At 48.8% G+C, this 142275-nt stretch overlaps 8 protein-coding genes across 23 annotated transcripts in view; all 8 read right to left on the bottom strand.

Moving 5' to 3' along the window:
• LOC142560297 (uncharacterized) overlaps positions 1-2692 on the bottom strand; it is a 21255-nt gene extending 18563 nt beyond the window's left edge. The window contains exon 1 of one of the 2 annotated variants that reach the window (XM_075672282.1): positions 2313-2692. The gene's annotated coding sequence lies outside the window, so the exon portion shown is untranslated. Of the gene's footprint in view, positions 1-1654; positions 1897-2312 lie in introns of those variants that run through there. The other variant, XM_075672283.1, reaches the window with a different exon arrangement.
• A 12665-nt stretch (positions 2693-15357) lies between these two features.
• LOC142560296 (alpha-(1,3)-fucosyltransferase C-like) lies at positions 15358-25005 on the bottom strand. 2 transcript variants are annotated; one of them, XM_075672279.1, is made up of 3 exons: positions 24881-25005; positions 19253-19610; positions 15358-17052 (listed from the first exon to the last, which is right to left on the bottom strand). In XM_075672279.1, the coding sequence occupies exons 1-3, from the start codon at positions 24948-24950 to the stop codon at positions 16233-16235; spliced, it is 1248 nt and encodes a 415-aa protein (XP_075528394.1). In that variant the 5' UTR covers positions 24951-25005; the 3' UTR covers positions 15358-16232. The 2 variants fall into 2 exon arrangements, with proteins under 2 accessions (XP_075528394.1, XP_075528395.1); XM_075672280.1 differs by lacking the exon at positions 24881-25005 and adding an exon at positions 19869-20353.
• On the bottom strand, positions 24963-25658 carry LOC142559201 (alpha-(1,3)-fucosyltransferase C-like). Its single transcript, XM_075670829.1, has one exon. The coding sequence runs from the start codon at positions 25656-25658 to the stop codon at positions 24963-24965; it is 696 nt and encodes a 231-aa protein (XP_075526944.1).
• A 2101-nt stretch (positions 25659-27759) lies between these two features.
• On the bottom strand, positions 27760-44141 carry LOC142560295 (alpha-(1,3)-fucosyltransferase C-like). Of its 3 annotated transcripts, none has more exons than XR_012823343.1 (3): positions 43578-44141; positions 30788-30944; positions 27760-28109 (listed from the first exon to the last, which is right to left on the bottom strand). XR_012823343.1 is itself a non-coding variant. In XM_075672278.1 (3 exons), the coding sequence occupies exons 2-3, from the start codon at positions 43298-43300 to the stop codon at positions 39916-39918; spliced, it is 1170 nt and encodes a 389-aa protein (XP_075528393.1). In that variant the 5' UTR covers positions 43301-43308; positions 43578-44132; the 3' UTR covers positions 37614-39915. The 3 variants fall into 3 exon arrangements, 1 of the variants encoding a protein (XP_075528393.1); XR_012823342.1 differs by having other exon boundaries at positions 30713-30944; positions 43578-44130; XM_075672278.1 differs by lacking the exons at positions 27760-28109; positions 30788-30944 and adding exons at positions 37614-40735; positions 42951-43308 and having other exon boundaries at positions 43578-44132.
• A 3707-nt stretch (positions 44142-47848) lies between these two features.
• On the bottom strand, positions 47849-51393 carry LOC142560293 (alpha-(1,3)-fucosyltransferase C-like). Its single transcript, XM_075672277.1, has 3 exons — positions 51322-51393; positions 50903-51255; positions 47849-48901 (listed from the first exon to the last, which is right to left on the bottom strand). Exons 2-3 carry the CDS (start codon positions 51247-51249, stop codon positions 48133-48135), a joined length of 1116 nt encoding a protein of 371 aa, XP_075528392.1. The 5' UTR covers positions 51250-51255; positions 51322-51393; the 3' UTR covers positions 47849-48132.
• A 10788-nt stretch (positions 51394-62181) lies between these two features.
• LOC142560292 (alpha-(1,3)-fucosyltransferase 7-like) lies at positions 62182-67210 on the bottom strand. The gene is made up of 3 exons (XM_075672276.1): positions 66842-67210; positions 66215-66572; positions 62182-63985 (listed from the first exon to the last, which is right to left on the bottom strand). Exons 2-3 carry the CDS (start codon positions 66562-66564, stop codon positions 63166-63168), a joined length of 1170 nt encoding a protein of 389 aa, XP_075528391.1. The 5' UTR covers positions 66565-66572; positions 66842-67210; the 3' UTR covers positions 62182-63165.
• Positions 67211-71759: 4549 nt separating this feature from the next.
• On the bottom strand, positions 71760-107180 carry LOC142560290 (alpha-(1,3)-fucosyltransferase C-like). 12 transcript variants are annotated; one of them, XM_075672267.1, is made up of 7 exons: positions 106824-107176; positions 106483-106656; positions 95002-95121; positions 86459-86548; positions 84282-84522; positions 75848-76230; positions 71760-72912 (listed from the first exon to the last, which is right to left on the bottom strand). In XM_075672267.1, the coding sequence occupies exons 5-7, from the start codon at positions 84360-84362 to the stop codon at positions 72132-72134; spliced, it is 1245 nt and encodes a 414-aa protein (XP_075528382.1). In that variant the 5' UTR covers positions 84363-84522; positions 86459-86548; positions 95002-95121; positions 106483-106656; positions 106824-107176; the 3' UTR covers positions 71760-72131. The 12 variants fall into 12 exon arrangements, 11 of the variants coding, with proteins under 11 accessions (XP_075528382.1, XP_075528383.1, XP_075528388.1 ...); XM_075672268.1 differs by having other exon boundaries at positions 84282-84519; XM_075672273.1 differs by lacking the exon at positions 84282-84522.
• A 6462-nt stretch (positions 107181-113642) lies between these two features.
• LOC142559805 (uncharacterized) lies at positions 113643-124089 on the bottom strand. Its single transcript, XM_075671466.1, has 5 exons — positions 123898-124089; positions 121191-121253; positions 119818-119959; positions 114614-114748; positions 113643-113756 (listed from the first exon to the last, which is right to left on the bottom strand). Exons 1-5 carry the CDS (start codon positions 124086-124088, stop codon positions 113643-113645), a joined length of 645 nt encoding a protein of 214 aa, XP_075527581.1. The 5' UTR covers position 124089.
• Positions 124090-142275: the final 18186 nt, after the last annotated feature.

Here is a 142275-nt window from a genome sequence, read left to right as displayed (position 1 = left end):
CTCGAAGTCAAATGCATCAGAAAAATTGTAAAGATAACTAACACACAACCTACAGACATGATAGAGTCGGATTCTAACTTGAATATACGCCTAAACGCAAATGCAAACCCCTCTTGCCGTGTTTTTACCATTTATAGAGCTGCGTGCCCGGTTCTTCGCAACACCACCCAGGTGGCGCTCGCCTTCACACATTTTTCACACAGGCCCCATTTTTACCAGAAAGCTCGCCCTCTTCTCGCATAGCATTCGCTATCAGCATTTCTCAGTAAACATTGCGGTTACATAAGCTGCACTTGCCAGGAAGCATGAGAAACAGTCAGGGATCTTTCAATGCTATAGCATTCCACACTTAAAGGTAAAGGTTAAGTGTCCTACAAATTTTGTATACTTTTCTCTATCGAAACGACTTATGCAGTATGCACTGTATGTGCGATTTGAAAGGATCTGCACACTTTTCACTTAAATTTCAGCCTATGATTGCACTACCTCCAAATTCAAGGATTTTATGTGCCAAAACCACGATTTGATTATGAGGCATGCCATAGTAGGGCGACTCCGGATGAATTTTAACCACCAGGGGATCTGTAACGTGCCTCCAATGCACGAGACACAGGGGTTTCGCATTCCCCCAAATGCAGCCACCATGGTAGGGGATTTGATCCTGCGACTTCGTGCTTAGCTGCAGAACGCCATAGCCACTAAGCCACCGCAGCGGGCAATTGCACAACTTCCGGCATTGGCCCAGGAAAGAGATTATTTCTGCCCAGACAGGACAAATGCTTTAGTCGAAAAGGCATACAGCTTTCCAGTAAAAAAGAAATAGTGCTTCTTTTGCCAGATGGCTGTAAAGTTGAGGTGTTCTGCTTTGTGGTATTTTTCCCAGGAACTAGAGCCTGATCTTAGTTTAGTGGAGGAGAACAGAAGTTTATTTTTGTTATCAAGTTCTTTCAAGTGCATTGTTGAACCATGGTCAATTGCGATTAGTGCGAAGTGAGAGTGTATAAATAAACTGCGCAACAAGGTTGTTCATTCTGTATTGGAAAAGCAACCAGTTTTCTTGTGTCGAGTGATTTTGAAAGCCTGATTCAAATGTGAGGCAGAATGTAACTAACTTGTTGTGGATCATGGCATAATTTTTTTTTTTTGGTGCAGGCGGGTGCTTTTCTGATGTGAGGGATGTACTGTAGGTCGAATAGAGAAAACAGCGTGAATTAGTTTATGATAGCTTACTTCATGCTGCTAACAGAGGACATGCTTTCAGGATGGCTGGTTTACTATGAGGTCTAGGGTGCTAGCAGTTTCGTGGGTTACATGTGTTGGCTCGGTTACCGTCTGTGAAATGCAAGCACGTAGCGCATGTGTTTTGTATATAATATAACCAACCTAGCAACTGATTTCATTGTTGTTGCAGCACCGCTATCGGTGGGCAAGGCATAGTTCGGGCTGCAATACGACCAGCAGTGGCGTGCTGTCAAAATTACCATCACTCCCATTACTCTGAAGCAATAAAGCATTGCACACCCCGCTGGGTATTTGTAGTGGTGGTGGTTTTCAATAGCTTCGCCGTACATCCACTTTCGCAGAGCCGAGATGGCGAGTTATTATTATTATTATTATTATTATTATTATTATTGAAGCAAGGCGAGACACGTACCCACCTAGCTTCCTTTCTGCCGCAAGTTATTCGCCTTGGAAACCTTCGCAGACGTATATCTGAGTAACTGACACAACAAAGACATCAAAACAGGATAAATGCGTTCTCGCATTCCTAGGAAGTACTATCTGTTCGTTGGCTGTTCGTGGTGATGGTTCATCACCGACGCCCTGTTCATAAAGGCATTCCACGCAGGTTGCGCTGCTGGACCACGCTGTCAGCTTTCATCGTTGCAGCCGTACAATCTCCCAGGTCACCTAGAACCAGCTGGGGCCGGTAAAGCGAACAGAGGCGACGTGTAGGGCGATCAGCAGAAGTCAAAGTCGTCTCAACGCTATAGTGTCTCGAAACGTCACGAGAGAACGCTGCTAGAGCCCTCCACCCCATAACACCGTGCGGCTTTTAGCGCTGTGTAAACTGCACCATTTTCGGAATCCGCCCGCGAGAACGCTGAGACACCAGAACAAATGGCAGCTGCTGACAACAAGTAATGAAATCACGCCGGCCGCGAGGCACCGGCGCGGGGACCCGTCAACTTGTCACGCAAAGTTTAGCGCTAACGGGTCCGATCTGTGCGCCAATCTGTGGGCAAATGCAGCAGGAATAACCGGTCCGACCATTAAAGAGCCATGCGACTGGGCGACGAAAAGGAACTCACCTCGGTTACTGCCTCCGCGCGCTGCCGCAGGTCGGGTGGATGCTACAGTGAGCACGCTGGCATGTGGCCTTCTCGAACGAGCGCCGCATACGTCCGAACGCGCTCTGTCTTGTGCCGTGGTTTTCCCGGTTCCCTCGCGCTACTGCGGCCCACCGAAGTATGTAGCAGGCACCGAGCGTTCCGGGTATAATCCGGCAACGCGCTACACCCAACGATCCTTCTGCTCGAATGTACGGACCACACGCTATGACACGCTCGACCCTTCTGCACCTCAGAAGGTCTATCGGCCTATCAGGACAACATAAGGAACCGCTTTCTACCTACGTATCACAGCACAGCTGTACTATGAGCTGCACCATCATATAGAGTGCACAAAAACAAGAGCGGAGACCAGCGGACGAATACGGATGAATTGACTGTAGCGCACCAAGCGGATGGGATTAACTCGTTCCGGTTTCGGTTTTGGGTGCGCGCGTTTTGAACGCTGGCTAGCAGGCGCTACGCTGGCTGCGTTATTCGGCGTTCCCTCCCCCCCCCCCCTTTTTTTTTTCTGCTGCTCAATCGCGCGCGGTCTTAGTGCGGGTGCGGAGTCGTTTATTTACACAATAAGATTGCTAGCGATCTTGACCAGCCTCCATCGAATCTGTGCCACGTACAATTTCTTAAAGTAGACGAAAAATGCCTTGTAAATGAGGAAATATGTTTACTTCGCTCTACATAAATGCTCGTTCCGGGCTTTTTGTGCGTTCAACCAACGCTGTGACACTAGGTAAGCAGCAGTAGTTCCCGTACGAAGCTCCACCGGACGGCATCAGCTGAATAATATAAATTACAAGCATGTATCATTTTGGTATTTACTCTTTATAGGAATACTGCGTGTAGAGGGGAAACGGGCGAAAGTGTCGGATGGGCGACGTTACAAACAAAAGCAATTATCTTTTACATACATGGCGTCGAAAATACCTGACTCATTTCAAGCCGTGCTATAAATTATGAAGAAAACATCTGATTCCCAGGCATCATTACGTGCACTTTAAGAGCACAAATGCACGGGCGACCGCACGTTTCCAAAACAATTTCGCCTCAGTCGACGCGACAGTACGCAGAAATACAGAGGTGGCCACAACACAGGCTCTCAGCCAGACCATGCTAGACGCTCGCAGAATTCCTTCTACTCGCACTCAAGACAAATGCTCGGGGGCGAAGCCTGTTTTCAGTCGTACCGGAAGACAGAATTTTCGAGTTCTTGGTTTTTCGAGCTCCTCGGCGTTACCTTTTGCGCGTTCTGCCGGCGCAAGCAACACACTCCAGTGTTACCACTCCTGGCAGTCGCTCATCGCGTCTTCGACAAGCGTGCCGAAAGAACGTATATATTTTGCGGTGCCATAGAAAGCGTCACAAACAATTGTCTCGCTAAGATTCAGTACACGCCAAACCAATTGTCACTATACTGCCGGCTTGCTTTTTTGCTCACTTCATCACAACCCCAGGCGCGGCGAGCGTGCCCCAAGAGTATCCCAAAAACTAACGAATTAAAAGAATTTCGGGGGTCATAGAATGCGTCACAAACAATTGTCTCACTAATGGCGTTTTTCACTGGTCAATTCGGAGCAGAATTTCTTGCTCCGTGGCAACGAATCCGAATTTCACTGGTCGATCTGGAGCGGGTTCGCGCGTTCCACTGGTCGTTTCGGATCAACTCGCTCCGCGCCGGATCGCTCTCACTTGCTCCGCCGCCGAGGCGCGGATTCGGGCGGAAATAGCTCGCGTCACTTCCGTTTTCAAGCGAAATCGGTACCCGGTTGGTACGCACAACATTGTGTTGCTTCGCAAAATGGCTGCGTTCGGTGCTGCTGCAGTGCTGCAGCGCGGACGACAGCGATTACGAAGTGACGCAAGTGCTGTACGAAGACTTCTATGCACGTTGTCCATGCACAACCCTTGCGGGCGCGACATGGAAATGACGGACTATGCGACTGCCACGGTCAAATTACACACGGCGGACGGCGAGTTTGGTTGCCGTGGAAACGTACAGAACGGAAGTAGGGCATGGTTTTCGGAACCGGTTCGTGCGACGTGTACGCAGACTTCCTGTGTGATCCGCCGCGGAGCGTTTTTGCGCTCCGCTGGCCGATTCGGATTCGTGAAACCCGAGCGCTCGCTTTCGGCGGCCGCTCCAGATCGACCAGTGAAAAACGCCATAAGATTCAGTACACGCGAAACTAACTGCGGCACACAGCCGAGATGCTTTTCGCAAACTGCGTGGCAAAGCTAGGCGAGGCCTCTGTGCATGAAAAGTACCCCAAAAAGTAGAGAAATTAGTAACAATAATGTTGTGTTTCAGAGAAAGCGCCAGAACACGTCCCGGTAAGATTCAGCACACGCGAAACTGCATCACACTGCCAATGTGCTTTTCGCTAACTGCGTCACAAAGCCAGTTGAGGCGATCGATGCGTGCCCAAAAAACTACCGAAATAAGTTGTAAGAATGTTGGGGCTCCCATAGAAAGCGTCGCAAACATCTTCCGGTACAAGTCATTAGAGACATTAGAGACTTTTAGCGTGTCCGGTATTCGGGCAAGCGCGGGCGGTTTAGCGGGGGCGTCAACGTGAGCGGCCAGATTGGTGGCGCCAGCTGGTGGCGCAAAGTTCAACCACACAAACACAGAGCTAATTACTATATTCTGCTTAGCTGCTGGCGTTTTCGACAGTGGCGTAATCGTGTTCTCAATTACGCCCCTGCCAAAAATTTGCACGAGTGGCGAAGCAGGATATGGTGAGTTACTGCAGTTTTAGCTATGCGTTTGTCTGGTTGAGCTCTACAACACCAGGCGGCTTCACCACTCCGGCCGCTCACGTTTACGCCCCGGCCATCCGGTAATCCGCCCAAACCGCTCCCGTTTACCGGAATAGCGTACAAGCTAAAAGTCTCTATTAACTCAAGTTAACTACGCCAGGAAGGCCGAGCTGTTATTCGATAACTGCGTCTCAAATGAGTCTGGGTTCCGTGCCGTGAAAGCCAAAATTGCTCGGAATGCGTCGCAGACTGTCAAACAAAATTTCTGCACCTTGTCGTAGTCCAACAGTGCAGTGGCGCCGTGCGGAAGTTCAGAAGGAACGCAAGAATTCGCCGGGAGCACGACAAACACGCTCCGTGAAAGGAGACGGGTCGCCGAACAGGCGAACTACACAGGCGCAACCGGCCTCGCTGGCTTTGGTGGCCTGTCCGGCGCATGACGCATGCATCTGTCGCGCATGGCGCGCCGTCTGCTTGTTGCTAGGTGATGCAAGAAAAACGAGTCGCCAATTATAAGTTCTTTTATACGCAAAAGTTTTTTTTTAGTTTTAGCGGGAAAGAATAAAATAAATAGAACGTTGTCTGTAAGTTCAGTTCACATCCTTTTTCTCCGATGCTCCGTTGCCAGTTTTCGCCGAGTGTCCCCTCTTGTTGAGTTTTTTTTTTCCTCTATGGCAGCATCATGAGCTCCACGAAAGCTAAATGCACAAAAGCCAGTAGACAAATGTACAAATGCCCTTTTTTTTTCCTTCTATGTGAACCCTTTGCTTGAATTAGAGTAGTGGCCAGCGCCAGCGTTCTTTCTACCTCTTGTTTTGCTATTTCGAGCATGGCTAACGATTCTAGCTAGAGCATGGAATTTCTAAATAGTAATGTGAAACTCCATGAGCTAGAATGACCTGCAATACTGTAAGCATGGCCTCTCAGATTGGGCGGCGCGCGCTGTCTTTCCCAGGCTGTTCCTAGGTTCCTACCATATTATGTATGAAACACTATGGTTCTCCCACGGCCACTGAAAAATAAATAAATAAATAAATAAATCTGGCTGCAGTGGGAGCGAGAGTGACCGCCGTAATTGTGTTCAGGGCCGTTTGGCTGGCCTTTAATCTAGTACACTATACCTCTGTTACCTCAGGAGAATGGGACGCGTCGGCTTCACTGGGAGACGGCGTTCCCGGTGTGGAGTCCCTGGCATGTCCCTGCGTTCCTGGCATGTTCCGGGCGTAGATGCAAAACGAAGCACACCGTTAGAAAAAGCCTGAAGATTCCTTAACCAGACAGTTGCTGCTCCGGCCCAAGCATGACGCAGCCACGGGTAGCGGTTGCAGCGTCGGCGGGGACGCCGGCAGAAGAGCGAAGAAACGGAGTCGCAACAGCTGCGGAAACTGCCGGAAGAGGCATCCAGCCAACGTCCTCGGATGGAAATCATGCAGAAAGAAGACCTCTCCACGCAGGTGAGGAGGAAGGAGAGAAAATGGACGTCGGCGCTTTCGCCGATAAAGAAGAAACCCAAGAGGGATGGTGCCGCTCTGTAGGCGGCAGATACGTCCCGGAGGAGAAGGTGGAAGAAGTATTAGCAAGAAGAAGGGAACGAAAACCCCTAAACCTGAAGAAAAACAAGGCCATGGCAGAGAGGACGGTAGACAAGCTTCAAGTTCGCCTGCCATCGGGCACAGAGAAGATTGTCCTACGACCAGCAGGAGGAATCGACAGCCTAAAGAAGAAGCTGGGGGTTCTCGCCGGAAACGCCATCCTGGAGGCGGCCGGGCTACTCCCCATGGCAGAAGAGGACATTGTCTTCAACAAGAACAACCAAACAATCTTAATATCAACCCCGAACAAGGAAAGGGCAGAGGCTTTCGCCAAAATCAAGAACATCCGAGCCGGAAAAGAAGATATCGAAATGACTGCCCATCCGGCGATGCCCGAGGGGGGCAAAGGCGTCATCTACGGAATTAACCTAGAGCTGACGGAAGAACAAATACACAGGGCGTTGGACAACCCACGGAACCCAGCGTATACGGCAGTAAGAAGACTAGGAAGAACATCCGAGTCGGTCATCATTAACTTCAAAGATCTGGAAGTACCGAGGGCCGTAAAATTTTTCAGTCAATGGATTCCATGTCACCTATATAAGAAAAAGTACGACGTGTGCTACGCATGCGGCAAGATTGGACATAGGCAAGACGTCTGTCCAGATCCAACAACCACCCGCTGCAGGGGCTGCGGGCTAAGAAATCAGCCGGAGGATCACGCCTGCGAGCCGAAGTGCCTCCTCTGCGGGAAGAAGCATCAGTTAGGGGATCCGACATGCAGGGAACTCTACAGGAAGCCCCACTGGGTTAAACAACGCGACGCGGCCCGGGCCGAGGCCAAGGCCGAACAAGAAAAGCGAGGAGCGACCGCGGGCAGAAGCAGGCCGACAACGAGGGTCACGCTACCGCCTGCGGCGAAAAAGCAACGATCCGAGTCCAGGGACAGAAGTGCATCCAGACCGCCACCCAGGGACGACCAGACCCACTGGCCAGGCCTCCAGAAACCAGGGGACAAGAGGACCCACTCTGGTATGCCTGTCAGCTTCGCAAGCGTGGTCTCCCAAGGTAGGACACCAGAATTAGAGGCACAGGCCAGTTTATTTAAGAAAGAAATAGAAAAGAGAGATGAGGAAAATCGCCAATTAAGAGAAATAATCAAAACCCTAACCGAAACAGTAAACCAACTCAAAGAGCAAGTTGGGCAGCTAACGAACCCAACAGTGCGAGCTACGCAGGCGGCGCCAACAAGGCCGCTTACCCCAGTCCAGAGAGTAGCCGTCCCCGAAACGCAGGACGGGGGTAGCATGGTGGTAGATACGGTAGGCACCGCAAAAAGGAAGGCAGAGGGGCACGAGACGCCTCCACCCGAGAGAAGAAAAAAGATGAACAGAAAGATTAACGAAGATGAACTAGAGGCGCGCCTCAAGGAACACGAGGAAAGCATGCTAACCAAATTAAGCGTTATCATAGATAAGAAGATACAGGCTATATCAAATCATATGGACGCACTTCTGACCGTGCTAGGAGGCGAAAAACGAGCTCATCCTGATCCCGAGCCTCCCTCGAGCCCGGAAGCCCCGTTCTCTTCCTCATCATGGCCAGGACAGGAACTATAATTTGGCAGTGGAACTGCAGGGGTTTCAAAAAGAAAAAGGCGTTGCTGCAGCAGCACATTCTAAATCAAGGAGAGCCTCCGCTTGCCGTGGCGTTACAAGAAACGGGCAAACCTCCAGTCAAAATTTCAGGGTACCGCACATTCGACAACGGAAGAGGGGAAAGATCTAGAGTAGCCACCCTAGTTAAGAATAACATAGCGGTAATTGAACACGATGCGAGTATGGACGAAGTGGAGGCCGTGCTCGTAGAAATCCTTACCGGCAAAAAGAATAGGGGAAGCATATTTATCCTGAACGCATACAGCCCCCCTCGTCACAACAAGGCACAGTTCGAGGCCACATTTAAGAAAGCGCTGAGGGCAGCAAAATCGTGCCCCCTACTCGTATTAGGGGACTTTAATGCAAAGCATCACGAATGGGGCTACACCAAAATCGACAGGAAAGGTAGAATGCTGTGGGAAGCAATTCAGAACACAGGACTCTCGCTACTAACGGACCCGAACGAGCCTACCAGAACGGGTAACAGCATCTGCTGTGACACAACACCAGACCTAACACTAGGCCACAGGACGGGCAAAACATCTTGGAAGAACACGGGCAAAAACCTCGGCAGCGATCACTTTATAATCGAAATACAGATTGATAGGAAACTAGGGGTTCCCGTACATAAGCCAAAGCAGGCCACCGCAACTGACTGGGATAAATTCAGGGCTATCAGATCAACAGCAGACTTAGGCGTTATCGGAGACATAACAGAGTGGACCTCAACCGTCGTCTCACACGTAAAACAGGCCACCGAAACGGTAGAAGGAGATGAGCTCCCATTCAGATTAGACAACAAGCTTAGAAATATGTGGAATCGAAAAACAACCCTCGAGAATAAGCTAAAGCGCCAGAAATGGAATCGGAACCTAAGGAAGAAAATAGCCGAGCACAATAAAGAAATAGAGAGCTACGCCTTCAAAGTAGAAGAGAAAAGGTGGGATCAAAAATGCGACGAGCTAGAGAAGAATATGAGCCGTCCCAACACTTGGCAGATGCTGCGCCACCTCATAGACCCCACCAACACCAAAACCCACGCCAACATAGAACAAATCAAGGCGAGATACATATTTGACGGAACTGATGAAGAGCTCATCGACCGACTTAAAGAAATTTATATAGGCCCCGCATGCCCGGCAGCGGATAAAGAATATCGGGGATCGGAGAATCCGCTATTGGACGAACCGATTCTAGTTGCAGAGGTCAGAGCCGCGCTCTTTGATTTAAAAAGGAACACAGCCCCTGGCCCAGACAAAATCACCTACGGTATGCTAAGGAACTTAGACGACGACTCTATAGTTCACCTGACAGCTTATCTGAACAAAGTGTGGGAATCAGGGGAAGTCCCTAAAGACTGGAAACACGCCAACATCATTTTAATCCACAAGAAGGGCAAAATTCCGGGTATTGAAAATCTCAGGCCAATTTCACTGACCTCGTGTCTAGGCAAATTAATGGAGAAGGTAATTCAGACGCGACTAACTCGATTCGCGGAAGAAAACAGCATCTGGCCTCACGAGATGGTAGGTTTCAGACCGCAGCTTAGCGCTCAAGATACCATGCTAAGGCTCCAACACGATATTATAGACAAACGAAAGACCAAAGATACGAGAGCAATATTGGGCATAGACTTAACCAAAGCGTTTGATAATGTCAGCCACTCGGCCATCCTCGACAGCCTGTCAGATCTTAACGTAGGGAAGAGGACCTTCGCCTACGTAAAATCTTTTCTCAAGGACAGAACAGCGACCCTGCACATGCAGAGCCTCAGCTCAGAAGAGATCAAATTAGGAAACAGGGGCACCCCGCAAGGAGCCATCCTATCCCCCTTCCTATTTAATTTAGTAATGAAAGACCTCCCGGGCAAGTTAGGAAGGATCGAAGGACTAAAGACGAGCGTCTACGCAGACGACGTCAACGTTTGGCTCAATGAGGGCAGCGATGCGTCTATCGAAGAAAGGCTCCAGCGGGCAGCCGACATCATAGACTTACATGCCGAAAGTAAAGGGCTGAGCTGCTCCCCGACGAAGTCGGAACTACTAATCATCAGGCCCAGGACGAGGACAAACAACGTATCTCCTCCCAAAATCTCGATAGACTTAGACGGGAAAGAAATTCCACAAGTAGATGAGATCCGAATTCTGGGCATGCTCATAAGCAAAACAGGAAACAATCACACGACTATAGCTAAGCTAGACACGCACGCGAACCAAGTGGTAAGCATCATTAGAAGAATCTCGGCCAGAGGCAGAGGGCTAAAGGAGAAGAACAAGTTAAGGCTAGTCCAGGCCTTCATCTTCAGTCGGATCTGTTACTCAACCCCATTCCTTAACATCAAAAAAGTAGAAAGAAACAAGTTAGACGTCATAATAAGGAAATGCACAAAACGGGCACTGGGACTACCAATCTCGACCTCAACTGAAGCACTAGAGGGAATGGGAGTGCATAACACATGGCAGGAGTTAGCGGAAGCGACGAGAACGGCACAACTCGAACGCCTGAGTCTAACCGAGACAGGACAGCAGATTCTAAACTGGGTAGGGCTACAAGCAAACAGAGGAACGAAATACCAGACGTTCCACATTGAGTCGAAAATTAGGAAAGCCCTCACGGTCGCACCGATACCTAAGAACATGCACCCACAACACGATCAGGAAAGACGCCAGCACAGAGCCAAACACTTGGCAACAAAGCTAAGCAGAATGCCACCCGAGACGGTTGCCTTCACAGACGCCGCCCTTGGCGGAGATGGAAGCTCCGTCTCAGTGGTAGTCGACGGGTCCGGCGCAGAACAGGGCGCGATATATACGAGCGGAGTAGACGCCACGGCAGCGGAGGAAGCAGCCATCGCCCTAGCGTGCGTTAGTACGGACGCGAGGGTGATCGTTAGCGACAGCAAATCGGCAGTAAGGAATTTCTGCAAAGGCAAAATATCAGACTACGCGTACAGCATAATATCGAAAGGTAACATAGACAGAGGGATCACCATAACCTGGGCCCCCGCTCACTCCAACATACCAGGAAACGAAGCCGCCAACGCCCTCGCCCGAGCGCTCATTATCCGGGGGGGACGGCAGCCTCAACCTAACTTTAAGGTCGAGACGCTCGCGACCTACCACGAGGTCACAGAGCACTACAGATTAGGACGTCGGAAATATCCACTCCCGGATAGGTCCCTCACGTCCGCAGAGGCAGTCACCTGGCGCCGCCTGCAAGCCAAAAACCACATGTCTCCCAGATGGAGATATCTCACGCAAACGGGAAACCCGGAGGACCAATTCTGCAGATTCTGCGATAAAATAGGAACCCTAAGACATATCCTATGGGAGTGCAGCTACTCCCCAGGATATAATTTATTCAAGGACGAAGAAGCATGGGAGACCGCGCTTCATAGCGAAGACCCGGCGGTACAGGCCAACATTGTCCGTTTGGCAGCCGAAGCGGCAAACCGCTTCGTCTACTAACACCTGCCCCTTAGGGTGACATCGGGCTCCCTGGACGCCTACGAGCGGTACCGGAGCTCCGGTGTCACCCATTACGGACAATAAAAGTTTTCTCACTCACTCACTCACTCACTCACCTTAACCAGTGGCGTGCAGGCTATAGTCGGATCACGGCCGCTGGATAAAAAAGAAAGCTTTTTTTTTTTTTTTTATCCAGCGGCCGTGGTCGGATACAACTTAAGTCTGCAGTGAAGCCCCGCCCACGCCCTCATAACCGCCAGCCACTGTGGCTCTGCGAGGCTGCAAATAGTTCGTACTTCGAACTATTCCCGTTGCCTAAATAAGGCGGTAACCACAAAAATAAAGTTATAAGCGCGTAATTTTATAAGTTTTCACTCGTCTATTGTAGTGGAATGGCGAAAGCCTAATTGTTTATTGAACTGAATTAAAACGCTCCCTTCGCTGTAACTATTTACGGTCAAGTTTCACTTAAGTTGGCAGTTAAATTTCACGAGTGAAACGGGTTCAGGAATAAAATTAACTGTACCGATGATTTTTGAAGAGTGAAATGCTCAGACTCCATACAATTTGTCCACGTCTGTCGCACATCTCATCGCTTCCGCCGATGAAAAGACTCTTCAAACTTCAGCAGACGCTCCAGAGGTATCAAGTTCGACGCCATTTTGAAAACGTCGCATGACGACGACTTCGTTTGTTTCCTGTGATTGGCTATCGGAGTCACCGTTTATAAAGGATCTATAAACGGTGATCGGAGTAACACAACGCCGCGCAATGCAATGGCGCAGCCCGTATGCCTTGGTTGCCGACTGCAGTTTTTTTTAAGGTTGTATCCCACTATACTTAAATAGTCGTCCTGCACGCGAAGTTGCACTGCACAGTTCTAACCGTTCTAGCAACACACACAAATGGTGAAAGCCCGATCACATACACGCATCATCGTGTGCATGTGTGATCGTCTTAACTTTTTCCTGTGTGTCCTGCTATAGGACTACGCAGCGCAACTTAGCATTCATGACGATTATTTGCAGATTTTCTCCTGAGGCATTATCAGACTTCTACTTTAGGCTGTTTTCCCACAAAACAGGGAGTACTAATACGTAGGCTCTCTAAAAACGAGAAAAGGAAGAAAGAAAGGTAGGCAAGAGGCGCTCATCGGTGAAGAACAAAAATAACAAATAGGAAATGAAAGCAAACAGCAAATGCAAGCAATGTCGCAAAATGAGAGAAAACGAAGTGAGCAAATAGGTGGTGTCCAAAACCCGACGTCTATGACGTCTACCCGGCGCTAGAAATCGTTGCCGCGGCATTCAACAAATAATAAACATAGCCTTTAAGATTCGCACAACTCTGGTCTTTTTCTCTCTGCCTCCCACATCCTCGGGATGAAAAATAAAGACATTATTATTATTATTATTATTATTATTATTATTATTATTATTATTATTATTATTATTATTATTATTATAAATGCAGAGCCAATCCATGGGACGAGGATTTCTACACCACTAACGTGTACTAGATTGGGAAAGTGGGCCCAGCGAGTGCTCCGTGCTGAGGCATTCTTTATTGAAAGTCCAGATAGCGCCACCGTCGCCTTCTTCTGAACGCCACGCCCCCGCGCGCGCCTGGGGCGCCGGCCCGCAGCGTGGGAGCGTGCCGAACACAAGCACGGCCGTGGGCGTTGCAGTTGCGTTCGAGGATGACCATGCCTGGATTCCGGAGCCACGCAGTCGGACGGATCGGATTGGTAGTCTGCTTTCCTTTTTAAACCTTACGCGCGTGTTTCACTGTGTCACGAGATGACGAAATGCAGAGCTCATATTCCGAAGAAATGGGGATCGTGTGCAGTAATGGGATGAGGTACGGGAATAATGAACCATGTGGCATGAGGTTGAATAAAAATTGGTAAGCCTTTCTTTGCTTCCTTTCTCGAGGCGATATACTGAACGCTACCAAAATTTCCCCGATGCCGTAATAACGGCAGCAATTTCGACATTTATGGAGAATGTAGGCCACATTATTCGTTACGTGCAGCACATGTTCGGGGGGGGGGGGGGGGTTAATTGTATGTTTTAGATGCATTTCGGAATAGCCGTTTTCATCCCTATCTTTATGCGTCATACGCCTGAGATATAGTTTTACAGGTCCCCTGGGTGAATAAAGCAAAACGCATTGTTTATATTTACTTGGATTAAGAAGCATGTTATCGGTTGCCTATGTCTTCGAGCCCGCGCAGGTTTCCATTGTCACATGCCTCCAATCTCAATGACGGTTCAACTGAGAGCGCGCGGGAGCGTCCTCTTTGATGACCGGCGTTCATCTGTTGCATATGAGGCCGTTCTCTATCGCCTGGGCTGCTCGGGTGTGGGGTGCTCGCAGAGATACTCCGGAAAATACGGCAAAAGATTGTGGGTATACCGCATCAGACCAAAGCTCAGGCTTTCCGCGCTGTGTAGATACTTCCTGGCCTTCAATGATATGCACATACTGTCTGAGTGCAGCTCACAAATGGAGTCAGTGGCTTCCAAGGGGCCAATCGGTGCAGTGAAGATTGAGCTCCCGCACGCGTCGCCTTTCTTCATCTCTAGGGCCTCCGAAGAGCTAGAGCTTGGACTGACCTTTCAATATACTACATACGGTTTTGCAAGACACTGCACAACAGTAGTTCTTTCATCGAGGTGTGCTCATCCTCTCATTCTTCGAACACACTGCCAAGTTGCGGAGTTACGAGACAAACTATAGACATATGCCAGGTCCGTCTACGCGCGTAAACATCGTGCAGACGGCATCGTTTGACGGAAACGAGAAACGTCAATTCATGGGAAAGCAATAATTCCATTACATTCGTTTTTTTCGCACATACAAAGAACAAAAATTGACGAAAAAAGAACTAGCAGACGACAGCTCGGCGCCGGCGTAGCCACCGTCAGTGAGCGCGGTTCCGCCGGGCCCCCGAGGCAGCGGATTGGTCGGAACGTCAGAAGAAGGCGACGGCAGCGCCGCCGCAAATTTCAACGTTTTTTGCTTCACTCTCGCCGATTGCCGTGGTCTCTGTTGGACCCACTCCCCCATTCCAGTACCACCCATATAAAGTACCCGATCATATATATAAAAAGATCTAAAAAAAAAAAGCCCTGTGCAGCCCACAAATATGCTACCTCCAGCTGGTCAGGCAAGCATGGTTAGAGAAACGTGTCACTTCAAAGCGCGATTTGCGAACTGCGGATTCTCAGTCTGCGGATTCTCATCATCCCAAGCTAAGCAACACTCTGTGGAATCGCGTCCTCCCCCGCTACACTAAAACAGGCACAATTCTTTCAAAACGCAGGGCAACACACCCACACACACGTGTGCGTGCGCACACACAGTTTTAACGCTGTCCACATTCAGTTACATCTTGCCACCTTCGTCACGCAGTCATGGTCACGTCGAAGTCGTCATACAAACGTCGACGCCTTCATCTCGTCGACGTGCGTACGCTCTCGTAACACGCAACAGAACATTTGAGCAGTTTTAACCCACGAAGCTATCGCTTGACACAGACACTCATATCCGCCGCTGGTTCCTGCAACCCCCCCCCCTTCCCCTATCTACCGTTCCCTGTATTGCTGCGCCATTGTAGGGTATATAGAATCTCATAGTTCGTGCAATCCTTAAAAACACTGAATCAATTTTGACTGATAAAGTATGTTTTGAAAATGCTATATTCCTTAATTTAACGGTAATAAAATTATTAACAGAAGAAATGAATGAAGGTTGCAGTTCCATGTTTTTTTTTAATTTCACGTCAATACTCCAGAGCCGATTCGTCAGTGTGATTCCATGGATTTCAAAGTAAATTCGCGTATTTGCGCCACGTTGCTTCAGTAAATGTTTCAAACATATTCCCACGTTCAGTCTTTGGCTCCTTTAGAACACAATGTAGTTCATCTTTATCGATAAACCATAACACAGAATCTAGCGGACGCTGGTAAAATGCATGACGTCAGAGAAAGCTGGTGCGACAACTTCAGGGTGGCGTCGCCACCCGTCTTTCCTCTTTGTGCCTTTTCTAACCTATCCAGCCTCTTTTCGCGTTAAGAATTGCGTTTTCGGTACGGTAGAAGGTTAATTTACAAATACACGGGGAAGTAATTTCTCTCTTTAGTGACCCTTTCACACAGCCCTGGTTACTCTCTCGGAACATTCTTTTTTCTACCTGGCCCCTCCCCCCTATCTCGCTCTTCGCACCACTTATTTTGAAAGTGATTCACTGACTGATTGATTGATAAATGGGGTTTAACGTCTCAGGGCAACACCGGGGCTATAAAGGACGCCATCTTGGAGGGCTGCGCAATAATATTGACCAAATGCGGCTCGTAACACGCGCCTAAATTAAGTACACGAGCGTCATTTGGAATTTGCTCGCATAGAAATGCAGTCGCCGCGGGCAGCAGGATCGAACCCGCGACACGCTCGAAACCCGCGTCAGTGTGCCAGCAGCTTGTTGGCACGGGCATCGCCAGGGGTCGCGCCGTTCGATCGGTTCGCGCACACAGACCCATTGTCTCCGTGCCACCACCGCACGATGTCCGCGTACGACTTCCGCCCTCCCGGACGGGCCCTGCGCAACGCCCGGCAGAGGGCGCAGTGGTCGTCGAAGCGGTTCTTCACCACGGCCTGCGTCCGCTTCCAAGCGAAGTACCGCTCGTACAGCGTGGTGTTCGCTGCCACCGCCTTCAGGTGTGACGCCAGGTGTGCCGGAGTGGGAAACTGAAACGCGTCGACGTACGAGTTCGGAGGCACCGGCACACCGACGTAGTTCCCGATTACCACGGGGACCAAGTTGAAGCGCAGGGCGTCGTAGAACTTCTCCGTCGCGTATTCGCGACACAGGGAGTTCTCGAACGCCAAGTAGAAGTAGTACGTCTCGCCGAAGCTGGCCTGACACGGGTCGCCGGGGCACTCGAGGTCGCCGCAACGCCCGTACACGTCGACGGCGACGTGCTTCCGGAGTTGGGCGACGAAGTCCTCTCGATGGCTCTGGGTGTGACAGTTGCTGGCCACCCAGACAGCAAGTTTGGAGCGGTTAGTTCTCACGGAGGGAGCTGACCGGCGCGTCGGAGATCCCGTAGCGCCTTGCACGGACTGGTTGACGAAAGAGAAGTAGGGGTGGTGGATGTCCGAGTCGTGCCGGTATGTGTAGGTCCAGTTGAAAACGCCTCTGAGTCTCGCCATTCTGTCTGAGAGGCTTTCCGGTGGAGCCTCCATATTCCAGTAGACCCAGCGCTGGCGTTCGTCGCGGTAGCTGCGGAGAAGGTTTTTGACGTTAACCAAGCTGCACCTGAGACAAGCAGCTAGTCCTTAATCGTCCTAAAGTTGGAAGCATTTCGTTTGTTTTAGTGCGAATAGCACTTGTAAATATTACAGCGGGTGAAATTAGATAAGTTCATCTATACTTAGACGCTCCTTTATAAAGGGTATTGCATTAGGGGAGTGGTACAAGCAATGAACACTTTACATGCAGGTACATTAAAAAAAAAAATGCGGGTACATTTTCAAGAAGATAGCGTCAGATAAATGCACCGGGTAGATGACGCATTCAAACAAGAACATACTTCATTTGGCAATACTGAATAAACATTAGCAATGAACGCAGGGTGCATCAGCAACACGGTGGGGAAGGATGTTCCAGTATGGTTCTGTTCGTTAAAAACAATAAAGCCAAGAAGGTAGAGGGAAGGCTCATAGTTTTAGATGTAGTTTGAACATTCACTAACTAAACACATATGTTGTCGTGCGCCCAAAGGCAACATTTGAACTGGCTGCCACAACTAAACGCTCATGTTCAAAACGCTGACTTTACGAGGAGCCCCGACACATGGATCGGCCACAGCAAGCGCTGCATACTACTGCTGGCTGTGCAATTTAGACTGTCGCGAGCCTGAAAAACTCGAAATCAGGTGACCTTCAACCGTGGGATTGCGGGGAGGCGGCGCGCATCTAAGCATTGGCGATACAGCACCAGTCGTCTCGGCTCTCTCTCCCCCTCTCACGCACTCGCAGCAGACAACGTGACCTACAAAACGGGACACGACACGGGTCTGCATGCATCTTCTCACCACAGACAGCACGTCGGCGATTTTTTGTGGGTGAATGTGGGGTAGAGGTCGCTTATTAGAGTTGATAGGTTATCGTGTAAAACCAGAGATCATAGCTTTATAGGCCCTTGTCACGGTGATGCCGTGGGCGCCGCCATATTTGATCACGTGCTGACGCGGCCATTGCTTGCCTTAGCTGCCTCCGTATTCCCACTTGATGTGCAGGACATCCCGGTGCGGCTCATCAAACCTCTGTTCCGGCGGATATTGTAGACGCTGATTTGGTGGACGACAGGGAGGTTTGGCCACAGTGTCAGAGGACATGTAAGCGCTTTCGGAGCTCATTACGCCTTGTCCAAACGGCGCATGCAACGTATACAATACTTGTACATTTTAAAAGCGGGACTAGAAATGTATTCCAAGCTGTCCAATCTTTTCGATCATAAATTAAATCAGGATCAACATGTGCTGCTCTTCATTCTTTATTTGGCAAACACTTTTAAGAAAAGGCTTGTCATGTTTCTGAGTCAGTAAACTTCGTCGGTGCAGTCGCTAGCTTATTGTTCATTTTCTGCCTAATCACTGGCTGGTGTGCTCAGTTGCAACAGATTTGTTCTTTGCTGCGCACAATACTTGGAATGTAGGCGTGCACTTTACAATAGCTTGTAGCAAAGACGCATTATCACTAGTCACTCGTTTACTCTGTGGACCATCGCGAAGCGTTCAGCTTCAAACGTTCGTGTGCTGTCGGTGTTTTCACTGTCACGCCTGCTTCGGCGCATCGATTCAAGTTCGCGCCCTCTCACTTACGAGTGAGCTCGGGAAGATGTGTGCAGATAACGTGCGAGGAAATTACTGCGCTAGGAAGCGACTTTGTTTGGAGGTTAGCGATACAACGCTGGCCGATAGGGAAATTTGTTTGTGGTCCTCGAGGAAAACCGCGCATCGCGAAGGGCCGGCAACACAGGCAGTCCATATGTACGTGGCAGCGGTCCGCGAACTTGGTCGCGCATATTGATACAATTCCTTAACACGCCGCTCACTATTTCTGCAGCCAACTACTGCATGCACACGTCTATATACGCTCTGCCACTCCAGATTCTTGCAGCGCGAATGGAGCACAGAGCGTCAGCGAACACCCACTTGCATTTTCCACAGCCGATCGCACCGTAGCAGGGCACAGGCAGTCTCGTATTCACGTGCTTTCTCCGAGGCAACGTGCGGCGCGCCAACCAAAGTGCCGTCTCCTTCCTGACGAGCAAACTGCTCCTCGAAATGGGTGTGTAGGTACTGCGTATTTACTGCGAGTTACGAATTGCTGATCGCAGCGAGTGAGTTGATAGAATGAGTTAGTAGAGTCAATAAGCCACTTCCTTAATTCTATATAGGTGAAGCGCACAGCCTTACCTGGGCAGGTCACTGGCGTCGGCGTCCCTGTCGTGGAAGACGATCGCATCCGCGGATGGTATGAGGGACCGGTCCCGAGTCACGAAGCATGGCACGTTGCAACCGTCGAGTCGTACCAGTCCCCGTGCGGCCTCGTTCAACGGCCTGTACCAGAGACCGTGCGCCGTGGTCCAGAACAGTACCTTGATCCCGGTGCTATTGCTGGCCGTGCTGCCCGCCGTCTTCAGTGTTTGCGAGTGATATTCGTTCTGGTGACTATAGTAGTCGTGTAGCAAAAGCAGTACAAGCGCGGTGCAGAGAAGGCAAAGTTCGATGAAGAAGTACCGTAGGAAACTTGTATAGTGCTGCATGGTATATACTGGGGAAAAAAAAGAAGACATATACTGCGCTTTTATATCGCGTTGTGACCAATCCGTAGTCGTTTTGAATTTAAGCGCTTAAAATGAAGTCCCCGAATACTAAAGAAACGTTCGTTGTCACCCAAGTTTTTACGGTTCGAGTGATTGGTAGGCAACGGCCAAGTCAGCAGTCTTGCAGGAGACAATTGGCACAAGGAAGTCCTTTAGAATTTGTTGAAATGGAACGAAAATTCGAATCAAATGAAACATATACTTACGGGGGCAACCAGATTTGCCTCCTACCAAGGCAATAATGCCTCCTCTTGTGTCGAATACAAGTAAGGCGGCTTAGCACACAGGCCAGGCTAGGACTTGTGAACCTCGACACCTTACACTTCGCTTCTAGTTGCGAATTTACGTCGGTTCCGGACACCGGCGTCTCGCGATCGTCGACCCTGGCGCGTTCGCCGAACCGAAATGTACTTTTACGAAGCAGCTATAGGTTGCCCCAGGGAAAGTGTGAGGCACAAACACTATATCACGATGGCAGCCATTCGCTTCCTCAACGTGGCGACAGTTTTTCATGATATTTTGGCCCCCCAGAAGCGCTGGCCGCACCTGTTCGTCCTCTTTCCACCACGTATCGTTACACACTTGCACGTTCTGACACCTGTATCAAAAGGTTTTACTTCCTTGCAGTTGCTCGGGTCCATTCCATTATTCGTTTCACTCGACTACAAAGAAGCGTAGCCTTTTCTCCAGAACCTGTCTTTATTCTTCGTCACTTCCCCATTGTTATCTCAATCCTGCCACGAGGGCCTTATGGCGTTGACGGGAGTCTGCGATCGCCGCTGCTTCGCGTGTTGAGGAAGGAGAGCGAAAAATCACATGACCACTGTGATTTCAGCAAAATCACAGCAAAAGACACGGCCTTCGCAGAATCCCTACAAATATTATTAGAGGGAACTCCGGCGTTGTAGTGTCTACGAGAGGTGCAACCATGGTGTGTTCAGCCAACGCCTCCCAAATACTCCTATATCGGAGGTGTAGGTTCAGCCGGTGTGACAATAATGGTTAGTACACGAATGTGCCTAAACTTCGTCCTTCTGGCTTCGAATCCTTCTTTGTCGCTTTACAAATTTATCATTTTCAAAGCGCTGTTGTATTATACGTGCAAGACTATACAATGGTTAAGCTTGTGCGCAGGGTCTTAAAGTGCCCCTCACCAGGGGCACTTTAAGACTTTAAAATCGCTACACGCCGCGGAAAGCGCTGAAATTGCAAACTAAACGCCGTTTGCCCTCCTCCTCGCGGGCGCCGCGCTCCAAGACGTGGGGAGGACGTATGTCAGCAAGTGCGCCCACCTATGTGCTGTGACGTCGCCCATGGTGACCCGTGACACTTCGATAATTATTCAAGACAACATCTGTTGTTTGTATAATCAGTTGCTTCAATAGAAAGTTTGATGAAGATTGATGCTTACCGAAATAGTGAAACACACAAATCTGAATGTCAGCGCGCTTTTGTTTTGCTTCGCAGCGCAGCAAGAGAGATGTGCTTCTGTTTCGTCTGCTTGTTCCTACGTCGTTCAGTCGCGCGCGCTGAGAGTGAGACTATGTCATTTTCTACCGTGTTCCAGCTCGCAGTGATGCTCTGTGATCCGCTTGCGCCTGCTTCAGTGTTCGTGTGGCGCTGACTTATACCGCTAGTCAGGTGTTCTCGTGCACGGTGTTCAAAATCGTGTGCCACGCGAAACGAGGGGGCCCTTTAAAGAAAACGTAGTAGGAAATGAGAGTGGCTTGTTGGACAGGAAGGTGGCTGGAAGGTCAGCCACCTTCCTGTCCCTTTGTCTATGTCTGCCTCTCGATTTTTTCCGACTCTCAAGTTTGCTGGCATTCTCCTAGCATAACGTAGTAGGAAAATCCAGAATGAATGAATGGAGCCAGAAGTATGAGAATTAGACAAATACATTGTCATCTTAGCTTAACAATTGCAGGGTCAGAGCTGCCTCTAGTAGCTTTAGGGTCTTGTAAGCAGTGTCACGCCACATAAGCTACCGCACGCACCCCATGACAAATTACAAAAACATCACCCAAATGTACAGAGACGGCTGATGTAGGCTTCCCCGTTCGCATCCGCAACTCAGCCGAAGCCAGCAAACGATCGTGCGACGCGCGCAAGCGGGATCGCTAGCGCATCCCATGCTCTTGCACAGGATGTTCCCAGCAGAGCATGACACTTCATGCCCGCTTTGCAGTCGATCGGAAGGCACTCTAGCACACATACTTGCAGAGTGCACTAAGCTCAAGAACCCCCACCATCCCTACCCCCCCCACCCTCCCCAGCCCCAACCTCCCCGAGCGATGGGGGACCTTGTTGTCCAGCCCCGAGCTACCGACCCAGCTCGCGCTGGCGGCTAGGGGCCAGGAACTGCTGGACGCAAATGGGACCTGAGAAGAAGGTTCCACCCCATCTGGTGCCAGCGCAAACCAACCTCTACTAAGGGCTCAGTAAAAGTTGTGATACGCAATTGGCATTACGCATTTCATTCTACCTGCATGTTTGGAAATACTAAAGAAAGAAAGAAATCCACTTGATATGTAACACACATATGTAAGCAGGCAAAAGGAGTTCCACAGGGGACAGTACTGTCTTCAGCATTTTTTAATATTTCCCTGAGCTCCATCACATCCCAAGATGATGTGTGCATTTACGTGTATGCGGATGACATGACATTATTGTCATCGGCAGAGGACATTCACACACTTTACGAAAACCTGCAGAGCCATTTATCTGTTCTGGGAGATTGGCTAAATTCCATTCGGCGGGCTATAAACGTGAACAACTGCTCATTGCTCGTATTTCATCTGAAGGACCGAGTACATGTATCTCTGTTGTACCAGCTCGACATCATTCCACAAGTATATGCTGTCAAGTGTCTTGGTATTACATATGACAGCTCTTTCATGGCGTACGTACATAGACTATATTGCAGCGAAGGACGTTCGAGCGGTCGAATTATTACGCAGAAAGTGTTGAAGAGGGAGGCGCAGGGCCACCTTGTTATCAATCTACCGTATGTCTGTACGCGATGTCTTGGAATTCGGTTGTTTGTTATACTCTGGGCCGCCTGCCTATCAGCTTCGCCCACTTGCTCTTTTGGAAAAGCAGGCATTAAGACTATGTGTAGGGCTACCTAAATTTATAGTAAATACTATTTTGTATCTAAGAACCAGAATTCTTTTTCTTGTAACTTGGTTTCGTGCACTTGCTGTGCAACCATTACTAAGGGCGTTCGAACCAACAATAAGGCGTTGCCAAACATTGCTCATTTCTCAGCCTAGCATGTTTTTCGATGTACATTAGCCTGGATTCCATACACCTCAAGTTGATCTTGTACCAACTCTTCTCGGTCCGTTGGACGTTGGAATCAGAGAGGTATACCCATTTGCGACGGGGAAAATTCTCTTCGCATACAATTTAACGATATTTTTCCGAGTAGGGCGTAGCACGTACCTTACCGAATCCTAAGCGTTACTGTACAGGATTATTTATTGAAATCACAAACAAACGTGCTCATAGCGACTGATGCCACGCGGTACGAAGAAAATATGATATTGGTTTATTAAGCCCCATTCTCGATCGGTCATCTTCCCTGCGGCTTTCAGACTTTGTACCAATCTTTCTTGCAGATATTTTAGTGGTAGTACTGGCCCTTCGTAAATTAAGCCCATCGATAGATTATGTAGTCACTGTAACTGATTAGTATTTGTCCTTGTGTACTTCACTCGCAGCACCTAATCAATCTCAGGTTTTGCGAGTGTTTAAATGGACATTAGTTAAGTGTTGTGGTACTGAAAATTTGGTCTGGGTGCAAGGGCATACAGGCCTAGTCCTAAATGAAACGGCAGGTTAATGGGCTAGTTCCCCCTACATAAGCCTTGACCATAGCTGCGAGATTTCTGAGCGAAATGATGCAGCGAGAATTCCCTGTACCTTCTGCGAACAAATTCCTAGGATTTTTGACACTTACTGTACCCCTGGATAAGCAATGTGTCAATCGAGAAAAATTAAGGTAACTATTAGTAGGCTTTTTTAAGAAAACGAACCTTAGAAACGCCACTCCACTTTCTTAGGTTAGATCTAACTGCTCGAAATGTACCGTATTTGTCTGTCTCTACACTTGGGCATAGCGACGAGAAGGTTGGCTCTGGCATCCAATATTTTCTTTTAGGATCAATGATATTTAAACTCCGAATACAAAATCTTCCTCCGCTTCTCTCACCCAAATTGAATTTGAGTTGTTTTGTTTTTCACGGTTAAGGCAGAATATTCATTTTCATAAAATTAGGCAGGTTCTCCAATCTACCTTTCGATTCGAACTTACCTGTTATATCAAAATTTTCACTCCTTAATTTGTACTTTGCTTTGACCTACCCGGTTTTGTTGGCCCATCCTCCAGAGCGGGCACGTGCCAGTACATCACACGGACCTGCATTTACTGCATCTAAGGCATCGCACGACACTATTGACGATAGTCTATCGTGCACAACAGCGTCGGATATGTCTGCAAGGATCACGTATAACGTACAACGGACAAAACATCGCCGTCGCCATCCTCTACGTCAGTCGCGGGCCCACCAAGGAGATAGTGCAGCGATTCATTACAATGCTTACATCAAGACCTCGCTGCGACAACGCTCGGGAACGACACATCGACATGAAGCTCTCGAAGCGCCAGACCGCGTGGTTTTCGGAGTACACGAGGGAGGCGTTTGGTGCCGAGCGGGCATACCTCGTCATGGTACCTACGGAAGCGACCGGGACTGCGCTCGACCACATCTTTGCCCAGCGGATTCAGACAATTTAGACCTCACCCGTATGCATCGCACTTCTCTGTCCATCGCCCTCTGCTCGTCGCCATCAGTGACAGCCAAGAAGACGATGCGCTGCTGCCTGCTAGTGCTGCCGAAGCGATGGACATTTCGGCCAGAACTGTACATATATACCATACATATGGTCTGTATGTATTCAAATGTGCATTATTGTATTTAATTATCTATCCGTAAAGGAACTAAAGCGCACGAAGATAAGCATTCTGCAATTTATTGTATCACACAACCTTGCATCATAAGGACCCATCACGCATTATAGCTATTTACACAAGTTCTCCTCCCCACCCCCTTTGCAGGAATGTGAGTGGGAATCGAACCTTATACCTGCTCGCAACAAAATGTGAGAACCACTGCGGGTAGGCAATTCGCGCGGCAGGTAGGCCATCTGTACTCACTGATGGCTGAGCTCAGCGGTTTTGAGTAGGGAAGGCAATGCTGGTGGAGGGGATATGCTCGACAGTCCATCGAAAACAAGGCTCAGCTGGCCGGCTTCCACTGCTCGCAGGCGGATCCGTTGCCGTGCCACCACTCGATGATGTCCTCGTACGTCTTGCGTTCGTCTGGACGAGCTCTGGAAAGAGCCTCGCAGAGGACGCAATGATCGTCGAACGCGTGACTTCGGACCTCGTGCGTCTTCTTCCAGGCGAAGTAAGACTGGTACTGCGCGGCATTGGCGGCCACCGCCTTCAGGTACACGGCGAGACGCTCGGGAGACGCGAATCGAAGCGCGTCGACGCAAGATCCGGGAGGCGCCAGGCTCGCAGCGTAACTTCCCATCACCACCGGAACCATGTCGTGTTGGAGCGCGTTGTACAGCTTCTCCGTGACGTAGTCGCGGCACACGGCGTTTTCCAGGGCCAGGTAGAAGTAGTACCTCTTGCCGATACGAGCAAAGCAGTCCTCGTTACGCGGGCATGCGAGGTTTCCGCAAGAGCCGAACGCATCTACCGCCATGTGCTTGCGGAGCTCTTCGACGAACGCCTCGCGGCGGCTTGAGGTCCGGCAGTTGCTGGCGACCCAGACGGCCAGTCTGGACAGGTTTAATGCGGCGTATTTGCGGCTGTGGCACCGTCCTGGGGCGGGCGACAGGACGCACGAAGAAGTACGGATGCGGCACGTCGAGTCGCGGCGGTAGGTGTATGTCCAGTTGAAGACGCCCCTGAGGCTCGCCATTTTCTCGGGACGGCTGTTGGGGGCGCCTCCTTATTCCAGTACACCCAACGCTGATGCTCTGCGCGTATCTGTAGAAAAGGAGCGGTTGAGGAGGATGTTGAGCTTACAGTCGTGACACTTCTGTAGGTGTGAAAAAAAAGAAACTATGTCACTCAAGTTTTGAGGAAACAACAGAATATCTCGGCGCACACTTTGAGGAAAACCAGATAAACAGTATTTTGAATCAGCACTTCCTTTAGTCAAAATAACCATTTCGTACACTGCTTAACTGGCTGTAGCAGAGGATGAGTCAACTTAGTGGCCCATTGGGAGCGCGTCTTTCAACGTCGCATAGCAAGGTGACAGCGTAAGGAAAATATAAACGTACGTAGCCAGAGAAGACGTTTATAACAACACCATTACACACAATAGTACCCAGCGAATAATGGAGGAAAGGCGGGGGTGCGGAGTGCGAAATGCGTGCTGCCGGCCGCTTGCTACTACCGAAACGGCTGGAGCTCTGTACCATAAATCCCCGTTCACACTGCGCGCTTTCTGTCACGCGAGCAGGCGCAACCCGCATCGTCGAAAAAGTGGCCGCGTTCACACTGGAGCTGCCATCGCGGGCGACGAACTGTTCGCTGCCGCCCGCCAACTCTCACGGTATGCGCCGTGCACGCACGAAAACTCGCCGAGACAGGTGCGTTCCGTATTCATCGTTAGTGCAACACTACGTGCAACAGAAAAAAACGAAACATACTGCACAGAAAAAAATGTATGCATTTTACAGTACGCGGGCAAAGGCACCGTGACGAGGTTCAGTGAAAAAAAAAAGAAGTCTTGAATCCCACCAGTACTTTGTTTTTATCTGCCCTTCTTTAGCACCTCAAGCACTCGCACTGCAGATAGAACGATGGAACGCTGACCAACAACACCGTGTCGATAGCGATCCCGAGAATATAGCGCGTATGTGACACTATACCCCATACCGGCCTCGACTGCATTATGTTGTGTTCAAATTGGCCCGCGCTGAATTCACACGATACCTACATACAATTTGGCAGACCAACAAGACTTGCAGTGGGCTCGAATGATTACGAAAATGTTACGTACTCACAGTGGACGCCCTATTCGGCTCGTGCCAACACTGCGAAACATACACTCACGCTTAATCCATAGCTATGTTAGTGCACCTAACATCGATATACATAGTAAATTTGCATTGTGGACTGGTAATTCCATGCCAAGAATCCACTATACCATCATAGTTTTTCCCCTGCTGACCTTCCAAATATGCCCTCCATGGTTAATGTCCAAAATACGGGCCTGTCTATATCTATTCAAGGGGGGGGGGGGGGCAACTGCATTCTGTTAAGTATCTCCGCGAAAAGCGACAGAAAAGCACTGGTACCATCTGGAAACTGGCCATAGAGGACTCCGGAGATTGGACCTTAACATGAAGTTTAGACCGCCACCAAAAATTCAGCGCCGCTGTGCCGGTATTCTGGACAGATTTAGACTGGTTGTGGCGGCGTTTACAGATGGGTTCGTGCACCTGATACGACGCGCCTATCGAGTCTCCAGGCGGTGAGCTGTGCCATGTGCCAGAGGCTACAGGACACGTACTGCGTGACGGCCCTCAGTACGTGGAAGAGCGACAGAAGTTGAGTAACCATCTTGCGCGCTTCGAAAGCCGATCCTTGTCGGGGGACGTTATTTCAGGGCCTTGGCAAGGCGTTAACTCTAGCTTTCAGGCCATCTAGGCCTTATTGACTAACTAAAATGTACGGCTCTTTAAGCTTTGATTGAGCGCAATAGCTTTGAGCGCAATAATGAAGCATTGAGCGCAATAATGCGATATGGGCGGCTTCCGCCCATATCCCTTCTCCTCTCGTATCCTTCGTCCTGGTCAGCTTGAGAGAATCGATCGATGCTATTTTTTATTCCAGTGACGAAAATCGGTCTCGGACTGATGGGCCTGACGACGGCTTTCTTTCTTTTGTTCTATTGCACGACGTTGATTGCCGGCGATCTTGTTGGCGACCGCGAGTCTCCCACCTGTGTGAACGCACCTTTAGCGTTTAATAATATCGCGCCTCGGAGTCGCACTCTACTATACCTGGGAAGGTCGTTTCCGTCGGCGTCCCTGTCGTGTATCACGACGGCGTCCGCCCATCTTATCAGACTCCTGTCCCTGGCCAGGAAGCAAGGGACGCTGCAGTTGTAGAACACGAACCCGCTATTGGCATCGGACAGCAGCTCGTGATAGTCGCCGTGCGCCTTTGTCCAGAACAAGATAGTGACCGGCTTGCCTTGCTGCAGCGTCTGGTTGGCTTTCGGGAACCACGCGTGGCGTCTGACGGCTAACTTTTGGTCACCGCCGTTGAAAACAAAGAAGACGGTGAGCGAAACGCAGATGAGGCAGACGCCGGCGAAGCGTAAGCGTACCGACGTGCCAGGAACCATGGAGGCCTGCAAGTAAACAATTAAAGAGCGGATAATTGTCGTTAACGTAGGGGAGGGGGGTGTGTTGCGTACGTGGGGTGCCTTGCGCGCTGCTCTCGTGGTTCTCGTTTGCTCGGGAGAGCGCGAGAGACACGCGTTTATAGTTCAACCCACGACCTACTGGAACTCCAGACCTGCACAGATATCCGGTTTCTATGGGAGCCGCTCTCGTTCAACCATTGGCCGTTGATGTCGCTTTTATAACCTGTTCGTCTGCTAGAGTTGACTGTTGCGGCGTTGTAATTAGTACGGCGGCTCTTGTGTTGTTATGAATCGCTTGCCTAGTTTGCGGTTTCTGCGAATGCAGCGACAGGGATGTCACAAGGCTTTGATGGATCACTTGGCGCCAGAAGTTGACTGGCCGAACCTGGAAGATGTCGGCGCATGCAATCTGTTCCTCTCTAAAATGGCATTAAATATCTGCTCCTATTGTCTTTTTCCGGCAGTAACAAACCGCACGAATCTTGTACGCCAAGTCGCATTGTTTACAGAGTTCGTAAAGTAAACAACAGTTTTATTGTACACGTTGCAAAGTTCGCTTCTTCGCTCTTTAGAAACTGGAAACCGCCGTAACTTTCGACGACAGAACAATTACCACTCATTCTAACTCTAAACGTTCTCCGTAAATGCGTCGTGAGTTCAAAAAAGATAATTACGCGTACAGCTTCACTGCGTACGTATCTTTTGCACCGCCGTACTACGCAGTAAAGGTAGCTTTGCAGTTTGAAAAAGAGTCCCGCAGCACCGTCTGCAGTGCTCAAACAACGGTAGCTCAAGCTCAAGCAACGCATCGCATGCGTTGCTTGTGCTTTTCTTTTCTCCATGGCGCAGCATTTTTCTTCACGTTTGATTGGTCACGCAGTCGGTCAACGTGTACTGGCTGCAGCTGTCAGGCATAAAAATGGTACTGTTCTAAAGAGGTCGGAATAACGAAAACCGAGGAAATTCGTGCGCTTATGCAAATACCGCTCCGCCACGTGCGCACTAATGCCCGTTGCAGGGCTCACGCTAAGGACTGATAAGCAAGCTGTTGTAAAAGATGACCGGTTATCTGTCATCGCGGCACATGGGAGTGCCAACAGTTGTCGGTACAATGGTAATTACTGCTAACGATTGTTCGAAATAGCAGTTTGCAGTGCTCGCGTTCGTTGATAACGTTGCCGAAATAGCGGCTGGGGTGGCTCGTAAGGGGAAACAAACATAGATGTTTGTGGAAGATATTTTTCTCAAGAACTTGGGCGCTGGCCCAAGCGGCTTCACAGCCTTCCCTACGTGACGTCGTCAGTGCTGCGAAGTTTCCGCCTTACGAGAGGTTTAGCCCTCTAGTTCAAGTACAATACAGCCACTATAGCTAAGGCCCCTGGATAAACTAAAAGTAACGACATTCCTCCTCTCGTGGCCTCTCCTTCTCTCACCGCTAGGCCTTGCTGTTCGCTCTTTTTGATCCCGGCGATCACAATATCCACGGTCAATGTGATCAAGAGTAACTGTCATGGCGCCGGCGCAAATAAAAACAAAACACCACCAACAACAACAAAGGCACGGGCACTCGCCCACTTGTTTCCGTGGAAACGGCATGAGCGCAACCACGTGACTTCGCTCCACCAACAGGGAGGCGCGGATAAGACCAGGCCCTACTCAACTGCTCTCGCTCGCCAGTTCGAGCGGAAAGAGAAAAGCATGTCGCTACCTTTAGCTTTCTTCAGGGTTCTTAATTATAGCCATACTGGTACACTATGGCCCCAACGTATATAGCGAACCATCACGGTACCGACCTATCGCACGGCGTTAAGGAAATTACTTCCGAACCCAGCGTGCAGCCAGACGTTGAGGTGGTGCTCTGCCTCGCGTCGACAGAACACGTAGCATTTTCAAAGCAGCTCTGATTTACAGCGCTTCTTTTCACTCTGCGGAGTCGGTCTACATCCGTGGGAACACATCAGGCAGTGGCGTTCTCCAAAAAAATAAAACAAGGACGGGTGGCGAAGCGTCCTAACTTAGCTTGCGTCGTTTTACAACCCTACGAAGATTAACGGCCGCCTGCGGATCGCCAGGGTGAGCAAAAGTAGCGGTTTTACGACCGAAAGGCAGATCACTAAAAAAGATCGCAAAGTATCATTCGACCGGGACTAGAGGAGAGAGCGGGCACCGTTGCGTTTACAAGGGGGGCAGCTATCGGCGACGCGGATATTCTGTAGCCTTCAACCTTGCCGACCGGCTGACTGGCGCACGCTTGAGTTCGCGCGTCGCCACTACACCTCCGGTTTCAGTGACGCGAGAAGCCACGCTGCATTTGGCCAGTCTTAACCAACGCCGTTGAAAGATGCTGTAAGTATGTGCGATGCTTTCTAGTCTTTCAGGTTCACACCGCAAACACCGTTAACAGCCTATCTAGACGCGAATAACAAGGTCGGGACGCAAAACAATTATAGACTGCAGTCGGCGCTTAAGGCGTCTGCACAGGTTAGTTGTCCTGAGTAAGGGTGGCAATGTCTTCGTCGCCCCTGCTGCAGCGATGACTGGCGAGGTCGGCGAGTTCAACACCGGTCGGAACACAAACGAAAACTTACCAGCGTCAATCCCAGCCAAAGCTTAAAGCTCGTCGTGTTAATTTCTGACTGCCCTGAAATGATGGCTCCTCCTACTTGCCGATCCTGGTTAGTTGGCGAGCATGTCTAGCTGTCTCCCGCGATGTGTCCGGTCAGAGGAGCTCCCTCGAATGAGCCACGCTGGCGATGGCTGGTTGGTTGATCCTAGGTGACACGGTGCAACCCACTACGGGGTGTAGAACTACGAATCGGACTGGAGTAGAATCAAAGCGGGAAAATTTTCTCTTATTAAAAAATACAATGAAACAATATTAATAGCAGGTTATTTTATAGTCGCACTAAAAGAGCTTATTCTCAGTTTTTTTTTTTTATGAATTTCAAGAAATGAATTAAAGGAGCGATGCTATGAATGTCGTTACGACCAGAAACAAGTAGGAAAATTAGCGCGGCGGGGGGGGGGGGGGGGGGGGGAAGGTCGTTTTATCAAGTTCAAAAATTAAAGAGGTCATCACATACGTTTCCGTAGCAGAAACTTAATGCCGACGCGCCTAGGGACGATATAACGGCGATGGTTCTTAATCACATGGCAAGATACCCACTACCGTAAATAGACAATGCGCTCGCTTTGCAGTTGCCAAGGTGACCAAGCGCATTGCTTCATTGTGAATCAATGGCTCGAGATGCCAAATCCTGAGTAGATTAAAATCTATACATATATAATTTTTTTCGTATGATATTAGAAATATTGGTAAAATTGAAAGCGTGGCATAAGTACATACACTCGGTGCATTTATTTGCTCACTTGTATGGAAATATGCATTTCTGACATCAACTAGAGATGCCCAAATAGTTGAACGAGCGCCTTTTATCGCACCGAACACCTACCCACCCATCCAAGCATTTATCACCTGTAACATGGCATTTTACCTGCATGCAATCACTTCGCAAGTGCCGGTCATGAGCGGCAACTGGAGATGATGATGATGATGAAGACCACACAACGAGCGATGGCACGAAATGATAAGCGTAATGTTGAGCGAGAAGAATACAGCGAGGTGGATTGGAGAGCAAAGGGGAGTCGGTGATATCCGATATAGTTGACATTAAAAGTAAGAAATGACGCTGTACAGGGCACATAACGCGTAGGTCAGATAAACGGTGGTCTCTTAGTTACAGAACGGGGTGCCATGAGAAGGACAGCGCAATCGAGGAATAGAGAGAATTATCTGGTGCGAAGAAATAACTTGCAGGCATAGGATGGTGTAAGCCGGCACCATAATCGGAAATCAATCGGAGAGGCATTCCTCATAAATAGGTGACGGCGACGATAATAATAATAATAATAATAATAATAATAATAATAATAATAATAATAATAATAATAATAATAATAATAATAATAATAATAATAATAATAATAATAATAATAAAATTATTATTATTATTATTATTATTATTATTATTATTATTATTATTATTAATGGGAGTGCAGCACATAATCCCGTTCTAAGCAACGGAGCTTGGCGGCCGACATCGAGGTTTGGATCCGACCGCAAGTGAACGGGCGAAACATCGAGGTTTGGGGTTCTCTGCTCTTTTTCACGCGAAACAGGTGTCATAAGCACTAGCACTATTGCTACGGTCCTTGTTGGTTTCACAACAGCGGTTTTGTAAGCATACGAAAATAAACTGATCATTCATTCATTCATTCATTCATATTGTTACGGAAGGCTGAGAGAAAAGAGACGAAGAAGAAAATCGGAGACGCTGGCTGCTGCGTGTTGGTGGTCAGCCACCTTAGCTATTTTGACTCATCCTGCATATATGTTGTAAATATAATTTTTATATACTCGCAACATGCCAGTAACATATTGGTGAGAGGTCCGGGGTACCACGGCTGGAAACGGAGCTCCGCAGTGGACGTCGCATCACCGTCCGCACCATTAATGACGGTGAGCACGCGGGATCAACGTCGTTGCCGCCTCCAACGTCACCGACGCCAGCTACGTCGCTGTCACCTTCGGTTGTCGTTGTGCAACTCAAGGATCCTGGAACTTTCTGCGGGACCGATGGCGCCGACGTTGAAGAGTGATCGGCCATGTACGAAGGCGTGAGTGGTATCAACAGATGGGACCCTGCGTTTATGCTAGCTAACCTGTTGTTCTACCTAATAGGCACGGCAAAGGTGTGGTACGGAAACCACGAAGAGGAGCTAACCAGCGGGGGCCAATGCAAAGGGAAATTGAGAGGGTTGTTTAACAAACCAGCCGGCCGTAAAATTGCCGCAAAGCAGGAACTGGCCTCCCGTGCCCAATCCCCCACGGAGTCCTATGTCTCGTACATCCAGGACCTGCTGGCACTTTGTCGTAAAGCCGATCGCGACATGAGAGAAGCTGAGAAGGTCGGGCACATCCTTAAGGACATTGCTGACGACGCGTTTAATCTGCTCGCGTGCAAGAGCTGCAGTGCAGTTGACGCAATCATTAAAGAGTGCCGACAATTCGAGCAGGCCAAAAGCCGACGCGTCTTGCAACCATTCGCCAGACTTCCCAATACTGCCGTAACGTCGACGTGTGAAGATCAATCCGCACAGCAGCATGCATGCGCCGCCATCAGAGGACGTGGTGCGAATCGTTAGACGTGAACTGGATGCGATGATGGCCGCGGCCTTCGGTTCGCGTAGCCCTAATTCTACCACATTTTCAGTTCCCCTCGTGCAAGCCATCGTTCGCCAGGAACTTGGAAACATTGGCTTACAGTCTGTGTGCGCTGTCGCCAATACCAGAGCTAACGAACGCCTTTCCACTATTTTCGCTCCACCCCGACGCTTCTATCCACGTTATCGTAACCCGACTGAGTGAACTGCGGACGACCAGCCGATATGGTTCACCTGTCGCCGCACTGGTCAGGTCGCCCGATACTGTCGCAACTCGTGGCCCTCAACACCTCGCACGCCGACCAACCTGAGCCGTTTTGACTGAAATGCCCGCAATGTTTCTCGCACCGCCGAGTCTAACAGAGCCGCCACCTCTGCTCGGAACACGTGGTAGAGCCGCTCACCATCGCCGCGCGGACACAAGTCTCGCTCACCGCAAACACGTCGCCCATCTTCCCGTTCGCCGCAGCCACGTCGCCTTTCGTCCTCTGTGGCTTTAGGCCGCAGGGGACGAAACTGCCCCAACTGCCGATGCTCCGTGTACCCCCTACTGCGCTTGTGCTCGCTTCAAGATGTGCGTCCGTCACCGGAGGCAGTTACTTACGTCACTTTGAACGCCCAGCCACAGGTTCCTGACGGTGAATATGTGCTTCACCCCATCGTCGACGTGCTTTTGAACCGGAACGTTGCTGTTCCGCATACGTTGGTCACGGTTACTAATAACGACGTCGTTCCACCGCTCCTTCATTTCAGCCTGTGCCCTCAAGTGCTTCCGGCCGGCATGTTCTTGGCCAGCGTTTCCAGTGGTTGCGAATTTGGATCTGAATGCCGAGAGTGGCTTATTAGCGCCAATTGCAGCTGACAGCTCTTTTTACTTAACGGATGACTTCGCGAAAATGATTGCAGCTGACCTCACCTCTGCACAGGCCACAGAAATACGACTCCTCCTTGAATCGTACAGCGACATATTTGATTTCAGCGACAGGCCATTAGGCCAAACATCTGTTGTTCACCACCGTATAAACACTGGAGATACGAATCCTATTCGTTGGCGTCCCTATCGTGTATCGCATGCTGAACGTGGAGTCATCCAATAGAAGTGGACAAAATGCTCCGCAAAGGGGTCATCGAGCCATCAGCCAGCCCTTGGGCTTCGCCTGCCGTCCTTCTGGAAAAGAAAGATGGTACCTGGCGTTTTTGCGTCGATTATCGCCACTTAAACAAGCTCACGCGAAAACAAGTCTACTCACTACCATGCATCCATGACGCCTTGGACTGCTTGCACGGAGCTATATACTTCTCGTCCACCGATTTTCGATCCGGCTACTGGCAGATTTCAGTTGATGATATGGACCGCGCGAAGACGGCCTTCATCACGACGGGCGGCTTATATCAGTTCAAAGTCATGTCCTTTGGCTTACGCAATGCTCCTGCGACATTTGAACGTATGACGGACTCCCTTCTGCGAGGCCACAAATGGACCACCTGTGTTTGTTACCTTGACGACGTTATTGTTAATTCTCCTACGTTCGGCAGCCACATTACCCGACTCGCTGCAATTCTTGCGGTCTTCCGAAAAGCCGGCCTTCAACTGAACTCCACGAAGTGTCAATTCGGGCACCGTCAGATCACCGTGTTGGGACACCTCGTTGACGCATCCAGTGTCCGACCAGATCCGTAAAAAGTTCGCGCCATACGCAGTTTCCCTGTGCCACGTTCTCCCTCTGACGTGCGCTGCTTCGTCGGCCTCTGTTCTTACTTTCGCCGTTTCGTCAAGAAGTTCGCCTACGTTGCTGGGCCTTTGACAGATCTTCTGAAGAAGAACACGCCATTCTCATGGGGCCCGGAGCAGGCTCACGCGTTCGTCGCTCTCATCGGGTTTCTGACCACCCCTCACATACTTGCCCACTTTGTTCCGTCTGCACCGACCGAACTGCACACTGACGCAAGCGGCAATGGCATCGTCGCTGTTCTCGCCCAACAGCAGAATAGTACCGAGCGCGTGATAGCTTACGCCAGCCGCCTACTGTCACCTGCCGAGACAAATTACTCCATCCCCGAGCGGGAGGGCTTGGCTTTAGTTTGGGCTGTCGCCAAGTTCCGGTCATATTTGTACGGCCGCACGTTTTCGGTCGTTGCAGACCAGCACGCCCTCTGCTGGCTGTCTTCCCTCCGGTACACCACAGGATGGCTTGGTCGCTGGGCTTTGCGACTGCAGGAATTTTCATTTGTTGTTAACTGTAAGTCACGCACAAGGACGCTGACTGCCTCTCCCGTCACCCTGTGGATCCTCCCGATCCTGTTGCGCGCGATCCGGTGACCTGCGTGATGGCTTTCACTGACATGACGGACATGCGCGCTGGACAACAACGCGACACATCCTTACAGTCCGTCATCGCCAGAGCGCATTCTGGCAGCACCGAAGGCACGTGCCGAATGTTCGTGCTGCATGACGGCATCCTCTACCGCGGCAATATCAACTCTGACGGCCTTGAGTTGCTGCTTGTCCTTCCTCGTCGTCTGGGACCCATGGTTCTCGAACAACTTCACCATGCACCGACGGCGGGACACCTTCGAGTTTTGCGTACATACGACCGCGTATGACGGCGGTTCTTCTGGCCGGGTCTCTACCGCTTTGTGCGTCGTTATGTCGCAACTTGCGAGTTGTGTCAGCGCCGGAACAAACCTCGCCTGGCACCTGTCGGACGTCTCCATCCCACTGAAGTTCCCTTTGAACCGTCCTTTCGGGTAGGCGTTGACCTGCTTGGTCCTTTTCCGACAACGATTAGAGGGAACAAGTGGATCACCATCGCTACTGATTACGCGACACGCTACGCGATAACGAAGGCGTTGCCGACTAGTTGCGCAGCTGACGTCGCCTATTTTCTCCTTCACGACATCATTCTCCAGCACGGTGCACCTCGACAGTTACTTACAGACTGCAGCCGCTCGTTCTTGTCTGAAGTTGTGGACGACCTCCTCCGCTCCTGTGCCACTGAGCACAAGCTGTCCACCGCCTACCACCCACAAACGAACGGTCTTACGGAACGTCTCAACCGAACAATCACAGAGATGCTGTCGATGTACGTCTCCAACGATCACCGCGACTGGGACACCACGATGGCTTACGGGACGTTCGCGTATAACTCGACCCGACATGACACCGCAGGATATTCACCCTTCTATCTCTTGTATGGTCGCGACCTCACACTGCCGTTTGACACCACCCTCCCTTCTGTGCCACTTGCTGCAACTGAGTAGGCTCGTGAAGTCGTCGATCACGCTCGCATGGCACGTCAAGTCGCCCAATCTCGTTTATTCGCCTCACAGCATATACAGAAAGAGCGTTACGACCGCTGCCATCCCGATGTTAAGTTCGCACCAGGTGCTTGGGTGCTCCTCTTGTCACCATATCGTCGGGTTGGCCTCTCCCAGAAGCTTCTTTCTCGCTACACAGGGCCTTATGAAGTCCTACGCCAAATTAGCGACGTCAATTACGAGATTTCACCGCTACACTTTGATGCATCCTCAAGTCAGATGCCTGTCGACGTCGTGCATGTTTCACGGATGAAGCCATACTTCGCTCGAAATTCCTTCGCCTCCCATGGGCCGAGACGGCGCTTCGCCACCCGGTGGTCCTATTACGGAAAGATGAGAAAAGAGAGAGGAAGAAGAAGATCGGAGACGCTGGCTGCTGCGTGTTGTTGGTGGTCAGCCATCTTAGCTATTCTGACTCAGCCTGCATATATGCTGTAAATATAGTTCTTTATATACTCGCAACATCTCCGTTACAATATAAAAGAGCTCTGGGTGGCGTCTTCTGGATTGGCCGCTGACCCTCACGGTATCTCAACTCTCTTCTTTGCCGCTATACCGACCTATGTGATGACCAGCTTTATATTTATTCGTTCACTGCACGAAGCAAACGCAGAAAATAAATTAGAAGGTCGCACCATGTAGAAGATACTGTGTGAACCGGCATTCGCAGTAGGACTGCTTGAAGCTGCCTTGACATTCAGGTTGCTTGACATCTTGGGAGGCGTGATTATTTTTTTTTATTCTTACTATAAAAATCACCGTCAATCCACTCCTGTGGAGGCGATGGGTCAGCGAAGCTGTAGATATGTTGCGCCAAATGTATGGCAACTTTTCCCAAAAATCCCATGATGTACGTCCATTACGCACATTGTTCTTCAAAGTGATACACGACACAAACACACGTTTGAATGCAGTTTACAAAACATTTATTTTCTTTATTACGTTGAAATGAGTGCTATAACTTCTTTGTGGTTGCTATGATGTACACTGACGTTTTACGTTCTTATTCGAGAAACATTTTTGGCCAAAGTTAAATCGATGCATGACTCGTGTACGGTAGTTGGTTGACTAGAATTGTTTAACAGAGGCCCAACTACTTCGACGTATTGGGTGAACCACTACTTTGTTTCTGTTTTTGGGATGTCTACGTTAACGTCTCCGACAACGACCACCAGCGAGAGACTCGCAGCAACGTACGTTGATCAACGCGTATGTGCGCGCACCTCGTGGTCGATCACGTGGTTTGACGGCTTTTCACGCCTCTGCCTTACGGGGACATGAGCCACTGCTCCTGGCCCTGCAGTCGGTATCTGCCCGCCTGGGTTGGGTTTTCTGTAGACGGACGTGAAATTTTTCGGGGAACCGCTGTAAAAACGGTCCATAAATAATATCGTCACCTGACCAAAGCCACTGCTGTATGGTTACCTAGAATGCTTACCGCTAATTGAAAGGTTCCCACTTGCTTACTGGAGAGAGAGAGAGATAGATAGATAGATAGATAGATAGATAGATAGAGAGAGAGAGAGAGAGAGAGAGAGAGAGAGAGAGAGAGAGATATGGGCTGCAATCGTCAAGCTAAAGCTATAAATTAGTGCTCGAGAATCTCTAAGGCGTTAATATTATCGTGAACAGAGCCTTAATAATAAAGAAATTGAGGTGAATGCAGGACATGGTGAGAGACTCCCCCGGCACATTCAAGCACTTGCCGGATGACGAAAGCATTCCTTAGTTAAATTCTGTCCCTAGTACTCAACTGCTCGTTGCAAGAAACATGCGAGTATTATATTATAAGGTCTAATAATATGCTACTTGCCCAGTTATATTTCATTTTTAGAAAAAAGAACTCATTGAAATTACCGTTGACAACGACGCGGGCGGTCGAAAGGTTTCATTTCGCTCGACTCTGCCCCGCCCACGCTTTCACGTTTCAGTACTTTATTGATGGCGCAGTGCTGCGCTGGTTTCGCTTGCTCGTGAAACTCGCACAAACTGCAAGTATCAGAGAACTCGACTTCCATGTAATGTCGCAGGATGCCCGAACGGTCTACGCCACTTGACAAAAAAGCAGCTGCAGCAGCGAATCCGCCGCTCAGTCTTGACTCGGTACCGCCGTCTGTCGTGCGCCGTTTTACCCACTGACGTCAGCAAAGGGTGGTGATGGCGTATGCAACGTCACTACTCCCCCGGTTGGGTGGCGGGAAAATTGAATTTCAGAAAAGCTATTCAGACCCTTCGGATGCAATTTTCTCGTAAAGTAAGTCTTTTCTTGGCACAAAACAAGCATTGCGAGGTTTCTGGAATGATATTTAGACAGTCCATGTCGACTCAGCGTTTGCCTTTGGCGTCCCTTTAAAGTTTTTCCCACTGCTTTCAACGGAGCTCGTATATGGTTGGATGGACGGATGTTATGAGCGTCCCCTGTGGAGCGGGGCGGTGGGTTGCGCCACCAAGGTTTTGCTATTATACTGCCTAATGTCCTACCTAGGTTAAAAAAGAAAAAAAGAATAACACGAGGAATTGGAAATCGCTGGGAGCCGTCTTTGTCTTGTATAGCACATAAAAGTAGGCTGATGATGACGAAATAATGTTTTGCTTTCTTTTTTTGCTTTAAATAGAGGTCCTCGATCTTGGAATTCTAGAAAAAAATATACGCCAGCCTCGAGAGCGCGCTAAAAGATGAGAAAAATTGCTGTAATAGCAAGTGCTGTGAACAGGAGGGGAGGGGGGGGGCATGGTTGTTACCGCCCCCTCTCCCCATTTAGGCCGCGAACGTTAGAGAGCACGAATTACGAACTGTTACAAAGGAGATGGCTACAAGGAGCTTCTTCTAGTAGAAAGGGATGTCCCGTGCTAAAATAAACTCCCATAACTTGATCTATTTATTTCGTGTGCCTCCCTCAATGCACAATTAGTTGGGCTTCCACAACCCCGCCCCTTCGAAGGCGAAGGCTTCCTTTACTCTTCGCGCGACTTTACGAGGACGGAAACAATGCCGATCACGGAGGAAATGTAACAAAAGCTTCGCCGATCCCGGAGGTGGCGTGATCAAACGCAGTGACTTGGTGGGCCGCTTCTGACGCCAGTGCACGTCATGGGTCATCGCAAGAGATTTTCTATGGGTTGGAACAAGGGCCATCCTATAGGCAGTGCGACGTCACCGCAGGCCCACGCCTTATTTGCATTTCGCTCGCATCGAAATGCGGTCGCCGCGGGCAGCAGGATCGAAGCCGCGACTCGCGCGGAACCCGCGTCAGTGTGCCAGCAGCTTGTCGGCACGGGCGTCGCCAGAGGTCGCCCCGTTCGATCGGTGCGCGCACACAGACCCATTGTCTCCGTGCCACCACCGCACGATGTCCGCGTACGACTTCCGCCCTCCCGGACGGGCCCTGCGTAACGCCCGGCAGAGGGCGCAGTGGTCGTCGAAGCGGTTCTTCACCACGGCCTGCGTCCGCTTCCAAGCGAAGTACCGCTCGTAGAGCGTGGCGTTCGCTGCCACCGCCTTCAGGTGTGACGCCAGGTGTGCCGGAGTGGGAAACTGAAACGCGTCGACGTACGAGTTCGGAGGCACCGGCACACCGACGTAGTTCCCGATCACCACGGGGACCAAGTTGAAGCGCAGGGCGTCGTAGAACTTCTCCGTCGCGTATTCGCGACACAGGGAGTTCTCGAACGCGAAGTAGAAGTAGTACGTCTCGCCGAAGCTAGCCTGACACGGGTCGCCGGGACACTCGAGGTCGCCGCAACGCCCGTACACGTCGACGGCGACGTGCTTCCGGAGTTCGGCGACGAAGTCTTCTCGATGGCTTTGGGTGTGACAGTTGCTGGCCACCCAGACAGCAAGTTTGGACCGGTTAGTTCTGACGGAGGGAGCTGACGGGCGCGTCGGAGACCCCGTAGCGCCTTGCACGGACTGGTTGACAAAAGAGAAGTAGGGGTGGTGGACGTCCGAGTCGTGCCGGTATGTGTAGGTCCAGTTGAAAACGCCCCTGAGTCGCGCCATTCTGTCTGACGGACTTTTCGGTGGGGGCTCCATATTCCAGTAGACCCAGCGCTGGCGTTCGTCGCGGTAGCTGCGGAGAAGGTTTTTGACGTTAACCAAGCTGCACCTGAGACAAGCAGCTAGTCCTTAATCGTCCTAAAGTTGGAAGCATTTGGTTTGTTGTAGTGCAAATAGTACTTTTAAATATTACAACGGGTGAAATTAGATAAGTTCATATAATTACCATCTGCATATGAATTAACATTTGTACACGAGAAGAAAGTGGGTACGCTTTCAGGAATATAGTGTCCAAAAAATGCACCGGGTAGATGACGCATTTAAACGAGAACATACTTCATTCGGCAATACTGAAGAAACATTAGCAATGAACGTAGCAGGACTAGTAGCATCAGTGACACGGTGGGGAAGGGTGACCCAATATGACGCTGTTCGTCAAAAACAATAAAGCCGAAAAGGTAGAGGGAAGGCTCATAGATTTAGATGTAGTTTGAAGTGTAGCAAACATTCACCAACTAAACACGTATATGTTGTTATGCGCCGAAAGGCAACATTTGAACCGGCTGCCGCAACTAAGCGCTCGTGTTCAAAGCGCTGACTTTACGAAGAGCTGCACCACGGAGATCGCTTGCTTATTGTCCCAAAGCAAGCGTTGCGTACTACTGCTGGCTGTGCAAGTCCAACTGTCGCGAGACTGAGCAACTCAGATCGGGTGACCTTCAACACTGAGAATGCGGGGAGACGGTGCGCGTCAAGGCAATCGCCATACAGCACCTGTCGTCTCGGCTCGCTTTCCTCCTCTCACGCACTCGCAGCAGACCACGTGACCCACAATACGCGACACGACACGGCTCTTCATGCATTGTCGCACCACAGACAGCATGACGGCGGTGTTTTGTGGATGGATGTGGGTTGACTGGTTATGAAGTCATAATGGAGAATAGGTTTACTGACCCTATTCACGGCGATGCCGTGGGCGCCGCCATGTTTGACCACGTGGTGACGCGTTGATTGCTTGCCTTAGGTGCCTCCGTGTTCGTACTTAATGTGCATGGCACTACGGTGTGGCTCATCAAACCTCTGTTCCGGCGGATATTGTAGCGGCTGTTTGGGTGGACGACAGGAAGGTTTGGCTGCAACTTCAGAGGAAACGTAAACGCTTTAGGAGTTCATTACAGCTTTTGTCCAAACGGTGCGAGCAATGTATACAATGCATGTACTAAAATCGGGGCTAGAAATGTATTCCAAGCTGTCCAATCTTTTCAAATATGAATTAAATCAGGATCAGTATGCGTTACTCGTCATTGTTTATTTGGCCAACACTCTGAATAAGAGGCTTGTCATGATCCTGACTCAGTAAACTTCCACGGTGCAGTCACTATCTGATTGTTCATTTTCTGCCTAAGCACTCGCGGGTGTGTTCAGTTGCGATAGATTTGTTCTTTGCTGCGCTCAATGCTTTCAATGTAGATGTGCGCTTTGTAACAGCTTGTAGCGAAGACGCATTATCGCTAGTCACTCGTTTACTTTGTGGACCGTCACGAAACGTTCCGCTTCGAACGTTCGTGTGTCCTCAGTGTGGTCATCGTCACGTATGCTTCGGCGCATTGATTCAAGTGTGCGCCCACTCACTTATTCTTGATAGGTTGGCGCTAGAGTGGGCGTGAGTTTGCGGGTGAGTACATCGTGATGTGTGCAGACAACGTGCGAGAGACTTATTAAGCTAGGAAGCGGTGCTACTCCTTTCGTCACTATAACTAGCGGTACTCACTCTTCCCGACGTTGAAGAGTTGAAGTCCTTTGTTTGGTAGTTAGCGATACAGTGCTGGCAGATGAGTGAACTTTTTTTATCCTCGAGAAAAGCCGTGCATGACGAAGGGCCGGGAGCATGGGCAGTCCATATGTGGCAGTGGTCCGTGAACCTGGAAATTCCTTAATATGCCACTCACTATTTTTGCAGCCAACGTCTGTCTTACCTCTACCGCCCCACAGTTTGCAGCACGAGCGGAGCACACCCAGTTGCATTTCCGACAGCTGATCACACGGACGCAGGGCAGAAGGGGTTATAGTTTCGTATTCGTGCACTTTCGCCGAGGCAACGTGCGGCGCACCGCCGAAAGTGTAATCTCGTTTCTAAAGAACAAACCGCTCCGCGAGAAGGGTGTATAGATACTGCGTATTTACTGGTGAGTTACAAACTGCTGATTGCAGTGAGTGGGTTGCTAGAATGCGTTAGTAGGGTCAATAAGCCACTTCCCTAATTCCCTAGGTAAAGCGCACAGCCTTACCTGGGCAGGTCACTGGCGTCGGCGTCCCTGTCGTGGAAGACTATCGCATCCGCGGATCGTATGAGGCACCGGTCCCGAGTCACGAAGCATGGCACGTTGCAGCCGTCGAGTCGTACCAGTCCCCGTGCGGCCTCGTTCAGCGGCCAGTACCAGAGACGGTGCGCCGTGGTCCAGAACAGTACCTTGATCCCGGTGCGATTGTTGGCCGTGCTGCCCGCCGTCTTCAGTGTTTGCGAGTGATATTCGTTCTGGTGACTATAGTAGTCGTGTAGCAAAAGCAGTACAAGCGCGGTGCAGAGAAGGCAAAGTTCGATGAAGAAGCACCGTAGGAGACACTTATAGTGCTGCATGGTATCTACTGGGGAAGAAACAAACAAACATATACTGCGCTTTTATATCGTGTTATAACTAATCCGCAGTCGTTGATTCCACATTTGAATTTAGGCGCTTAAAATGAATTCCCCTAGTACTAAAGAAACGTTACTTGTCACCCAAGTTTGCATGGTTCGAGTGACTGATTGGCAACGGCCAAGTCAGCAGTCTTGCAGGAGACAATTGGCACAAGGAAGTCCTTTAGAATTTGTTGAAATGGAACGAAAATTCGAATCAAATGAAACATATACTTACGGGGGCAACCAGATTTGCCTCCTACCAAGGCAATAATGCCTCCTCTTGTCTCGAATACAAGTAAGGCGGCTTAGCACACAGGCCAGGTGAGGATTTGTGAACCTCGACACCTTACACTTCGCTTCTAGTTTCGAATTTCCGTCGGTTCCGGACACCGGCGTCTCGCGATCGTCGACCCTGGCGCGTTCGCCGAACCGAAATGTACTTTTACGAAGCAGCTATAGGTTGCCCCAGGGAAAGTGTGAGGCCCAAGCACTATATCACGATGGCAGCCATTCGCTTCCTCAACGTGGCGACAGTTTGTCGCGATCTTCTGACCCCACAGAAGCGCTGACGCACCTGTTCCTCCTCTTTCTGCCACGTATCGTCACACATCTCCACGTGCTCACACCTGTCTCAAAAGGTTTTACTTCTTTGCAGTTGCTCGGGTCATTCCAATATTCGTTTCACTCGACTACAAAGAAGCGTAGCCTTTTCTCCAGAACCTGTCTTTATTCTTCGTCCCTTCACCATTGTTATCTCAATCCTGCCACGAGGGCCTTTGGGCGTTGGCGGGAGACTGCGATCGCCACTGCTTCTTGTGTTGAGGGCGGAGAGCGAAAAGTCACATGACCACTGTGATTTCAGCAAAATCACAGCAAAAGACACGGCCTTCGCAGAATCCCTAAAAAAAAATTATTAGAGGGAACTCTAGCGTAATGGTGTCTACGAGAGCTGGAACCACGGTGGGTTCAGCCAAGGCCTCCTATATACTCCTATATAGGAGTTGTTGATTGAGCCAGTGTGACAATAATGGTTAGTACATGAATATGCTTAAACTCCGTCCTTCCTTCTTCGAATCCTTCTTTGTCGTTGTACAATTTTATCATTTTCAAAGCGCTGTTGTATTATACGTCCAAGACTATGCAATGGTTGTGCTTGTGCGCAGGGTCCTAAATGGCCCCTCACCAGGTCTGGCGATTTTGAGCTGACAAGCGGAGTGAATATAATGCGCGCTCATGATCGTGTCTGCTAACAAAATTGCAACACGCCGCGCAAAGCGCTGAAATTGCAAACTAAACGCCCTTTGCGCTCCTGCTCGCGGGCGTCGCGCTTCAAAAAGTGGGGAGGACGCGTGTCAGCAATTAAGCCCACGTGTATGCTGTGACGTCGCCCATGGTGACCCATGACACTTCGATAATTATTCAAGACATCTGTCACTTGTTTAATCAGTTGCTTCACTAGAAAGTTTGACGAAGATTGATGTTTACCGAAATAATGAAACACACAAACCTGAATGTCAGCGCGCTTTTGTTTTACTTCGCAGCGCAGCAAGAGAGATGTGCTTCTGTTTCGTCTGCTTGTTCCTACGTCGTTCAGTCGCGCGCGCTGAGAGTGAGACTATGTCATTTTCTACGGCGTTCTTGCTCGCAGCGACGCTCTGTGCTCCGCTTGCGTCTGCTTCAGTGTTCGTGTGGCACTGACTTATACCGCTAGTCAGGTGTTCTCGCGCACAAAATCGTGCGCTGCGCGAAACGGCGGGCGCTTTAAAGAAACGTAGTAGGAAAACCCACAAGAATGAATGGAGCCAGAAGTGCGAGAATCAGACAAATGTTGTATTAACGCTTGCAGCTGGCGTCAGAGCTGCCTCCAGTAGCTTTATGGTCTTGTGAGCAGTGTCAAACCACGTAACCGCGGTCTTCTCCCATCTTCTCAGTCACATGTGATATGCAACTCGTATTATGCATTTCATTGTACCTGCATGTTTGGAATTACTAAATAAAGAAAGAAATCCCCTTGATATATAACATACATATATAAGCAGACAAAAGGAGCTCCACAGGGGGCAGTGCTGTCTTCAGCATTTTTTAATATTTTACTCAGCTCCATCACGTCCCAAGAGGACGTGCATATTTACATATGTGCGGACGACATGTCATTCTTCTAATCGGCAATGGACATTCACACACTTTACTAAAACCTGCAAAGACATTTACCTGTTCTAGAAGATTGGTTGAATTCCATTCGACTGGCTATAAACGTGAACAAGTGCTGATTGCTCGTATTTCCTCTGAAGGACCGAGTGCATATATTTCTGTTGTACCAGCTCGACATCATTCCACAAGTATATGCTGTCAAGTGTCTTGGTATTACATATGACAGCTCTTTCATGGCGTGCGCACATAGACTATATTGCAGCAAAGGGCGTTCGAGCGGTCGAATTATTACGCAGAAAGTGTTGATGAGGGACGCGCAGGGCCACCTTGTTATCAATCTACCGTATGTATGCACGCACTGACTTGGAATTCGGTTGTTTGTTATACTCTGGGCCGCCTGCCTATACGCTTCGCCCCGTTGCTCTTTTGGAATCGCAGGCATAAAGACTATGTTTAGACCTACGTAAATTTGTAATAAATACTATTTTGTATTTAAGAACCAGAATTCTTTCTCTTGTAAGTTGGTTTAGTGTACTTGCTGTACAAAGAATTGTAAGGGCGTGCGCCAATATGACATTGCCAAACAGTGCTCATTGCTCAGCCTAGCGTGTTTTTCGATGTACATTAGCCTGGATTCCATACACCTCAAGTTGATCTTGTACCAACTCTTCTCGGTCCGTTGAACGTTGGAATCAGAGAGGTAAAACCCATTTGCGACGGGGAAAATTCTCTTCACATACAATTTAACGATATTTTTCCGAGTAGGGCGTAGCACGTACCTTACCGAATCCTAAGCGTTACTGTACAGGATTATTTATTGAAATCACAAACAAACGTGCTCATAGCGACTGATGCCACGCAGTACGAAGAAAATATGATATTGGTTTATTAAGCCCCATTCTCGAGCGGTCATCTTCCCTGCGGCTTTCAGACTTTGTACCAATCTTTCTTGCAGATATTTTAGTGGTAGTACTGGCTCTTCGTAAATTAAGCCCATCGATAGATTATGTAGTCACTGTAACTGATTAGTATTTGTCCTTGTGTACTTCACTCGCAGCACCTAATCAATCTCAGGTTTTGTGAGTGTTTAAATGGACATTAGTTAAGTGTTGTGGTACTGAAAATTTGGTCTGGGTGCAAGGGCATACAGGCCTAGTCCTAAATAAAACGGCAGGTTAATGGGCTAGTTCCCCCTACATAAGCCTTGACCATAGCTGCGAGATTTCTGAGCGAAATGATGCAGCGAGAATTCCCTTACCTTCTGCGAACAAATTCTTAGGATTTTTGAGACTTACTGTACCCCTGGATGAGCAATGTGTCAATCGAGAAAAATTAAGGTAACTATTAGTAGGCTTTTTTAAGAAAACGAACCTTAGAAACACCACTCCACTTTCTTAGGTTAGATCTAACTGCTCAAAATGTACCGTATTTGGCTGTCTCTACACTTGGGCATAGCGACGAGAAGGTTGGCTCTGGCATCCAATATTTTCTTTTAGGATCAATGAGATTTGAACTCCGAATACAAAATCTTCCTCCGCTTCTCTCACCCAAATTGAATTTGAGTTGTTTTATTTTTCACGGTTAAGGCAGAATATTCATTTTCATAAAATCAGGCAGGTTCTCCAATCTACCTTTCGATTCGAACTTACCTGTTATATAAAATTTTCACTCCTTAATTTGTACTTTGCTTTGACCTACCCGGTTTTGTTGGCCAATCCTCCAGAGCGGGCACGTGCCAGTATATCACACGGACCTGCATTTACTGCATCTAACTAAGGCATCGCGTGACACTATTGACGATAGGCTATCGTGCACAACAGCGTCGGATATGTCTGCAAGGATCACGTATAACGTACAACGGACAAAACATCGCCGTCGCCATCCTCTAGGTCAGTCGAGGGCCCACCAAGAAGATAGTGCAGCGATTCATTACAATGCTTACATCAAGACCTCGCGGCGACAACGCTCGGGAACGACACATCGACATGAAGCTCTCGAAGCGCCAGACCGCGTGGTTTTCGGGGTACACGAGGGAGGCGTTTGGTGCCGAGCGGGCATACCTCGTCATGGTACCTACGGAAGCGACCCGGACTGCGCTCGACCACATCTTTGCCCAGCGGATTCAGACAATTTAGACCTCACCCGTATGCATCGCACTTCTCTGTCCATCGCCCTCTGCTCGTCGCCATCAGTGACAGCCAAGAAGACGATGCGCTGCTGCCTGCTAGTGCTGCCGAAGCGATGGACATTTCGGCCAGAACTGTACATATATACCATACATATGGTCTGTATGTATTCAAATGTGCATTATTGTATTTAATTATCTATCCGTAAAGGAACTAAAGCGCACGAAGATAAGCATTCTGCAATTTATTGTATCACACAACCTTGCATCATAAGGACCCATCACGCATTATAGCTATTTACACAAGTTCTCCTCCCCACCCCCTTTGCAGGAATGTGAGTGGGAATCGAACCTGATACCTGCTCGGCAACAAAATGTGAGAACCACTGCGGGTAGGCAATTCGCGCGGCAGGTAGGCCATCCTGTACTCACTGATGGCTGAGCTCAGCGGTTTTGAGTAGGGAAGGCAATGCTGGTGGAGGGGATATGCTCGACAGTCCATCGAAAACAAGGCTCAGCTGGCCGGCTTCCACTGCTCGCAGGCGGATCCGTTGCCGTGCCACCACTCGATGATGTCCTCGTACGTCTTGCGTTCGTCTGGACGAGCTCTGGACAGAGCCTCGCAGAGGACGCAATGATCGTCGAACGCGTGACTTCGGACCTCGTGCGTCTTCTTCCAGGCGAAGTAAGACTGGTACTGCGCGGCATTGGCGGCCACCGCCTTCAGGTACACGGCGAGACGCTCGGGAGACGCGAATCGAAGCGCGTCGATGCAAGATCCGGGAGGCGCCAGGCTCGCAGAGTAACTTCCCATCACCACCGGAACCATGTCGTGTTGGAGCGCGTTGTACAGCTTCTCCGTGACGTAGTCGCGGCACACGGCGTTTTCCAGGGCCAGGTAGAAGTAGTACCTCTTGCCGATACGAGCAAAGCAGTCCTCGTTACGCGGGCATGCGAGGTTTCCGCAAGAGCCGAACGCATCTACCGCCATGTGCTTGCGGAGCTCTTCGACGAATGTCTCGCGGCGGCTTGAGGTCCGGCAGTTGCTGGCGACCCAGACGGCCAGTCTGGACTGGTTTAATGGCGGCGTATTTGCGGCTGGTGGCACCGTCCTGGGGCGGGCGACAGGACGCACGTAGAAGTACGGATGCGGCACGTCCGAGTCGCGGCGGTAGGTGTATGTCCAGTTGAAGACGCCCCTGAGGCTCGCCATTTTCTCGGGACGGCTGTTGGGGGGCGCCTCCTTATTCCAGTACACCCAACGCTGATGCTCTGCGCGGTATCTGTAGAAAAGGAGCGGTTGAGGAGGATGTTGAGCTTACAGTCGTGACACCTCTGTAGGTGTGAAAAAAAAAAAAACTATGTCACTCAAGTTTTTGAGGAAACAAGAGAATATCTCGGCGCACACTTTTGAGGAAAACCAGATAAACAGTATTTTGAATCAGCACTTCCTTTAGTCAAAATAACCATTTCGTACACTGCTTAACTGGCTGTCGCAGAAGGTGAGTCGTCGCCCAGCCTCGCATGGTGATAGCGCAAGGAAAATATAAACGTACGTAGTCAGAGAAGACGTTTATAACAACACCATTACACACAATAGTACCCCGCGAATAATGGAGGAAAGGCGGGGGTGCGGAGTGCGAAATGCGTGCTGCCGGCCGCTTGCTACTACCGAAACGGCTGGAGCTCTGTACCATAAATCCCCGTTCACACTGCGAGCTTTCTGTCACGCGAGCAGGCGCAACCCGCATCGTCGAAAAAGTGGCCGCGTTCACACTGGAGCTGCCATCGCGGGCGACGAACGGTTCGCTGCCGCCCGCCAACTCTCACGGGATGCGCCGTGCACGCACGAAAACTCGCCGAGACAGGTGCGTTCCGTATTCATCGTTAGTGCAACACTACGTGCAACAGAAAAAAACGAAACATACTGCACAGAAAAAAATGTATGCATTTTACAGTACGCGGGCAAAGGCACCGTGACGAGGTTCAGTGAAAAAAAAAAAGTCGTGAATCCCACCAGTACTTTGTTTTTATCTGCCCTTCTTTAGCACCTCAAGCACTCGCACTGCAGATAGAACGATGGAACGCTGACCAACAACACCGTGTCGATAGCGATCCCGAGAATATAGCGCGTATGTGACACTATACCCCATACCGGCCTCGACTGCATTATGTTGTGTTCAAATTGGGCCGCGCTGAATTCACACGATACCTACATACAATTTGGCAGACCAACAAGACTTGCAGTGGGCTGGAATGATTACGAAAATGTTACGTACTCACAGTGGACGCCCGATTCGGCTCGTGCCAACACTGCAAAACATACACTCACGCTTAATCCATAGCTATTTTAGTGCACCTAACATCGATATACATAGTAAATTTGCATTGTGGACTGGTAATTCCATGCCAAGAATCCACTATACCATCATAGTTTTTCCCCTGCTGACCTTCCAAATATGCCCTCCATGGTTAATGTCCAAAATACGGGCCTGTCTATATCTATTCAAGGGGGGGGGGGGGGGCAACTGCATTCTGTTAAGTATCATCCGCGAAAAGCGACAGAAAAGCACTGGTACCATCTGGAAACTGGCCACAGAGGACTCCGGAGATTGGACCTTAACATGAAGTTTAGACTGCCACCAAAAATTCAGCGCCGCTGTGCCGGTATTCTGGACAGATTTAGACTGGTTGTGGCGGCGTTTACAGATGGGTTCGTGCACCTGATACGACGCGCCTATCGAGTCTCCAGGCTGTGAGCTGTGCCATGTGCCAGAGGCTACAGGACACGTACTGCGTGACGGCCCTCTCAATACGTGGAAGAGCGACAGAAGTTGAGTAACCATCTTGCGCGCTTCGAAAGCCGATCCTTGTCGGAGGACGTTATTTCAGGGCCTTGGCAAGGCGTTAACTCTAGCTTTCAGGCCATCTAGGCCTTATTGACTAAGTAAAATGTACGGCTCTTTAAGCTTTGATAGAGCGCAATAGCTTTGAGCGCAATAGCTTTGAGCGCAATAATGCGATATGGGCGGCTTCCGCCCATATCCCTTCTTCTCTCGTATCCTTCGTCCTGGTCAGCTTGAGAGAATCGATCGATGCTATTTTTCATTCCAGTGACGAAAATCGGTCTCGGACTGATGGGCCTGACGAAGGCTTTCTTTCTTTTGTTCTATTGCACGACGTTGATTGTCGGCGATCTTGTTGGCGACCGCGAGTCTCCCACCTGTGTGAACGCACCTTTAGCGTTTAATAATATCGCGCCTCGGAGTCGCACTCTACTATACCTGGGAAGGTCGTTTCCGTCGGCGTCCCTGTCGTGTATCACGACGGCGTCCGCCCATCTTATCAGACTCCTGTCCCTGGCCAGGAAGCAAGGGACGCTGCAGTTGTAGAACACGAACCCGCTATTGGCATCGGACAGCAGCTCGTGATAGTCGCCGTGCGCCTTCGTCCAGAACAAGATAGTGACCGGCTTGCTTTGCTGCAGCGTCTGGTTGGCTTTCGGGAACCACGCGTGGCGTCTGACGGCTAACTTTTGGTCACCGCCGTTGAAAACAAAGAAGACGATGAGCGAAACGCAGATGAGGCAGACGCCGGCGAAGCGTAAGCGTACCGACGTGCCAGGAACCATGGAGGCCTGCAAGTAAACAATTAAAGAGCGGATAATTGTCGTTAACGTAGGGGAGGGGGGTGTGTTGCGTACGTGGGGTGCCTTGCGCGTTGCTCTCGTGGTTCTCGTTTGCTCGGGAGAGCGCGAGAGACACGCGTTTATAGTTCAACCCACGACCTACTGGAACTCCAGACCTGCACAGATATCCGGTTTCTATGGGAGCCGCTCTCGTTCAACCATTGGCCGTTGATGTCGCTTTTATAACCTGTTCGTCTGCTAGAGTTGACTGTTGCGGCGTTGTAATTAGTACGGCGGCTCTTGTGTTGTTATGAATCGCTTGCCTAGTTTGCGGTTTCTGCGAATGCAGCGACAGGGATGTCACAAGGCTTTGATGGATCACTTGGCGCCAGAAGTTGACTGGCCGAACCTGGAAGATGTCGGCGCATGCAGTCTGTTCCTCTATAAAATGGCATTAAATATCTGCTCCTATTGTCTTTTTCAGGCAGTAACAAACCGCACGAATCTTGTACGCCAAGTCGCATTGTTTACAGAGTTCGTAAGGTAAACAACAGTTTTATTGTACACGTTGTAAAGTTCGCTTCTTCGCTCTTTAGAAACTGGAAACCGCCGTAACTTTCGACGACAGAACAATTACCACTCATTCTAACTCTAAACGTTCTCCGTAAATGCGTCGTGAGTTCAAAAAAGATAATTACGCGTACAGCTTCACTGCGTACGTATCTTTTGCACCGCCGTACTACGCAGTAAAGGTAGCTTTGCAGTTTGAAAAAGAGTTCCGCAGCACCGTCTGCAGTGCTCAAACAACGGTAGCTCAAGCTCAAGCAACGCATCGCATGCGTTGCTTGTGCTTTTTTTTTTTCTCCATGGCGCAGCATTTTTCTTCACGTTTGATTGTTCACGCAGTCGGTCAACGTGTACTGGCTGCAGCTGTCAGGCATAAAAATGGTACTGTTCTAAAGAGGTCGGAATAACGAAAACCGAGGAAATTCGTGCGCTTATGCAAATACCGCTCCGCCACGTGCGCACTAATGCCCGTTGCAGGGCTCACGCTAAGGACTGATAAGCAAGCTGTTGTAAAAGGTGACCGGTTATCTGTCATCGCGGCACATGGGAGTGCCAACAGTTGTCGGTACAATGGTAATTACTGCTAACGATTGTTCGAAATAGCAGTTTGCAGTGCTCGCGTTCGTTGATAACGTTGCCGAAATAGCGGCTGGGGTGGCTCGTAAGGGGAAACAAACATAGATGTTTGTGGAAGATATTTTTCTCAAGAACTTGGGCGCTGGCCCAAGCGGCTTCACAGCCTTCCCTACGTGACGTTGTCAGTGCTGCGAACTTTCCGCCTTACGAGAGGTTTAACCCTCTAGTTCAAGTACAATACAGCCACTATAGCTAAGGCCCCTGGATAAACTAAAAGTAACGACATTCCTCCTCTCGTGGCCTCTCCTTCTCTCACCGCTAGGCCTTGCTGTTCGCTCTTTTTTGATCCCGGCGATCACAATATCCACGGTCAATGTGATCAAGAGTAACTGTCATGGCGCCGGCGCAAATAAAAACAAAACACCACCAACAACAACAAAGGCACGGGCACTCGCCCACTTGTTTCCGCGGAAACGGCATGAGCGCAACCACGTGACTTCGCTCCACCAACAGGGAGGCGCGGATGAGACCAGGACCTACTCAACTGCTCTCGCTCGCCAGTTCGGGCGGAAAGAGAAAAGCATGTCGCTACCTTTAGCTTTCTTCAGGGGTCTTAATTATAGCCATACTGGTGCACTATGGCCCCAACGTATATAGCGAACCATCACGGTACCGACCTATTGCACGGCGTTAAGGAAATTACTTCCGAACCGAGCGTGCAGCCAGACGTTGAGGCGGTGCTCTGCCTTGCGTCGACAGAACACGTAGCATTGTCAAAGCAGCTCTGATTTACAGCGCTTCTTTTCACTCTGCGGAGTCGGTCTACATCCGTGGGAACACATCAGGTAGTGGCGTTCTCAAAAAAAAATAAAATAAGGACGGGTGGCGAAGCGTCCTAACTTAGCTTGCATCGTTTTACAACCCTACGAAGATTAACGGCCGCCTGCGGATCGCCAGGGTGAGCAAAAGTAGCGGTTTGACGACCGAAAGGCAGATCACTAAAAAAGGTCGCAAAGTATCATTCGACCGGGACTAGAGGAGAGAGCGGGCACCATTGCGTTTACAAGGGGGGCAGCTATCGGCGACGCGGATATTCTGTCGCCTTGAACCTTGCCGACCGGCTGACTGGCGCACGCTTGAGTTCGCGTGTCGCCACTACACCTCCGGTTTCAGTGACGCGAGAAGCCACGCTGCATTTGGCCAGTCTTAACCAACGCCATTGAAAGATGCTGTAAGTATGTGCGATGCTTTCTAGTCTTTCAGGTTCACACCGTAAACACCGTTAACAGCCTATCTAGACGCGAATAACAAGGTCGGGACGCAAAACAACTATAGACTGCAGTCGGCGCTTAAGGCGTCTGCACAGGTTAGTTGTCCTGAGTAAGGGTGGCAATGTCTTCGTCGCCCCTGCTGCAGCGATGACTGGCGAGGTCGGTGAGTTTAACACCGGTCGGAACACAAACGAAAACTTACCAGCGTCAATCCCAGCCAAAGCTTAAAGCTCGTCGTGTTAATTTCTGACTGTCCTGAAATGATGGCTCCTCCTACTTGCCGATCCTGGTTAGTTGGCGAGCATGTCTAGCTGTCTCCCGCGATGTGTCCGGTCAGAAGAGCTCCCTCGAATGAGCCACGCTGGCGATGGCTGGTTGGTTGATCCTAGGTGACACGGTGCAACCCACTACGGCGTGTACAACTACGAATCGGGCTGGAGTAGAATCAAAGCGGGAAAATTTTCTCTTATTAAAAAATACAATGAAACAATATTAATAGCAGGTTATTTTATAGTCGCAGTAAACGAGCTTATTCTCAGATTTTTAAAATGAATTTCAAGAAATGCAATAAAGGAGCGATGCTATGAATGTCGTTACGACCAGAAACAAGCAGGAAAATTAGCGCGGCGGGGGGGGGGGGGGGGGGGGGGAGGGGGGCTCGTTTTATCAAGTTCCAAAATTAAAGAGGTCATCACATACGTTTCCGTAGCAGAAACTTAATGCCGACGCGCCTAGGGACGATATAACGGCGATGGTCCTTAATCGTATGGCAAGATACCCACTACCGTAAATAGACAATGCGCTCGCTTTGCAGTTGCCAAGGTGACCAAGCGCATTGCTTCATTGTGAATCAATGGCTCGAGATGCCAAATCCTGAGCAGATTAAAATATATATATATATATATATATATATATATATATATATATATATATATATATATATATATATATATATATATATATATATATATATATATATATATATATATATATATATATATATATATATTTCGTATGCTATTAGAAATATTGGTAAAATTGAAAGCGTTGCATAAGTACATACACTCGGTGCATTTATTTGCTCACTTGTATGGAAATATGCATTTCTGACATCAACTAGAGATGCCCAAATAGTTGAACGAGCGCCTTTTATCGCACCGAACACCTACCCACCCATCCAAGCATTTATCACCTGTTACATGGCATTGTACCTGCATGCAATCACTTCGCAAGTGCCGGTCATGAGCGGCAACTTGAGATGATGATGATGATGAAGACCACACAACGAGCGATAGCACGAAATGATAAGCGTAATGTTGAGCGAGAAGAATACAGCGATGTGGATTGGAGAGCAAAGGGGAGTCGGTGATATCCGATATAGTCGACATTAAAAGTAAGAAATGACGCTGTACAGGGCACATAACGCGTAGGTCAGATAAACGGTGGTCTCTTAGTTACAGAACGGGGTGCCATGAGAAGGACAGCGCAATCGAGGAATACAAAGAATTATCTGGTGCGAAGAAATAACTTGCAGGCATAGGATGGTGTAAGCCGGCACCATAATCGGAAATCAATCGGAGAGGCATTCCTCATAAATAGGTGACGGCGACGATAATAATAATAATAATAATAATAGTATTATTATTATTAAAGGGAGTGCAGCACATAATCGCGTTTAAGCAACGGAGCTTGGCGGCCGACATCGAGGTTTGGATCCGACCGCAAGTGAACGGGCGGGGCGCCCTTGGGGTTCTCTGCTCTTTTTCGCGCGAAACAGGTGTCATAAGCACTAACACTATTGCTACGGTCCTTGTTGGTTTCACAACAGCGGTTTTGTAAGCATACGAAAATAAACTGATCATTCATTCATTCATTCATTCATTCATTCATTCATTCATTCATTCATTCATTCATTCATTCATTCATTCATTCATTCATTCATATTGTTACGGAAGGATGAGAGAAAAGAGACGAAGAAGAAAATCGGAGACGCTGGCTGCTGCGTGTTGGTGGTCAGCCACCTTAGCTATTTTGACTCATCCTGCATATATGTTGTAAATATAATTTTTATATACTCGCAACATGCCAGTAACATATTGGTGAGAGGTCCGGGGTACCACGGCTGGAAACGGAGCTCCGCAGTGGACGTCGCATCACGATCCACACCATTAATGACGGTGAGCACGCGGGATCAACGTCGTTGCCGCCTCCAACGTCACCGACGCCAGCTACGTCGCTGTCACCTTCGGTTGTCGTTGTGCAACTCAAGGATCCTGGAACTTTCTGCGGGACCGATGGCGCCGACGTTGAAGAGTGGGCGGCCATGTACGAAGGCGTGAGTGGTATCAACAGATGGGACCCTGCGTTTATGCTAGCTAACCTGTTGTTCTACCTAAGAGGCACGGCAAAGGTGTGGTACGGAAACCACGAAGAGGAGCTAACCAGCGGGGGCCAATGCAAAGAGAAATTGACAGGGTTGTTTAACAAACCAGCCGGCCGTAAAATTGCCGCAAAGCAGGAACTGGCCTCCCGTGCCCAATCTTCCACGGAGTCCTATGTCTCGTACATCCAGGACCTGCTGGCACTTTGTCGTAAAGCCGATCGCTACATGAGAGAAGCTGAGAAGGTCGGGCACATCCTTAAGGGCATTGCTGACGACGCGTTTAATCTGCTCGTGTGCAAGAGCTGCAGTGCAGTTGACGCAATCATTAAAGAGTGCCGACGATTCGAGCAGGCCAAAAGCCGACGCGTCTTGCAACCATTCGCCAGACTTCCCAATACTGCCGTAACGTCGACGTGTGAAGATCAATCCGCACAGCAGCATGCATGCGCCGCCATCAGAGGAAGTGGTGCGAATCGTTAGACGTGAACTGGATGCGATGATGCCCGCGGCCTTCGGTTCGCGTAGCCCTAATTCTACCACATTTTCAGTTTCCCTCGTACAAGCCATCGTTCGCCAGGAACTTGGAAACATTGGCTTACAGTCTGTGCGCGCTGTCGCCAATACCAGAGCTAACGAACGCCTTTCCACTATTTTCGCTCCACCCCGACGCTTCTATCCACGTTATCGTAACCCGACTGAGTGAACTGCGGACGACCAGCCGATATGGTTCACCTGTCGCCGCACTGGTCATGTCGCCCGATATACTGTCGCAACTCGTGGCCCTCAACACCTCGCACGCCGACCAACCTGAGCCGTTTTGACTGAAATGGCCGCAATGTTTCTCCCACCGCCGAGTCTAACAGAGCCGCCACCTCTGCTCGGAACACGTGGTACAGCCGCTCACCATCGCCGCGCGGACACAAGTCTCGCTCACCGCAAACACGTCGCCCATCTTCCCGTTCGCCGCAGCCACGTCGCCTTTCGTCCCCTGTGGCTTTAGGCCGCAGGGGACGAAACTGCCCCAACTGCCGATGCTCCGTGTACCCCCTACTGCGCTTGTGCTCGCTTCAAGATGTGCGTCCGTCACCGGAGGCAGTTACTTACGTCACTTTGAACGCCCAGCCACAGGTTCCTGACGGTGAATATGTGCTTCACCCCATCGTCGACGTGCTTTTGAACCGGAACGTTGCTGTTCCGCATACGTTGGTCACGGTTACTAATAACGACGTCGTTCCACCGCTCCTTCATTTCAGCCTGTGCCCTCAAGTGCTTCCGGCCGGCATGTTCTTGGCCAGCGTTTCCAGTGGTTGCGAATTTGGATCTGAATGCCGAGAGTGGCTTATTAGCGCCAATTGCAGCTGACAGCTCTTTTTACTTAACGGATGACTTCCCGAAAATGATTGCAGCTGACCTCACCTCTGCACAGGCCACAGAAATACGACTCCTCCTTGAATCGTGCAGCGACATATTTGATTTCAGCGACAGGCCATTAGGCCAAAGATCTGTTGTTCACCACCGTATAAACACTGGAGATACGAATCCTATTCGTTGGCGTCCCTATCGTGTATCGCATGCTGAACGTGGAGTCATCCAATAGAAGTGGACAAAATGCTCCGCAAAGGGGTCATCGAGCCATCAGCCAGCCCTTGGGCTTCGCCTGCCGTCCTTCTGGAAAAGAAAGATGGTACCTGGCGTTTTTGCGTCGATTATCGCCACTTAAACAAGCTCACGCGAAAACAAGTCTACTCACTACCACGCATCCATCACGCCTTGGACTGCTTGCACGGAGCTATATACTTCTCGTCCATCGATTTTCGATCCGGCTACTGGCAGATTTCAGTTCATGATATGGACCGCGCGAAGACGGCCTTCATCACGACGGGTGGCTTATATCAGTTCAAAGTCATGTCCTTTGGCTTACGGAATGCTCCTGCGACATTTGAACGTATGACGGACTCTCTTCTGCGAGGCCACAAATGGACCACCTGTGTTTGTTACCTTGACGACGTTATTGTTTTTTCTCCTACGTTCGGCAGCCACATTACCCGACTCGCTGCAATTCTTGCAGTCTTCCGAAAAGCCGGCCTTCAACTGAACTCCACGAAGTGTCAATTCGGGCACCGTCAGATCGCCATGTTGGGACACCTCGTTGACGCATCCAGTGTCCGACCAGATCTGTAAAAAGTTCGCGCCATACGCAGTTTCCCTGTGCCACGTTCTCCCTCTGACGTGCGCTGCTTCGTCGGCCTGTGTTCTTACTTTCGCCGTTTCGTCAAGAACTTCGCCTACGTTGCTGGGCCTTTGACAGATCTTCTGAAGAAGAACACGCCATTCTCATGGGGCCCGGAGCAGGCTCACGCGTTCGCCGCTCTCATCGGGTTTCTGACCACCCCTCCCATACTTGCCCACTTTGTTCCGTCTGCACCGACCGAAGTCCTCACTGACGCAAGCGGCAATGGCATCGGCGCTGTTCTCGCCCAACAGCAGAATAGTACCGAGCGCGTGATAGCTTAAGCCAGCCGCCTACTGTCACCTGCCGAGAGAAATTACTCCATCCCCGAGCGGGAGGGCTTGGCTTTAGTTTGGGCTGTCGCCAAGTTCCGGTCATATTTGTACGGCCGCACGTTTTCGGTCGTTGCAGACCAGCACGCCCTCTGCTGGCTGTCTTCCCTCCGGGACACCACAGGATGGCTTGGTCGCTGGGCTTTGCGACTGCAGGAATTTTCATTTGTTGTTAACTGTAAGTCTGGACGTCTGCACAAGGACGCTGACTGCCTCTCCCGTCACCCCGTGGATCCTCCCGATCCTGTTGCGCGCGATCCGGTGACCTGCGTGATGGCTTTCACTGACATGACGGACATGCGCGCTGGACAACAACGCGACGCATCCTTACAGTCCGTCATCGCCAGAGCGCATTCTGGCAGCACCGAAGGCACGTGCCGAATGTTCGTGCTGCATGACGGCATTCTCTACCGCCGCAATATCAACTCTGACGGCCTTGAGTTGCTGCTTGTCCTTCCTCGTCGTCTGGGACCCATCGTTCTCGAACAACTTCACCATGCACCGACGGCGGGACACCTTCGAGTTTTGCGTACATACGACCGCGTATGACGTCGGTTCTTCTGGCCGGGTCTCTACCGCTTTGTGCGTCGTTATGTCGCAACTTGCGAGTTGTGTCAGCGCCGGAACAAGCCTCGCCTGGCACCTGTCGGACGTCTCCATCCCACTGAAGTTCCCTCTGAACCGTCCTTTCGGGTAGGCGTTGACCTGCTTGGTCATTCTCCGACAACGATTAGAGGGAACAAGTGGATCACCATCGCTACTGATTACGCGACACGCTACGCGATAACGAAGGCGTTGCCGACTAGTTGCGCAGCTGACGTCGCCTATTTTCTCCTTCACGACATCATTCTCCAGCACGGTGCACCTCGACAGTTACTTACAGACTGCAGCCGCTCGTTCTTGTCTGAAGTTGTGGACGACCTCCTCCGCTCCTGTGCCACTGAGCACAAGCTGTCCACCACCTACCACCCACAAACGAACGGTCTTACGGAGCGTCTCAACCGAACAATCACAGAGATGCTGTCGATGTACGTCTCCAACGATCACCGCGACTGGGACACCACGATGGCTTACGGGACGTTCGCGTATAACTCGACCCGACATGACACCGCAGGATATTCACCCTTTTATCTCTTGTATGGTCGCGACCTCACACTGCCGTTTGACACCACCCTCCCTTCTGTGCCACTTGTTGCAACTGAGTAGGCTCGCGAAGTCGTCGATCACGCTCGCATGGCACGTCAAGTCGCCCAATCTCGTTTATTCGCCTCACAGCATATACTGAAAGAGCGTTACGACCGCTGCCATCCCGATGTTAAGTTCGCACCAGGTGCTTGGGTGCTCCTCTTGTCACCATATCGTCGGGTTAGCCTCTCCTAGAGGCTTCTTTCTCGCTACACAGGGCCTTATGAAGTCCTACGCCAGATTAGCGACGACAATTACGAGATTTCACCGCTACACTTTGATGCATCCTCAAGTCAGATGCCTGTCGACGTCGTGCATGTTTCACGGCTGAAGCCATACTTCGCTCGAAATTCCTTCGCCTCCCATGGGCCGAGACGGCGCTTCGCCACCCGGTGGTCCTATTACGGAAAGATGAGAAAAGAGAGAGGAAGAAGAAGATCGGAGATGCTGGCTGCTGCGTGTTGTTGGTGGTCAGCCATCTTAGCTATTCTGACTCAGCCTGCATATATGCTGTAAATATAGTTTTTTATATACTTGCAACATCTCCGTTACAATATAAAATACCTCTGGGTGGCGTCTTCTGGATTGGCGGCTAACCCCCATGGTATCTCAACTCTCTTCTTTGCCGCTATACCGACCTATGTGATGGACAGCTTTATATTCATTCGTTCATTGCACGAAGCAAACGCAGAAAATAAATTAGAAGGTCGCACCATGTAGAAGATACGGTGTGAACCGGCATTCGCAGTAGGACTGCTTGAAGCTGCCTTGACATTCAGGTTGCTTGGCATCTTGGGAGGCGTGATTATATTTTTTTATTCTTACTATAAAAATCACCGTCAATCCACTCCTGTGAAGGCGGTGGGTCAGCGAAGCTGTAGATATGTTGCGCCAAATGTATGGCAACTTTTCCCAAAAATCCCATGATGTACGTCCATTACGCACATTGTTCTTCAAAGTGATACACGACACAAACACACGTTTGAATGCAGTTTACAAAACATTTATTTTCTTTATTACGTTGAAATGAGTGCTATAACTTCTTTGTGGTTGCTATGATGTACACTGACGTTTTACGTTCTTATTCGAGAAACATTTTTGGCCAAAGTTAAATCGATGCATGACTCGTGTACGGTAGTTGGTTGACTCGAATTGTTTAACAGAGGCCCAACTACTTCGACGTATTGGGTGAACCACTGCTTTGTTTCTGTTTTTGGGATGTCTACGTTAAAGTCTCCGACAACGACCACCAGCGAGAGACTGGCAGCAACGTACGTTGATCAACGCGTATGTGCGCGCACCTCATGGTCGATCACGTGGTTTGACGGCTTTTCACGCCTCTGCCTTACGGGGGCATGAGCCACTGCTCCTGGCCCTGCAGTCGGTATCTGCCCGCCTGGGTTGGGTTTTCTGTAGACGGACGTGAAATTTTTCTGGGAACCGCTGTAAAAACGGTCCATAAATAATATCGCCACCTGACCAAAGCCACTGCTGTATGGTTACCTAGAATGCTTACCGATAATTGAAAGGTTCCCACTTGCTTACTGGAGAGATAGATAGATAGATAGATAGATAGATAGATAGATAGATAGATAGATAGATAGATAGATAGATAGATAGATAGACAGATAGATAGATAGAGAGAGAGAGAGAGAGAGAGAGAGAGAGAGAGAGAGAGAGAGAGACGGGCTGCAATCGTCAAGCTAAAGCTATAAATTAGTGCTCGAGAATCTCTAAGGCGTTAATATTATCGTGAACAGAGCCTTAATAATAAAGAAATTGAGGTGAATGCAGGACATGGTGAGAGATTCCCCCGGCACATTCAAGCACTTGCCGGATGACGAAAGCATTCCTTAGTTAAATTCTGTCCCTAGTACTCAACTACTCGTTGCAAGAAACATGCGTGTATTATATTATAAGGTCTAATAATATGCTACTTGCCCAGTTATATTTCATTTTTAGAAAAAAGAACTCATTGAAATTACCGTTGACAACGACGCGGGCGGTCGAAAGGTTTCATTTTCGCTCGACTATGCCCCGCCCACGCTTTCACGTTTCAGTACTTTATTGATGGCGCAGTGCTGCGCTGGTTTCGCTTGCTCGTGAAACTCGCACAAACTGCAAGTATCAGAGCACTCGACTTACATGTAATGTCGCAGGATGCCCGAACGGTCTACGCCACTTGACAAAAAAGCAGCTGCAGCAGCGAATCCGCCGCTCAGTCTTGACTCGGTACCGCCGTCTGTCGTGCGCCGTTTTACCCACTGACGTCAGCAAAGGGTGGTGATGGCGTATGCAACGTCACTACTCCCCCGGTTGGGTAGCGGGAAATTTGAATTTCAGAAAAGCTATTCGGACCCTTCGGATGCAATTTTCTCGTAAAGCCTTTTCTTGGCACAAAACAAGCATTGCGAGGTTTCTGTAATGGTATTTAGACAGTCCATGTCGACTCAGCGTTTGCCTTTGGCGTCCCTTTAAAGTTTTTCCCACTGCTTTCAACGGAGCTCGTATATGGTTGGATGGACGGATGTTATGAGCGTCCCCTTTGGAGCGGGGCGGTGGGTTGCGCCACCAAGGTTTTGCTATTATACTGCCTAATGTCCTACCTAGGTTAAAAAAGAAAAAAAGAATAACACGAGGAATTGGAAATCGCTGGGAGCCGTCTTTGTCTTGTATAGCACATAAAAGTAGGCTGATGATGACGAAATAATGTTTTGCTTTCTTTTTTTGCTTTAAATAGAGGTCCTCGATTTTGGAATTCTAGAAAAAAATATACGCCAGCCTCGAGAGCGCGCTAAAAGATGAGAAAAATTGCTGTAATAGCAAGTGCTGTGAACAGGAGGGGAGGGGGGGGCATGGTTGTTACCGCCCCCTCTCCCCATTTAGGCCGCGAACGTTAGAGAGCACGAATTACGAACTGTTACAAAGGAGATGGCTACAAGGAGCTTCTTCTAGTAGAAAGGGATGTACCGTGCTAAAATAAACTCCCATAACTTGATCTATTTATTTCGTGTGCCTCCCTCAATGCACAATTAGTTGGGCTTCCACAACCCCGCCGCTTCGAAGGCGAAGGCTTCCTTTACTCTTCGCGCGACTTTACGAGGACGGAAACAATGCCGATCACGGAGGAAATGTAACAAAAGCTTCGCCGATCCCGGAGGTGGTGTGATCAAACGCGGTGACTTGGTGGGCCGCTTCTGACGCCAGTGCACGTTATGTGTCATCGCAAGAGATTTTCTATGGGTTGGAACAAGGGCCGATCCTATAGGCAGTGCGATGTCACAGCAGGCCCACGCCTTATTTGCATTTCGCTCGCATCGAAATGCGGTCGCCGCGGGCAGCAGGATCGAAGCCGCGACTCGCGCGGAACCCGCGTCAGTGTGCCAGCAGCTTGTCGGCACGGGCGTCACCAGAGGTCGCGCCGTTCGATCGGTGCGCGCACGCAGACCCATTGTCTCCGTGCCACCACCGCACGATGTCCGCGTACGACTTCCGCCCTCCCGGACGGGCCCTGCGCAACGCCCGGCAGAGGGCGCAGTGGTCGTCGAAGCGGTTCTTCACCACGGCCTGCGTCCGCTTCCAAGCGAAGTACCGCTCGTACAGCGTGGCGTTCGCGGCCACCGCCTTCAGGTGTGACGCCAGGTGTGCCGGAGAGGGAAACTGAAACGCGTCGACGTACGAGTTCGGAGGCACCGGCACACCGACGTAGTTCCCGATCACCACGGGGACCAAGTTGAAGCGCAGGGCGTCGTAGAACTTCTCCGTCGCGTATTCGCGACACAGGGAGTTCTCGAACGCCAAGTAGAAGTAGTACGTCTCGCCGAAGCTGGCCTGACACGGGTCGCCGGGGCACTCGAGGTCGCCGCAACGCCCGTACACGTCGACGGCGACGTGCTTCCGGAGTTCGGCGACGAAGTCCTCTCGATGGCTCTGGGTGTGACAGTTGCTGGCCACCCAGACAGCTAGTTTGGACCGGTTAGTTCTCACGGAGGGAGCTGACCGGCGCGTCGGAGACCCCGTAGCGCCTTGCACGGACTGGTTGACAAAAGAGAAGTAGGGGTGCTGGACGTCCGAGTCGTGCCGGTATGTGTAGGTCCAGTTGAAAACGCCCCTGAGTCGCGCCATTTTGTCTGACGGACTTTTCGGTGGGGGCTCCATATTCCAGTAGACCCAGCGCTGGCGTTCGTCGCGGTAGCTGCGGAGAAGGTTTTTGACGTTAACCAAGCTGCACCTGAGACAAGGAGCTAGTCCTTAATCGCCCTAAAGTTGGAAGCATTTGGTTTGTTGTAGTGCAAATAGTACTTTTAAATATTACAACGGGTGAAATTAGATAAGTTCATATAATTACCATCTGCAGATGAATTAACATTTGTACACGAGAAGAAAGTGGGTACGCTTTCAGGAATATAGTCTTCAAAAAATGCACCGGGTAGATTACGCATTTAAACGAGAACATACTTCATTCGGCAATACTGAAGAAACATTAGCAATGAACGTAGCAGGACTAGTAGCATCAGTGACACGGTGGCGAAGGGTGACCCAATATGACGCTGTTCGTCAAAAACAATAAAGCCGAAAAGGTAGAGGGAAGGCTCATAGATTTAGATGTAGTTTGAACTGTAGCAAACATTCACCAACTTAAACACGTATATGTTGTTATGCGCCGAAAGGCAGCATTTGAACCGGCTGCCGCAACTAAGCGCTCGTGTTCAAAGCGCTGACTTTACGAAGAGCTGCACCACGGAGATCGCTTGCTTATTGTCCCAAAGCAAGCGTTGCGTACTACTGCTGGCTGTGCAAGTCCAACTGTCGCGAGACTGAGAAACTCAGATCGGGTGACCTTCAACACTGAGAATGCGGGGAGACGGTGCGCGTCAAGGCAATCGCCATACAGCACCTGTCGTCTCGGCTCGCTTTCCTCCTCTCACGCACTCGCAGCAGACCACGTGACCCGCAACACGCGAGACGACACGGCTCTTCATGCATTGTCGCACCACAGACAGCATGACGGCGGTTTTTTGTTGATAGATGTGGGTAGAGGTCGCATGAATAGTTGACTGGTTATGAAGTCAAAATGGAGAACAGGTTTACTGACCCTATTCACGGCGATGCCGTGGGCGCCGCCATGTTTGATCACGTGGTGACGCGTTGATTGCTTGCCTTAGGTGCCTCCGTGTTCGTACTTAATGTGCATGGCACTACGGTGTGGCTCATCAAACCTCTGTTCCGGCGGATATTGTAGCGGCTGTTTGGGTGGACGACAGGAACGTTTGACTGCAACTTCAGAGGACACGTAAACGCTTTAGGAGTTCTTTACAGCTTTTGTCCAAACGGTGCGAGCAATGTATACAATGCATGTACTAAAATCGGGGCTAGAAATGTATTCCAAGCTGTCCAATCTTTTCAAATATGAATTAAATCAGGATCAGTATGCGTTACTCGTCATTGTTTATTTGGCCAACACTTTGAATAAGAGGCTTGTCATGATCCTGACTCAGTAAACTTCCACGGTGCAGTCACTATCTGATTGTTCATTTTCTGCCTAAGCACTCGCGGGTCTGTTCAGTTGCGATAGATTTGTTCTTTGCTGCGCTCAATGCTTTCAATGTAGATGTGCGCTTTGTAACAGCTTGTAGCAAAGACGCATTATCGCTAGTCACTCGTTTACTTTGTGGACCGTCACGAAAAGTTCCGCTTCGAACGTTCGTGTGTTCTCAGTGTGGTCATCGTCACGTATGCTTCGGCGCATTGATTCAAGTGTGCGCCCACTCAGTTATTCTTGATAGATTGGCGCTAGAGTGGGCGTGAGTTTGCGGGTGAGTACATCATGATGTGTGCAGACAACGTGCGAGAGACTTATTAAGCTAGGAAGCGGTGCTACTCCTTTCGTCACTATAACTAGCGGTACTCACTCTTCCCGACGTTGAAGAGTTGAAGTCCTTTGTTTGGTAGTTAGCGATACAATGCTGGCAGATGAGTGAACTTTTTTTATCCTCGAGAAAAGCCGTGCATGACGAAGGGTTGGGAGCATGGGCAGTCCATATGTGGCAGTGGTCCGTGAACCTGAAAATTCCTTAATATGCCACTCACTATTTTTGCAGCCAACGTCTGTCTTACCTCTACCGCCCCACAGTTTGCATCACGAGTGGAGCACAGTGCGTTAGCAAACACCCAGTTGCATTTCCGACAGCTGATCACACGGAAGCAGGGCAGAAGCGGTTATGGTTTCGTATTCGTGCGCTTTCGCCGAGGCGACGCGCGGCGCACCGCCGAACGAGCAAACTGCTCCTCGAAATGGGTGTATAGGTACTGCGTATTTACTGCGAGTTACGAATTGCTGATCGCAGCGAGCGAGTCGATAGAATGAGTTAGTAGGGTCAATAAGCCACTTCCCTAATTCCCTAGGTAAAGCGCACAGCCTTACCTGGGCAGGTCACTGGCGTCGGCGTCCCTGTCGTGGAAGACGATCGCATCCGCGGATCGTATGAGGGACCGGTCCCGAGTCACGAAGCATGGCACGTTGCAGCAGTCGAGTCGTACCAGTCCCCGTGCGGCCTCGTTCAGCGGCCAGTACCAGAGACGGTGGGCCGTGGTCCAGAACAGTACCATGATCCCGGTGCTATTGTTGGCCATGCTGCCCGCCGTCTTCAGTGTTTGCGAGTGATATTCGTTCTGGTGACTATAGTAGTCGTGTATCAAAAGCAGTAGAAGCGTGGCGCAGAGAAGGCAAAGTTCGATGAAGAAGCACCGTAGGAGACACTTATAGTGCTGCATGGTATCTACTGGGGAAGAAACAAACAAACATATACTGCGCTTTTATATCGTGTTGTAACTAATCCGCAGTCGTTGATTCCACATTTGAATTTAGGCGCTTAAAATGAATTCCCCAAGTACTAAAGAAACGTTACTTGTCACCCAAGTTTGTACGGTTCGAGTGACTGATTGGCAACGGCCAAGTCAGCAGACTTGCAGGAGACAATTGGCACAAGGAAGTCCTTTAGAATTTGTTGAAATGGAACGAAAATTCGAATCAAGTGAAACATATACTTACGGGGGCAACCAGATTTGCATCCTACCAAGGCAATAATGCCTCCTCTTGTCTCGAATACAAGTAAGGCGGCTTAGCACACAGGCCAGGCTAGGACTTGTGAACCTCGATACCTCGTACTTGACTTCTGGTTGCGAATTTCCATCGGTTCCGGACACCGGCGTCTCGCGATCGTCGACCTGGCGCGTTCGCCGAACCGAAATGTACTTTTACGAAGCAGCTGTAGGTTGCCCCAGGGAAAGTGTGAGGCCCAAGCACTATATCACGATGGCAGCCATTCGCTTCCTCAACGTGGCGACAGTTTGTCACGATCTTCTGACCCCACAGAAGCGCTGACGCACCTGTTCCTCCTCTTTCTGCCACGTATCGTCACACATCTCCACGTGCTCGCACCTGTCTCAAAAGGTTTTACTTCTTTGCAGTTGCTCGGGTCATTCCAATATTCGTTTCACTCGACTACAAAGAAGCGTAGCCTTTTCTCCAGAATCTCTCTTTATTCTTCGTCCCTTCACCATTGTTATCTCAATCCTGCCACGAGGGCCTTTGGGCGTTGGCGGGAGACTGCGACCGCCACTGCTTCTTGTGTTGAGGGCGGAGAGCGAAAAGTCACATGACCACTGTGATTTCAGCAAAATCACAGCAAAAGACACGGCCTTCGCAGAATCCCTAAAAAAAAATTATTAGAGGGAACTCTAGCGTAATGGTGTCTACGAGAGCTGGAACCATGGTGGGTTCAGCCAAGGCCTCCTATATACTCCTATATAGGAGTTGTTGATTGAGCCAGTGTGACAATAATGGTTAGTACATGAATATGCCTAAACTTCGTCCTTCCTTCTTCGAATCCTTCTTTGTCGTTGTACAATTTTATCATTTTCAAAGCGCTGTTGTATTATACGTCCAAGACTATGCAATGGTTGTGCTTGTGCGCAGGGTCCTAAATGGCCCCTCACCAGGTCTGGCGATTTTGAGCTGACAAGCGGAGTGAATATAATGCGCGCTCATGATCGTGTCTGCTAACAAAATCGCAACACGCCGCGCAAAGCGCTGAAATTGCAAACTAAACGCCCTTTGCGCTCCTGCTCGCGGGCGTCGCGCTTCAAGAAGTGGGGAGGACGCGTGTCAGCAATTAAGCCCACGTGTATGCTGTGACGTCGCCCATGGTGACCCATGACACTTCGATAATTATTCAAGACATCTGTCACTTGTTTAATCAGTTGCTTCACTAGAAAGTTTGACGAAGATTGATGTTTACCGAAATAATGAAACACACAAACCTGAATGTCAGCGCGCTTTTGTTTTACTTCGCAGCGCAGCAAGAGAGATGTGCTTCTGTTTCGTCTGCTTGTTCCTACGTCGTTCAGTCGCGCGCGCTGAGAGTGAGACTGTCATTTTCTACGGCGTTCTTGCTCGCAGCGACGCTCTGTGCTCCGCTTGCGTCTGCTTCAGTGTTCGTGTGGCACTGACTTATACCGCTAGTCAGGTGTTCTCGCGCACAAAATCGTGCGCTGCGCGAAACGGCGGGCGCTTTAAAGAAACGTAGTAGGAAAACCCACAAGAATGAATGGAGCCAGAAGTGCGAGAATCAGACAAATGTTGTATTAACGCTTGCAGCTGGCGTCAGAGCTGCCTCCAGTAGCTTTATGGTCTTGTGAGCAGTGTCAAACCACGTAACCGCGGTCTTCTCCCATCTTCTCAGTCACATGTGATATGCAACTCGTATTATGCATTTCATTGTACCTGCATGTTTGGAATTACTAAATAAAGAAAGAAATCCCCTTGATATATAACATACATATATAAGCAGACAAAAGGAGCTCCACAGGGGGCAGTGCTGTCTTCAGCATTTTTTAATATTTTACTCAGCTCCATCACGTCCCAAGAGGACGTGCATATTTACATGTGTGCGGACGACATGTCATTCTTCTAATCGGCAATGGACATTCACACACTTTACTAAAACCTGCAAAGACATTTACCTGTTCTAGAAGATTGGTTGAATTCCATTCGACTGGCTATAAACGTGAACAAGTGCTGATTGCTCGTATTTCCTCTGAAGGACCGAGTGCATATATTTCTGTTGTACCAGCTCGACATCATTCCACAAGTATATGCTGTCAAGTGTCTTGGTATTACATATGACAGCTCTTTCATGGCGTGCGCACATAGACTATACTGCAGCAAAGGGCGTTCGAGCGGTCGAATTATTACGCAGAAAGTGTTGATGAGGGACGCGCAGGGCCACCTTGTTATCAATCTACCGTATGTATGCACGCGCTGACTTGGAATTCGGTTGTTTGTTATACTCTGGGCCGCCTGCCTATACGCTTCGCCCCGTTGCTCTTTTGGAATCGCAGGCATAAAGACTATGTTTAGACCTACGTAAATTTGTAATAAATACTATTTTGTATCTAAGAACCAGAATTCTTTCTCTTGTAAGTTGGTTTAGTGTACTTGCTGTACAAAGAATTGTAAAGGCGTGCGCCAATATGACATTGCCAAACAGTGCTCATTGCTCAGCCTAGCATGTTTTTCGATGTACATTAGCCTGGATTCCATACACCTCAAGTTGATTTTGTAGGAACTCTTCTCGATCTGTTGAACGTTAGAATCAGAGAGGTAAAATCATCTGCGACGGCGAAAATTCTCTTCACATACAATTTGACGATAGTTTTCCGAGTATAGAGCATATCACCTACCTTAACGAATGCTAATAAGCGTTACTCTACAGGACTGGTTAGTGAAATCACAAAGAAAACGTGGTCATAGCGATTGATGCCACGCAGTTCGAAGAACATATGGTATTGGTTTATTCAGCCCCATTCTCGATCGGTCATTTTCCCTGCGGCTTACAGACCTTGTACTAATCTTTCTTGCAGATTTTTAGTGGTAGCACTGGCCCTTCGTAAATGAAGCCTATCGGTAGAGTATGCAGTAATTGTAACTTATTAGTATTTCTCTTTGTGTACTTCACTCGCAGCACCTAATGTGTTTCAGGTTTTGCGAGTGTTTAATAGTGTCTCTATACTTAACTAACTTCAATTTAGTCTCGGTGCAAGGGCATAAAGGCCTAGTCCCAAATGAAACGGCAGGTTAATGGGAGAAGGCATTCTAGCCATTCAAGATCCCCTTACATCAGTCTCGACCATAGCTGCAAGATTTCTGAGGGAAACGATGCTGCGAGAATTCCCTGTACCGTTTGTTGCAATGTCCTCGGATTTTTAACACTCATTGTACCCATGGAAAAGTAATATGGTAAACGAGAAAAATTGAAGTAACTATTAGTAGGCTTTGCTGTCGCATACCTTCCTTAAATTTTTATTTACAAAGGACTGGTCCGGCACCCTGACCGATTTGTCATGTGTAGGTAAGATGAGACCACTGTAATTTTTTCATTTTCAAATCAAATCAAATCGAACATGTTTATTTTGCAGGAAGAATACAAAATTTCCCTGCGGGCGGCAAAGACTAAAGGCGAGAAATCCTGACGAGGTCTTGGCCCCCTGATAACAAGACAGTCTACAGCAGTTGCAGACAGTCTACAGCATTCTTGTCGACGATTTATTAGCTTTAAAAAACGAGCCTTATAAACACCAGCGCTTATTTAGATTAGATCTAACTGTTCAAAATGTACTGTATCTGGGTGCCTTTAGACTTCGGCATAGCGTTGGGAAGGTTGCCGCTGCTATCCGAGATCTTCTTTTAGGATCAATCAGATTTAAACTCTGAATACAAAATTTGCCTCCTTCTCTTTCGCCCAAATTGAATTTGAATTGTGTTATTTTTCACGGTTGAGGCAGCATTTTCATTTTCATAAAATCATGCAGGTTCTCCAACTTCTATCTTTCTATTCGAACTTACCTATTGTGTAAAATTTCCGCCTTTTAATTTGCACTTTATCTTGACCTACCCGGTTTTCTTGGCCAATCTCCCCGAGTGGGTACGTGCCTGTATATCACAAGGATCCACATATCACGGCCGCTGGATCTACATTTACATCTACCATTTTACATTTACATCTACATTTAAATAAGGCACCGCGCGACACCCATAACGATACACTATTGTGCACCACAGCGTCGGAGATATCTGTATGGATTACGTGGCGTATAACGGACAAAACATTGCCGTCGCCGTCGACTGCGTCGGACCCGGGGCCACCAAAGAGATAGTGGAAGATGACTGCGCGGGTTACGTAACGTACAACAGACAAAACAGTGCCGTTACCGTCTTCTACGTCAGACCCGGGGCCACCAAGGAGACAGTGCAAGATGTCTGCACGGCTCATGTAACGTACCACGGACAAAACATTGCCATCGTCGTCCTCTACGCCAGACCCGGGGCCACCAAGGAGATAGTCCAAGATGTCTGCATGCGTCACGTAATGCACCGGACAAAACATTGCCGTCGCCGTACTCTTAATTCAGTCGCGGGGCCACTAGTGCGATAGTGCAGCGATTCATTACAACGCTTAAAGCAAGACTGCCCATTCCATACCTTGCTGCGACAACGCTCGGGAAGGAGACATCGACATCAAGCTCTCGAAGGCCCAAGCCACGTGGTTTTCGGAGTACACGAGGGGGGCGTTAATTTAGTGCCGAGCGGGCATACCTCGTCATGGTACCTATACGACAGCGACCGCATCTTTGCCCAGCGGAATCAGACACTTTAGACCTCACACGTACGCCTCGCACTTCTCCACCCATCGCCCTCCGCTCGTCGCCATCAGTGACAGCCAAGAAGACGATGCGCTGCCGCCTGCTAGTGCTGCCGAACTGAGAGACATTTCTGCCAAAACTGAACATCCATGTATATTGCAAACTCCACGCATCCGTGCAAACGGTAAAACCATGCATATCGTCCGTATACAGTCAAATGTCCATTATTGTATTTAGTTATGTGTGCATAATGTAACTAAACCACATGAAGATAAGCATTCAGCAATTTAATTTATCACATGACCTTGCAGCATAAGGGTCCATCACGTGTTATAGCTAATTACACACCTCTGTCGCGAGAAAAAATGCTAATCTCGTTACTTCCGCCAGTCATCTCCGTAGGATGAATTTGCTGCCATTTTTTTTTCTCCCATGCGTTATCTCGAGTTCTCCCTTCCTCACCGCCCCCTTTGCAGAAACGGGACGGGAATCGAAGCTGATACCTGCTCGGCAGCAAAGCGTGAGAACCACTGCGGGTAAGCCAACTACGCGGCGGGCAGGCCGTCTTGTCTTCGCAGGTTGCCGGGCAGACCGCCTTTGAGTAGGGAAGGCGATACTCGAGGGGATATCCTCGACAGTCATTCGAAAACAAAGCTCTCCGGCTTCCATCGCTTGCAGATGGACCGGTTGCCGTGCCACCACTCGACGATGTCCTCGTACGTCTTGTGTTCGTCTGGACTAGCTCTGGAAAGCGCCTCGCAGAGGAGGCAGTGATCCCTGAATCGGAGATATCGAACCTCGTGCGTCTTCTTCCAGGCGAAGTAAGCCTCGTACTGAGTGGGATCGGCGGCCACCGCCTTCAGATACGCGGCGAGACGCTCGGGAGACGCGAATCGAAGCGCGTCGATGCAAGATCCGGGAGGCGCCAGGCTCGCAGAGTAACTTCCCATCACCACCGGAACCATGCCGTAGTGGAGCGCGTTGTACAGCTTCTCTGTGACGTAGTCGGGACACACGGCGTTTTCCAGGGACAGGTAGAAGTAGTACCTCTTGCCGAGACGAGCAAAGCAGTCCTCGTTACGCGGGCAGGCGAGGTTTCCGCAAGAGCCGAACGTATCTACCGCAATGTGCTTGCGGAGCTCGTCAACGAACGTCTCGCGGCGGCTTGAGGTCCGGCAGTTGCTGGCGACCCAGGCGACCAGTCCGGACCGGTTGAATGTCGGCGTATGTTCGGCTGGTGGCGCCGTGCTGCGGCGGGCGACAGAACGCACGAAGAAGTACGGATGCGGCACGTCCGAGTCGCGGCGGTAGGTGTATGTCCAGTTGAAGACGCCCCTGAGGCTCGCCATTTTCTCGGGACGGCTGTTGGGGGGTGCCTCCATATTCCAGTACACCCAACGCTGATGCTCTGCGCGGTATCTGTAGAAAAGGAGCGGTACCTGCTGTTTTAATCATGAAGGCGAGGCGAGGCTGAGAAACAGCTAGACAGCGAGCTCTTCAATCAGATTAGTTGCGAAACTCTCCAAGTGCCCCAAGTTTTTGTACCCGCGGTTGCAGTTATTGACGCAGAACGAGGAGGTTGAGATTATTGTCGTGACACCTCCATAGGTGTGAAAAAAACTACGTCACTCGAGTTTTTGTGGAAACAACAGAATATCTCGGCGCACAGTTCCAGCAAAACCAGAAATGTAGTATTTTAGATTAGCACTTACTTTAGTTAGCATAACCATTTCGTGCGCTTATTAACTGGCTGTAGCAGAGGATGAGTCAACTTAGTGGCCCATTGGGAGCGCGTCTTTCAACGTCGCATAGCAAGGTGACAGCGTAAGGAAAATATAAACGTACGTAGCCAGAGAAGACGTTTATAACAACACCATTACACACGATAGTACCCCGCGAATAATGGGAGGAAAGGCGGGGGTGCGGAGTGCGAAATACGTGCTGCCGGCCGCTTGCTACTACCGAAACGGCTGGAGCTCTATGCCATAAATCCCAGTTCACACTGCGAGCTTTCTGTCGCGCGAGCAGGCGCAACCCGCATAGGCGAAAAAGTGGCCGCGTTCACACTGTAACTCCCATCGCGGGCGACGAAGTATTCGCGGCCGCCCGCCAACTCTCACGGGATGCGCCGTGCACGCACGAAAACTCGCCGAGACAGGTGCGTTCCGTATTCATCGTTAGTGCAACAGTATTTGGTATGTGTTGATGCAGAAAAAGCGAAGCATACTGCACAGAACAAACGTATGCATTACACAGTACGCCGGCAAATTGACGAGATTCGGAAAAAAAGAAAGTCGGGAATCACACAGGTACTTTCTTTTGTTCTGTCCTTTGGCACCTCAGGCACTCGCACCGTAGATAGAACGATGGAACGCTGACCAACAAGAGCGTGTCGATAGCACTCACAACAATATAGTGGGTATGTGACACTACCGCATACCGGCCTGAACTGCACTACGTGGTGTTCGAAGTGGGCCGCGATAAATTCACAAAATACCTACATGCGCACTGGCAGACCAATAAGTTTGGCAGTGGGCTTAAATTACTGCATTAATTTTACCCAAGGCAACAGTACACAGAACGTAAATGTAACGTACTCACGGTGAAAGCCCGATTCGGCGCGTACCAACACTGCAAAACACACACTCACGCTTAATCCTTAGCTATTTTTAGGGAACATAACATCCATGTATAAGTTTGAATTGTGTGCTGGTCATTCCCCCCCCCCCCCCCCCCCATGCCAAGAATCCACCATACCGCCGTGCTTTTCCCCTGCTGACCTTCCATGGTTATGCCCCCCATTGTTAATGTCCAAAATACGGGTATGTCTCTCTCTATTCCAGGTATTTCTAAAAAAAAATTGCGAATACCTACCGTCGGCCTCAGACATTGAATATGTGTCGAAAGGACGTGGCACCGTCGGTGAATGTGTGTACAGACGGATCGGTCTCGTCGTATGAGTCAGCTGCGGCTTTCGTCGTGCATGCACATTGAGTCATTCGACAGTTTCGTCATCGTAACAAGACGACACAAAAATGCATGGAACTAGTGGCAATCCGAGGGACAGTTCTCCATAGTTCGCGACAGCCTGCTCAAGTACAGACAGTCTCAAGTATAGACAGTGACACAAAACCGGCTCTGCAATTACTCAGAAGTGTAATGAAAGAAAGCTCCTACAGTGTTGGCTCTTCACACTGCCCAGCTATATAATCTAGCGATAGACAACGGCCACCGGATTACATTTTAATGGATTCCTAGCCACTGTACATGGCGACGAAGCCGCGGAAGCGAAGAAGGCACTCGAAGGGTCAGGGCCGCGGCTTACAATTTATTTTTGAACAGTGGACACCAACTGCATTCTGTCAAGTATCATTAGCGAAAAGCGAGAGAAAATCACTGGTAACATCCGGAAGCTCGCCACAGAGGACTCCAGAGACTGGACCTTAACATGAAGCTTAGACTACCACAAAAAATTCACAGGAAGCTATGCCGGTATTCTGGATAGACTTAGGCTGGCTGTGGCTGTGTTTACACATGGGTTTGTGCACCCAAGGCGACGCACCGATCGAGTCTCCAGACTGTGAGCGGTGCCATGTGCGTGAGGCTATAGGAAACGTAATGTGTGACGGCCCTCAGTACGTGAAAGGACTACAGAAGTAGAGTAACCATCTTGCGCGCCTCGACAAGCCAACACTTGTCGGAGGACGTTATTTTAGGCCCTTCGCGAGACGTTGACTCTAGTTTTCAGGCCATCCAGGCGTTATTTGACTACTCAAAATCTACGGCTCTAGGTTTCAAGCTTTGATTAGACCTAATTGCTTGTTCTATGTTTTGCATCCTCCTTTTGTTGTCATCGTTACCCCTCATGCTCCTCTTTCTTCCCTCTTTCTTTCCCGTCTCCCCCTTCCCCCAACGCACAGTAGCTGGGCAGAGGAACATACCTCAGGCCGATTCATCTGTATTTTGCATCGTTAAACTTTACTCTCTATTCCTGTCTCGTTCTTCGCACGAAGCACGAAATAAATTTACGAAGTACCAGCGAATATACCTGCAAATAACTACACAGCCGGCTATATGCCTGCAACATATTACGAAATGGGCGGATTTCGCCCATATCCCCTCCACTCTCGCAACCCTGCGTCCTGATTAGCTTGCGACAAGCGATCGATGTTTTTTATTCCGGTGATGAAAATCGGTCTCGGGCTGATGGGCGCGACGAGGGCTTTCTTTCCTTTTTTTTTCTGTTGCGCGACGTAGATAGTCGTCGATCTTGTTGGCGACCGCGAGTCTGCCACGTGTGTGAACGCACCTTTAGCGTTTAATGAAATCGCGCCTCGGAATTGCACTCTATTACCTGGGAAGGTCTCTTCCATTGGCGTCCCTGTCGTGTATCACGACGGCGTCCGCCGATCTTATCAGAGCCCTGTCCCGGGTCAGGAAGCAAGGGACGCTGCAGCTGTTGTAGGATACGAGCCCGCTATCGGCACCGGACACCATCTTGGACTGCGAGTCGAACACCGCGGTCCAGAACAAGATAGTGACCGGCTTTCTTTGCTGCTGCCTCTGCGTGTCGGTGGTGCCGTTCGCGGGGTTGGCTTTCGGGAACCACGCGTGGCGTTTGTTGGCTAACGTTTGGTCGCCGCCGTAGAAAACAAAGACGGCAGCGAGCGAAACGCAGATGAGGCAGGTGCCGGCGTAGCAACGTAAGCGTACCGACGTGCCAGGAACCATGGAAGCCTGCAAGCAAACAGTTAAAGAGCGGATAATGGTGGTTAGAGGGGGGGGGGGGTGACGAGGGAGGGGACTCGCAGTTCCACTTGACGAGATATATATAACCTATCCTTAAAAGGAATCACCATTTCGAGATAGCTGGTGGCGTAGGCGCGAGCAGAAAGGCTGGTGGCGGGAGCTCATTACGCCGTCACCAACAGCAGTAGTGCGCAGGATTGAAATGAAGGGCGACCCTGAGATATTAAGCATGTCCTCCGAGATCCGGCGGCGCGCGGTAGTTTTGGTGATTTTGGATACTATACTAAATAGTAAAACAGCGATGAACGGCAAACAAGAAGTGTTGGAAACATCGGGTCGTTCTGGCGCAGCAAATTTTCTAAAAATCTTCTCAGTTCAGTCTTTGGCGCCATTAGAATGCACCGTATGCGCATAGTTCATCTCTGCTGATAAAAAGTACAGGAGGGCGCATATCAACATTTTAGAACATGAATCGCATACGAGTAGTAGGTATGGAATATAGAATGAGATATTGAATATACGATCACAGACGCACATCTATGTAGCAGTATTTGTTTCGGTGTAGTTATGTAGAGACTTGTCCAAAAAACTCAAAATTAAATTTAAATTAAATTACGAAGTTTTACCTGCCAAAACCACTTTCTGATTATGGGGCACGCCGTAGTGGAGGACTCCGGAAATTTTGGCCACCTGGGGTTCATTAACGTGCACCTAAATCGAAGTACACGGGTGTTTCCGCATTTCGTCCCCATCGGAATGCGGCCGCCGTGGCCGGGGTACGATCCCGCGACCTCGTGCTCAGCAACCCAACACCATAGCTACTGAGCAACCACGGCGGGTCCCAAAAACTCAGTGTCCTTCCACTCTGTGAAGAAGCATGGTCAGCGAAGCTGTGTATGTGGGCCCCTTAATGACCAACTGCACCTCCGCCACCGGTCCGCCGGCATTGAACTATGTTCGGGATCGGGCCACGTATGGGGAGTGCTTGACGCCCGCTTCACCTCCGCCGTGGGTCGGCCCGGCATTGCACTATCTCAGGGATCGACCCACGTACGGGGAGTGCTTAACGCCTGCTTCACCTCCGCCGTGGGTCGGCCCGGCATTGCACTATCTCAGGGATCGACCCACGTATGGGGAGTGCTTGACGCCCGCTTCACCTCCGCCGTGGGTCGGCCCGGCATTGCACTATCTCAGGGATCGACCCACGTACGGGGAGTGCTTAACGCCTGCTTCACCTCCGCCGTGGGTCGGCCCGGCATTGCACTATCTCAGGGATCGACCCACGTACGGGGAGTGCTTAACGCCTGCTTCACCTCCGCCGTGGGTCGGCCCGGCATTGCACTATCTCAGGGATCGACCCACGTATGGGGAGTGCTTAACGCCTGCTTCACCTCCGCTGTGGGTTGGCCCGGCATTGCACTATCTCAGGGATCGGTCCACGTATGGGGAGTGCTTGACGCCTGCTTCACCTTCGCAGCGGGTCGGCCTGGCATTGCACTATCTTGGGATCGGCCCACGTATGGGGAGTTTTTTGCTTACGACACGAAAATTTCTTTCGACGGTAATACAGCTTCGCAGTGAAATAGAGAGCTGACAATCAGTCGACAAAGGGTCACCTTTAAGCATAACAGCATTGTCATTAAACAAACTGCATGAATAGCCTCTAAGCAACTTTTTAATTTGGTTGCAAACAAGCTTTTCCAGACAGAATAGCTGCTGTATGGGCAGCTTTCCAAGAACGCTACGTAAACGGTCGCTGAAAAAATAAATAAATCAGAAGTTGTTACAAAAAGAAAAAGTGCTGAAGGACTTAAGTGCCATAGACACATGTAAAATAACCGGTTGCAAGGAAAACATCACAATGTGGAGCGTAAGAGGGACAACTGCTACTTGAATGCGAAAAACACTGAGAGACTACAAGGAAAAGTCAGAGGTTGTGCCGTAGGCTACTGCCAAAAAAATCGAAAAGAAAGCTTGCATCACTAGTTTTGCTTCTGCATATTACTCCAAAAGCTTTCGTATTTGTTCACTCCTGATAATTTGCGACACTTCATTTATAAGAACGGAGAGCAGGAACCCGACTTTAACATTCCGCTGTTGCGACATATGGCGACAGGCTGATTAGATAACATATATATTATATAGCATAGATAAGATATTGCTTGATGCGTACCCACCCCTGCTGTTACGCCCTGCGGACCTTGTGGGCATTGAAATAACTCTGGGTTTTAGGTTGTCCACCTGCGCTCTCTGAGCCGCCTCGCCAATTGCAACGCCGACGGGGATATTGCAATGACCACTTATCGACTCGACAATGAAACCATACATCAATACAAAACCTGAATGAAAATAATCTGAGCGATGAAATGATTCAAAATGCAGGTTGATCATATTGAAGTTCTGTGAAATATGTAAAGATGGCCTGGTTGCAGATAATATAATTCTAGTCCTCGAGCCGGGTTATTCTGAGAGGCGGAAATTACATGCACGAGAAACTGAAACACATATTGAACTAATTAACTAAAATCCACTAACGATATTTTGAGTTAATCAGCTCAAAGCACATATTGCAACTTACGAATTGCAGCCGGTTAGTTTGAAAGGCGTATCCACTTGGAATTAATTTCCAGAATGGCGCCAGTTTGGAGATTTGCCCCGTCAAACTTCCAGTAAGTATGTACGGCTGCGAGGGGGGACGACTATAAGCGAATTAAGAGGACGAGCAAGCGAATTCAGAGGGATGGCTAAGCGAATAAGCTAAGCGAATGAACGGGAATGTGTACGTCGTGCGGCCTTCAAGTCGTATCAGGAATAACCTAAAAGACCGTGCGAATATTTTTTCTTTTTCTTGCGCGTTTTGCACTGCGTCTACGGTCAGAGGGGCGCTCCATCCGCGTTGTCAGTGAGACCCGCCTACCGGCAACGGCGTATAATGCGAGAGGCACAGAATCGAGCGAAACGCATCGCTACGAAGCAAGTCGCTGTCCTGAAGAAGCGCGAAAAAAAAAAAAGGAAATAGGTTATCGTTGAAACGGAAACGTATTCCGTCGTCTGGGCCAGGTATGCGCATTTAAAATGGCACGCACTTACCTCGACCACGCACGGTGACTCAAGGAAAAAAAAATAAACACAAACGCCGGCCACCGGAAACCACCTAACATCAAAGGAAACTTGGTTTAACGCGCATTCGCGAGGCGGTGAAATATATTGCGTCGAACTTTTAAGAGGCTTCCTCGCTGCAGCCATCCATATCCATGCTGGCCGGAGCTCACAGCCGCATCACATCGCTTGCAGCTTGCGCAGAACGTGTTTATCCGGCGCAGTCAGGCGACACTCCGTAGGTTCTCACAGGAGAGAGAGAGAGAGAGAGAGAGAGAGAGGTAGTGTGGAGGGCACGGTTTGCCATAGCGATCGGCACGGTGACGGTCGCGCGATAACGATATGTGTTGTTCTCGGTTCGTTCGCGGAGTTTGACAGATAGGGACAAGCCCTCCTTCGCACCTACTACGCTTCGGAATTGGAGGAGCCTTGCATAGTCGCGTACGCGCGATACTTTTATCGGAGGATCTGCGCAAGAGTCACTCGTACCGTCTATTCCATGTGTTTTAAGCCTTTTAGGACTGTGGATAATAATAAAAAAATATATTGGCTTTGGCAGATAGCACAATTTTAGTTTTCGAAGTGGATAGTTCGACGAGACGGACGTTAGCCGAACAATAAATAAAAGAAAATCCACTATTGACCAATGAACAAAGTTTCGTTAGCTAGGTTTTGATTTATAACTAATTAGTTTCAGGGCACCTTTTACAATTCACGAATTGAAGCCGGCAAGTTTGCTAGGCGTATATAGGCTAGCAACCACATTGCGTTGCTTGAGCTTTCCCCTTCAATGGCGCAGCGTTTTTCCTTCACGTTCTATCGGTCACGCAGAACGACGTGCGCTGGCTGCGGCTGCAAAGTATATAAAATGGGAATATTCTGCAGAGCTCGGTATAACGAACGCCTCGGAAATCCGCGCGCCTTATGCATATACCGCTCCGCCACGTACAAACTTACCGATGCCCGTCGTACGGCTCAGTCAACGACTGATAAGCAAGCTGTTGCAAAAGATAACCTGCTATCCGTCATCACGGCCCGTGGGAGCGCCAACAGTTGTAGGCAGAGTGGCAATTATTGATAAGAATTGTTCGAAACAGTAGTTTGGAGTGCTCGCCTTCGTGAACACCCTTGCTGAAAGAGCGGCACGGGGCGTCTCGTAATGGGAGACAAACACAGATGTTCTCGGAAGATATTTTTTTCTTTCTTTCTCCCGAACTTGGACGGTGGCTCAGCGTCTTCGAAGCGTTCCCTGTTAACTTCTATTTCGAGCAAGCGCTTGCCCGCTATACTGCAACGCGTTATTTGAAAAAACTGAATTTGTTCATTGGCCGAAATGAGGAGTACTACTCGCCACGAATTCGCTTGTAGCTTTTAAATGAAGTGGTACAAAGCACCCTTTTTCTCGCGCAATTTTTTTCGTTACAGTCATACCTCCGTTTAACGAAACCCAATCTCACAAAAAATTCCATTTAGCGAATTGCTCTCGATTTCTCGACAGTCATTTATATACAGCCTGTAACGCGTTAAAACTTTGGAGGAACCAAGTGACGTCAACGTCTCTCCTGGTTTAAAGAGGAGTTTCGACATAAATTAGGGGCCAAAAAACACGTCACGGGAAACCTGTTTTACTCAGAATGCAAAGCGCGTTACCTTTCCTGTCCAGCCCTGTTCCTGCAATGTCGATAGAGGCAGATATATTTTATTCGCTCTTGAATAATGACTGTGGCATTCGAACGACTGTTCCAAGTGTTCTACGAAGTACTTGATTTACCGACATAATTTCCCCGTCCCGTCGAGTTCGCTAAATTGAGGTCAGGTAAACCTCGATATAACGAAGTCGGCAGTATTCCTAAGAGGTGTGTGTGTGATCATTCGAAACCGTCGAATAATCGACACATGACCGAGTCGAATAGTGCCCCATTCGATTCGGTTTCGAGTGGAATAGTCGCTATTCGTAAATGCGAATATGTTTTCGAATCATTTTCGAATATTTCAGAACGTCAACCATGCGCAATCAAGCATGACATTAGAGAGAAAATACGGCAAATTTTGTCCACTCAGGCCTAGTATAGGCATGAACATGAGAACTTACGTTGTAGCTCAGGCTACATCCCTCAAGCAGCCAGACTTTACCGCCCATACAACGATCGTTCGCACTCTACGAGGAGTCCTATGCACGCGGACAAATTGCTCATTTGTTCCCAATGCTCCATTGGCCTCTTTTAATGATCAACGCTTCATAACGCGATATGTAACGACGAAAACTTGTTAACGGCATCAATTCTAGGATGCGAACATTGTTCTATAAAAATTGGGAAAACGGCTGTTCGCTATTTGAAAGTTATTCGAAAAGTAATCGATTCAATTCGATTCACTTCTGGCACTTTTCGAATAGTGTTTCATTCGGTCTCAAAAATTATTATTTACACACCCTTAGAACTCATTCAAAAGTAAAAAAAAATATTAATTTTTTGTTGGGCTGTTGTGGCTTTTGTAATACCAATGAAGTGCGGGCTAAGGCTGTTTGTATGCGAAGGAAACACGTTTCTTCTACGCGGATACGATAGAGCAGCTGGCGCACTCTGATGGAGCCGACACGGAGCTTGAAATGCTGAGGCCGCGGCGGGAAGTTTCCCGAAAAGGAAAAACGTCCCGCCTCAAGCTAACATAACAGTGAGCTTACTGTAGCGATACATGAACAAACTTCGGGATATCTTGAACGCAACAGCTTTCCCATGACGGCATTGCCTTGACATTCCCTTGGAGACCCTTTACCGGTCACCTAATATAGAGAATTCTTGGCCTGTCACTGACCATACCAGATGGCTTGCCCTGACGTCATCCGAGCCGCCATGTTGGAAGACCAGCGCGGTGGGAAGCTGCGTCAGTAAGATCACGTGCGAAGCTACGCGCAATGCCGCAAAGAACTGTGGGTGTATAGCGTCAGCCAACCAGATGGGAGAATCATTATAGTTTTTACATATTATCTAGCCCTAAGCGATCGTTTAGTATTGGTGTGAATCTGCTATACAGTTAACGCAAGTGATAAAGGATTTGCTTTATTTATAAGGTGCTATTCACTATGATTCGTAGCAACTGCAAACAGCAGACTGTCGAGTTTGCTGGTTTAAAGCTGTTTAACTCGTTCCCTGTTGCTATCGAACGTGTGCCATTTCGTTCTCTTTTTGTGTTCTCTGTACCGATATATAAAATAGAGGTTGTGCATCCTCATAAATCACTTCTACCTTTTACTTTTCCATTCACCCCCAGTTATTTGTTTGAGCTAGTTGTGATTAGATTCTTTTTCTCCATTCACCCTTTTTACTTATTTTGCTGTACATGAAACTACTACTACGACTTATGATCGACCTGTCAAGCGTAAGAGACATTGAGGCGTACGTTTCAATGACAAGGTGATTTGCCTCGTCCCAGAAAAGGCTGTTACGATAAGCCTGGACATCGACCTGTCAAGTGTGAGAAGCGTTCAAGCGGGCGTCCCTATGTCGACATAATTGCCCTCTTCTCCGAAATAGCGTCATCCCTTTTATTCCCCGAGCTGACACAAAGGGAAGGACGAAGGGAAAAAAACCGGAAGGGCAGGGGCTCGTCGACGGCATAACCTGACGAAAGCACTTATACTTTCACAGGCTCCCCAAGAAGACGACGATGACCGCAAGACCGCAAGAGGTAATTAAGGCCGTCTTGGCCCCCGTATGATCGACATGTGAAGTGTGAGAAACGTTGAAGCGGGCGTCCCTATGTCGACGTAATTTCCCTTTTCTCTGAAACAGCGCTATCCATTTTATTCCCCGAGCTGACACAAAGGGAAGGGCGAAGGGGAAAAAAAACCGAAGGGCAGGAGCTCGTCGACGACAGAACCTGACGAAAGCACTAATACTTCCCCAAGACGACGTCTTCGACCACAACACCACAAGAGATTAGTTAAGGCCGTCCTGGCCCCCTTGTTAATTAGAACCGCTCGAGACTCGGATTAGAGTCACAACCAAGTACCAATGAAGTGAATACATTCTTTTCTACCCTTTTTTCATCACGATGCCCGGCTTCGTCGTGGTTTCCCGATTCTTGCGGTGAAGACCCACCTCACCCGGTCGAGATCGTATGAAACTGCTTGTAAGCTGTTATTATTCATATGACTCACGTATTTAATAACAGGAGATTCCATTTCAGCATTATACTGTGGGGATTCTTTCTGTTAGTATTTTACCGTTTAAATATGTTCAAAAGACCAATAACAAGCTACTACTACCAGAATATCTGTGACATCGCCCACCACTGACCGCCCATCGCGCGGCCCCACGGAATGGAAGCTTCAAAGTAGTATTTGCGGCGTACAAAGGGCAAACCCTCCTTGCGTCTCTGGAACACGCGGTCGGCTCTCGTTACTGATTAGTTGACACCAGGCGTAGCCGCCGCGATACTGCAGCAGCGGTACTGCACTGAATAGGTGGCGTGCAAATCTGCGCGCCGGCGACGGCTTTCTCCGGATAACAGAGCCAGATCTCGAAGGGTATGATTTTGCTGGCTGCGCACGCCGGAAGCTATTCGGGAGCGGGAAACATTCCGTAAGTGATGATGATGATGATGATTTATTGGCATCCCCTATGAAACGGGGCGGGGATGAATATTAAACTAACCTGTTAGAGTTATTCATGTACGCTATACATGCTTTTTAGTGTAGCATTTCGTATACATCTCCTTTATCCTTTATCTCTTCCTCAAAACTTGTACCGCTGCCTATGCCTGTAACGAATCCGATCGCATCAATCTCTATCCTGCTTTTTTTCATCAATACTCTAAACGTTTCTTGGTTATCTCGACTGCTGATCTGCTTCCGTCCACTTTAGATCCTAGCGCTTCTGTAAGGTGCACGTAACCTACGGGTCTCACGCGTGCGCCTAAATCCCTCGGGTGACACTCACTTGAACAGCTCCTTCGTGCTTAAGGACAGAACCGTTTAGAGACTTTTGAGAAGGCGCGACGGTGGCACCAAGTGACCCCATGGTACGTTTTATCTCTGGCTCATGCCGACCGAGCGTTGTCCAACACTGGTTGTGTGGTCTCAGCAGTGGGTTCAGTGTTGGCGAAAAGCCGTGCGGTAGTTATGGTGTGGCATGGGGGCTTTTGGTCTCGGTGAACTCTGGAGTTGTGAGACCCGCACTTCTGAAAAAAAGAAAAAGCGGTTGAAACACTCTGGTGGCGTAGCGCCTGGCAACGCACTTTCCTAACCGGCGCTGCGTAGCAAATGTCACCATGATCGCCTTATTCGGCAGTGTCATCACGCCGCACATGCACCTTTACTTGACGGACGTCGAAGGCGGCGGTATTGTACAGTGCCGTTCATTGCTGTGTAGAGCGCGCGAGCGGCCGGCTTTGCTCTGCAGGGTGACACCTGGCGGCAGTTGCTGGGTCCGAGATAGTGTGCCCAGAAGCATGCGCGGCCTAACAGACATGCAGAACCTGCAGAACTGCTTTTGACGAGTGGTGAAGTTGCAAAGCGCTTTTGTTTAATCTGCACTCGGTCTGAGGGCGCTTGCGGCACGGCCAGTGTCACAGAATGGAGCGCGTGGGCTGATAACGTGCGCCGGTCCTTTCGCAACAAATGAACCGCGCTCCAGGACTGTGCGAGATAACAAAGGCGCTTACGAGCATGACCGCTGGTTACATGCAACACGCGCAAATTTGCATGTTCATCAGGCTGCGCATGCTTCTGGGCACGCTATCTCGGCTCCAGCAACCGTCGCCAGGTGTCGTCCCGCAAAGTAAAGCCGGCCGTTCGCGCGCTCTACACAGCAGTGGGCGGCACTGTATGCGTTCCTGGACACGAACTAAGTCACCTAAGTAATATGAAGCTTAGGGTGTCGTTTGCTCACAACTGTTCACGCGTCCACGTAATGATGCAACGCGTGATCTCAATCGCGTTCGGCGCTATAGTGCGCAGTCCCTGACTTCGTGCGATTTACTTTTATCGCGGCCTTTACTACTATTATATAGCGTAGTGCTGTGAAGCTAAAGTAGCTAGAATGACATCACATTGTCTGCCAGAATTCCACGAACTAAAACGCAGAGTAGATGCTTGGGATTTTCGGTAGTATTAGCGGCGCGATGAACTCAGTGAGATGGCGCTCAATAGCCTGCCCTGTGATACGTCCAGCTGCACCTCTGCCTGGTTTTCGTGCTCTTAGTCTTAGCAATGGGACGCAGAGTTCTGTGCAAAGTTGGAACGAACGCATTGTAAGGTTCGTAACAGCGCAGCACAAGACGCGGACAAAAGGAAGGTAAAAGCGACGACACGGCGCTGACTCTGAACTGGTACGCTATTGAAGATATGTCTATAGCATAGACATAATAATATTTGGTTGCAGTCATACCTAAATTTAACGAACTCCAATCTTACAAAAAAATCCATTCAGCGAATTACTTTCGATTTCTCGACAAACACTTATAGAGCCTGTAACGCGTTAAAAAACCCATCACTTCAACTCAGACCTCCAGCCGGTGTGCACCGGCGTGAAGCGTCTCTTCTGTGTCGGTTATGGCTTGGAGTGGCCTTCACGAATGCCTACTCAGCACTAATTGGAATGGCTGATAGTCCTGCATGTGACGTTTGCGCATGCGAGGAGAACATTGACCACATATTGTGCCATTGCCCTCAATTTCAAGCAAAAAGACAGTATTTGTCCGACACATTGAGGAAACTAGACGATCGTTCTCTGAGTGAACAGACAATATTAGAGCACCGTCCCGACCGATCATCGGCTCAGAAGGCAGTGAAGGCACTTTTGTGTGTTCTCAGAACTTCTGGTTTGCTCGAGCGACTTCAACTGAAGTGCTGTCCGTACACGTATCTACACCTTCTCTCTCCCTTCTTTCTCTTCCCCTTCTCCCTTCCCCCAGTGTAGGGTAGCCAACCAGACTATTGACTGGTTAACATCCCTGCCTTCCTGTATTCTTCTCTCTCTCTCTCTCTCTCTCTCCGAGGAACCAAGTGACGTGAACATCTGCCTAGTTTAAAGACAAGTTTCGAGAAAAAATAGGCGGACGAGAAAAAAAGAACACGTCACGGGAAACCTGTTTCTCAGAATGCAAAGCGCGTTACCTTTCCAGTCCTACCCGCCGTGGTTGCTCAGTGGGTATGGTGTTGGGCTGCTGAGCACGAGGTCGCGGCATCGAATCCCGGCCACTGCGGCTGCATTTCGATGGAGGCGAAAACAAGCGTGTACTTAGATTTAGGTGCACGTTAAAGAACCCCAGGTGCTCAACATTTCCGAGACCTCTACTACGGCATGCCTCATAATCAGAAAGTGGTTTCGGCATGGAAAACCCCAGAATTTTCTTTTTCCAGTCCGGCCTTGTTCCTGCAATGTCGATAGAGGCAGAGATGTTTTATTCGCTCTGGACTAATTATTGCGCCATTCGAACGAGGGTTGTAAGTGTTCTAGGAAGTACTTGTTTTACCGACGCAACTCTCAGGTCCCATCGACTTCGCTAAATCGAGGCCAGGGAAGCCTCGATTTAACGAAGTAGACAGCATTGTTAAGAGTTGCGCGAATATTCGAAAATATTGAATAATTGACATAAGACCGAATCGGATAGTCCCTATTCGTAAGTACGAAAATTTTTCGAATCGTTTTCGAATATTTCAGAACGTCAACCATGCGCAATCAAGCATGAAATTAGAGAGAAAATACGGTAAATTTTATCCACTCAGGCACAGTGTAGGCATGGACATGAGAACTTACTTGAGAACTTGAAAGCTGAATGTTTGTACTTCATAATTGTATAACTTCAAATTGTATAACATAATTTGTATAACGATGTCTGAATATAGAATGAGTTTTATTTTTTGTATGCATGGATTTCAGTGAGAGCTGATTATAACTCATATATAATTTGCTGACTGCTACGTGAAGTTGCCAGTGCGGGGGCCTGCGGCCTTGTCAAGCTGCAATGCGACAGCTGTTTCTGTAGGCCTCCGGCATCGTGTATTTCAGATGCAAATAAAGTGATTATTATTATTATTATTATTATTATTATTATTATTATTATTATTATTATTAACTTACGCTATAGAGCAAGCTAAGTCCTTCAAGCAGCCAGACTTTAGCGTCTATACAACGATCATTCGCACTCAACGAAGAGTCCTATGTACGCGGACAAATTGCTCATTTGTTCCTAATGCTCCAGTGCCGCTTTTTAAAGATTAACGCTTTATAACGCGGAATGTAATGACGAAGACTTGTTAACGGCATGAATTCTAGAATTTTAGGATGCGAGCATGATCTATAGAATTGTGAAAACGGCTGTTCACTATTTGAAGACTATTCGAAAAGTGATCCATTCAACTCGATTTACTCCTGGCACTGTTCAAATAGTACTCCATAATTACTATTTACACACCTTTAGTGTTCATAAAAAAGTAAAAAGAAAAAACAATTTTTTTTGCAGTTGTGGCCTTTGTAGTACCGATGAATTGCGGACTAAGGCTGTTATGTGAGGGAGACACGTTTCTTCTACTATGTTGCACTGGTTCTAGCCCTTTGAAGCATGAGGCGTGGCTTTGCTCATAATTATGGTTCAAGTACAAGAAGGCGGACTTCTATGCACGTGTGCTGCTGCCAGGAGCATATACAGTAACTTTAATCCTCGACCAACTTTGCCCTCTATCGTGTTGTCCATTTCCTCTGAGCACTTTCAATGCAGTGCCACAGCGATGCCCAGAACAAGGTGGAAAACGAAGGTTTGGGTGTGACGCGTGCATCGAATATTGCTTGAGTTTCGCCAATCAATCAGACCATGTCAATGTCAAGGCCAGTGGAAGTCAACGGCATACCCTCTGGTGCAAGAGCGACGACAGCGGCTCGTGGTATTTCCGGTAACGTTTCAAACGATCCTCCCGAGCGTGAAGAAAAAAAACATCGTTCTGCGTGGCATTCAAGCCAGCTGGTCTGCATGCAACCAAAATGCATTATACAAAGGCATCTGGGCGTCCGCCACGTCTGCAAGAACGACGAAGGCTAGAAGAACACGTGCCCTTTGTACTGTCCAGAGCCAGGAAGGCCATGTCGAGCATAAATTATGACAGCCTATACGAGATGGTCGCAACTCACACAGCCCAACCTGACCTACTGAAACTTTCAACACCGCTACCATAACCACTTACAAGCTATAACACGCCAACTCGCAGAACTTCGATTGCCAGTGTATGATTCTCTGGAAGTCAGTACGTACCAACGGACCGGCAAAGGCATGTTTCAAGGCATAGTGCGTAACATGCTAGTAGAAACACACGAGTCGCTAGTGGAAGTATTGGACTCAGAAGACTCGGAAGGAGCGACAATACTAGCAGCATGTGCAGTGGGTAAAAGCCAAATGGTACTGCTCATTTCACCGACGTCTACGAGTCACTGTATTGTGAAGTACTGCAGCTGGATGACGCCTGTGTCACTGTACGTACCCATAATGTTAGTCTGCATTAGATGCTACGGCACTGGCTACAAACAAGACATATGCACGCACCCACCTGTCTACACAAAGTGGGGCACGGAACACGAACCTGAAGATTTCACCACCGCGGCTTTTTCATTGTACGTTTACGGTGAAGGTGGACACCTTGAAACGGACCCAAAATAGCCAAAAAAGGCTTGTCGCAAAAAAGAAGTGAAGAAGCCTATGGACAGGCGACCGCTTAGCCGATCGCTGCACAGTCGTGCTGCACCTCCCACAAATGCGAATACACCGGACGAAAGTCAAGTGGCTATGCTGCACAATACAGACAGAAAAAGCTGTTCACGCAAGCAAAACACTTCTGCGACCTTTCCATCAACAATGAAGAGATATACGGAAGCAGCGCCTGGATAATCGAAAATGAAAACGTAGCCACCGCAGTAGATCGAGACATCGCACTGAAACGATGACGGAATCTGTCAAAGAACTGAGAGTGACCTTAGCAGACGTTCTGCATCAAACGGAGCGGCTGGACAAGCAGCAAGCTGCTCTTTGCAAGCCTCCTTGCACTCGAAGAGCAGCAGCATGGCAAGAAGTGGATCACAAGCTGCAGACGAAAGCCGGAGGAGGGGGGGGGGGAAGCAGACAGCGCCTGCAGTCAGTCAGCCTGGAGCCTACCACTTCTCATAGTAGGTGGACATCCCGCAAGTCTGCTTCTTCGGTACCTCAAAAAAGTGAAACACAGCAAGTCGCAACAGAAGAGGCTGCGCCAGTCAGCAGCTACCACCCAATGAGGGCTACGCTCCCTCGAGTCAAAAGCAGACACCACAGACCTCAGATTGGCAAATGACACCAACTATCCCAACTACCACACCCGCCCCTGAAACCCCCCCAGAAGCACACTGATCTAACCTAGCCGGCTGCGGCCTTCGTCCAAAGTATCGGTGCGACTCTGACGAAGAGGTAGCCACCATTATCCTGTCTAGATAACGCCTGTTTTCTGGGTGAAAACGGGCCACGTTCGCAAAATCGCGGTTACAGGGTGGGAACATTTCCGTGACACACTTGAGTCTACGAAGGTATTGAAGAACCATTAACAACACGCATTCTTTGCACAGTGCGAGGAGCGACATAACTAGAGCATAATGGGGCAGCATCCAGCCCTGAAAAGCACCTGCTGCAACTTTCGAGTGAGCAAGCCAAGCTGCATACCGCATACTTAAATCGTGGTGGCACGAACAAAGCCCTAATCAATGCTCTGCCCAAGACTGAGCAAATTTGCCAAATCGCACCGGTGCACACCGGTGAATGTCCAGCGAAATCGAACAATCTCAGCAAAACGTTGTGACAGTACTTTTCTGTTTTTCCATTTCAGCCGCTGTGGACAAGGTGTCGAAAGGAAATGTTTTTCGTTCTGGTTTTAGCTTCGTTCCGCTGAAAAAAATTCCGTTCCAGTTCTGCTCCGGAAGGAAAACGAAAAAAAAATCCGTAACGGTTCATAACGGTTTTGGTTCGAATGAAAAAAATTTCTAAGCAAAGCAACGATAAGAAGTTAGTATTTATTTTTCTTCATAAGTGAATTATGAATTCTGAGATCATGCTCAGTGCCTTGAGTCGGAGGAAGAGGAATTACTTTTCCTCCGACTCAAGACACTGAGCAATCTGAAAGAACTGGCAATCTGAAACAGCCGACGACAAGCGCTGGTTCAAACTAACGACTTTCCTCTTGAATCGAAAACGAACAAAAGATATTTCGGTTCCACTCTGAAAAAAAAAAAAAAAAAGCGTTTGAGTTAGGTCTTCGTTCCGGCCAAAAAATATCGTTGTTTTTTCGTTTTTCTTTTCGTTCCGTTCCGACACACTGGTTATGGTTCTCTTAAAAAAAATTGAAAGCTGACAACCTCAATGTTCCGATATTCTAGAATGCAATGTAGCTGATATTTACCGAAAGAAAAGAAAATAAATAACGAGGGTCAGGCTGACGCTGTCAGAATCAGAATTTTACGTAACTAATTAGCTGATAACACATACATTTTGATTTATACTGTAATTTTGTAGTTTTATAATTGATCAATTACGTTATTTTTTGCTACCTAAGGTTCATTAAAATTGAATTACTTTTTTTTCAGTAACCAATTACAGGTACTTAGTTACTCTATTGACGACACAAGATGAGAAAGCAGACGCATGCACCATTGAGTGTTTGAATTCAGTGGGAAGTACAATTCAATGTCAGTGGTCGCGCTACACAACAGCCTGGCGCTGGCGTCTATTCAGACAGGGAAAAGAATACGCTAGAAAATATCAAGGCCAGCTCATTCTATTTGCTGTACTTTTGCGACGTTTATAAAGGTTGAAAGGAGAGGAACGTGAAAGAAAACTCGATGGCATTTTAGTAATTGCTGAATTACTTTCGCTCGATAGTAATTGGTAACTGTAATCATTCACAGCATAAACGAGCAATTGCAATACGTTCTATTTTTCTAAAGTGTAGAAGTCTGGTTAGAACCTGTGACGTCACAGGGAGTTGGTGTAGGCTTCAAAGCGTCTTCAGTGTTGCTTCTTGTCTGACTTGTACTAAGCCTTTCTCGCATTAAGAGTTGATATTGTTTTTTTTTCTGATATTGCAGAAGGGCAATGTACTAATACAGGTAAACTTAGGTTCTTATTTAGTGCCTTATTAGGCATTTTCTTACTGCTGGAAATGATTACCGGCTATTTGGTATTCCACGAGTGCTATTCTGAACACCAAGATTCTTCCATAATATTGATAATGTGGTGCTTGAGCTGAATCATGATATCTTGAGCAGAAAGTTTCGATGACGACAAAAGCTCCAGGCTGGACACCAAAGCCATCTTGGGACTAGACCTAACCAAGGCATTCGATAACGTCACGCATGAGGCCATACTGAACCAACTGGCACAACTCCAGGTTGGACATCGAGCATATAACTACGTGAAGAATTTTCTTACAGGTCTTACGGCCACCATTACCATCGGAGGGTTGCAGTCGCCAATTATTCACTTCGGCAGCAAAGGCACGCCGCAAGGATCGGTTCTATCCCCTTTTCTGTTCAACGTGGCCTTGCTCGGGCTACCGCCTGCATTAGCTAGCATCCCCAACCTCAAGCATAGCCTCTACGCAGACGATATCACCCTGTGGGTCACCGGGGGCAGCGACGGGGACATCCAAGACACGCTGCAGCAAGCCATCAACGAGGTCGTTGCATACGTAGAAACGCGCGGCCTGGCGTGCTCCCCACAGAAATCGGAGCTCCTTCTGTACAAGCCTAATTGGGGAGGTCGACGTCCAGACCCTCACCCGCCCGAGATAGAACTCCACGTGCACCAGCAACGCATACCTACTGTACCTAGCATTCGTATCCTTGGCTTACGCATCCAACAAAACGGCAGAAACACGGAGATACTCAAGCAATTAGATAATCATGTACACCAAACCACTCGCCTCATTGCACGCATCGGAAATCGACATCACGGCATGAAAGAAAGCAACCTTATACGCCTGGTAACCGCCTACGCCCTGAGCAGGATCACCTATGTCGCCCCGTACCTTAGCCTCAATGCAAATGACAAGCTCAAACTCAACACCATGATCAAGAGGGCCTATAAACAAGCCCTACATCTTCCAATCACCACCTCTAACGAGAAACTGGACGCCCTCGGCATTCACAACACTATAGACGAGCTTATTGAAGCGCAGCGTATTAGCCAATACGCACGACTCGCCAATTCCACCACGGGCAGGCACATTCTAGGCACCCTAGGCATAACCTACACCACCCAATTCGGACCAAAAGTACCCATCCCTCCAAACATTCGTGCTCAACTTATCCCACCCATACCTCGCAATATGCACCCTGAACACAATCCGGAGCGACGTGCAGAACGAGCTAAACGACTACAAAAGCACTACGACCAAGCCGCTGACGTAACCTACGTGGACGCAGCAGAATACCCCAACCAAAACGCCATGGCGGTCGTCGCAGTCGCGGGTTCGCAGTACCGCCTCGCCGCCGCCGCATCACTGTTCACCACGCAAGCCGAAGTAGGAGAAGAAACGGCCGTCGCTTTGGCCTACGCGGCTACCAATGCACACTGCATCATCAGCGATTCAAAAACGGCCATTCGTAGCTACACAAGAGGACTGATAGCACCCCAAGCACAGAAGATTCTCTCTGGCACTCCTCCCTCAAGGCAACGCCGCGTGCAGATCATCTGGGCCCCTGGTCACTCGGGTCTGGCTGGAAACGAAGCCGCCCACGATGCCGCCCGAGCTTTCGCACACTGGGCGCATCATCCTTCTCCTGCGTCTTCCGATCCCGACCAGCCCTCTGTTCTGCATCGCGTTCACGCGCGGGACCGAATGGTCACGTTGAGAGAAATTCTCCTGCACTACCGCAGGGAGCGGTTACGCTACCCCCCAGCACACAAAACACTGAATAAGTCTCAATCTACCACTTGGCGACTCCTTCAGACACGAACTTTTCCGAACCCCGTGCTTTACAACAGCATGTACCCCGATGCATACTCTCCACTCTGCAAAGCGTGCGAGGCCCGCGCTGACCTCGATCATATTATCTGGCAATGCCCCAAAGCCTCACCCACCAACACCTCCCGCACTAAAACACGCATAACTACGGCCGAGCAGTGGGAGACATTGCTGCTCAGCTTGGACCCAGAGGAGCAGCTCTGGGCCGTCCGGATGGCCAAAGACGCCGCCAGAAAGCAAGGACTGGCCGCCGTCTGAGGAAGGGGGGGATTGGGGGTTAGTCTCCCGACCCCCGACACCCCTTAACCCCATCAAGGACATAACAAAGTTTTATCTCTCTCTCCATAATATTGACTTCGTCTACTCGGCAACTCTGATCGGTACCCGACGCCTAGTACAACGTCTCTGATTGGCTTAAAACGCCTGCATTGCAAAAATGATTCAATACAACGAAATTTGACAGTGTCCATAATACTACAAACCTAATACACACAGCGACAACCAAGTTAAAATGTGTTCAATTTCAACGCGTTCCAGAATAGCACCCCAGGCGGCCTTTCAGCCTTAAGTTCCGTAGCGTTAGGTGCATGTACGAAGGAAAGGTCTAGGAGCGAGCATTACGTAACACAAGTGAAGCGAAGAAAAGTCGGCCCAGCACGTGATTATGACGCGGTGTTTTCATACTGAGGCATTCGACACGCTCTGTGCACGTTACTATGCAACGACAGCAGGTGCAACAGCCAAGTGCGCCGGCCGCAGAAGTTTGATCCAAGACGATAAATGTATCAGTCGCAATAAACGACATAAGCTTTAGGGGAGAAAAGAAAAACGGCACAGAATGTGCAGGAAGTGGTCGGCAAGGTACCCAAACCAGCACACGTCGGTTCCTGCTGCTGCTAGCTAAAGCCCCTTAAACTTCGTAAAGTAGCGCCACGCTTTGAAGAATACGGCCTCCTGCTCGCGCGCTCTGGCCGAGGCCGACGCCACGTCGCTATTGGCCTAATAGCATCACGTGGGCCCAGGCGCCGTGCTTAAGCGCCATTTTCGCTCGAGAAGCGTCAACCGAGTGGCGAGGAGCGCATGTTGGCGCCGTTGCTACGTTCGAGTGGTGTAGGCGGCGCCACGATCGAGGAGTGAGTGTGAAAGAGAGGAGAAACGAAGTTGAGCGATAGCGGAGGAGTGTGTCACTACTTCACGCAGTTTGAGGGGTTTTACTGCTAGCTGCTGTCGCCGCCGCCGCTGCAGCGGCTCGTGTCGGCGCCAACACGAGAGAAAAAAACGCTCTCGCCGACAGTCAGCAGACTGAAGTCGGTGTCCAGTTGGCTTAGTGTGAGTGAGCCGTGAGCGGTGTGGTGCCAGAAAACATTACGCGACATTGAACTTTTGGTCTAAACCGTTTCATGCGTCAAAGTATGTTAAACTGCTGCGTGGCGCGAAAAAACGATCGAAATTTCAAACAGAAGACCTCGTTCTCCTTACTAACGGGGGAGCCGCGCTTCCAGCGAGAGAATCAAGGTCACACGCACAGATGCCTCCGCGCAAGACCCAGTGCTTGCAACGTCACCGAGCACGGCACGTGACTTCGGTTAATCATCCAAGGCGGAACGCGCAATGCCACCCCTGGTAATGCGTCGCGCCGCAAATAGACGTACAAAAAAAAAAAAAGGAATGAAGGGGTTCCTTACGCAAATGTGACGCGCTCTTCTACACCGGGTTCCTAGAACAGACCATATGGTGTGGCTGTTGACAGTGAAGCTCGCTTCCTGGCGCCCATGGTCAGAGCACAGTTCAACTTCATCTATATCCTAAAAAAAAAATGAAGCGATTAAGAAAATATTTTGGTAAAATAATGCCTCGACGGCGACTTACAACCTCTAGTGTGCACACTCAAAATATGCAATGAATGGAGCCTGGCGAGGGGCTCTTTAATAACTCCGGAAAAAAAAAAACAAAGATTGATGCGACTTACCGGGAGCTGCAAGGCCTGCGAGGCGCATTTGTTGATCGCAGTCGCCTTGCCACCCGTGGCACGTTCACACTGGGGAATCCGGCGTCTACAGCGAACGGAATTCCCCTGCCGCCGAAATTTGCGCTGTGCACACGGCTTGCCCACCGGAACACGATACAGAGCCATCTGCCTTGTAGGACACTAACCTCCAAGCAAGCGTAGGATATGCGGGATGTTCCCGCGACACAAAACTACAGTGCACTAGAATAAGGGCAGTGTGTTCAGACGACGGATCGCGCCACGCACTTCTTCGAAGCCGGGAGCGTATACAGGGTCCCGGATGTATGCGCCGTCGCTGCAGTCGCACAGGCTGTACGGACGCGTTTCCCGTGTGATGCGGCCGGTTGCAGCATGCTTGCTCTGAAGGACTCAGAAGGAGTTCCTGCAGTTTCTGTCTCGTTGGGAGTCACATGCAAAAGGTCTTTGCGTCTTTTTGAGCCAGTCGACGGCAGATGGGCTGTGACATTGTGCAGCACTTTGGCTCTGTTAGAATATTTGCAAGGAGTGGGTTTTAAACACCTATTGACATTTAGACAAAGCCAATATAAGTTGCAGAACTTGTTGTGAGGTTGTCGTGCGGATCCAACGATCACTCAATGTCGTCTCATTGTTGTGAATTGCCTGTCTTTTTATAACTTGGCGAAGGCAATGCAAACAGGGAACATAGAGGTCAGTAAAGATTTGGTGTCGCTACTTGACTCACCTGATAATTCTGAAAGGGAAGGGGATGTTGCGTCACTTGATAAAGCTGGAAATCTGATGCAGGGAAAGCAAAGGCTAAACAGTACTCCGGCAGAGCACCGGGCTTATGTAGAGGAAAGAAGAGGTGGCCGCCTCATCCCTGATATATGGCAGGGTATGTCACGCAGAAATTTTTTACTCGCAGCAAATGTGTGGGCTCCCGCTCCCTTCTTTAGCAGAACTCTAGTGTCAGTAGCATAGTCTCAAAATTCACGAAATTTGTGACAGGGGAGGATTGCTGTATCCGCCCAAGTAGCTTCTTCAAGCGCTAAAGAAACTTGAGGGAATATATTTACAACCTTCTTCAGCAAAGAGGAGCTTTGCAGCGACAGCATAGTTGGTGTCATAATTCGAGTCAAAGCTTTAAATTTGGCTATGCCATAGGCTGCAAATTACATGCTGATGATTTCACTTCAGGAGTTGTGCGTTTTCATGTCCTAACCAGGCTGCACTTTTACGTTAAAGATCTTAATCAGTGAAGAAAAGCACGACGAAAAAAGGAAATTGCACTTTAAAGTTAGCTATACTGTTCTTAGCAGGCTGGTGCAACATATGTATGCTGACCCTTCTTTGTATTTTTTTATCTGAATGCACAACATTTTCTGGTGCATTCAAATAGCTAATTTTGTGAATATAATTAAGATATGAATTAAGGAATTCATTTGCGCATATTAATTCCCCTGTAGGTCTCCATTGGTTGGGATGGAATGTACTCGCAATGTTTTTTTTGTGTGTTTTGGCATACTGTGTGTAGTTTTGCTGAGATTTCGTTTACTTGTCGTCTTTCGTACCTGTTTTATTCCTTTCATAGAAATGTCGGATGTCGGTGTATCTCATACTCGCACATGAGCCTGACGTTTGGGAGCACTTCATGATTTAAATAAAAAATTCACGAATAAACTGTGCAAATGTAGTTGGGGGGGGGGAGGGTTCGCGAAACAGAATGAGAGAACGAGGGAAAAATATTTATCGCGAAAGAAGGTAAATGCCCTGCAGGGAAGCTCTTTGGCATTGGGCTTTGTACGTTCTCTTCTACAACAGCGGCTGAGGAACTAAGCGCTTGACGTTGGGTCGCGGATTGCGCGGCGGCTTTTTAATGGTATACGAATCGCAGAAGAAAATGTGTGCACCCGGAATCCGAGTGGTCTTAAATCAGGTCGATGTGCTTTACTACGGCGTTATTTCCAGCTGTGTTTTCCGTCCGAATAATTTCTGGTTACGTGGCTGCGTGGCTAAAAACAAATTTAACGGCTTTACCCCACTATTTCGGTGTACCTTTGCTGTAAGGTTAATAAAAAAACCTTTGCTGTCAGGTTAATAAATCCGCATAATGGGCGTTGAGATGCGTTAGGAGTGCACATATAATTCATCTCTTATATGAAGTGAGTTTCGGGGATGCATCTTAACATCAGCCGAGCATTTGCGCGTCTATTTGACTGCGACAGAAAATGATTATCAAAATATCAACATGCAGCGCTGGCGCTGCGACGTCTGCCATGCGCCGTCCGTCCGTCCGTTCCGCACAGCCAATTAAAATGCCTTGATAATTTTAAAGTAGCGACACTCGCCTCCTCCTCGCCCCTTGCGCGTTCCCCCGCGGTAACCAGTTTTGCCCCAGTTTTTCTGCACGACGATTGGTCTCCCTGCCGTTGCCCTTGGAAACGCGCGAATCTTGAGTTTTGCTTTTGTTTCTCTTTTTCGTTCGCGCCATTTTCCTCCTGAGCACGGCCAGCTCGGCGCTTTAGCTCGGCGTCGCGAACGTTGTACGCCGTTTCCTGCTCTATGTGCTAGCGCTATGCCGGGCTGTTGCGCATATAACTGCAGCAAGAAGCCTGAAGATGGTTATGCCATTTTTGTGATACCACAAGGAAAGCGTGACGGCTTGCGCAGGAAGCAGCGGCTGCATGACATTGGCCGAAAGAACTTAGTTCCGACAAGGAACAGCGTTGTTTCCGAGCTGAGGCGTCTTTCTTATAGATCGTAGCAAAGCATCCCGTAATGCTGCATTTTTTTTTTTTTTCATTCTTCCGGCCTGCTCACCAGCAGGCCGGAAGCTCTGCTCACGCTGCTCACCACGTTGCTCACCAGCGTTTTTGTTGCGGTTGTCTTCAGTATGCTTAATATTCTGGGGCGGCTACATCACCTCGCACGTCCCTAACTGTTGTTATTCAGTCGGAAGTGCAGCATTATAGATGCTGCTTTGAGCCCTGAAGAAATTAGTGGCAAGTATACCCGTGGTATTGCAGGTGATGAGCGTTATCAGGTCAACATAGAGTTTTTTGTAAGTTTTAAGGTGAAACAAAGGGATGTGTCACAAGAAATACTTGATCAGACGCACGAAGTAAAACATCTGATCATGTGGCAGAAAAATTATCTGGAGTATAGAAATCGCCTCAAAGCTCCCTTTAGATCGGTGTACCCTGCGCATACGGCTTTAAGAAAAAAAAAACCAACCTCCTCATAAACGTTGCCTCCAGCATTATCGATGCTGTTATTAGCATTTCTCAATACTTTCAACCCCACTGGGGCGCGCAACTGGCCCAAAATAACACGCCCCCATAGAATCCTGCGGCTTGTCCGCGGGAGCCCAGGAGGAAAAGCCGGCGGGCGAGGAGAATCGAGGAGGAAAGCGCCTTGAGGAGGAAAGTGTCGCTACTTTCAAATTATCAAGGGGTTGTACAGCCAATTTTTCTACAGCGCCATCTCGTGCTATGTACACGAAGCGCCTCGGCGGTGAGCGCTTCCTGCACACACTGCCCCTATACTAGTACCAGGATGATATATAGGATTTGCTGGAGTGGGAGCCGCCTATACGCGCTTATTGGGGACAGTGAAGTCGCGCTGAGCGCGCGGAGGCCATCTTGCAGTGGCAAAAAGGAGCCGAGCGCAGCCGCTTTCATGTTTCTTGGCGCTGCCGATGAAGTTGGTCGCGTTTACGAAGCAATGAAAACACGCAGTTCTGGCCGTAAACGTTTATTTTACATCTTTCAGCTGCCAATTGGCGTGTAGAAAGCAATTCACCTGCACGAATATTAAGGAGAGAAGCTTAATTCAAGCGCATAAACATGGTGGCAGGTATACCCTCCTGGTGACTGAAGATAATCGCCCTTGACCGAAGCGGCCTCACTTTATTCTTGATCAGTTATCGGTTTCGTTCCTTTGTCATGTGGTGTATCCTCACTTTCATGTATTCTTCTGCGATTTTTCTGCATAAATTGCAGATGTGATTATGAAGCGGATTGAAGTCAAGTATGTGCTGCTCAAATTTCTGGAACCACTTTTTCTCTAAGAAAGCACCCAGGACTTCCAAGATGAAATGCTTTGCCCTTTACTTCACCACTGCAATGGTACACATTCAGTCTGTAGCCGTAGCAGTCCCTTCTAACTGCTTCACACAGGCCAATGACGTCTTGTGACGATGAAATAAGTCCATCTCGACAATTTTGCTTAATTAAAGGTGCCGGCTCACCTGAATGCAGGGCGGTGATGCACTGCTCACATGTTGTTGTTGTACGAACTTTCTGAACAATGAAGCCTGCTATGTATGGCACCAGGGCATCGCAAAATGCACAAAGGCTTTCGGGCCAGTCAATGCGATGCGTATAATTGTGGTCAACGCGCTGTAGGATTGATGACAGGCGCATGTCAGTGAGGTTGGTTTTTGCATCTACCATGGCTACTGTAGTGGTTGCATGCAAGACCTTATCTTGGGAGCAGTTTCCAGAACTGGAAGACGTTACTTCCGTCTGAACCAACAGACGCTTGTATGCAGTCATAAGTTGCGCGGCTGTTGGATTGTTGTTATGTCCGCCTCGTCCACGTATGCATCCGAAGAAGTTCTCGGCGTTATCTTGACTTAGTTTGTGCGTAAGCAAGTACTTCAGCTGATCCTTGCCAACAAGCTCGTCGAACATTCTTTCTGTGCTTGCGACGCATATCAAAAATCCAACGAACCCAGTTCTTTTTTCAGACCTTCTGTAATTGCACGCCCTGCCAGATCTCTCAGCCCGTTTATGTATGTCGGGGTCTCAGAAAAAAAAAAACGGCTTCCAGCAGGCTTAGTTCTGCTTCCGAAGGGTTGCTTTATACCACTTTGCTAGTGGGTTCCTGGAGTTCAAGATGTCGAACAAGTGATCGAAAGTCCTAAGGAACTTTGATGTTGTACTGGCACCCTTGAATTGTGGGAGCTTGAGCGCCTGTTCGCAGAAGTCCAAACGTCGGCAACTGAGGCATTCAATGCTTGTACATCATATCGCATTTTCGTTTTTTGCTTTTCCCACTGGACGTGGACCTTCGTAAGCTTGTTCCAAAGCCGCAACCCTTCTGCACGTTGCAGTGCCTCCAATGCCACTACATAAGACAATTTCACATGCCTTCCTTCCATGTCGACGAGGTGACTTACGGTTGCCAGAGAGTTACGGATGAGCTTAATCATATTCCAGGCATCTAAGATAATGTAAACGTTTTAGTGCTATCAGTTGGGTTGGCAAAACTTGTGATAAACTGATGAGTGTCCGGTCGAAGCTGAGCACCTAAACACTTAGCCATTGTGAAGTTCGACGACCCACCGTCAAATGTAAGAGAGGTTACTTCAGCCTGCATTGACGCAAGTTTCTCAATACACTGCTTGGTCAGGTCCGCTCTCTCTGAGTCAGTGAGTGCGTCAATTAAAAAAAATATGCGACTGGCATCCTGATTCTGATGTTTAAGAAACAGCCATGAAGACAGACATTTTTGGCTTCGGGGAGACTGTAATCATCTAGCCCCGTTCCAAAGTCTACATACCCAACTATCTTGCCTCCTACAGACTCTACATGTTTTCTTATGGCCATGTAATCCACGACCAGAGTGCAGTAAAATGGTTAATTTCGTGCTTGCGCAAACGTCTCGCGAAAAGAAAATGTTTAAGCCGTGAAACCGGGAGCTTCGTCGATCGATCGATAGCAATGCAGAAGTGTACGCTGTCACGGAAGGGCAGCATTGAATTTGGATCGGATGTACTCGCAGGCGGCCGGAGAATAAAAATGTAAGGTCAGTGCGAACGCACGGAGCTCACGTTGGTACTTGCCCTTCTGTTCGTTACCCGCTCTGCAGAGAAGCTGCTAAATGTCATTTGAAAAGGCAGATGTAAACACGTTCGAGCGTTCTTCTAAGATGAGTTTTCGTTCTCTGATTTCTTCGATGTCTTCTTGTGCTGTCTCATTTCTCTTCGCAAGCCTTCGCTTCGTTTGGTGCAAAGTCTTAACTTTTTTCTTCAACTGTGTTATCTCTTCTTCAGAGCCGCTGGCTTTGTCCCTGTACCATTATTTGGTCAGAGAAGACACAGGTTGGTCTTCAACTTCAGGCACTTCGGTCTCATGGGCAGTGCCACTGGCTCGGCAGTCTTGGTGCTTGCGTTCTGAACGCTTCCTCTTCACCTGAAATTGACACCATATATTTTTGTTAAATTTCAAGTTAGATAATGCATTGGCTAATAAACAAAATGTAGTTTATTGGCTATACCACAGACTTAGTGCTGGGACGTCTGAGCACCTAAAGCTTTCGCCTGACGAAGCAACTTCCAGTGTGAGGGAGCTGTCGTACGCGAGCAGAGGGGCCACGGTACAGACTGTTTTCATTTTTGCAGGCGGAGAGGGCATTAATTGCATCTTTATATCGGGCTTGACTGTTATCACGAAATCACGAACACTTCTTTTCATCGAAACGAAACAGAAAAACAGCGCCCACGGCACACCTTTGTCCACGAACACAATCATGCAGCACCAATGTTGAAAAAAATAAATAAACGAGAGCACTGTCCACATCGAGACGTTTTGTTCCCTTTACTTAAATGTGCCTATCTGACAATTAAGGGCCTTCGTCGACTCTCGATTTCGGTGCCTTGTTGATACCACAAATACATATCACGTGAGGCAAATCATTTTTGCGCGCGCATGTCATGGTATGACATTCTGCAGTAATACTCACAGGCTTCTGTAGATGCTGCGGAAATGCAGGAAACAAGGAGGGCACATTTCTCGCCCGCAGTCTGGTTGTTTGCCCAGTGCGGTCAAAGCACTCTGGCAAGAAGTGTACGGAGCACAGGCGATCTCCATCTTTCGCATGCCAGCTTTCACGGCGAACGGCCCACTCCCACAGACTCCGCGGTTCGGGATCTTTTGGAAACCTGTCGAAAATTTCAGGACTCATATTTGTTGCCCGCTCATAGCCACGAGTTAACGCCCCTCAGTAGTGCGCTCGTAATGGCTCAAGCCTGAACCGAGACGTTTTCGCATACTTAGATGTGGAATGTGAGGCCGAAACCCTTCTTCAGCCTGTTTGTACATCCGTAGCCGACACAAGGGGCAACCATTATAAAACCGATAGTGCTTCCAAGGCTATGGCGTCAATTGCACTCCAAAACAACGCACAAAAGCACCAGCGCGAGCCGGCTTCGAGCGTGGCTTTCTACCACTGACAAGATGGCGGCAGCTCGCTTCACTTGACGAGCGCCCCCTCCGCTCCAGCAAATGCTATATTGCGGGCGATGAGTTACGGAGTCGCCATCTGACGGAAGCGCCTCCCTTGCGTAGTATGAGGGATCAGGCGGCGCGCTCCTCATAGGTTCCGCTTACGGCGCTCAATAAAAACACCACTAGGCAGCCCTCCTGGGCATTTATGTAGGTACTCTCAAAACGAGGGAAGTTTTTGATTGTCGATATAATAATCTTGGGCAAACTGAAAGCACAGAATCGTTTACAGACACCATCTCTTTATTGCGTACATGAACGCCACTGCGCGCGGTCGCCGCGATTGAATCTCCCGAACCGGCTTCTTGCGTGAAAGGTAGGCGAACGCTGAGAGTAAACTATGTGAAATATGTTTTATAGTGGGCTGTGCGCATAACCAAATGGGGCATAACAGAATGAAGCCTCAATGCAGTGATGGCACGGGTTCGCAACGACCGACTGCGCGTCTGCATGCACGTCCGCGCACAATTTCTTACTTTCGCTGCGAGCGCGTTTTCGCACCGTGCCGTGAACTTCAGGCCTCAGAATATGATCATTTGACAGCAGACAAGCAACCATTGTTGCGTGGACGCTATCAGAGCTGTTCAAAAATCATTTTGTCAGAGAGACTTCGATGCGTATACGGTGACTGCGATGCGCCGTCGCGACGATGCAATCTTTCCTTTGTTCAACATCTTGGAGGTTTCAATATTATTTCTCAAGTTGCGTCGCACTGCATGTTAATCGGTATGAGAAGCATGCGATTTCCCGCTGCTTCTTTTTCGTAGTCCAGTACATTAATTCATAACACAGACATGACCATATGCCAAGCCTTTTTTTTAATGTGCGTCTAACCGTTCCCTTTCCGTTTTAGTGAACTTACCAGTATCTAGCATCAAGTCAAGTCAATTTTATTTCAGCATTTCTTTTGTACAAACAGAAGAATGCTAGGACAAGCACAAAATGCTGCTAAGCTGCGCTGCAGCTTGACTAGGTGCTTGCCCCATTACTTGGCAGAAACAAGGGACAGAAAATACATTTGAGCGAAGAAAAATATTTACAGATTTCAAATGGTCATGTAAAAGTATGGGAAAAAAGACAGAAAGCACATCATACAAAATACTCAAAAATCTGTAGCGACTGCTCTGTTATAATATGTCACTCAAAAAATATATAATGAACAGTCGCCCACAGAACAGCAATATACAGAAAACGCTAAGCACATGACGTAAAATAATTAGAAACCTCTCTACAAGAAAATTGAACAAATGTACAACATAAATATTTCAATTTTATGTAGTCTAATCATACAGTCAACGAACAGTCTATATGCATTTAAGAGCACCAGCGATTTAGTAGAAATTTTTTCCATTTTTCGCTGGTTAAGTTATTTATGTCGATATTGTGTTTTTCCAGGTCACTTAAAACGGAAGCTATGCGCGATTTTAACCTGTTTTTTCCATGACATGTTCTTGAAAAGGGAGTCAGCCAAGTGCTTCTATTTCTGAGTGTATAGGGTATGTCGGATGGTTTTGTTAAGGTGCATAAAGAAAGAAAGGTGGTTTCGTTTTGCTTAAGACTGTTCTTGTATTTTAATAGTAAAGTCATACAATAGTTGAAATGGAAGTATGCCATATTTCAGAAACAGATCCTTTGTATGCGCATCGTGTACTACATTCGCTATATGACGCAGTGCCCTTATCTGTAGAGTACACATTTTCTGAATGTTCCTACATTAAGTAGTTAATGAAGTAGCACAGTAGTTAATGTGAGTTGCAAAGAGCGCGTTATAAAGCAATAATTTAATCTTGTCCGTCAGGATATGACGAAGCCTACAAAGCACACCGCACGCTCGTGACAGACTTGCAGATACACGCTGTACATGAGCATACCAGCTTAAGTGTTCGGTGAAGATAACTACTAGAGTTTTAACCTCACTCACAACAGCTATTTTTTCACTCCTTAGGTACAGCTCAAGCGAATAGTTAACTGTTGTTTAACAAGGTGTGAATAAAACTGATTTTGTTTTTTTTTGTATAATTTCAAGTGAATTTCCTATACTCCAGGTGTGCAATTTTTGAACTGTTCAGTTTGCTAAGCGAGAGAGCTCCTGAACATCGTGTGCTTGGACGAATATGCTTGAGACATCGGCAAAAATAACTGCGCATTGTTACTAACTTTTACGATATCGTTTATATATAGGTTAAATAAGATCGGCCCTAGTATGCTCCCCTGGGGTACCCCTGCAACAATATCTTCTAAAGAGGAAAGGTGATTCGTGATTGCTACTGCTTGTTTCCTATGCTTTAAGTATGATTCTAAGAGAGAGAGAGAGGTAGCCCACGAAACCCATACTAATTTAGCAAACAAGGTTCGATGACTTATTCTATCGGAAGCGTTGGAGAAGTCCACAAAGATACCTAGCGTTAATTTTTTTTCTTCAAAACCCTGTAATACTACTTCTTCTTGCGTTAGCAAAGCGAGCTCTGTGGACATGCGCTGGCGGAAACCGAACTGTTGCGGTGATATAAGAGAGTGTTTTTCGGAGAACCAGGCGATTCTTTTACCAAATACCTTTTCCAAACCCTTAGAAAAAACTGGGAGAACAGAAACGGGTCGGTAATTTGAAAAATCGTGTTTGTTCCCGCTCTTGTATAAAACTGGTGTTCATAGACCAAACCGTCATGACATTAGCCGGGCAGCGGGCGGGGGCGATCCCCTCAGTGCGCGTTTTCTGCTACTCACCGAACATCGCGCACTCCCGGCGCCGTAGCAGAAATTTTCCTCGCATCTGTGCTTGCTGCATACCCCAGTTGTAGCCGATGGCTATCTGCCGGTTCTAAGTTTCGCCAGCCAAGCTTCACGCAGCTCCTTGCCCTGCGGCTACGTGTGAATAAGACTGCACTGGGCTCCGTTGTGTACGTCCGGCACTGCGGCACCGAGCAGTAGCCTACCATGCTGCACGCCTCCAAAGGCAGCCACTAGCTATTATAGTAATTTCAAATGCTGTTAATCAGCCGCCCAAGGCAGTAAAGCTTCACCACTTAATCAGAACGGCGGCGCAGGGGGTACTTTAAACCTTCGCTTTCAGCTCGCTTCAGTGCTTCGGCAGCAGCCGACGCGGCCGCCGTGTCCAAGTGATCCCTCATGCCACGTCACGCCGATGGTGGCGCCAGCTCTACCAGTGGTAGAGCTCGCTCCCAATATCATTCTTGCATGGCCTCCGAGATCTACCGCGGCGACCGTTAACGCGCGCGGGGGTAAATCTTGGAAGCCATGCTTCTTGCTTCAGCGCCATTTTCGCTCGAGAATCGTCTACGGAGTGGCGAGGAGCTCATGTTGGCGCCGTTGCTTCGTTGGAGCGGTGTAGGCGGCGCCACGGTCAAGGAGGGAGCGTGAAAGAGAGGAGAAACGAGGAGCGAAGGCGGAGGAGGAGAGTGTCACTACTTCACGCAGTTTGAGGGGTTTTACTGCTAGCTGCTGTCGCCGCCGCCGCTGCCGCGGCTCGTGTCGGCGCCAACACGAGAGAAAAAAACGCTCTCGCCGACAGTCAGCAGACTGAAGTCGGTCTCCAGTTGGCTTAGTGTGAGTGAGCCTTAAGCGGTGTGGTGCCAAAAAACATTACGCGACATTGAACTTTTGGTCTAAACAGTTTCATGCGTCAAAGTATGTTAAACTGCTGCGTGGCGCGAAAAACGATCGAAATTTCAAACAGAAGACCGCGTTCCCCTTACTCACGACGGAACCGCACTTCCAGCGAGAGAATCAAGGTCACACGCACAGATGCTTCCGCGCAAGACCCAGTGCTTGCAACGTCGCCGACCACGGCACGCGGCTTCGATCAATCATACAAGGCGGAACGCGCAATGCCACCACTGGTAATGCGTTGCGCCGCAAACAAACAAAAAAGAATGAAGGGGGTTCCTTACGCAAACATGACGCGTTCTGCTGCACTGGGTTCCTAGAACAGACGTAGGTAACGACACTTGAGGACGCTATTGTTGAGGCAGAGGAAGACATTGTGACCATATGATGTGACTGTTGACAGTGACGCTCGCTTCCTGGCGGCCACGGTGAGAGGACAGTTCAACTTCATCTATATCCTAAAAAATGAAGCGATTAAAGAAATTACTTCTGTAAAACAATGCCTCAACAGCGACTTACAACTTCCAGGGTGCATAATCAAAATTTGCAATGAATGGAGCCTGGCGAGGGGCCCTTCAACAACTCCGATGAAAAAACAAAAAAAAAAAAGATTGATGCGACTTACCGCGACCTACAAGGCCTGCGAGGCGCATTTCTTGATCGCAGTCGCCTTGTCACCCATGGCACGTTCACACTTGGGAATGCGGCGTCTACAGCGAACGGAATTCTCCGCCACCGAAATTCGCGCTGTGCACACTGCTTGCTCACCGTGCCGCCGGAACGCGATACAGGGCCATCTGCCGTGTAGGGCGCTAACCTCAATGCAAGCGCGGTATATCGCGGATCTTCCCGCGACAAGAAACTACAGTGAAGTGTTCAGACGGCGGAACGCGCCTCGCACTGCTTTAAAGCCGGGAGCGTAGACAGGTCCCGGATGTATGCGGCGGCGCTGCAGTCGCACGGGCTGTACGGACGCGTTCTCCGTGTGATGCGGCCGGTCGCAGCGTGCTTGCTCTGAAGAACTCTGAAGGAATTCATCGAGTTTCTGTCTCGTTGTGAGTCACATGCAAAAGGTCTTTGCGGCTTTTCGAGCCAGTCGACGGCAGATGGGCTGTGACATTGTGCAGCACTTTGGCTCTGTTAGAATATTTGCAAGGAGAGGGTTTGAAATAGCTATTGACATCTAGATGAAGCCAATATAGGTTGGAGAACTTCTTGTGAGGTCACTTGATGAAGCTGGAAATCTGACGCTGGTAGAGCAAAGGCATGCGAGGCGCATGCCTCGCATGTCTATTCAGCACTCTATTCATCACTATTCATCATCAGCACAATTCACTAATCACTATTCATCTCTATTCATCGCATGCCTACTCAGCACTCTGGCAGAGCACCGGGCTCATGTAGAGGAAAGAAGCGATGACCGCCTCATCCATTATATATGGTAGGGAATGTCGCGCAGAAATTTTTTACTCGCAACAAATGTGATGACTGCCGCTCTCTCCTTTTGCAGAACTCAAGTGTCAGTAGGAGTCTCGAAACTGACGAAATTTGTGACAGGGGAGGATTGCTGTATTCCTCCAAGTTGCTTCTTGAAGCACTAAAGAAACTTCAGGGAATATATTTACAACGTTCTTCAGCAAAGAGGGACTTTGCAGCGATTCCATAGTTAATGTCATTATTCTAGTGAAAGCTTTAAATTTGGCTCTGCCATAGGCTGTAAATTACATTCTGATGACTTCACATCAGGAGTTGTGCGTTTTCATGTCTTAATAAGGTTGCACTTTTATGCGAAACAGAATGAAAGAACGAGGGACAATAGTTTATCGCGAAAGAAGGTAATTGCCAAGCAAGGAATCTATTTGCCCTTGGGCTATGAACGTACATATTGTTTTACCTTCACTTCTACAACAGCGGCTGAGGAACTAAGCGCTTGAGGTTGGGTCGCGGATGCCGCGGCCGGTTCTTTATGAATTCGAACCGGAAAAAAAAATTCTGCACCTGGAATACGAGTTGGTTTAAATCAATTCGATGTCCTTTACTACGGCGTTATTTCCAGCCAAGTTTTCCGTCCGAATAATTTCTGGTGACGTGGCAGCGCGGCTCAAAATAAATTTTACGGCGTTACACCACTACTTCGGTGTCTGCAAAACCTTTGCTGTCGGGTTCATAAATCCGTCTAATGGACGTTGAGATGCGCTAATAGTGCACATACAATTCATCTCTTATACGAAGAGAGTTTTGGGTATGCATCTTAACCTCCGCCGATCATTTGCACGTCTGTTTGACTGCGACAGAAAATCATTATCAAAATATACGCTGGAGCTGCGCCGTTCGTTCCGTACAGGATAGATGGATGGATGTTATAAGCGTCCCCTTCGGAACGGGGCGGTGGGTTGCGCCGCCAAGGTCTTGCTATTATACTACCTAAGTTACACAATTAAAAAAAAAACACTACGAACTCCCACAACCAAATTTTCTGATGCCCTATGCGAACTGTGTTTTTGTATGTCTCCGTTTTTTGTCGTTTCCCTACTTTTCTTCCACCAATCCTCCAACCGCCTCTTACTAATCCATATTGCGGACATGTTTAATTTTCCACTGCTCTCGTTGAATCCAAGGGCTTCAAGGAGGCCAGTGGTGCCTAAATCGACCACTGGGTAGATGTCTTCACAGTCTAATAAAACATACTCTATCGTTTCCCTAGCTTTACCGCAGCAAGAACATGCTTCTTCTTCCATCTTATATCTCCCTTTATAGGTACTGTTTGGATCCCACCGATGGCATCGGTTGTTGGGAACTCGGCGCTGACGCCCATGGTTGTACCTGGGTCGCAAGCCCCAAGGGTAGCGTTGGCCTGGCGGCCTGGGGTACAACTGGAAGCATCCGAAGGTCCCGGCAAAGCATGAGTCGACTGGTAACAACAAAACAACTTGTTTATTTTAACATCGCAAAGAGTTGGCGGTCAGGTTGACCGAAGTAGAGAGACGGGAGAGCACTTTACTCAACAGAAGAAATCGGAGCCCTCCTTTTGGCGTCCGGGGGCAGCTGTTTTTATACTCTCGCAGTTGAGGGCAAGAAGGAACCCCTCAATAGACGAGCACGTGATTGTACAATGGGCTAATGGTGACGCACACTGTCGTAGCGCCGCCGGTCGGGCATAAAGACTGGGAGGAGAAGGTAACTTCGGCTCTCGTAGCGCCTCTGGTCGGGCACAATGACTGGAAGGAGAGGGTGACCCCCTGCTGTCGCATCGCCGCCGTTCGGGCACAATGGCACATACACTCACACACGCACATGAAGACACGTGGCATCGGAACATGCCTGGAAACGCCTGGAAACGCCTGGCGGGGAGCGTTGCGGCGACGCCGAACAGGCCAAAATGTCTGCCGCCCCGCCGCAGTCGCGCCGGCAAAACCGCGCGTCGCAGGCGAAACGCAACAGTACGTGTTCTAAGGCATTCTGATCTCGCTTCGAAAAGTAATGATCTTCCCTTTGAGTTATCATACATTTCTTTCCTGATTTCGTTTTTGCCTCTTAAGTAGTTACTCATGGCAGGTTTCTTTTCCATTGCTGCCACCCATGAGATTATTTCAGCCTCTCTTACGTTCCGCTTGACGTTCTTTGTTGCTGTGTTGCGCTCGCTACAGGCCGCATACTTGCTGGTAGGCTTCCTAGTTTTTCTGCCTCCACTGTGAATCAATGGTATTCCTGCACAGATATCTAAACACCCTCCCAGCCCATTTTCTTACTCCCATATTCCTCAGTCGTTCTTCATAATCAATTTTAGTGTGAGCTTCCCTCGCTTCAAAACTAGTCCAGCCCATATCCCTCCGCACAGCTTCACTTGTCCATGTTCCTCCAGCGCCATCTCGTGCTATCTACATGAAGCGCCTCAGCGGTGAGCGCTTCCTGCACACATTGCCCCTATTCTAGTACCAAGGATGATATATAGAATTTGCTGGAGTGGGAGCCGCCTATACGCGCTTATTGGGGACAGTGAAGTCGCGCTGAGCGTGCGGCGCCATCTTCTCAGTGGCAAAAAGGAGCCAAGCGCAGCCGCATTTATGCTTCTTTGCGCTGCCGATGAAGTTGCTCGCATTTAGAAAGCAATGAAAACACGCAGTTCTGGCCGTAAACAGTTTATTTTACAGCTGTCAGCTGCCAATTGGCGGGTAGAAAGCAATTCACATGCACGAATATTAAGGAGAGAAGCTTAATTCAAGCGCATAAACATGGTGGAAGGTATACCCTCCTGGTGACTGAAGATAATCGCCCTTGACAGAAGTGGCCTCACTTTATTCCTGATCAGTTCTCGGTTTCGTTCCTTCGTCATGTGGTACATCTTCACTTTTTTGTATTCTTGGATTTTTCTGCACAAATTGTAAATGCGATTATCAAGCGTATCAAAGTCAAGGATGTGCTCCTCCAATTTCTGGAACCACTTTTTCTCTAAGGAAGCAGCCGGAGCTTCCAAGATCAGCTGTTTTGCCCTTGACTTCACCGTTGCAATGGTATCACATTCAGCCTGTAGCGGTCGCAGTCCCTTATCAACTGCTTCACACAGGCAAATGACGTCTTGTGACAGTGAAATAAGTCTACCTCGGCTGTTTTGCTTAATTAAAGGTGCCAGATCATCTGAATGCAGGGCGGTGATGCACTGCTCACATGTTGTTGTTGTACGAACTTTCCGAACCATGAAGCCTGCTACGTATGGCACCACGGCATCGACAAATGCACAAAGGCTTTCGGGCCAGTCAATGCGATGTGTATACTTGTAGTGCACGGGCTGTAGGATTGATGATCTCCGCTTGTCAGTGGGCGCGCTTTTTGCATCTACTATGGCTACTGTAGTGGCTGCATGCAAGACCATATCCTGGGAGGAGTTTCCAGAACTGGAAGAGGTTACTTCGGTCTGAACCAACAGACGCTTGTATGCAGCCATAAACTGCGCGGCTGTTGGATTGTTATGTCCGCCTCGTTCACTTATGCATCCGAAGTTCTCGGCGTCATCTTGACTGAGCTTGTGCGTCAGCAAGTACTTCAGCTGATCCTTGCCAACAAGCTCATCGGACATTCTTTCGGTGCTTGCCATGCATACCAAAAAGCCAACGAAACCAGTCTTTTTCAGACTTCTGTGATTGCACGCCCTGCCGGATCTCTAAGCGCGTTTATGAATGCTCGGGCCTCTGAAAAAAAAAAAAAACGGCTTCCAGAAGGCGTCGTTCTGCTTCCGAAGGGGTGCTTTATACCACTTTGCTAGTGGGTTCCTGGAGTTCAAGATGTCGAACAAGTGATCGAAAGTCCTAAGGAACTTTAATGTTGCACTGGCACCGTTGAATTGTGGGAGCTTGAGCGCCTGTTCGCAGAAGTCCTAACGTCGGCAACTGAGGCATTCAATGCTTGTACAGCATATCGCACCTTCGTTTTTTGCTTCTCCCACTGGACGTGGACCTTCGTAAGCTTGTTGCAAAGCCGCAAGCCTTCTCCATGTTGCAGTGCCTCCAATGCCACTACATAAGAGCATTTTACATGCCTTCCTTCCATGTCGACGAGGTGACTTACCGTTGCCTGCGAGTTACGGATGAGCTTAATCATATGGCAGGCATCTAAGATAATATAAACATTTTTAGTGCTATCAGTTGGGTTGGCAAAACTTGTGATAAACTGATGAGTGTCCGGTCGAAGCTGAGCACCTAAACACTTAGCCATTGTGAAGTTCGACGACGCACCGTCAAATGTAAGAGAGAGAACTTCAGCCTGCACTGATGCAAGTTTTTCAATACACTGCTTGGTCAGATCTGCTCTCTGTGCGTTATTGAGTGCGTCAATTAAAAAAAAATATGCGACTGGCATCTTGACTCTGATGTTTATGCCACCAATCATGATGACGCCCACAGTTTTGCCTTCGGGGAGGCTGTCATCATCTAGCCCCATTCTAAAGTCTGCCTAGCTAACTATCTTGTCTCCAACAAGTTCTACGTGTTTTCTTATGGCCATGTCATTCACGACCAGAGCGCTGTAAAATGGTTCACTTCGTGCTTGTGCAAACTTTTCGAGAAAAGAAAATGCTTCAGCCGTGAAACCAGGAGCGCCGTCAGTCGATCGATGCCAATCCCGAAGTATACATTGTGACGGAAGGGCACCATTGAATTTCGGTCGGACATACTCATAGGAGACCGGAAAATAAAAAGAAATGTAATGTCACTGCGAACGCACGGAGCTCACGTAGGTACTTGCCCTTCTGTTCGTTGCCCGCTCTGCAGAGAAGCTGCTGAATGTCACTTGAAAATGCAGGTGCCGTATAAAGTAAAACTATTCCAATTTGTTTTTATTGCAATCTCCTGACGTCAAATTTGAGTAAGCGCCGACGCAAGCACCGGGCGGTCACCCGCAGGGTTGTCTGAAGAAAGCAATCAAATGCTCCCCTCGTTCATAGGAGGTCAGTTTGTTTGCTTGAAAAACGAATAAATTTGCCTGCACTGAGCGGCTTGTCTTATCTAAATGGCTCGCAAGAGGCGAAGAGAATGCTCAAGTGGAGAGGGATTCGATAGGGTCGAGCCACTGCACTGACTATTGATAACCGGATGGAGAGGGTGGTGCCGGCATCTGCGATTGGTCCGCTTTCTCTTAGCTTGCGGTGGCTCACCGACAATCGCGGCGGCATGCAACGGAAGCTTAAGAATGATGCTACCTAGCCTCAGCAAAGAAGAGTTGGCAGAACGACGTCGGAAAGGTGCCGAAAGCTGTCGAAAACGTTACACGGCCACGCAAAAAGCTTTATTGCACTCAAACAAGCCCATGCTCTCCGGCAGGGGCGAGTAACCCGTGCCGGAGCGATCGGCGGCAGCCATCTTTTATTCCTTTCAGAACGGAGCAGCCTGCGGCTATACAGAAGAAAATTCAGTTTTGTTCGGAATATTAATGCGTTTTTACCCCGCACGCCTCATTTTGACGTGGCAAGTTTTTGCCGTTTTATGACGTCGTGTGAGAGGCAGGTGAAGTGGGTGCAGCCGAAAACTTTTGACTAATAGCCGAGGGCTAATGGCAAAAAGGCGTCGAATGAGAAATAACTATATTTGTTTTGTTCGGTCAAATGACGCATAATCAGTGCGTACATGTCATATCAGATGGGGAGCTATCGCGGTTTTCGTGATATCGCGTGTCAGACAAGTGAAGTGGGGGTGGTCCAAGAAGGTTTTTGACCAATCGCGGTGGGCTGATTGCAGAATTGGAATAGAAAAGTTTGTAATAGTTTCACGTTATAGCGCCCCAGATGTAAACACGTGCGAGCCTTCTTCTGAGATGACTTTTCGTTCTCTGATTTCTGTGATGACTTCTTGTGCTGTCTCATTTCTCTTCGCAAGCATTCTCTTCGTTTGCTGCAAAGTTTCTTCTTCAACTGCGTTATCTCTTCTTCAGAGGCACTGGCTTTGTCCCTGTACCATTATTTGGTCGGCGAAGGCACAGGGGGTCCTTCAACTTCAGGCACTTTGCTCAGATGGGCTGCGCCACTGGCTGGGCAGTCTGGGTGCTTGCGTTCTGGACGCTTCCTCTTTACCTGAAATGAACACCATATATTTTAGTTGTTTCAAGTTAGATAATACATTTGCTAATAAACCAAATGTACTTTATTCGCCACACCACAAACTTAGTGCTGGGACGTCTGAGCACCTAACGCTTTCGCCTGACGAAGCAACTTCCAGTGTGAGGGAGCTGTCGTACGAGAGCAGAGGGGCCGCGGTACAGACTGTTCTCATTCTTGCAGGCGGATAGGGAAATAATTGCATCTTTATATACGGCTTGACTGTTGTCACGCAACCACAAGCACTTCTTTTCAATGAAACGAAGCAGAAAAACGGCGCCCACGGCACACCTTTTTTCCACGAACACAATCATGCAGCACAATATGGAAAAAAAAAATTAATGAGAACACTGTTGACATCGAGACGTTTTGTTTTCTTTACTTCATTGTGCCTATCCGGCAAGGGCCTTCGTCAACTCTGGATTTCGGTGCCGTATTGAATCCACGAATACATATCAGGTGAGGCAAATCATTTTTGCGCGCGCATGTCATGGTATGACATTCTGCAGTAATACTCACAGGCTTCTGCAGATGCTGCGGAAACGCAGGAAACACGGAAGGCACACTTCCCGCCCGCAGTCTGGTTGCTTGCCCGGTGCGGTCAAAGCACTCTGGCAAGAAGTGTACGGAGAACAGGTGATCTCCATATTTCGCATGCCAGCTTTCACGGCGAACGGCCCACTCCCACAGACTCCGCGGTTCGGGATCTTTTGGAAATCTGTCGAAAATTTCAGTACTCATATTTGTTGCACGCTCATAGACATCAGTTAGCGCCCGTGAGTAATGCGCTCGTAATGGCTCAAGCCTGAACCGAGACATTTTCGCGTACTTACATGTGGAATGCGAGGCCGCAACCCTTCTTCAGCCTGTTTGTACATCCGTAGGCGACACAAGTCGAGCAAGTGATCGAAAGTTCTAATGAACTTTGATGTTGCGCTGGCACCCTTGAATTGTGGCAGCTTGAGCACCTGTTCTCAGAAGTGCAAAACGTATCGCACCTTCATTTATTGCTTTTCCCGCTGGACGTGGACCTTCGTAAGCTTGTTGCAAAGCCGCAACCCTTCTCCACGTCACAGTGCCCCCAATGCCACTACATAGGAGCATTTCACACGCCTTCCTGCCATGTCAACGGGGTGACTTACGTTTGCCAGCGAGTTACGGTTGAGCTTATATGGCAGGCATCTAAAATAATGTAAACGTCTTTAGTGCTATCATTGGGTTGGCAAAACTTGTCATTAACTGATGAGTGTCCTATCGAAGCTGAGCACCTAAACACTTAGCCATTGTGAAGTTCGACGACCCACCGTCAAATGTAAGAGAGAAAACTTCAGCCTGTATTGACGCAAGTTTCTCAATACACTGCTTGGTCAGGTCCGCTCTCTCTCTGCGTCAGTGAGTGCGTCAATTAAAAAAAAGATATGCGACTGGCATCCTGATTCTGATGTTTAAGAAACAATCATGAAGACAGACATTTTTGGCTTCGGGGAGACTGTAATAATCTAGCCCCGTTCCAAAGTCTGCATACCCAACTATCTTGTCTCCAACAAGTTCTACATGTTTTCTTATGGCCATGTAATCCACGACCAGAGTGCAGTAAAATGGTTAATTTCGCGCTTGTGCAAACTTTTCGAGAAAAGAAAATGCTTCAACCGTGAAACCAGGAGCTCTGTCAGTCGATCGATACCAATCCCGAAGTGTACGTTGTGACGGAAGGGCACCACTGAATTTCGAGACGAATGTACTCATAGACGACCGGAGAATAAAAAAAAATTTAATGTCAGTGCGAACGCACGGAGCTCACGTTGGTACTTGCCCTTCTGTTCGTTTCCCGCTCTGCAGAGAAGCTGCTGAATGTCACTTGAACATGCAAATGTAAACATGTGCGAGCCTTCTTCTGAGACGAGTTTTCGTTCTCTGATTTCTTTGATGACTTCTTGTGCTGTCTTATTTCTTTCGCAAGCCTTCGCTTCGTTTGCTGCAGTCTTAATTTTTTTCTTCAACTGCGTTATCTCTTCTTCAGAGGCACTGACTTTGTCCCTGTACCATTGTTTGGTCAGAGAAGACACAGGTGGGTCTTCAACTTCAGGCACTTCGCTCTGGCGGAAAGTGCCACTGGCTCGGCAGCCTTGGTGCTTGCTTACTGGACGCTTCCTCTTTACTTGAAATGGACACCATATATTTTTGTTAGGTTTCAAGTTCGATAATACATTGGCTAATAAACGAAATGTAGTTTATTGGCTATATCACGAACTTAGTCCTGGGACGTTTGATCACTTAAAGCTTTCGCCTGACGAAGCAACGTCCAGTGTGCGGGAGCTGTCGTAAGCAAGCAGAGGGGACACGGTACAGACTGTTCTTATTTTTGCAGGTGGACAGGGCGTTAATTGCATCTTTATAACCGGCTTGACCTTTATCACGCAATCACGAACACTTCTTTTCAACGAAACGAAGCAGAAAAACCGCGCCCATGGCACACCTTTTTCCACGAACACAATCATGCAGCACAGTATGGAAAAAAATAATGAGAACACTGTCGACATCGCGACGTTTTGTTTTCTTTACTTCAATGTACCTATCCGGCAAGGGCCTTCGTCGACTCTCGATTTCGGTGCCGTATTGATACCACGAATACATACCACGTGACGCAAATCATTTTTGCGCGTGCATGCCATGGTATGACATTCTGCAGTAATACTCATACGCTGCTGTAGATACTGCGTAAACGCAGGAAACACGGATGGCACACTTCCCGCCTGCAGTCTCGTTGTTTGCCTGGTGCGACAAAAGCACTCTGCGAAGAAGTGCACGGAGCACAGGCGATCTCCATCTCCATCCACTCCAGCAAATCCTATATATGGTCCTCATCTGGTACACTGTAATGAAATTAGAGGGTATTGGAATGGGGCAGTGGGTGCAGCGGACGGCTTGGCAAGCGCAGAAGGCGTTGCAAAAAACGCTGAAATTGTGGCGGCGCTGCCATCGCCTTCTCCTGAAGCTTCGCATGTTTCGGCAGCGCCCATTGGCTGAGGCGAGTTCACGTGCCGAGTGGCTGTTGTCTGCTTGTCGTTAGCATTGTTTCCGTCGCTGGTTCTCCATTTTACTGACTGGAGGTGGGCGCGGAAGAAAATCACTGTTTCCGCCACCGAATATCAGAACTAGATGCGGAGTGAAACGCCTGTCAAAGCTCCATGCAGCTGAGGTAGGGTCTCCGACACGAATGCGTCCGACGTGCGGACTCGCTCATTCAGATGAAGGTGACGGTGGCTTCACTAATTTTTAAAGCGAAAGATTTACTGGCCGCGAACTTGCGATTTCGCCGTGGCGGTGCTTCCAAGAGGCAAAAAAAATTAAATTATGGGGTTTTACGTGCCAAAACCACTTTCTGATTATGAGGCACGCCGTAGTGGAGGACTCCGGAAATTTCGACCACCTGGGCTTCTTTAACGTGCACCTAAATCTAAGTACACGGGTGTTTTCGCATTTCGCCCCCATCGAAATGCGGCCGCCGTGACCGGGATTCGATCCCGCTACCTCGTGCTCAGCAACCTAACACCATAGCCATTCCAAGAGGCACATGACGTCACAACGCGCGCCTCGCTGCGGATATTTCTCTCTCTCTCTCTTGCTCTCTAGTCGCTACTGCGCATGCGCCACTAGTAGCACCGAGCCACAGGTGTTCTGCCGCTGCGCAGCGCCGCGCCTTTCGGCAGCCGCCGTTTGGTATGACGTCACATCGCGTTCCTCGGCGTTGCGCTCGCCTCCTCTCGCTTCTAAAGCCCCTCAATTTTCCAAAAGTAGCGCCATTATTAGATCTTTCCGTCACCGCGCTCACCCTGGCGTTTCCTCCTCCACGCCTCCTGTCGCCCCAGCCTCCTCCGCTCCCCCATTGGCCAATCTGTGTCACTTGGAATCAGGCGCCGCGCTTTTGTTTATTTTTACTTTCCAGTGTGGAAGCAGGCGGTGCGCTTTGGTCTGTTTTTTTTTCTTTCCAGCGCGCTCCGACCGCTATTGTCGGCCCTGCGCGACGGAAGCACGGCAGACGGACTGATTGAGTGCGTTAGCGATACAGAATGTGTTAGAGCCGAGAATTATTTTGTGATGCTGTGTTGTTGCGCCTTCGGTTGCCGCAACAGACAGAGCGACGGCAGAAAGCTTCTTTTCTTTGCCATCCGGCTGGCGCAATGCAAAAAGAAGACAAATGTGGATACACAGGATCGGGCGGGCTGACTTCGATGAAGTGCAAAAAACGCACGGCTTTGTGAAACATGCACGCTTGCAGTCTCGGAGAGACGCGCATGTGTGCAGGCGTCGGTCTCGACACCAGGGGCTCACTGCTAGAAGGGGAGGAGGGTCGCTTCGCCATGGGCTCGCGCGCCCCACAATATTTCGTGGGCGAGTGTACCTTGGTCACGCCACCTTCTGAAGTCGCTCAGTCCTTGTGCTTGGCGTGGTACTTGTCGAAAAGGACGGGGCGGTTATGCACCAATTCGATGAGCATTTCCGATGTCGTGACGCGTTCGAAGACTGCGATATGACGCGCGCGTCGGGCTTGGCCGCCATCTTTCGAATTGCTGAGACGCGTTCCGATTGGTTCGCGGTGAGGGAATCCGGCGGCAGCTGCCGCAAAAACCGTTCCCGTAGCGATCGGCGCGGAAGGGGCTATTCCGGTAAAGCCCCTTAATCTTCGTAAAGTAGTGCCACGCTTTGAAGAATGCCGCCTCCTCCTCGCGCGCTCTGGCCGATTTCGACGCCGCGTCGCTATTGGCCTACTAGCATCACGTGGGCCCTGCGCCATGCATCAGCGCCATTTTTGCTCGAGAAGCGTCTACGGAGTTACAAGGAGCGCGTGTTGGCGCCGTCGCTACGCTCGACCAGTGTAGGCGGCGCCACGGTCGAGGAGGGAGGGTGAAAGTGAGGAGAAACGAGGAGGAGTGAAGGCGGAAGAGGGGAGTGTCACTACTTTACAAAGTTTAAGGGACTTTACATTCCGGCGGATCTCACCGCCGCCGAACTGGGTTCCGCGCCGCTCCAGACGCCGAACATCTGTGTGAACGCGCGGGCCGAGGGCTGACGCACGTGAAAACGGGCGCGCCTCTTCATGTTCTCATGGCCAGGTAGCGAACTAGGATGATCACGAGGCACAGCGTAAGCGTAAGACCAGAAGTTAGCGGAGACCGCTTTCGAGAGAAACGATTAAACATAATTTATTTTTTATTTAATTTAGTCACCTCGAAGGTTTTCTCCTCGTTACATTCAGGTTTTCGTACCACAATCACCAAGATAAAACCCGAGGGTAGGCATGTCGCAACAAGTAGCACTGAGCACTTCCCCGTTCCAGGACTAATTTTGAGAAGTAAAGCGTACACTTTATTCTGCCTGTAGAATTCAGTTTATGCAGGGCCTTATGACGAAAAGCAACTATCAGATGGAATAAACACGAGAAAGACAATACAAGCATTCTTATGAATACATTGTTGCGCCAAAAAAGGAAAATAAAGTCTTGGGAGGGAGAGTATACGAATCTCCCTCCCAAGTGTTTATTTTCCTTTTTTGGCGCAACAATGTCTTCATTAGATCCCAACCAACTCGCCCAGCAACAAGTTCTACGCAAACATTCTTACACTGGCGTGTAGGTGCTTCAAACTTGAGTTTCTTTATAACATAGCATAAGTTCTGCTTCGATGATATTTTGCGCCATTGTATACTAATATTTGATTGATATTAGCAACCAGGCTTTGAGGTATTGCTCTTTCTTGCTTTCTTTATGTCCGAAAAGAACACTAGCAGCTAACGTCGAAAGAAGTACCTTCTTTGCCCGTGTAAGCTGTGTCGCTGTTAGTTTCTTTTACTTTTCATAAAATGCCGATTCGTCTCCTCATTTGTGTGATGCCTACGCCGGGGCGCGATCGGAGATCGTTGTTCGAATGCGCTCTCACTATGCATTCAGTTTCGCCTCACGCGATTGGCTTAGGCCAATCCTTGCTGAAGTTTACGTGAAACGTCCTGTATATCGAAAAGAAATGACGGTCGGTCTCACCTCCTTGAGCAGCATTCCCCGACTTCGTTTGTCCGCAATGACGATGATCTGCAACGGCGTCGTGGAGTTGGCGACCGCCGGTCGGATGGCGACGCGACCCAAGGGGTAGTCTTTCCCGCAAATCCCGAACACCCGTGTCATCCTTTCGCGTTAGGAGAAAGCAAATATACGCGGATGCTAGAGCACTAGCTCTGAAGTACTACAGTACACCTGCGCAGTTTGGGACCTCCATCAACTGCTGGTGGCCTACAGTATGTGGCCTAAATTCTGCAGTTTTATGCAGGCGAAAACCACGATCTCCTTGCGGGACACGCCATTATTGGGTGAACTCCGGATTCTTCAACGTCCACGTAAATTTAAATAGACGAGCCTATTTTTCTCCTTCCATTTCACGCCCTATCGAAACGCCGACGCGTCGCAGCTGGGGTCGAACCCATGACCTCGATCTCAGCAGCGCAATGCCATAGCCATTGGGCTACAGCGACGTGTGCCTGCAGAACTTAATCAGACCCGCGGAGCAAGGTTAATTTACTCCGATTTCGCTTTTCACTCCAGTGTCAAAGCCCTTAAATCGCAAGCAAACCTTCTCAAGTTTAAAATTTAGACGGAAAATATCTACGGGTTTTCTTTGTTTCATAATTCTATACCATTCGCACACAACAAGCACACTCGTGTGCTTAGATTTAGTTGCACGTTAGAAAATCCCAGTTAACCAAGTTAATCCGCAGTGTCCCTCTGCGGCGTCCCTTACAAACACAGGGCGCTTATTTTGGCACGTGTTGGCCTCAAAATAAAAATAAAACAAAAATTTAAACTTTTTTATCACACGGCCGCAATATTGCACAACATCGTTCTTTTATTTTTTTCTTCAGTGCCTCCAATCACTGCAATGATCCCCGACCTGACGTCGTCGCACTCACAAATCCCGCTGACTTCAAGCACATCATCACAGAAATTGTGTAACACAAGCCCACTCTTCACATAATACCACTTAAACGGAGTAATTGTGATATCTAAATAAATAAACAGATAAATAAATAGTCGTGGGCGAATATTCGAAGTTTTGAATAAGATTTCAATTTAGACGCCACCTATTTGCATTCGAAAATTACTTTTTCGGTTGTCACTTTTTTCGAATATCGAAACCAGCCAAATATTTCCGAACAGCTGACTGCTAAAGTTCGCTTACTGTTCTCCTTCTGATAAGCAACGTATCACAAATAATAAGAAGTAAAAAAACAACGACAAAAATGTTCAACGCAATGCAGAAACGAAATATGTGATCCAAGCTTTGTTTTCGGATCCGCGGCGGAAGCTTATATGAGCACCTGTGCTGTTTTCGCTCGTAGTAAAGATAGTGATATGGGTCTCACCTGAGCTTTTCACACGGTGCGCCGTCTTCCTTGCCTCGCGTCACGTTACCTGTTGCTGCGAGCCTTCAATGAGAAACACGGAGAGAAGGGCGTTTAATAAAGGTTCTTTACTTGTAGGAAGCTCCCATTGCGATCGGCGGAAACGTAGAAATCGTTAAGCTCGACATTCACTGCACCAAATTTAACGACATCTGTTGCCATAAACAAGAAGTAGCACATAAGGACATATGCGAGCACATATTTCATTTATACCAGGCACTTTATCCTCCGGGAATTATTGAAAACAGCTATAGCTATTGCGAAACAAAAATAGTCAATCATTGAATCAAATCAATTTTATTTACCAGAAACAAAAGGAACTAGAGGGACACCTGGGCAAAAAGCTGTTGCAGCAGCTTGACGGAGGCCCAGAGTCCCTTACATACGGGACATTTTTGTCGCATTTTGCATCGCCTTACACTTTGGCCCATTTTGACTGATTAATTATATGCAAGTATTGTGCTGAATGGAAAACAGAAATCAATAACTGTACAATTTTAGAAGAAAGGCGACACACGTCCGCAGAATAGTTCCTTTTTTTTTTGTAAGGAAGTAGAGAGAAAGGGCTCGTACATTGCTCTGCTATACTTGGACTGCCAAGTCTGCTTGAATTACTCGCCGGGCGAGTTGAGCGAGCGCTCTATGTTTCATGTTTCTACGGTCGTCTCTTTCCTAATACACTGCGATCAGCCTGCCGTCCCTTCAGCCTATAGTTTCGATTTAAGGCTTTTTTAAGCGTCCGTTTGAAGGTGCATCACGGAAATTGTCCCACATGTTGCTGACTTCGCCGAAAAGCAAGTCGGTGAGAAGCCTGTTCCGGACAGTGAAGCTCGAACGCACTGTCGAGTGCACTTTTGTGTAGGCGAAATGCAAAAAAAAAAGAAAGAAAAAGAAAGCAAGGGCGCGCTTCATTTAGACGCAGGTTAAAGAGTAAAAATTAATCCGCGGTGCCTCCAGTATACGGCGTGCCTGAAAACTATACCGTGGTTTCGGCGCATAAGGCCATGGAACTTAATTTTTTTTTAGACTTACCCTAATGGGGAAGCAACGGGACTCCTCTGTTCGTTCGCCCGGGCCGAAAAGGTCGCTCCTCGTGAAGGGCCATCCTAGGACTCGTGCCTGCCACTGAGCAGAATCTCCATAAAGTTGTTACAACCACCACCTGTTCTTTTCAGTCCGCGCTTCTTCTTTCTTGCCTGACGTCATGTTACGTTGTGTAGTGCGCCTTGAAGAGGAAATGGGGAGACAAGCGTCCTTAGAGGAAACGTACGGTGAAATGGTTATGCTTGGTATTCACTGCACCGAATTTAACGAGGCTTGTTACATTACAGAAAAGTAAACTACACGACTATAACGAGCAGAGAACGGCTCGCCTCATAATCCTAGTGTTGGTTTAGGGCGTTATGCCTCATATTTAATTTTTTTTAGGCTTAGCGGAAAGCGAACGGGGTTCATGCGGTGCGCCGTCTTTCTTGCCTGGCGTCACGTCACCTTTTGATTTGCTTATGGCGAGATTCCGTCTGAATACATGCAAATGGCTTAATCGTTGTGCTTTCTATTGCCTGCACCGAATTTAATGAGGTAAGACTGGACAAATAGGAGAACAAGCCTTGAAATAAATGATGTCACGCTAACGTGCCCGCGCGATACTGTCTCGGTGCAAACTTTTTTTTTTAAATGAAGGTTATTTCGCCTTAATTTTTTTCAAGTGCAGTTAACGTTATTATTTTGCTTAGCACACTTTGCGGACTCGAAGGCCAAGCCGGCGGGCATCATCACGAAACAGACAATACCAAGTCAATAAACAATCAACAGCAGCGTTAGCAAAACGTTTGCAGTAAGCAATTCCGGTCGTGTGTTGTACGTGGGAAAAAAAAAAGCGTACTTATCTGTGCGTGTTCGTGGAAAGTAAGGTACTGTAGCCTTAGCACGGTTGTGCCTGGTATGTCGGGTTTTTGTCTCAGAAATGGTAAGGGTTACATTGATGGAGTTCAAATGCATTAAAAGATGTATTCATAGCACCGAATATGTGAACATATAGCTTTCAAAGAATCATTGCCTAGTCTACACTGATCAGTTATAGCTCCTTGTCGTCGCTGTACTAAGCCGAAAATTCTAGCGAGTTGAACTTCCACGAATAGGTGGGTGCGTATTACAGCGTATTTGGGAAGAGATAACCACAGAAACAAAAGACAAGTCACCGAGCGCCGACTTTTAGTTCGTTTAGTGGCACGGAAAGTACATACTCATAGAGAGAGATTACGAGTTCCAAAGATTTGCTGGAGACATATGCTCATACACACGCGCATGCGCACGTATTGTACAGTATGAAAAAAAAATGAAAACACAACCAATGCGGCCTTAAATGCTTAACACCTGCATACAAAATGTACTTTCTTTGTCTACTAAGAAAATCGGGGGGCGGGGGGGGGGGGGTGGCTCTCAGATCAGATTCAGTCTGTCAAATCAGCTTCAGGTTACGTTCCCTTAGATTAGGCTTGTCTAGCTGTCCAGTTGGTTGAGCGATCGCTCTGCTTTTTTTCCTGTTTCCGAGGTCGTCCCTTTTCTAACGCACTCTGATTCACCTTTTAACATATTAGCGTGTATTCTTGATTTAACGTTTTGCCTTTAGCGTGCTTCCGAAAAGGAACCACGAAAATTGGCTCACGTCTCGCTGGCTTCGCCTAGGAGGTAGTCGGCGACGACCCTGCCCCAGTTCGTGGAGCTCGAACGCAGGGTCCATTGAGCTCTCGCGTAGTCCAGTGTCGAGGCAGAAAGCGAAACCGTGGCCAACAGGATCGCGCCGAGCAGGACGAAGGCGCAACGTTGCCTCGTGACCTTCGCCATGAGTGACGTCATGTGCTCTGCGCGAAAGAAAAGGAATTGGCCTGTGTACCGGCTGTAGTTTGGACCTCTTACACAATGCACAAAGCCTATAGATAAGTCAGCCCCTAGAAAGAGTTCTAGTTTCTCGGTAAACATGTAATCGTTTGTGGGTTAGCGGGTTGCGGGAGCCGTGGGCGGCAGTCGCGAAGCTGGCGGGGCCACCTGGTGGCGTTTTGTGCAACTACAATGCGTTTGCAAGAAACAAAAATTTGTGACCATCCGCGTTCTCCACGAAACAAAAATCGTAAGGGTATTGCAAGTTAACCATTGCCGCATTACCAACGCTTCTTGCCAGTAGGTAAACAGTATGTGTAAGTCACTGCGAGGTTAGCCTTGGGTGCTCCCTGGTTAGACTCTGCGTCATCAGAAGTCGCTACCAGTTGATGCCGTGTGCCTCCACGGAAATACTTTTACGGACACTCTGTAACTCACTTGTATTGGAGAGTTTCAGTCTGTCCGTGGACGTTTTAGTTTGCGGAATACCATGACAGCACTGAGGCAGAGGTGCACTGCAGCTCCTGTGGCAGTGAGCCAGCGCCGTCAGCGCCTTCGTAGAGGAAGGGCAGTATGGGAGCGCTGGCATGATAAACGGCATCGGAGCCAGCTGTGGAAGACGACGACGAACGCTCTCGCATGGTTACGCCGAGGAAAGCTGATGCTGAACCCAGGATCGAGAGCCTGGGAACCCAGGATAAAGCCTGGGATACATGGAGCGAAAAACCCGCGTCGGACGCTAGCCCCTCGGCTACAGTGTATTATAATGGGTACTAGTACACTGTACCTCAGCGTCCAAAAATTTTACTCCCGACGGCTACCCCGTCGTGTATTTCCAATTGCTAGTAGATACAACGGGGCGTGGCGCTTGGGGAGACGACGGACGTTAGCGCGCATGCGCGAGTAAGAGCGTGTGCGAGAGACGAAATGTGGAGACTTTTGCTCCTTGAATATACGACTCTGCCTAGGCACTACGGAGGAGTTTCTTAGCGCGTGTTGTATGCGCTTGTCCCTAGGCGCGCCGGCAGAAGTCGCCGGGCGCGGTAGTGCTGAACCTAGCATCGCACTTTGGCGGCTCGACGCAGTTATATTTATTCATTCGTGTTGTTTGCTAATTAAAAAAAAACGTGCCACTATTTCGCATTATTGGCGGCGTCTCCAGGACACCAAAGCGGCAACGGGGAGGAGACATCAAAGCTAGAAGCCGGACTGGTCCGTGGGTTTGGGCTCGCAGAGGCCTGCGCATGCCAGGGAAGTATAAAAATCGGCTGTCCGCTGTCGCAGACAGCCAATTTTTTATGCGAACACCCCCTGGCACGCTTCGGCCTCCACGGCCCCAACCCACGGGCTTCCCTGCTTCGAGCTTTGATCCTCCCGCTACCGCTTGGGTTCCCCTGAGATCCTGCGCCGCCTGCTTTAATATAACCTCAGGTGCTCTCCTGAGGCCTCCGTCTGCCGGCGACATGTGCCCACCCAGAGCAGTGCTTGTAAAAAAATGCAATCTATCGCCGCGACTAACAAAGTGACCCGCGACTTACACAACACCAGTCAGACCCTTGCCCCTTCAGAGACAATGATCACCAAATGGGGCGTCCGTGCCAACTGCCTCACCGCGCGAGCAATCAGGGACCTTATCTCCCACCGACTTCCGGCAGTCGCCAAATGTTTTTGTGTGTTTTTCCTTTTTAGCTGGTGCCTCCTTAGGAGCGTCCGTCACGCGGCCGCGCTGTAGCGACGGAATGTGGGCGTTTGCGCTTGTTTGGCCGCGCATTTTTGCTCTCTCTGCGCGTGAAAGGGACACCATCGATCATTACAGCCGAATATTGAACGTTTGGGAGCATTAAATTAAGAGTACAAATTTTTGTATGCTTATTTTTCGTCTACAAACTTAAGTGACGTGCTCACGAAACAGGTAATTATAAATGCGGCACAGTTTTCTTACCTACCCTTCGAAAAATTGCAATTACCGTGAAATATCCTGCTTGAAGCCTTTGTTCTACGTAAGTGTTGATTATTACTCGAAATGCAGAAAAATAAGTGACAGCAAAGGTAAACTTTGCTTATATTTACAGCGTTAAACTGCAGTAAACCCGGCAGACTCCAATAAGTACATAATGGAAGTCTAAAGAAAAAAAATTGATGCCGATGTCCTCAATAACATTTCCTCGTTTTAAGAGATTAACTTTCGTAGGGGGTGATGGGGTATTAAACTCCTTGAATTTACTGGCGATGCCAGCGTCACTAGAACCGTCGCGTGGGTGCTATGAGCTAGCATTGGCTAATCTTAACTAATATTTCGTCTTTTCGCAACTCTTGGCGGTGCTCGATCACACAGGTTGCACTCTCTTCTTTTCCAAGTAACAGGCTTCCATTCATACTCTGGAACATCGGGGAGGACTGTTAATGGCACCGCATCGTTTGTCGACTGAGGCACATCGCCTGACATTTCGACTGGCTATAGCCCGCTTCGAAGTGCCGCTCGCAGATTACAGTGGCATCATCCATATATGTGTCACCACCTTTGATGTTTCGGCCCCGTTGTCGCAGTATCTCACTTTTAGGGCTGCGAAAAAGACTATGTCGTTGTGCAAAATTCGTGCTCAGGTACCACTCGCTCCTGTCGCTGCCCGCACACTGAAAATATCTTGCACTGATCGTGTCTGAGAAGACAGAGCGCTCAACGCGTACGGGGACGAATAGAAAGAAACCCACTATTATTAATACAATCGCCGCCAAGAGTTATTTCCAAAAATGGCAGGTAACAAGAACGAGAAAAGACACTAAAGGTATACGAAAGGAAACAAAGAAGAATTCGTACGCTAAATAAAGTAACTTCTATAAATTACTAGCTTCCGCGTTGCAGCTTGCACGGGCTGTTGGCGTCCGCATAGAAAAGGCAACGCTTGCAAAGATAGCATGCAAAGGGACCAACTGAAACTACTGCTCAAAAAGCTTAACGAAATCCAGAAGGGTATACACGGCAAGCTGTATGCCCCGAGGTGGGCGGCAGACGAAACTAATGAGACACACATGGTGACGCACGGCACCGGTGAGCGTCCTAGGAGAGCACGTGTGGCGATACCGAAGGATCCTGCTTCCACGTGAAATGCCGAAGGGCGTCGGAATAGTTTACGGGAAAAAGCGGGTGTTCTAGACAACTACATGACACTGCCAAGCGTTGGCACGAACCGAAAGCGCCCGCTCGGTATACGGCTCTCGCGGATTGCAAGAGAGGTGCGCGGAGACTGCACAGTATCCAAGTGCTCTATAGGGGCAATACTGTAACCATGGCAAAGTCACGGAAAGCAGCGAGACTGGAACACAATGATAAGCTCGTTTCAGCAGTGCAAACACGTGGCGTAATTTGGGACTGCGGTAGCCAGGACTACGAGGACAAGCGAAAGAAAGTCCCTTCTGCTCGAATGGCTCGAGGAAAAAGATGGACGACACATTGTAGTTAGAGGCCGACCATGCCTGGTCTCCTGGCTGTCTGCATCTGTGTGGACCCAGCAGGCGCACACAATGGCTGGGGCACCGAGAACGAGAGCCGGTGACAGGCCCATTTGACGCCAATTATCGACAATTCTATCCTCTCCGGCTGCAGTACTAAATGCTTGTTCTTGGAGGAGGCCTTAAAAAACAGGAACGGAAACTGAAGTCAACACGAATCACCACAATCTATTTTTACACAAACTAAACGTCGCTGTTGGTGAACCACAAAACCTTCTGCAACGCCTGCACTCCGCGGTGCAACCGGTCACTGAACGTAGCCAGACGGCGCAAAGCCAGCCCGCTACAATGCTCGCAGCTCAATGAAATGTGTAGAAATCGTTCGTAAGCGCCTGTATGAAACTTTTTTCGAGGTCGTTTAGTCAGTAACAACAAGTGATACAATAAAAACCCTACTGATTATTTTTTATTTTTGTTATCCAGAAACCCATTCGTGAAGTGTGGCAACACTGAGAGATCTGCGCTGAGCGCTCGGGGGCGTCCGCCCGGTTTGTCGCTGCGTGTAAGCGAAGCCAGCGAACCATCGGCGTCGTCCCGCCGCGTCTATTTGTGCCGCGAGATAATAATATTTGGGGTTTTACGTGCCAAAACCACTTTCTGATTATGAGGCACGCCGTAGTGGAGGACTCCGGAAATTTTGACCACCTGGGGTTCTTTAACGTGCACCTAAATCTAAGCATACGCGTGCTTTCGCATTTCGCCCCCATCGAAATGCGGCCGCCGTGGCCGGGATTCCATCCCGCAACGTCGTGCTCAGCAGCAGCCCAACACCATAGCCACTGAGCAACCATGGCGGGTGTGTACCGCGAGATGTTCGCCGCGAAAAAACGCTCCATGTATCCCGGGCTTGATACTTGCGCTCTTTAAGAAAAAGAAGAAAGGAGAAAAGGAAAAAAAAAAGAGTAACAAGAACTTCTCGAGATGACGAACTTTCAGATTTGGTCCCTGAAACCGTGACACGATAAATAAAAGATAAGCCAACGGCGCACCAACATTCTTTATCATCATGTCCACCATTATAACTCTAGATTCTCGTGTATTCGTGATGCTCCGATGTATTGCTCAAATACATTTCGCAGATCTCAAGGTGTTTATGCACTAAAGTACGTCACTTGCCCCTTAAGTGCGTGGCGTGGTCGGTTGCGTTCCACTAAAGGTTGTCTTGAAAACCTCAATACGCTCGAAATTCGAACTACAGGCGTACTACGTCATAGCAAAAATGTTGAACGAGGGCTGTCACAGAAAATGCTATGACCCGCTACATTGTTTCATGCAAACGGCCATTGTTATTTATTCTGGTTGAATTTACCCGACATTCAGATTTTAGCGCGGAACCTTCAACTTCGCTACTCGTAAACATTTCGAATTTTCGGAAGGCCGGGTTGCACTTTTAGTCCAAAGAAGTGCTGCAGCATTCTGAAGAGGCTAGATGTGCTAGCTATTCGTGATGCTAAAACTTGTCCAAATGCCGGAGATTGGAAAAAGATATGAATGAAACATTAGAAGTTTACGCTAGATACGGATACTTGTCGTCCGACACACGAGAAAAAGAAAAAAGAAAACTCTCGCGGATTCAATGCACATGTTAGAACATATGAGAAGTGAAGCTTAAGATAAGAGGTTAATTAAATGCTTTGTAACTAATGGCGATGCATACAATTTACTGATGACAGGTGTACGAACGGAAAAGCACGACATGTATCGAGCCACTTTTACGGATTCTCTGCCCGTTGTGTCACAGTGGGAAATTGGAAATTGGAAATCTGGAAATAAGGCAAGTACGGACACACCCGTAGTGGCACGTACCAAATTGCCAAGTCAAAGAAAGTCAATCAAACAATTCGTGAAATACAACTTTCTGTTCTGTTAACCAGATCGATGCGCTTTCGATACATTTGCGAACCGACATTATAGATGCAGCTTTTACGAAGGAAGTTACTTTTTCGTAGAGTATATCAGAGCTGTACATACGGGGTCAGCACACTAGGTTTATGTGAGCCAACTAATGGGTGCCTTCACACACACACACACACACACACACACACACACACACACACACACACACACACACACACACACACACACACACACACACACACACACACACACACACACACACACACACACACACACACACACACACACACACACACACACACACACACACACACACACACACACACACACACACACACACACACACACATATATATATATGGGAAAACAGAGCCCATACGGTGAAGAAAATATCAGACGGCTCACCGAAAAAGCTTTGCTTCGCTTAAACAATAAGATTTGTGTGTAAAATTTTAGATAACGCAAAATGTCACTCGGGCGCGATGAAGTGACATTTGATAAAATGGCACCATTTTTGCAGCGTGTGCGCTGCTGATTACATGATCTCCAGAATGTCAAGAAACTAGTGACGTACGTTCATGGTGTGCCGAAAATTGTTTCACACATGAAAATGTCAAAAAAAAAAGGGAAGGAGGAGCATAAAACGTGGACAGAAACCAAGTTATAAGCTCTTCAATTGTATAACTCGTCGTTCCGGTGGATGTCAAATCGGGTGCCAGTCTTAAAGGCACACGTGTGAAGAGTTTGTGAGAAACGCGACTACTCGTAAAGGTGAGCGTTGCAACTTGGCTTTTTATTAATACATGGTTTTTATAATACAAAGGTCACGACGCGCCTTGCTAGATTCTCCCTCCGCACAGCAGGCGCACAGCGTGTTCAGCCGATAGCGGCGTGCACCGCTCGTGTTCTCGTCGAGGACGTTGTATGCGCCGTCGAATTTACTGTGATTTCATCGTGCTCCCACGATGCTGTCCTGCGGCGGGACTTTCTCGCCCGCCACAATGCCGTCGTTCATTGCGCACGGGCCGAACTAGAACCGTCGCCGATCTCAGATATGACGCTTGCCGATAATGCTTCTTTTGCGAACAAACTACTCGTCAGGCACGACACCACCGTGCCTTCCAACTCGCCAATGATTGTCTCTATGCGTGGCAGCAGTAGCCTCTCTAACGTCGTCGCACTACTTTCTCCGCCTGGCCGCTTTTTGTACTCGAAAAGGCCTGCGGCTTCATTTTGCGACAGTGAACGTCAAGCGCTCCACAGCTATTTTCGTCTGTAACCCCTTCTCATACCCTGTGATGATACTTCAAGGCGAGTGTCTTAGCTATGTGGAAGCGATCGACGCAGTGCAAATTATGGATGTTCCCGAGGACACGTCCTGCGCCAGTTACAGCATGCTCGGTTCTCTCTCTATAAGTCCGGCCCTTTGCCCACAGGTGTGTTCGGTTCATCTGTCGCCGATGGCCTCAACCCAGCTCAGCGTTCTCAGCTTCTGCGCATATTAGAATAATTCCGTTCTTCTTTTGATGTTGGGTAACCTTCCCTGGGCCGGACGTCTGCTGCCACGCACCATATTGACACTGGCTTCCAATCGCCATTTCGGCAACGCCCATATCACGTCTCTGCCGCAGAACGTCGTGTGATTAATGAGCAAGTGGACGAAATGCTTCGCCGCGGAGTGATCCGACCCTCAAACAGTCTATGGGCATCTCCTGTCGTCTTTGTTACGAAAAGAAAACGGCTCTGTACGCTTCTGTGTAGAATATCGGCTAACTGAACAACATCACTCGGAAAGATGTATACCCGCTACCGCGAATTGACGACGCTATCGATAGCCTACGAGGAGCTGAATTCTTTTCATCCCTAGATTTACGCTCCAGCTATTGGAGAGTGCCCATGGCTGACGTCGATAGGCCGAAGACAGCCTTTATCACACGCGACGGCTTATACAAATTTAACATCATGCCATTTGGACTTTGTAATGTGCCAGCAACTTTGAACGCATGTTGGACAAACTTCTGCGCGGTTTGAGGTGGCACGCGTGCTTAAGCTACCTAGACGACGTTGTTGTTTTTGCCCCTGACTTCACCACGCACCTTCAACGCCTGCGGCGTGTTTTGACGTGCCTAACAAACGCTGGCCTGCAACTGATCCTAAAGAAGTGCCGATTTGCAGCGCGGCAGCTCACGATATTAAGTTACGTCGTCTCGAAGGATGGAATCCTCCCCGATCCAGCCAAACTTCGTGCCGTTGCCGAAGTCCCTCAACCGACGTCTGTCAAAGAACTGCGCAGTTCCGGAGGCTTGTGTTCCTACTTGAGGCGCTTGATTAGTAATTTCGCCGCCGTCATATCGCCTCTGACGAAGCTCCTTGGAAGCAACGGATCCCTCCATTCGTGGTCGTCCGAGCACGACGAAGCGTTCGCAAAGCTCCGTCCTTTGCTGACGTCTCCTCCCATTTGCGCCACTAGGACACAACGCCACCTGTTGAGGTACACACACGTGCCAGCGATGTTGGCCTCGGCGCCGTCCTAGCCCAACGCAAACAAGGGTTTCCTGAATACGTTGCAGCATATGCAAGCCGTACGCTTACTAAAGGCGAGACCAATTACACCGTCACGGAAAAAGAATGCCTGACGATCACCTGGGCGCCGACTAAGTTCCGGCCCTATTTGTATGGTCGCCAATTTGATGAAACCACGGGCCACCATGCACTATGCTGGCTGTCGTCATTGAAGGACCCCTCAGGCCGTCTCGTCCGCTGGGCACTTCGCTTGCAGGATTACTATATCCGCTTACTGTAGCGCAACGGACGCCAGCATGCTGACACGGACGCCCTCTCACTATCTTCCTTGTCCGACAACAATGCCTGCTGCTCACTATCCCAGTTGACGTTTCTTATATCGGCATGATGACCAGGAAATCGAAACCTTCTAAGAAGACGTGGAATCGGCCATGGGTAAAGTCAAAACAAAGTACACTATACTGATGGGCGACCTCAATGGCAGGGTAGGCAAGAAGCAGGCTGGAGACAAGTCAGTGGGGGAATATGGCATAGGCTCTAGGAATAGCTGGGGAGAGTTAGTAGAGTTTGCAGAACGGAATAATTTGCGGATAATGAATACCTTCTTGCGCAAGCGGGATAACCGAAAGTGGACGTGGAGGAGCCCGAATGGCGAGACTAGATATGAAATAGACTTCATACTCTGCGCTAACCCTGGCATCATACAAGGTGCGGACGTGCTCGGCAAGGCGCACTGCAGTCACCATAATATGGTAAGATGTCGAATTATTATTGATCTGGAGGGAACGGAAGAAACTGGTACATAAGAAGCCGATCAATGAGTTAGTGGTAAGAGGGAAAATAGAGGAATTCCGGATCAAGCTAGAGAACAGGTATCCGGCTTTAACTCAGGAAGAGCAGCTCAGTGTTGAAGCAAAGAACGAGAATCTTATGTGCATCATTAAAGAGTGCGCAATAGAAGTCGGTGGTAACTTCGTTAGACAGGATACCGGCAAGCTATCGCAGGAGACGAAAGATCTGATCAAGAAACGCCAATGTATGAAAGCCTTTAACCCTACAGCTAGAATAGAACTGGCAGAACTTTCGAAGTTAATCAACAAGCGTAAGACGGCTGACGTAAGGAAGTATAATATGGATAAGATTGAGCATGCTCTCAGGAACGGAGGAAGCCTAAAAGCAGTAAAGAAGAAATTAGGAATAGGCAAGAATCAGATGTATACGTTAAGAGACAAAGCCGGCAATGATATTACTAATATGGATAAGATAGTTCAAGTGGCTGAGGAGTTCTACAGAGATCTACACAGTACCAGTGGCACCCACGCCTATAATGGTAGAGGGAATAGTCTAGAGGAATTCGACATCCCACAAGGAACGCCGGAAGAAGTAAAGAAAGCCTTGGGATCTATGCAAAGGTGGAAGGCAGCTGGAGAGGATCAGGTAACAGCAGATTTCTTGAAGGATGGTGGGCAGATTGTTCTAGAAAAACTGGCCACCCTGTATACGCAATGCTTCATGTCCTCGAACGTACCGGAACCTTGGAAGAACGCCAACATAATCTTAATCCATAAGAAAGGGGACGCCAAAGTCTTGAAAAAGTATAGGCCAATCAGCTTACTATCCGTTGCCTCGAAAGTATTTACTAAGGTAATCGCAAATAGAATCAGGAACACCTTAGACTTTTGTCAACTAAAGGAGCTGGCAGGATTTCGTAAAGGCTACTCAACAATAGACCATATTCACACTATGAATCAGGTGATAGAGAAACGTGCGGAATATAACCAACCCTTATATATAGCTTTCATTGATTACTAGAAAGCGTTTGATTCAGTCTAAACCTCAGCAGTCATGCAGGCATTACGGAATCACGGCGTAGACGAGCCGTATGTAAAAATACTGAAAGATATCTGTAGTGGCTCCACAGCCACCGTAGTCCTCCATAAAGAAAGCAACGAAATCCCAACAAATAAGGGCGTCAGGCCGGGAGATACGATCTCTCCAATGCTATTCGCAGCGTGTTTACAGGAGGAAATCAGAGACCTGGAATGGAAAGAATTGGGGATAAGAGTTAATGGCGAATACCTTAGTAACTTGCGATTCGCTGATTTTGCCTTGCTTAGTAACTCAGGGGACCATTTGCAATGCATGCTCACTGTCCTGGATAGGCAAAGCAGAAGGGCGGGTCTAAAAATTAATCTGCAGTAAACTAATCTAATGTTTAACAGCCTCGGGGAAGAGAACCGCAGTTTACAATAGGCAGCGAGATACTGGAAGTGGTAAGGGAATAGATCTACTTAGGGCAGGTAGTGATCGCGAATCCGTATCATGAGATTGAAATAATCAGAAGAATAAGTATGGGCTGGAGTACGTTTGGCAGACATTCTCGGATCATGAACAGCAGGTTGCCATTATCCCTCAAGAGAAAAGTGTATAACAGCTGTGTTTTACCAGTACTCACCTACGGGGCAGAAACCTGGAGGCTAACGAAAAGGGTTCTACTTAAATTGAGGACGACGCAACGAGCTACGGAAACAAGAATGGTGGCTGTAACGTTAAGGGATAAGAAGAGAGCAGATTTGGTGAGGGAACTAACGCGAGTGAATGACATCTCATTTGAAATCAAGAAAAAGAAATGGGCAGGGCATGTAATTAGGAGGGAAGTTAATCGATGGTCATTAAGGGTTACGGACTGGATTCCAAGAGGAGGGAATCGTAGCAGGGGGCGGCAGAGAGTTAGGCGAACAGATGAGATTAAGAAGTTTGCAGGGACAACATGACAATTAGCACGTGACCGGGGTAGTAGAAGTATGAGAGAGGCCTTTGCCCTGCAGTGGGCGTAGCCAGGCTGATGATGATGATATCGACATTGGGGCCACCGCTTCCGAGCACCGCAAGGACCCCTGGATTGCCTCCATCATAGACTTCCTTACTTATCCGTCATCGCAGCCAACCACTTGCGCGTTGCGCCCTTCAAGCTCGCAATTTCGTCATTCGCTACGACCTGCTTCACTGACGCAATTACACCTCTAGCTGACGGCCGCTAGTGGTTATTAGTAGTACCTCGAAGCCTGCGTTCTGAAATCGGCGCACCGTTCCACTCGGATCGACAGTGTGCACACACGGGACTTTCCAAACCTACCAACGCCTCTGATAACGCTACTAATGGCGAGGAATGTACAACTACGTTCAAAAGTTCGTCCGGTAATGACCCGACTGCCAGCGCCGGAAATCTTCACCCAAGCTCTCGCCAGCTGGTCTGCTTCTAGTTCGGCCGCGTTGGAACCGATCTGTATGGACCACTTCCTTCGACATCAGCTGGTAACCGGTGGGCCATTGTTGCAGTCGATCACCTCACACGATACGCCGGAAAGGCCGCTCTCCCGGCAGCTAAAGCGCGGGACGTTGCCACATTCCTGCTTCGCCGATTCATTATGAGGCATGGTCCACCTCAAGAACTGCTCAGCGATCGCCGACGCGTCTTCCTGTCGGCAGTAGTTGAAGCCATTCTCGAAGAGTGCCACGTCGTTCAGCGCACAACTACGGCGCACCACCCTCAAACGAATGGCCTCACAGAACGCTTCTACGGTACGCTCGACGACATGCTTTCAATGTAGGTCGCCTCCGAGCACACGAACTGGGACGCCATCCTACCCTTCGTTACCTACGTGCACAACACCGCTACGCGGGCCGCCAATGGATTTTCACCCTATTTCTTACTATACGGTCGGCAGCCTTCGCACACCATCGACGCAATTCTGCCGTACAGGCCGGATGCATTCGAGTGCGTGCCTATTTCTGCCACGGTCAGACATACAGAAGAGTGCTGCGACCTCGCGCGGGCCTCTACGTCCGACGATCAAGAGCACCAGAGGAGCATTCGCGGTGACGGCACTTTCACTACCCCTGGCCTCTCTTCAAAACTGGTTCCGAAGTATGAAGGCCCTTATCGTGTCCTCGAACGCGCATCTCCTGTAAACTATGTAATAGAACCAGTTGAGCCATCTTCAGACATGAGCCGCCGTGGATGAGACTGTCCATGTCGGCCGTCCAAAGCCTTATACTAAGGTCCGCTCATCGTGACAAGCTGTTAGGTCGCCGGTCGGCTCCCTTATCGCTCCCGGGGGTGATTGTAACGAAGAGAGACGCTAGTGGGTCGAGCGATTTTGCTCGGCAACGGCTCTCGTGCTTCGAAGCTGTCATTGCCCTGACCGTTGACGTTGCGCTGCTCCGAGCTCTGCCAAATAAACCCCTTTAGGCTGTGATTAATTTTTTCGAAACCCCATAAGTCACTACGAAGGTGAGTTCTGTCATTGAAAAAGTGCTGGTAATTTAGGTTCCGCTATGGCACTGATTTCAGTACTACTAATTGCTGTGGGGGGCTCACATAGTCAACGAGTTAGACGAAAACTTGTCTGAACGGGTGGCAGGTAAAAAAAAACAAAAAAGGTAAAAAGTTATTTGACGTTCCCAAACTGTCATGGTTTCCTACACGGTAACGGAACAGTTGGTACGAAATTGTGTCTGCGCCGCGATTTTTTTAGGAAGGCAGCGTAATTTTTGGGGTATTGTCCACTCCAGATGGACAGTGTCAATTTCGGCTTAGGATTTATACTTTCTATTAGGTTATCTGCACGAGGGTAATATAGCACGTAAATATTGAAGGAATGGTGACAATGGTTGCCGGAAGACCACACTGACTTTAGTATCTTCCTCAAGACGGGATGACACACCCTTTTAGTCGATACCATTCATGCTCAAGAGTGCGCTTTTATTCTTTCTAGAAGAAAACGCCGATGCTAGCGGCGTGCTTAGATATCGAGATACCGACGACTGCTTGCAATCGTCGCAGATATGACATATATAACTAGTCGCCTGCATGGAGACGTTGGAAGCATAGTGTCACTACGACGATCTTAGTGATCATGAAAAAAAAAATCGCATAACTCGCACCTCAGAATATGAAGCGTAGTGTAAAGTCTTTCACTTGCAAATATGTATAGTTCGCTGACTTTATAGCAAATGGCAGCGCGCTTTGCAGCGCTACGCGTCGCCTGTATTTTACCTTTCGCTTTGAGGCAATGCACTTTAAACAAAGCGTATTCACAAGTCGAAAGTGTGTTTACGTCGTTATAGCTTTTCTACTTCGATCGAACACGACGGCGCGCGTTTAGCCATTTATTAGCGTCGAAAGACCCAAGCACAGGTTTGACACCTGCACTGCTTCCAGTCTGCTTAGTTAATTAATTAATTATGGGGTTTTACGTGCCAAAACCACTTTCTGATTATGAGGCACGCCGTAGTGGAGGACTCCGGAAATTTTGACCACCTGGGGTTCTTTAACGTGCACCTAAAGCTAAGTACACGGGTGTTTTCGCATTTCGCCCCCATCGAAATGCGGCCGCCGTGGCCGGGATTCGATCCCGCGACCTCGTGCTCAGCAGCCTAACACCATAGCCACTGAGCAACCACGGCGGGTAGTCTGCTTAGTTGTGAAACTCGTTTACTCTTTTTCCAGCCGTGAACATTGTACAACGTCGCACAGCGTCGTAGACTACTGGTTAACGCGCGATCTATCCGTTCCCTCTCAGCTCACGATCTGAGTTTATCAGCAGCCTCTTTGAACAGGCGCACTTGAAATCACGGAGTTTCCTTGAAATAATTACTGCAAGAAACCGTGCCGCCAGCGTCTACGAGAGGTGGGAGCATGAAAATGGCGTGTGGTACATCTGTTTGCCTAAGCTTTGCGCGTGTTTCTATTATCTTACGAAAAAACCTTGCAAACTGATGGTTATAAAAAAAACGCATTTTGTTATATACACAACAATTCGCAATAATTGTGCGTGTGTGCAGAGACTAATTGTCTTGCTGCGCTTAGACAACTACGAGTGCTCGAATGTTTCGAAATATTCACGGGTAATTAATAATGGGACAAGAACGTCGGAAGCCACAAGGACCAAGATTGGACTAATCCGTGTGTTGTACCCAACGTTCCTGCGGCGGCTGAACAATCGCAGCGCGAGACTTCCCGGTAGTAATTTCTGCACAAAATTCAACGTCTTAAATACGGCTATGCGCTCTTCTACCGTGCTAGTGAATGTACGTAGCGAGTTCGCGATGTCGAAATATAAACCACGACGCTGTCCCATCCGTCAGGCCGACCGCTGCACACAACTGTCGACGCTGCGCTCTGGGCGCCAATTGTACACTTGCGATCTGTCGGTGTTATTACGGATTACGCCATTGCGATCGATTGCGATGAGATCTGACTAGGACGAGACAGATTAAGGAAACGGAAAGGACAGTGGAGGTGACCTGCGCAGAAGTTTTGATTTGGTACTCAATTCACATGCAGAGACACGCGGAAACGGGCGAGAGAGAGAAAAAAAGAAGAATTTTCGCTTTTGAAGACCTTGAGCGATGTCCAGAGCTCGCAGTTCTCTAAACGTCAATGATACATCATAATCTGGTAAAATCCTAGGCATGTTTTAGTTATGGGTGTCCCGTTATGTCCCTAAACATTCCAGGGCCACAAAACCTGGGCTCGCTCACTGTGATATGGCCAGATTACGAGGCGGTATTTCTCACAAATAAGAAGCATCAAGTTCTCATACGCAATGTCAAGGGCATTCGCTCTAAACTGTCGCACAATCCCAGCTATGCAGAGATGGCGCCGAGACGCTGATTGAAAACTGACTTTAATAGTTTTTGCAAGACTTTGACTGATTGTTCTGCTGTTCCCAAGTGACGAAGCATGGTAATACATCATAGTGCTAATCTGAGTTAAACAATGCATGTACTGTATTGTAGGTCATATTTTTTCTGTCTTCTTTCAGATAAGGATACGTTGACTTCATACACGGATGAACAATGCGTGCGCATTCGTTACTCGGTGCATTGACACTGTTGGAATTTCACTGTCGAGCACACGAAAACAAAGACGTGAAAATAGTGACCGTTCGTCAAGTAAATACACAGGGAAGTACGTTGTCGTGTCCAAAAAATTATATATACAACAAGTGGGCAGAGATTGAGGAGCAGTTAAATAGAGAATAAGGGTGCATGCGGTTACATAAATGCACCTTGCAGACTCGAATAGGCCTAGAGTGATTGAGAATTATGTTTAGGAAGGGTGCAAGAGAACTAAGTCGGAAACAAAGGGAGGTGGAGTCGGAATACTCATCCATCAGGAAGCCAAATGGAAAAGAGTTAATTCAAAATGTCAAGAGCACCTTTGGTTATCAGGTACAATGAGTTTGAAAAAGATTGGCTGGGTGTAACGTATTTGTGGACCAGAAATAATTGCACAGAGAAGAATCAAGAGTTAGCGAAATGCATAATTGCTCATACTAAGGGTTTCGGGAATGGTGCCGAAATTATCCTATTAGGTGACATGAATGCCCACATGCAGGATCTAGATGGCTATACCGACAACAACGGGAAGTAAATGCTTGATGTTTGTGAGCACGATAAGCTCGTTATGGTGAATACAGGGCCTAAGGGTGAAGAGCAGATCTCGTGGGAAGTGGGAAACTGGCAATCGACCACCGATTGCTGTCGGATGACAGAAGGAATTCATAATAAGTTGAGAGAAATGGTCATTGGCGACGAAGGGTATAGCAGCATAGGGAGTGACCATAAACGCATCATTTTGAAAATGGGATATGTAGTTGCGAAAGAGAGCAAGGAGCGCAAAATGGCCAGTCCGTATTTGAATGCTTCACAAATAACTAATATAGCCACAAGAGTCGAAGAAGAACTTGGCAAATGGCCAAATAAAGAGCAGGAATATAGTGAGCTTCTAAGTCTAATAACAACAGAAATTCGGAAAGAGAAACAACATGATCGTTGGAAAGGAAAAATGAACCAAAAAGCTGGTGGAACAGGGAGATGCGAGAAGCGATCGCCGAACGACAGAAAGCATCCCGAGAGCACAGGAAGGCCAAGGAGGCGCAGTTTCAGCAGGATGAAGTGGCCAGTAAATGGGAAATATACTGGGAGAAAAAGCCTATGGTTCAAGTACTAGTACAAGCAAAGATAAAAGGTGAAAGTGAACGTTGGTTGTCAGAAATACGCGAGAAAAAGAAGGCCGCACCAATAATATTTTGGAACCACATAAAATTATTAGGCAGAAAGTCAACAACAATACAACAACATGTCCTAGACGAAGATGGAAACAAACTGGAAGGGGAAGTGGCATTAAATTTCATCCGAAAAATAACAGCCCAATCTTTCCAAGGCAATGAAGAGGTTGTATTGGAAGAAAAAACGAGCATGAAAGAGAACCAGATGTAAAACGAGCTGGTGCTGACAAATTTCAACTGGAAGAAAGCGGAAGAGAAAATTCCTAAGCGCACAGCCACAGGGTTAGACGAGGTTCCCGTTAGGATGATTAATGAACTAGGGCTAAAAAGTAAGGAATCTCTGGTGAAAGCAGTGGAAGAAACTACAAAGGATAGAAGAATACCAGAAAGTTGGCGACAATGTAGAATGAACTTAATTTATAAAGGTAGCAGTGGAAAGATAGAATTCACTTGTGTAGACCGTTGACTTTTACATCGGTAATATACAGGTTAGCTATGCAGGCAATCAAATTAAAGCTGCAAGCATGGGCCGAGAATAATGGCGTTTGGGGAGAAGTTTAGAATGCCTTCAGAATAGGTAGGCTTTTGGATGATAACTTGTGTGTGCTTACTCAGTGCATTGAAATATGAAGAGTAGAAATCAAACCGTTGTATGCGGCCCTTTTAGACATTACAGGAGCGTATGATAACGTAGACCGCAACATATCGTGGGATATTCTGGAAGGGGAAGGGTTAGGCGACGATTGTCTACAGCTTTTGGGAGAGCTTTTGGGAGAGATTGGGCAAGCACATGCTTCTTCTTCCTTCTTGTATCTCGCTTTAGAGGTGCGTGTTCTAAAGCATCCCGATCTCGCTTCGAAAAGTAATGAGCTTCCCTTTGAGTTGTCATAAATGGTTTCTTTCCTGATTTCGTTTTTCCTCTTAAGTAGTCACTCGTGGCAGGTTTCTTTTCCATTGCCGCCACCCATGTGCCGCCACCCATGAGATTATTTCAGCCTCTCTGACTTTCCGATTGACCTTCTTTGTTGCTGTTTTGCCCACCCTACAGGCCGCATACTTGCTGGCAAGTTTCCTAGTTCTTTTCCTCCACTGTGAATCAATGTTTTTCCTCTACAGATACCTGAACACTCTGCCAGCCCATTTACTTTCATCCATATTCCTCAGCCTTTCTTCATACTCAATTTTACTGCGAGCTTCCCTCACTTCAAAACTAGTCCAGCCCACATCACCCTGCACAGCTTCATTTGTAGTCTTCCCGTGAGCGCCCAATGCGAGACGACAGACTGACCATTGGTTCCCGTCGAGTCCTGATTGTACCCCTGATTTAAAGCAAACAACCGTATTTCCAAAATTAGGTCCTGGAACCATTACACCTTTCCACATACCTCGGAGGACTTCGTATCTTCCTCAAAAGCTGTAAACAATCGTTACCTAAGCCTTCCCCTTCCAGAATATCGAGAAATGCGAGAGATACAGAGATGCGATGTGACATGCGCGCCGCATAGCGTCGATACGTGCAAACTTTGCATTGTAGTTCTGTTATATTCCACCAGGTGTCCCTATATGTAGCAGTTGCATACAGCAGTTGCATGCTGCATGTAGCTGCACCTGGTGGACTCGAGCAGGCTAGGTGACTGTTTGCCACCGCCTCGTTTCGAAGGGAATGCCAGTAAACCATCAATCATTATTGTAATCAGCAGCAGCAGCAGCAATGCACCGTCCCACGGGTCGAGGGATGTGACATGTGCGCCACGTGGTCCGGATGCCTGTGTTTACTCTTCGGTACACGTTGTGGCGCCTCCTCGCGAGATACGAACCGCTGCTGAAGAAGCGAATCGTAGAGTTACGCGCGCGGCTGCAACCAGGCAACATCGGGCTCGGCAGACCGCTGCGCAGAGAGGAGGACAAGCCGCCGTTCGCCGTCGACGCGGGGCGGACAGTTCAGATCGTTCTCATGAAGAAAACGCGAATAGACTTCGCCGCGAAGACCCTGTAGTGCGTGGTGCCGGAAACGGAGCTCCGATGGAGCTGATCCTCAAGCTTAAGCTGTGACCATGCTGCGTGTGCCGCACAGGCCTGTGTCGTTTTGAGAACGCGATCGCGTTGTGTGCCCTCCCATTGTTAAAGACAGTGCCGCCCGCCTCGACTGCAAGGTGGTGTGGCTTCAAAACCACGCCGCCGCCGGTTCCCAATCGGTT

The sequence above is a fragment of the Dermacentor variabilis genome, chromosome 10, assembly GCF_050947875.1.
Source record: "Dermacentor variabilis isolate Ectoservices chromosome 10, ASM5094787v1, whole genome shotgun sequence".
Taxonomy (NCBI): domain Eukaryota; kingdom Metazoa; phylum Arthropoda; class Arachnida; order Ixodida; family Ixodidae; genus Dermacentor; species Dermacentor variabilis.
Note: the sequence above shows the minus strand (reverse complement) of the source record. Positions and strands in the feature narration are given on the sequence as shown.

Bases quoted from the DNA above. Each gene is read 5' to 3' on its own strand.
- LOC142560296 (XM_075672279.1), bottom strand. From the start codon at position 24,950: ATGGACTGTCGAGCATATCCCCTCCACCAGCATTGCCTTCCCTACTCA. The intron at 19,611-24,880 runs GTGAGTACAGAT...TTTTTTCCCCAG, and splicing joins ACCGCTGAGCTCAGCCATCA to TATATACCATGCAGCACTAT. The intron at 17,053-19,252 runs GTAAGGCTGTGC...CCTTCTCCGCAG, and splicing joins GACGCCAGTGACCTGCCCAG to CTACCGCGACGAACGCCAGC.
- LOC142559201 (XM_075670829.1), bottom strand. From the start codon at position 25,658: ATGGCGAGCCTCAGGGGCGTCTTCAACTGGACATACACCTACCGCCGC.
- LOC142560295 (XM_075672278.1), bottom strand. From the start codon at position 43,300: ATGCAGCACTATAAGTGTCTCCTACGGTGCTTCTTCATCGAACTTTGC. The intron at 40,736-42,950 runs GTAAGGCTGTGC...CCTTCTCCGCAG, and splicing joins GACGCCAGTGACCTGCCCAG to CTACCGCGACGAACGCCAGC.
- LOC142560293 (XM_075672277.1), bottom strand. From the start codon at position 51,249: ATGGTTCCTGGCACGTCGGTACGCTTACGCTTCGCCGGCGTCTGCCTC. The intron at 48,902-50,902 runs GTATAGTAGAGT...CCTTTTCTACAG, and splicing joins GACGGAAACGACCTTCCCAG to ATACCGCGCAGAGCATCAGC.
- LOC142560292 (XM_075672276.1), bottom strand. From the start codon at position 66,564: ATGCAGCACTATAAGTGTCTCCTACGGTGCTTCTTCATCGAACTTTGC. The intron at 63,986-66,214 runs GTAAGGCTGTGC...CCTTCTCCGCAG, and splicing joins GACGCCAGTGACCTGCCCAG to CTACCGCGACGAACGCCAGC.
- LOC142560290 (XM_075672265.1), bottom strand. From the start codon at position 95,450: ATGGCTCTGTATCGTGTTCCGGTGGGCAAGCCGTGTGCACAGCGCAAA. The intron at 95,122-95,285 runs GTAAGTCGCATC...TTTTTTTTTTAG, and splicing joins CGCAGGCCTTGCAGCTCCCG to GATATAGATGAAGTTGAACT. The intron at 76,231-95,001 runs GTAAGGAACCCC...GTTTGCTTGCAG, and splicing joins GAAGAGCGCGTCACATTTGC to GCTTCCATGGTTCCTGGCAC.
- LOC142559805 (XM_075671466.1), bottom strand. From the start codon at position 124,088: ATGACGTCACTCATGGCGAAGGTCACGAGGCAACGTTGCGCCTTCGTC. The intron at 121,254-123,897 runs GTGAGCCAATTT...TTCTCATTGAAG, and splicing joins CTAGGCGAAGCCAGCGAGAC to GCTCGCAGCAACAGGTAACG. The intron at 114,749-119,817 runs GTGAGACCGACC...TTCTGAGAACAG, and splicing joins GGGGAATGCTGCTCAAGGAG to GTGCTCAAGCTGCCACAATT.